The 123,239-nt window shown below is 41.6% G+C and overlaps 2 protein-coding genes across 3 annotated transcripts; one reads left to right on the forward strand and one right to left on the reverse strand.

Annotated features, from left to right (window-relative positions):
* Nucleotides 1-11,041: 11,041 nt before the first annotated feature.
* Nucleotides 11,042-47,873, reverse strand: FAM91A1 (family with sequence similarity 91 member A1). Its single transcript, XM_037502004.2, has 24 exons — nt 47,750-47,873; nt 42,854-42,938; nt 41,799-41,950; nt 40,136-40,193; nt 39,373-39,440; nt 38,732-38,845; nt 37,458-37,548; nt 36,728-36,790; nt 33,975-34,081; nt 33,439-33,477; nt 32,830-32,942; nt 32,289-32,404; nt 31,372-31,484; nt 30,924-31,010; nt 28,953-29,085; nt 25,105-25,253; nt 23,484-23,618; nt 23,241-23,354; nt 21,132-21,204; nt 19,334-19,483; nt 17,256-17,360; nt 16,350-16,473; nt 15,078-15,147; nt 11,042-13,434 (listed from the first exon to the last, which is right to left on the reverse strand). The coding sequence occupies exons 1-24, from the start codon at nt 47,819-47,821 to the stop codon at nt 13,252-13,254; spliced, it is 2,514 nt and encodes an 837-aa protein (XP_037357901.1). The 5' UTR covers nt 47,822-47,873; the 3' UTR covers nt 11,042-13,251.
* An 18,873-nt stretch (nt 47,874-66,746) lies between these two features.
* Nucleotides 66,747-117,058, forward strand: ANXA13 (annexin A13). Of its 2 annotated transcripts, XM_037502008.2 has the most exons (12): nt 66,747-66,823; nt 69,175-69,297; nt 87,958-88,033; nt 96,797-96,891; nt 99,332-99,502; nt 103,276-103,309; nt 103,414-103,493; nt 105,133-105,201; nt 105,588-105,689; nt 109,965-110,040; nt 113,018-113,130; nt 116,110-117,058. In XM_037502008.2, exons 1-12 carry the CDS (start codon nt 66,809-66,811, stop codon nt 116,227-116,229), a joined length of 1,074 nt encoding a protein of 357 aa, XP_037357905.1. In that variant the 5' UTR covers nt 66,747-66,808; the 3' UTR covers nt 116,230-117,058. The 2 variants fall into 2 exon arrangements, with proteins under 2 accessions (XP_037357905.1, XP_037357911.1); XM_037502014.2 differs by lacking the exon at nt 69,175-69,297 and having other exon boundaries at nt 116,110-117,057.
* Nucleotides 117,059-123,239: the final 6,181 nt, after the last annotated feature.

The raw sequence follows: 123,239 nt of genomic DNA on the forward strand, positions 1-123,239 counted from the left end.
CCTAAAAGCAATGAACAGGACCCTGGATCATGGGGGAAACTGAGGAGCATGTAAAACTGACCAGGTGGGCGCCACCACATTAGCTTGGAGGACCAGAAAGGCCTCTTCTGGAATCTGTGGGAGCAATGACTTCAAGCCTAGCTCCCACCCAGATGCTGACTTTAGTGCATCTCTCTCGGGCCTCAGGTTCATGGGGGGAGAGGGTATGTGAGAGTGGGGGTGAAGCAGCAGGAGGAGGCTGCCAAAAAGCAAAAATGTAATTATTCCTTATCCATAACCACTAACACCCCCTTTTAAAAATGCCTCCTACTTAAGAGAAGCTAAATGATTGATTGGCAACCAGACTGATTGGTTGAGTGACTGAGGTTGTTAATGCGTACTAGAGAATAGATGTAATTTTAGGTTTCAGAACATTTTGAATATGCATATCCACAATGTTCTCATTATTTTCTCATATTTTTAAAGTCTTATTTATATAAGCAATTAGGTAATGGGTAATTTTCTTTGGCATCTGAAAATAGACATATAGAATAAGGCTTTTCTTAAAAAGATCAAAAGGAATCTGCTTTGCTCATGGAATATTACTGTATTCCTACCAAAGTGACAAACAACAAGCATTTACCGAGAATTAGATTGTTCTATGTATCCTGTTTTCTTTTATGGCCAAACTTAGGCAATTCGGGATGTCCAGAGAGCACTGGCTTTAAGAAAATTGTATTTTCCTGTGGAAGGTGAGGAAAGGTGGCCTGGTGGGGAGAGTGAGCCTAGGGTGGGCCCGCTGCCCAAAGGCACAGAAGCCAATAGCCACAGACCCAGTTTTTGAGAAAAGAAATGGTTTAAAGGAAGGTCACCTGGTAGGAGCCTGGAGACAAGACTCTCTGGCAGTCTCCCTGAGAATGCGGCTTTGGGCTGTATTTATGGGGTTGAGGGACAAAGGAAGTGTGAAAAAATGTGAGTTGGTAGAGTCTGCTTGGTTGCTTTCTGCTGAATCGTGGTGTGACTCGAATTTGGGTCCAGAACTGCAACACCAAACACCCTTCGCTTCTGAGTGCTGATCGTTTAAACATGAGCTGAGCATCTGAGCAATATTTTCCATGGTTTTCCCCATGTCGGCCATTGAGGGGTCACCGGGAGGACAGTGAATGCTCTGCTCAGCCTGTGCTCTGAAACACAGCGTGCCAGCATGTGACGGACGTCTTCTCCTTGTTTAAAACGGGTATGGATATTTGTGTCCCATCGTTTCACTCTCAGAAGCCCACCCTACTGTTGTTACAAAATAAGCAAAAATGGGAACGGGCCATGATGACCATTGTCGTTTCAAGATGAGACAGAAGCAGGCAACATCTTAAAGGAGACCCCAGAAGGAGAGTTCCTGCTGGGCTGGGCACATGGGCGCCTGGCAAAGAGAAGCTGGGGCGTCTAACAGCATGTGCAAAGGCACAGGGATGAGAGGTCCCGTGCTGCAGGGTGTTCCCAGCACCTTCAGGGAGAGGAATCTGCAGGTGGCAGGATCCCAATGGCCAGATCTGGCCCCTCACACAGTAAGACCTTTAAGCGTGAGATAAGGAGTTTGGAAGGAAGGGAGAGAGGAAAAGGAAGAGGGAGGGTGGAAATCCCCTCCATGTGAAGGAGTACCCCCTCTCACGAAGCTGGTGACAGACAAAGGACCACATAAGCTGACGCCACTTGGTGAAGATGGTGGCAGAGGCAGGCGCGGCCTGTTAGCGGCAGAGGTGATCAAGGCAGTGGTTCTGCAGAACCACTAGTGGGGCCGGACGAAGTGTCCATGTCAGCTGCGATGCTTCACCTAGACCAGGTCTGAAGCAAGTTATGATTTGGTGGGGGGTCCCAGACTCTGACCTTCAAGCTTGGATCTGCTCTTCCTGGAGGTTCCCTGCGCTTTGCAACATTTTTTTCTTAAATCCCTTTGCTGCTTAATTTAGCCAGGCTTGGTTTCTTCTCCTTAGAGATAAAAGAATTCCAGATGGATATATCTCCAGTAAGTTTCCATGGCAACAGCTGCAGAAAGCCCAGTCCTGGAAGGTGAGGGTAGGACAACCTAGCCATTGGAATGCAGGGGTGGTCTGGGGCTCTGACTGTCTCTTCCGTGCCACACTGGGGTACATCCACCTTCATCAAATAGCTACCTTAGCAAAGCAATTGAGAGGAGAGGGGGTGTCCCCCCACACCCTAACCTCACCCACATCCTTATTAGCGTTAAGCATGACTCAGGCTGGGGACAGACATTAACACATAAACACTGACACCCATACAATTACACGAAAGGATGCGTCCATACAGACGCGTTCTTTCTATCAGTACAGTCCACATGTAGTCAGAGCTAATATTTGGCCACCTGTTGCACGCCAGGTACACTCAATGTATCATCCCACTTCATCCTGACAACAACCCAGAGCTATCAGGATCTTCACTTGCCAAGAGGAGAAACTGACAAAAGAGTTAAGTACTTTGCCTAAGGCCACATGCTGAGCCTGTCGCAGGAGGCAGGGGATGCCCTGATGACAAACTTGCCCAAAGCTCCCTTGCTCCTGCTGTGTTCCACCCTCCATCACAAGGAGGCTGCACAGCGCCCCCGCCTGGGGGCCCGCAGAGGTCCTCTGTCAGTTGCATCGTCATCCGTGACAGGGACAGAGAGAAGTGAGCAAATGGTGTCTCCTTCTCCCCAGAAATGGCCAGAGACGGCTCTCCTCAAGCTCACTGGCCAAAGCGAGGCATGTGGCAGGGTCAAACTTTAGGGTGGTGGGAGGCAGAGCCAGCCGTGGGCCAGATGAGGCGAGATGGGAGCCTGGGGCAGCCTTAATGGCCCCCACACTGGTGGAGCCACAAAGGAAGTTCCAAGAAACATTCTGAGGATATTTCACAGACAGTCTGGGCAGGGGTCTGGTTAATGTGTCTGTCCTATGTGGCCTGTGTATTGAGGAAAACAGAGAGGGTTGTAAAACGTTACTTCACGTAGAGTGTGCTCTTCTGGAACTGGGAATTTAAGCAAGGTCACAAGTCTCAGTGCTTACTTTCTCTAAAGTTATTAATCTGTCTGGAGTCAGCAGCTCCCAGATGCTGTTTTGTTGTTCTTATAAAGTGGGTTTTTTGGGGGGTGCAGCCTCTTCATAGCGCCAGGCCAACTGCATCCTGACTCTTGGCTTATGCTCCTTAGTTGGGACCAGGGAGATGGACCCACTTGTTAGTTTTGACAAGCACCACAACACACGAATAAGGTCCTTTATCATGCCCATCGTCCAGTTCTGCAGTAGCCATGGAATAAAGAAGCTGGGTCCACCAGTAAAGAACCAGCCTCTGAATTTCCTTTTCTGATCACATTTTGAAGCTTGAGCCATCAACACTGAGCAGCAATGCAAGAAGGGGTCAGACCTTGACCACCTGTCAACTCCACCAATAAACAAGGGTAATGGCTCCTGGTATATCAGGGCCCTGATCTACCAAGTGGTCCATTTTGAGTGACAGGGAGTTGGGATTGTCGCTTTTGCTTCCACCAATCTCATAAATAAACAAATAAATAGATAAATGACATTATCTTACTGTCTGGAGGAGCAGGAATAAATCAGAAACTGAGATCTTTTCCAAATCATTTTATATTTATTGGGTCCCTTCTATTTCCCACATATGGTTCTAGAAGCTGGAGATGCCATGGTGAACAAAAGAGAAAAATTCCTGGCCTCATGGAGCTTCCATTCTAAGGGGGAGGATAGACAATGTGAGAAGTACGACACCTGCTGTACTCGATGGTGTGACAAGGCAGAGTGGGGGTGGCTGCAGCTGGACTGCAAAGGGAGATGGTGCGGGGAGGGTGAAGATCTTCGCTTTGTCGGGCAGTCAGAGCAAAGTCACAAGCTGGGTGACTTCAACAGCAAATCTGCTCTCTCAGATTCAGGAGATGTTCCTGTGGCATGTGTCTGTGTGGGGAGAGGGGCTTCCTAGAACAAAGGTGGGAAGGAAAAATGAGCTGTGGGTTGGGGAGCCTACCTCAGTCACTGCACCCCAATACATTCAGGTGGTTTTCTCAGAACGTTTCTGAGTGATCCTGCACAGTCACTGCCAACACAAGACCCTTGCCCCCCAAATGTATTGGGAATCAACCTATAGAGTCACTCCTGATGTTCTCAAAGCAGTTTTCTAAGAAAACTCAAGCACCGGGTGAACAGGACAGGGTGGGAGAGGCAGCTGATGGCTCTGAAGAGGGGCAAATAGACACAAATTCTGCTTATTCTTTTTAAGAAAGAAATTCTGTGCTGTCCAAACAAGTTGGAAAGGCTTTAAGAGAAGGATGAAGCAGTGAAATACTGCCCCCTTCTGGAAGAGAGAGGCCCGCGCAGGAAGCCGCAGTTACTCAAGCCCCACAGGCCTCAGCACCTGGCCGCTGAGCTGGGACTCTCAAGCCCAGGCTGTGCCCGAGTCCTCCTATCAACACTCCGGTCACTAGACAAAGATTCTTTAAACACCAGCAATAAAAACACTTGAGATAAATTTGAAAGTTGGATTGTGCAACTGTGCCCTTTGGTATTCTGGATTTACAAGAGTGTCGTTCAAGGACAGCAGCGCGGCCCACAGAAAATTTCCTACTTGACAAGCCTGCCTGGGATTCCGTAGATACCTGCTGGGCAGCTGAAGACTCTTCATTGTATCGTTTTTTTCTCACAAAACATCTTAAAGCAGATTTGACATTCAAAGATGCTTTGTCCTTTTTCTCACACACTGAGAAGAAAAATCCTACACTTGATTTGGACCTAAGAATGAGCCTCTTACAATTATTCGGTGTCAGTGTTGTATCGAAGATGAGTGTATTTTAAGTGCAAAAGGATATTGACAAATTTCTCTCTCCCAAAACAGCTGTAATAATTTACCTTCCAACCAAGTGTATGAACCATGCTGCCCTAGACTTCTCGACAGCTGGATAGTATCATTTTTATTTCTGCCAGTGTGTTGGGTGGGAAATGCTGCCGCAGCATAGTTTCAGGTAGAATTATTAATAGGCTTTATTTTTGTTGGCCATTATTATTTTTTCTATGAAATGTCTATTCATCCATTTTGCCCATTTGTCTAGGCTGGCTTGTCTTTTGGGGGGTAGTCATGGTGCACACAGAGATGTGCCCCTCAGATCCAAGGAGAGTGGCTCAAGGGCATGTCCAGTTGTTATTTCCGTCAAGGTAGGCCTCAGCTTTCCAGGTGGGATCCTGGCTTCTTGTGGCAGCCCCCGCCAATGACTGAGCAAGAATGTTCAATAGAGCACAAAGTGGTCACTCCAGCCAAGCCAAACGCCACGTGCATGCAAGCGGCCAACCTGCCTCGTCTCCATCCGCTCCACCCACGGCCGCACTGGCTTCCTTGCTTGCCTCCTAATGTCCCATCCCGGTAGGATGGGGCTACTCCAATAAGGACGATGCTAGCAGCTCACCGGCCCCCATTGTCAGCTGACAGGCCCCACTATACATCCTGCACCCCCAGTTTCCTTCACAGGCGTTAATCTGCAGTAAACCTCATGCACTTACCTCCACTTCAGTATCAGCTCCATGAGGTCCTTAGAAGTCAGCTACGGTTCTGGACAATTCTGTCATTTTCTCTTGGAATTTACCTCACTTCAACCCCAGAGAACAAGAGGACAGTAAGATAACACTATGAATAATAAATGCCCACTAATATAATTTAGATGAAATAGTCACAAACTATTCAAAGTTGCTCAAGAACAGCTAGTCTGAAAGCATAGCCCAAAGCCTTCTAAAAAAAGAAAACTTTAGGCCCAGATGACTTTACTAGCAACTCCACAAACATTTAAGGAAGACACAATTCCTATACTTGATAATCTCTTCTAGAAAATAGGACAGGAACATTTCCTAATTCATCTTATAAAGCAAAACTCGCCGTAATGCCAAAACCAGACTAAGTTATAAAAAGAAAACTATAGATCAATATCCCCGACATAAAAAGTCTCAATACTAGCAAATCAAACCTAACAATATTTAAAAAAGATAATCAAGACCGAGTGGAATTCATACCAGGGATGCAAGGTTGATTGAAGATTAATGAATTATTCAGTGTAATTCACCGTATCAAAATAACAAACTCACTCACTGGGTATAGTGAATGCATTTGACAAAAACCTAACATTCTTTCATGATAAAAAATAATTCAGCGAAGTAGAAATAGGAGGGAACTTCTTTAATTTAAACATCATTAAATAATCTACAGCTAATATACTTGATAGTAGAAATAAATGCTTTCTCCCTAAGGGGGTAAGATATGCCACTCTCACAACTCCTATTCAATAAGCACTGCTAGTCTTAGTGAAAAGGGACAAGAAAAAGAAACTATGCATATTGGAAAGTGTTTGTCTTTAATCACAGACAATAGGAAAATCTATTTAGAAAGTCTCAAAGACGCTACAAAAAATTCACTAATAAGTGAGTTTAGCAAACCCAAGTAGAAAATGAACAATTTCAATTTGAGATTTAAATTTTCCAATAGCACACAAAAGTACTTAAATAGAAATCTAACAAAATGTATAAAGACTATGTATGCTGAACCCTACAAAACAGTGATAAAAAAATCAAAGAAATTATTAAAAAATGGAGATTTTTTAGGATGTCAATTCGCAGTTTATCTATGGAGTATTTTGATTAAAACCATTAAAGTTTGTATATAAAAGTCAACAAGCTGATTATAAATTTTATATGGAAAGGCATATAAATTGGAGGACTCACTCTATCAATTTTGGTGTGGTATTGAAAACAGACAGATTGATCAATGAATAGTGCAGAAAGCCCAGAAACCTATGCAAATGACATGTCATTTTTAAAAAAGCTTTGTTATTTACATCTGATAAAATTCACTGGTTTTTAAATGTACAATGTGGTGAGTTTTTGTAAAATTAACTGTTACCACAATCCAATTTAGAATATTTCTATCACTCAAAAGAGAGAATTCATGCCCATTTGCAAACACTCCCTATTTCCACCCCCAGGCACCCACCATTGTACTTTGTCTCTATAGAGTCATCAACTGATGTCTGATAATGGTGTAATGGTACATCAATGAAGAATGTTTTTTTTTTTTTCACGAAATGGTTCTGTATCAACTGGATTTCACATGCAAAAATAAATCTTGACATGTATCTTATACCAAACATGAAACTATAACACTTTCGGGAGAAAACAGAAAAAAATCTTCATGACCTTGGTTTTAGAGATGAGATTTTAGAAAACACACAATCCATAAAGAAAAGAAAAAAGACTAATAAAATAGCTTCTATGATAAACTTCTTAAATACTAAGAATGAAAAGATAAACGAGAGGGAGAAAAAATTTGCAAAACCTACCTGACAGAGATCTTGCATTCAGAATACCAAACTCTTAAAACTCAACAATAAAACTCAATACTTTAAATATGGACAACAGATTTGAACAGAAATTTCACCAAAGAAGATACATGGGTGGAAAATAGAAGCCTATGAAAAGGTGCTGAACATCACTTTTTATTCGGGAAATGAGTATTTCCACCACAGTGAGATATGCCTGCAGCATTGTTAGGGCGAATATGCAAAATGGCACAGTGACTATGGAACAGTTTGGTGATTCCTTATAAATATACACTTAACAGGGGCCTTCCTGGTGGCATAGGGCTTGTCTGGGCGCTATCATGCTATCACCACTGCAGGGCCTGAATCTATCCCCGGTTAGGGAGCTGACCCACATATGGTGCAGCAGACCTCTCCTGGCTCACCTGCTGCCTCCTTCAGCAGTGTATTTCAGTAGATTCACCTGTTCTGCTCCCCACTCTGTCTCTGGTGAATCCTCTCATCCCCGACCTCTGGCCTACACCACAGTTCTTCTATGCGTAAATAATCTTTTAAAAATATATATACATTTAACAAATGACTCGGCAACTTCCACTCATATTTTACCCAAGCAAAATGAATTCCTCATATTCATAAATGATAAACCTTGATACATCCATACAACAAAATACTACTTAGCAATAGAAATGAGCTATTGATTCATGCAACATGACTGAATTTAAAATGCATTTGGGGCCTCCCCGGTGGCGCAGCGGTTGAGCGCTGGGTTGCAAAGCTGCCCGCAGCCTCTGCGGCGCCAGTTCAATCCCTGGCTGCTCCCCGGCCATCGGAGGAGGGTCCCACATGGCGCGCAGACCTCTCCTGCCGCCCGCTGCTCCCCTCAGCAGTGTACTTTGGTCCTTCTGCCTGCTCTGCTCTCCGCTCTGGCTCTGGTGAATTCTCTCACCCTCCCGCACTTCTGACTGTACCCAGTGCATGTATAAATACAAACAAACAAACATACAAACAAACAAACAAATAAATAAGACATGCCTCTATTAAAAAAAATGCAGGGCCTCCCGGTGGCGCAGCGGTAGAGCGCTGGGTTGCGAAGCTGCCCGCAGCCTCTGCGGCGCCGGTTCATTCCCGGCTGCTCCCCGGCCACGGAGGAGGGTCCCACATGGTGCGCAACCTCTCCTGCCACCCGCTGCTCCCCTCAGCAGTGTAGGTCCTTCTGCCTGTTCTGCTCCCGCTCTGGCTCTGGTGAATTCTCTCACCCTCCCGCGCTTCTGACTGTGCCCAGTGCATGTATAAACAAAACAAATGAACAAACAAATAAATAAATAAAAAAAAAAAAATGCATTTGGGTATGAAAAAGATCTTGGATTCAAAAGGCTACAGATCATACAATTCTACCACTTTAATGACATTCTGGAAAAACTCAAATTATAGGAATGGAAACAAGTAAGTTGTTGCCAGGATGCGGTGGGAGTACCCCAAGTACAAGCTGAATCTGGACGGACTGCTGTGCATGGTACCGAGATGGTGACCACAACTACATTGTCAAAGCTCACAGAGTGAATTTTACTGTATGAAGAAATCAACTGAGGTGTTGAGACCCCAGACAGAATACAGAACATGACAAATCAATCTGTTTTACAAATGTATGACATAACCTCAATGAAAGGAGTGGGGAAAAGAAGCTGGATGAGGCTACTTAGGGAAATGGTGTTTTGAGAAGATACTATAAGGTTAAAGACAAAAACAAAACAAAACTAAGAAGAACAAAACCTATGCTAGCTGGTCATTTTGTTTTTCACAGGAGTACAACTTAACTCTTCCAAAACCACTTCTTAAGCATACAGAGTTAAATAAATAAAGAGAAGATAATAGGAACCAGGCTTCTCATTCTAAGATCAAGAAGTTATAAATAAGTCAAAACTAGAATATGTTTCAGAGGTTTCTACTTGGTTTCTATGTACTGTTCTCCAAAAAGAAACTTGGGGCTCCATGATGAAATAGCTATTTCTGGGGCTAGTGTCCAGATAAAGTTTGTAAGCAGTCTTTAAAAAACAAACAAACAAAAAAAGGACTCAGACAAGTCTAAAGAGCTTCCAACAGCCAAACTTTAAACAATCTGCACAAAATAAAATTATTGAATTTTAACCCAAAGTATAAAATAGCCATGATCCCAAACAAATATGAATGATCAGACAGACAGAAGGATATATTTTTTTAACGATTTATTTACACAAGAACTGGGATATAGGCCAGAGGCGTAGGAGGGTGAGAGAATTCACCAGAGACAGAGCGGGGAGCAGAACAGGCAGAACGACCTAAAACACGGCTGAGGGGAGCCGCGGGCGAGACAGGAGAGGTCTGCCACACCATGTGGGCTTCTCCCTGGCCAGCCAGGAATTAAACCCATGCTGCGGAGGCTGTGGACAGCGTTAGAGCACTGCACTCAACCCGCTGTGCCACTGGGGAGACCCAGAAGGATAGTCTTTTCCAAAAAAAAAAAAAAAAAAAATTACACACACTGCCTCCCTTCCCTTGAATGTGGGTTTGACTTAATGATTCACTTCCAGAGTGAAAGTAGAAAAAATAGTAACTTCACAGTGGAAAAACCTAGCAGACACCACCTTCACCATAGAAGGAACATCACCAGTGATGCCTCGTGGTATCAGGCATTCCACCATGAGATAGTGAAGGGCACACACACCTCTGTGCTATTCCTCCTGATAAATCCTAGCCTCAATTCTCATCTTGAGGAAACAGACAAATCCATCCCACAAAACTATAATCGGCACTCTTCATAGTGTCAAAGTCGTGAAAGATAAGAAGCCGTCACAAGTGGGAGGAGAATAAGGAAGCATCAATGATTAAATAAATACAACGTGGGAACCTGGACTAGGTTCTGGACCAGAAAAAGAACATTAGTTGAAAAAGAATGAAAACCAAAAAAGTCTGAGTTTAGTAACCAGCAGTGCACCAACATTAACAAGTGACTTCTGACAGATGTACCGTGGCTTACATAAGGTGTTAACATGAGAAGCTAGGGGGAGGGTACAGGAAATATCTCTGGACCATCTTCACAACTTTTCTGTAAATCTGAAATTATGATGAAACAAAAAAGCTATGGAAAAAAAGTATTGGTAAGCCACAGCACTGAAACCATGGCTGCATTTAAATTAAGAAAGGGACTTACACATTATACACATTTTAGCAGTAACTTGATCAATACCAGTTTATTTGTAAACATATTATATGTGTCAATAATCAAATTGACAACAGTTATACATTTCATTGTATAATATGAACATTATACCAGAAACCACTGCACTGGTTACAGTTTTGGTACTTTAAAATCTTTAAATACAAACTGTCTTTGAAACACTGAACATAAAAGAGAACCATGAATGGCAGAGAAAACTGAAAACATCGACTTGAAAAAGCCCTGTTACCCCAAAAAAAGAAATACAAAACATCTGACTACATATTTTAAAAGAACAAAATCAAGGAAATCAGATGATCGTATTTTTAATGACACGAAGTTGCATTTCTTTAGACCCACTTGAGAAGTTAAGTCGTATTGTATTAAATTCTATGTGCTTTTTGTATTTTTTCTCTTGGCTTCCAAAGAATGTTTGCCATGGTTTAAACTACATTAAGGGGAGAAGGGGGAATGAGAAGTGGCCCAAAGCCAAATGAAAATACCTTAAAATATCCAAAATAAACTGGATAAAATCTTTCATAAATCTTCTTTGGCAGATAATAAAGTCTACATTTTAAATTTACCTTTTGATGAACTGGGTCAACACCTGTAAGATTTAAGAGCAAGCTCTTTACATGGATTAGTGTATGAAGGAAACAAAAGCCAAATTCATAAAGCACAAGCACAGCAGGAGCTTGCAGTTCACTAACAGCTCTAAGAAAGCAGATTCCCCCTCAAAAGTATGAGAGCAGCTAGGAATCAGAATCTTTCCTCATTCACAGGAGAAATCAGAGTTGACTGTATGTTTTTTCAGCCCTTTTTTTTTAATTCATGATCATTTTTAGCTTCTATTTCTTTCTCCATTATCTCTCAAAGGAATAGCAGCAAATCACTCTCATATTTTAAGTTTCAAATTCACCAACCACTGGGTTCACTGCCAACAACTACAAATATTTGATTCTTTATTAGTGTACATGTCATTACAGTAGGCTTCGACTGTTAATACAGGAATAAATAACTACAGTCAATTCAAAGAAAGCAAAAGAAGGTTGAGATTAAAGAGCCCTGATCAAATGAAAGAGTTACAACTTTTGGTTGAAAAACTGTAGAAGTTACATACATACCTAACAGCACTAGGAATGTACAATATCAATCATTGGAAAAATAAAAGAGTGATTCACAGCTGTAAGAAATTATTTTAATATTAGTATGTATTTTTCCTTTTATAGACACACATTTATAACATACACTTGGTTTCTACCTCATCTAAGACAGAGTAGGAAACTAAACGTTACTGCATTTATCCGACATACAGCACTGACTGTGCCACAGATAACCTGTTCCAAAATATTCGATTCTTTAAGTAGGCCATGGTATTGAATGCATGGTTAACAGTTTTCAGAAAGGCATATATTTCCAGGTGTTAAATACACAAATATCAGTTCTACAAGTAACAAAATTACCAGCAAATGCTTAGGTTAAACACTCCCAAATTTTCTAATGCTTTACGTATTTTAGATATAAGTTGTATAACCAGTTAGTTTGGTTACAGTTTTAAACTAGCAAACCATTAGCCTATGAGAAGAACTAAACTAAACTATAACACTGCACAAACTGCCCAAGGAAGATAACCTGAAAAAATCTAAAAAGTGATTCCAATTAATCTAATTATCATTTGAGATACTAAAAGAATCAATGACTCATGAAATATTTTGAAATTATTCATTTTCTTTATCATTTTCTCTGAAACTCTTAATAAACTTAAGATTGAGACTAAGAATATGTCTTCTAAGTAGGCTTATCACTAAAATGTTTTGATCAGAAGACACAGTCTTAATGCCGCTAACATCTAATTCTAAACTAAAATCACAATCCTTGGTTTGAAGACATCAAACTCAATTTCTAACAATTCATCAGTAAAGCTATGAAACAAAAAACAAATCAGGATGAAACGTGCAGCAGCCACAGCTATGAGAATGGAAAATAAATTCTATTTTTCCATAAAGACTCTGAAAATATAAAGCCCAAAGTGAGTGACAACAGAAGTCCACATATAAAGTGTTTAAAAATATAATGTTTTCCAAAGATTCTCATGAGATGTTGATGTATATAGTCATATTCCAAGTTAAGAACTTATAAATCAAGGTTAAGATATACATAACTATGCTGATTTACATACCTTCCACAATGTTCAACTGATATACATAATTTACAGACATCCACAGGAATTCTTAATGCCCTATCATATCCTCTCACAACACTGGATGTTTATTGTTCTATAGTTGTGCTACTTTTAGTACCAGGAAGCCACTCAGAGGAAGAGTTCCACCTCTTCCCATGATCCCCTAAGGAATAGGTAACAAAATATAAAATTAAACAAGATTCATGTTTGATAAACTAACATATAAAATTACCACTGCAATATTCATAGTGACTGCTTATAAACATAACAGTCATCATAAAGCCTATAAAGTATATCCTCAGTTTTATAAAAGAAATGCAGATTGTCTCAAGGTAAAAAAATACAGTGCAGGCTGCTAAAAAGCTCTTTGTTGCATTAGGAAGTGCAATGAGGAAAACTTCAGAAAGCATAAGCATGTTCCCCAACCCTTCATCATCAGTGAAGCAGGAATTGCACTGCAGCAGCAGGTGCTTTTTAGTGGCTGGCACTATAAAGCGAAGGTTAAAATGAAAAAGGCCGGAAGTGTGAGCAACACATGGCGTAACCAAATTATTGCAAATGGAGATTGGCAATAAGAAGTGAGGAAGGTGAGCGTCCACTCCATTCTGATAAAATGCCATCTTTAAATATTAAGTTCTTTGCAGGAAGGGGGACCCCCATATCAGCAGAGGACTGCGATAGCAAACTCGAAAAGCTGGCCTCTGTGTGAATATCCAGTGTCGAAGCACCTTCCTGAAAGATCAAGAAACGAGAGTAATAATTTACTTTCAACATATTCCCAAACCATTTGCTACAGCTAATGAGAAATATAGACCTTGATTACCCGAGAAATGTTTATGGAATGCAGAAATGTTTGTGGAATGTTTACTACATGTGACACGAAGATCTACTCAACAAACCCAAACTGACAATGACAGGTAATATAACATCTGCAGAAATGACTAATACAAGTAAATCTCTGACAAGTGCTTAGAAATAAATAGAAATAGGCTATGAGACAATGGGATAAGAAGATGTTAACTCTACAAAAGCAAAAGGTAAATCGGAGATATTCTGCAGGGGAGTAGGAGGGAGAGGGAGCAGAACAGGGGAGGAAGAACACAAGAGACTACGGCGATGGTGCACAGGTGGCGTGGTGGTGGGAGTTCTATAGGGACTACACCTGAGAGGAACCACAGTGTGAAAAAAAATACATCTGTAAATGAACTTAAAAAAAAAAAATGAAAAGAAAAAAAAAATGTTAGCTCCTACATAATCTCCAAAAATCCTGACATAACACTAACATGAAAAACATACCATCCACCCCTGGGACCTGATTCCTGTACGCAGCACAGACTTCTCCCCCAAACTCTAGCTCAAACATCCACCCAACTGACTGACCGCTCTCGATGTGTCGCCACACACGTCAAGGCACCCCAGCCTTCCCATTCCACCCTGCCTCAACACTGCCTCCTCGCATTTCATTCACCTCCAACATGTATCCCAAACTAGTTTACTTTATTCATTCACCACAGCTACCACTGTGGCCTAGGCAGTCGTCTCAAAGTGGGGAACTCACTGCAAAGTAGGGTATGATGTGAAAATTTTAGAAATCTCCTACTTACCACACTCTTACAAAAATTCTATTTCTGTGTATGTTTTACTATATATATAAATTATTGGTATAATAACATATATAAGTAATAAACTGTTTTTACGGATACATGCCAAACAAAATATATATATTTTTTTGATAAAAAACAAAAAGGGTGCTCAGCTATCAACATCTCTCTCACTTGGGCTATTACAAGTCTCAGAAACGATCTTATATCTATAGTCTATAGACAGTAACTAATCTTATAGGAACAGTCCATCAGAAACATCACTGTCCTATTTTCAAATCTTCAATAGGTTCTCTTTGTACGCAGCATTAAATACAAATCCCCAATTACTGATTTCAACATGTTGGTCAGATACTCTGAATGAAAATTCTACTCTAAAAGTTCATATACAAAAATCTTAAGTATTGTTTCCTTGTGGGGACGACAAGAGGTCTAGTGCACTGGTTTTTACAACAAACAACCTGATTTCAACAATGGAGAATCACTGCAATTTGTGCAAGGAGACTGCACCCAAGAACCAGCACTGCAGGGGGTGTGGCCCGTGGCATAAGTCCAACACACGTCTGTGAATGAAGCACTGGCACAGAACAGAGTCAAGCTGTACAACCCGGAGACCAACCCAAGGAAATCATGTATAAATCAGTCAACTTCCTCATTCATAAACTAATGTTTATTTCATGTCTTGCTGTTGTGGAGACTCAAAATCAAACATGAAATGCTTTGCATGTATAAAGTTCTATATAATTACCATTTACATTTCTTAGTTTTTGTTACCTGGAATGAGTGAACGAAGTTAAGGACTTGTAGAGAGAGTTTTCTACTGGAATGTAGGAGATCTTGAAGGCTGGGGAAAAAGGGTAGGGGTGGGGGAAGTTAAAAACAAACAGAATGGCATGTACTCATATCTAACAAGAGTTTAATTTTAGAAATTTAAACACATTGCTTGTACATACATCCTGATTAAGAACATAAAAATTTAAAAAAAAAATCAATGTTTCTTGTTAATGAAATTTCTGCCCTTTTTACTAGGGAATAAAAATAATACATAAAAAACACTATTTTAAACTAAAACATTATGTCCAACCAAAATTAAAAAGTTACTGTTAAAAAAACTTAAACTATTAATAAACATAAATGCTAGCTGAAAGAAAATTTCTTAGTAAGAACTTTGAGGAATGACAATAATTTAAACTTGAAATATCCAACTAAATTTTAAAAGACAGCCTGATGAAACACCTGACAGATTTAACATACATCAATCCCCCAAAATGAAGTATTTTTCAAATATGTGAACTGGTAACAATTATAGTAGCTACGTTCAAAGCTGCACAGTATCCACTTTTTAATCATGACATTATTTTATTTTCATTACTTGTCAATTGAATACCTTTGATTTTCTCATATAAGCTACATTAAGCCAATTAAATGAATTATTTGTCATTCAACTTTGCTTTCGTAAAGAAGTCAAGGAGATCTGGATATCACCTCTCCATGCCACAGACCATGACAACCAGGGTCTATGACATTTTCTCCTGCTCACCCAGAGTCTCAGATCTATTACAGCACCACTCAGAGCAGATGCTCCCAAAGAACCAGAGATGACTTAGGAGGATAAAGGCTGCACCACATCTCTGATAATACATACTCATTTTAGAAAATGAAGAAAAATTTAGAAACTCAGCCATAATCCCATCAGAAGAGACAATCACTGTTAACATAACTCAAGTGTGTGTATTTAAAGTGTACCATAAAAATTTTCTATAGACATTTACATAGTTTTAAAAATTAGCTTATACTTGTATGTAAGCATGCCCATTTCACCACATGCTGACCAAATTAATTATAATTAAGCAAAACAGTTGCCCAAAATGTTTTCATGAGCCCAAATTCTGGGCTACTAACGTTTAATTTTGAAAAATATAGTAATCAATCCACAAATATACACAAGAAAATTATTAAGATCATATGTGGAATGAAAAGACACAGCAACTATTACTGAGAGTTATAAAGTCTAGCAGATGAAAAGACAATGATATAAACCCTCACCTCTCTTTCCTGCAAAGGCCATGTGTAGCAATTTTTCTACAAACTTTCCGGTTTAATTCAGAACTAAACAATGGAATTCCAAAGCAGAGCTCAAGAGGAACCCAATCTGCTTCTGCTGTGGCCACTACAAGAGGACATATAAACTTATTAATCACACATAAATATGACACCTCTATGAATGACCAGGGTTTCTTCACTGAGGTCTGCAGATCCTCACTAACCCCTCCCACCCCCAGGACATTCACCAATAGGCTGAAGAGAGGAGGGGACTCAGGGGGTCAGTGAATCTCTGAACTGGCTTTTTTTTTTTATTATGTACATGTTTCTGGGGAGAAGGATGTAGCTATCATCAGATGCTCAAAAGGTCTTTTACCCAAAAAAGGGTATAAGACATCTACAAGATGAGGGAATGAATCAAAGTATTTAATACAGGAAAAACGAAACTGAAGTCATTCTCAGGTCATATTTCTGTAATACTTTAATGATTATTCTAAATAAATGTTTCTTAGAAGACAGTTATTAAAAGGTCCACTACAGATAAAAGCAGGCAAATGAAGTCCAAATAATTTAACAAAAGGGGTAAACCTTAGGAATTAGTTCAAGATTACAAATAATTTTTTTTTAAAGATTTATTTTATACAAGCACTGGGTACAGTCCAGAAGTGCGGGAGGGTGAGAGAATTCACCAGAGCCAGAGCAGGGAGCAGAACTGGCAGACAGACTGAAGACACTGCTGACTGGAGCGGCAGGCAAGGCAGGAGAGGTCTGCTGCGCCATGTGGGGTTCTCCCTGGCCAGCGGGGAATCAAAAAGGTGCTGCAGAGGCTGCAGACAGCTTCGCAGCATGGCGCTCAACCGCTATGCCACCGGGGAGGCCCAAGATTACAAATAACTTTTAAAGTCTTACCAGAGTTTTGCTTTGTTGATGAATCTAGAGCTGCTTCCTCAATGACCATTTCAAATGATTCTGTACTCCCATTCACATCTGAGCCGGAAGCCAAATCAGGGTCTCCTTACAATTAAAGGATACATGCAACATTAGGATCCTAGTGGCTGGTGTAATCTGTCAATAAATCTGTCCTTAAAGAAAAGAAGACATCAGGCAACTCCAGGAATGATAAAGGAAAACAACAGTCCTTAGCCTAAAGCAGTAGCTGCTAACTGGAGGGCAGCTGTGTCCCATAGAAGACATTTGGCAACATCTAAAGACATGTTTGGTTGTCTTGAGAGGGGGAGAGGATGTGGTGACTGCTATCTCGTGATACTAAATATCCTACAGTTCACAAGACAGTCTCCACAATAAAGAATTACCTAGCTCAAAGTGCAAAGAGTGCAGAGATTGTGAAACCTTGGGCTAAAGAAATAAGAAATGAAAGGGCAAAGAACACGAGTTCGAAACATTCGCTGAGACCACTACTAAAGTCATTTCTTTTCCTGTGGAAATATACACTCTATTGTCATTTCTCTTCAAAATTCTTTGACTCCGTATCTTTTACCACATAAGATCCTCAAAGATCATCTAGACCTTAACCTACTTCTCTATTCTTATCTCCTCCTGACAAACAAAAATCTTTTCTTTTGGCCCAGAGGAGTTACTTTATTGCCCAATTCTCTGTACCTGAAAGGCTCTGATCCTCGAAAAAAAGCAAAAACAAAAAAACCCCCAATAATCATCTTTTGCCCAGCTAACTTCTCATTTTTCCAAACCCAGTTCAAATTTTAACTTTTCTAGGAGGCTTTCTCTGACAGTTTAACTGGGCCAAGATGTGCCTCCTCTGTCCTGCTTTAGCATTTTTTAAGCCTCCTGGTATGGGTCTTAAACTTGCTATCTCCCTTGCTAGGATTTTATTCTTTGAAATAAAATCAGGTCTTACTAATATAAATACCTCTAGCACCTAAGCATGTATTCCATAAATGTTTGTACTGTGACTAAAATAAAACATGACAGCTGTAGTAGATATGCTTTGAAATGACCACCTAACCCCTGGCCCTCTTGTCTGGAAAATGCCCCTGCAGTATTTGGCAGTCAACTGTTAAGCATGACCAAATTCCTCTGGCCAAAGGCAAATGGACCAGGAGAGGATACCCAATGCACAGGGAGCCAGCGCAGCCCACCAGGTGTGAGCAATCAATCACATCATCTCAGCATTTCAAACTAAAAGCTTCGGAATTAGTCTATCAGTGACACATCTTGAGTTGAAAGGTTTCCTACAGTCATGGGCTAGGCTGGTATCATGGCAACCAAAACCACAAACAAACTAAAGTATGCCGGAGCAGAAGCGATTAGTAAGCATGAGGTGACTGAAAATAAATTTTTTAATTGAAAAGAAAAATTATTTAAGGAAAACTGACTTTTGTCAATATGCAGACAGGTTGAAGAAAGAAAAGAGGCGGCGGCTTCAAATAGAAGACTCAGACTAGGTGGCAGTTATGGAAAATTTAAAGAGGAGAGACGAATAAACAGATGAGATATTCTAAAGACTACTTTATGTGAGCTGGAAACTGGATAGAATAAGAAAAGCGAAGGATGAGACAAAAACACAATTCTGGGTGTGGCTAATTGAGCAAGTAGTGCCTTTGACAGAAAGAAATGGTAAAAGGAAAATACTTATTAATTCTATTTGGAAACAATTTTGCAGAGACTTAAGTTTTGAAACCATCACCCCATAAAATAACTTAACTTAAAGCCTATAAACTTAACTCAAAGCCTATAAGCACAAAAATGTCAGCAAAGAGCTGAAATCCTTGTAATAACTTCTCTGTGTTCCAACCCTGCGTCACCACCTCCTTAGTTACATCCTTAGTATTTCTCAATGAACCACCGGTATTTGTGCAAACGATGTCAAAGAATTTTCTCATTCTTAAAACATTAAGTACTAAATGAGTCAACATCCCCCACAAAGTTCTCCCTGCTTTTTAAATATTAAGATTGTGTGAAGCTCAATACCAATTATCTTAATTCAAAGAATGCAATTCTTGGCCAACCTCTCTCATCAGAAGCATCACTGAGTTTTCGGTGTGCAAGCTGGCTAGAAGCATTCAACATGGTGACATAGCCACAAAAATGCTGTAAGTCCACTTTGCTCCTTAGCACTTGCAATGCTTTATGAACACCCATGTTGACTCGAGTAAACTCTAAGAACAAAGAGTAAACATCATGTTGTAAGTAAATAGTTGTATAACATGATACAGCAAAAAACTTAAGTATACTTTAACAATCCTTAGAATTACTTTTATACGTTAATCTATTAAAAGACTATTTATTAAAAGACTATTCAATGAAGAAATATCTGTGAATGCAAAACATATTTATAGCCGCCAGGAGACATTTCTGGTATTGGAACAAATTATCCACTAAGTAAGCAAACAGGACCAGTCGGCAGCAACTTCTCTTGGCTTCTCTCTGTGGTTCTATTCTGCCCCAAATGCTTATTTGGTGGGGTTCAACCTGGAAGTGTATTAAATAAAATTTATGAAACCTGAAATTATTCTTATTGAACTAAAGCTAATAGTACACTTGAAATCAAAGTCTAGTTATTTAAATATTTGGTCAAGTTCATATCTTTCCGAAAACTAGGAAGATTCCTCGTTTTTATAATTCACACAATAATCGCCCAAAGCAAGAGTGTTCTTAATCCGTTCTTGAGATTTTATTTAAAATCCTCTATCTTTAGATGATCAAATTTCTCCCCCCCCCCCATAGAATGCATAAAGTATAAGGAATAAGTAGCAAAGTTGAGTTGGAGAGAAAAGCTTATTTCTAAATACGGGGATATTTTCTGGAAGAGAAAACTCTTCTCCAAATTTTGTACACAATTATTTGCAACAGCCAAAGAGAGCACCTTCATTTCAAATGTAAAGCTTCTGCAGTCTGGTGACTTGAAGATATTTATTAAAATCTTCTTCTTAAATTACCTGAGCCATTTACTGCTCTTTAAAAAATCCAAACATCGATTACAGGGAAACTGATTACAAAATAGCAGTTCTGCATGGAGCAGGAAACACAAGCATTACATAAAATATGTGTAAGTTTTAATCAGATAGCATTTTTCTTTTGAGTATATGCAATTAATGCTCAAAAGAGAAAAGCTGCCTTCTATATTAAACAAAAGGATGGATCTGCTTTTATAGAAATTCGCTGAGCATCTGCCATCAAGTGTACTGTAGCTAGAGACAATATTAAACAGGGCTTTCTCCTTGACTCTTAACTGAATTAGCTTAAATATGGCAATCCACTCAAATCCTCTCTAATAGCAAAAATATGTTAACAGAAAAACAAATGCTGAAACATGGAATGCCTGCAAGTGTTCACTGAATTGTACAGTAGTATAAAAACAAATTCAATAGCATCCATTTCTCGATTATCTAAAAATGCCCCCAAGAAAGAATAGTATGTACCCCTAAAGGGAAAAAATTTACTTCACTATGATTTGTCTTCTCCCCCACCCTCCAAATAAAATAAACAATGAAAGGAAACAAAAAGGCTAAAATATAAAGAAAGCCCAATCTTCCATCTAGACAGAGATGGCTACTTAATTTCCATCATCTCCAAGACAGACAATATTCCATCAGAGGACCTAAAATAAGTCTACTCTGTTAATTCTTTGTTGGAAAAGGCACACTACAGAAAACTACCTTTTGCCAGTTTCTTTAAAAGCAGGATGGAAAGACCTTTGAAGTCAATAACTTTTAAGAATTCACTTCCTGCTAATGTTTTCCACCAAACTGTTTACAAAGATTAATGATAAAGACGTCACACGGACATGAGTCAAAATTGAGGTACCTCCTTGTAGTTCTATTTCATCAAATGGAAATGGTATGTGGACGGTTTCTCCTATCCCATGCAAACCATGTCCCTAAATAGGAAGAAACGCAAGCTGAAAGGTTAGGAGAAACTTACATTCCCAATAATACTCAAATAACACTGTGCCCTTTGGTGGTACAAAAACTATAGAAACAATAGTTTCTCATTTTCTCCAGCAAGTAAAGACAATCTTCACTGCATATTAATTTCTAAGCAATGTGTCTCAAAATGAGTGTATGGGGCTAAAAGAGATTGATTAACAGGTAAAGAGTTGTTGGCCAAGTGAAGGCTGAGTGAGAGCAAGTGAACTCCCACAGGGTTGGCTGTAGTTGTGACAGAGAAAGTGGTGGAAGAATCTCCATAACCCCAAGCATACCATGGAAAGAACTCAAGAACTTGCATTGAAATGACATGTTCAAAATTACTTGACACCGATCAGTAGGAGAAGTATACCTTTTCAATGCAGCCAAAGAGAAGCAGGAGCGCTCTATAAACTAAAATGGAAAGATCTCCAATTGCTAATTGGAAAAAGCAAGGAGCATGTCAAGTGTGTGTTTGTATAAGCATAAAAAACTCCAGAAGGGTATAGCAGAACTACTAAATGGTTATTTGATTTGGAAGCAGGGAATCAGAATTGGGTTGACAGTGTGAGACAAGCAGGGATCCTTTCCTCTTAGACATCTTTGGTAGTCTTTAGTAGTGTTTTATTTGGAATTGTGTGAATGTATTAGAAGTCAAAAAAATTTTTTTTAACTTAATGAGTCTAACCACCCCATTCCCATGTTAACAAATAACTTTGTGTCATATTTAGTTAACTTTTAATTAATATTCACATTGCTAGTTTTAAATTTTTTTAATTTCTAAGTTTGTTTTGGTTTTAAATGGTTTAAGAACAACAAACATGAATTCAATTCCATGTTCATGAATATTTAATACCATTACAAGGGAAAATTTAAGTTTTTCTGGAAATCTATACATTCTTCTAAGAGGCTCAGACACTATTCAAATTCAAGATACCCTAACAGAAAAGAAAAAAACTTATTTCAGAGAAAAATTACATCCATTTAGTTGGGTGAGATAACAACTTGAACATATTGACAGTTCACTTCTTTTCCACTGATTTTTGATTTAAACCCTCAACAAGCTGGCTATTATAAAATTATGGTTTTAATCAAAATCTTAATTTTGTTACAAATTTTAGCAGATGATTTTCTGATAAAACTTATATTTTTTTTTTTTAGCAAAAGTCCTTAAAGCTTAAATAGCACTAAGATTTTTTTTTTTTTTTTTTAATAGAGGCATGCTTTATTAATTTATTGTTTGTTTTTTTTTTACATGCACTACAGTCAGAAACACTGAGAGAATTCACCAGAGCAAGCAGAAGGACGAAGTACACTGCTAAGCACGGCAGAGATCTGCCATTTCCTTAATCCACGGGCAGCTTCGAGCGCTTCTAAGATTGTTTTTCTATCCATGATTGTTTGCCATATCAAAACAATAAAAGAAAGTAAACCAACAGAAAGCCTAACCTGGCTTGATTCTTTGAACACCGCTTAGTGAATAGACTGTGACAAACCCCACTTTACAGAGAAGAATTCTGTTCAGCACCTTTTCTACTGGCTGCCATCAATCTGTAGGAGCAAGTCAAAGTGTGACAGCAGGACAGTCAGGGTACCCTGCACTCCAGGACCTGCCTACTTGTCGAGACTCCTCTCTGACCACCATCCCATAACACTAAGACTCGTTCCTCAAACACCGAACAACTCATAGGCCTCACCAGGTGCTATGACTTCATGCTCCTGTTCATTCAACACTCACTGAGCAACTATTATGAACCAGGCACTGTTCTAGGTAGGCACCAGGGGGAAAAAAAAAAATCCTTATATAAAGATATATTCAAACCTGACTTCAATGTCCATGTGGCTCCTACCACTCCCACATTGTCAAAGGCCAAGACTGAAACCCAGATCCGGTTCCTCACATTAGCTTTACAAATTTCAAATTACTGATTCGGCAGAAAACGGGGCAAATTATTATCTTTAATAAAAAAAATCCAAAATCAATTTATTTTAAATAAAGTAACTGTACCTGAATCAAAACTGCAGAATGTGTTAACGCATCGTTCAACATCGTGAGTACATTTGATGTAGGAACTACACCAGGATCATGACCCCAAGATGTTATTAGTAATCGATCATAACCCTACAGGAAAGAAATGAGAAATAAATTGGCATTTAGAATAAGAAAAATAAATTTACCTTACCAATTTTCAGCCACCTCTCTTCCACAAGAATAATTTCAAAAACAAACAAAACAGCTTGTACAACACACCTGGAATATATCTGGCAGTTTTCGAAGTCTTGTTCCTTTGGACAATAACAGGGATGGGGGTCCTTGCCCAGTAACATGGTAAATGTATAGCTTAAACCAGACAGAGCTGACTTCGGGAATAGCTGGTCCAATATGCTGCAATTAGAGAAAGAAGCTTTAATATTTATGTAAAGAAGCCAAATTTATGAGTGACCAAGTATAGTCTTGCAAACAGCTAACAGCTCAAATAAATGATAATAATTTATGAAAATAAAATCTAAATGTTCCATTCAAGTAGCTTCAATTTTACACTGGAATTGAGAAGCACGTATTATTACTACATTTAAGAGATTTCTGTGTTCTGGAGGTTTGTCTCTTGGCTTCATCCCCTCTCTATGCTTCACTTTGCTCATCTGTATTATGGCAGCAGAAAATTTTCCTCAAAGGATATTGTGAAGGTTGTTCAAAAAGGCTTAAAGCTGTATCTGGCATATGATAAGGCTCTATACCAAAGTGTAAATTATTATCATTTTTCACAATTTGCACAAAAGGGACTATCTTAAACTCCCATCCGTCTTACCATTCACTTAAGACAGTTCATGGATTCCTGCTAGGGACGGGTGGGGAGGGGGCTGTGCTCGCTGAGGCAGTTGTAACAGGACAGGCAACAAAATCATCCTGTACAGGAACCTCTTCCTTTTGTCTACAGCATTAAACCTTGCGCATCTAGGAAAGATATGCACTGAAGAACAGCAACATAAGCCCTGATCTTTGAGAATGGTTAAGGCCACATAACATCCTTGCTAAGAATACAAATAAAGGCCATGGATGTATTTTTTCACTAGAAAATGTAAAGGTGAAATTCTATCTTTCAAGCACAATCTTTTTTTCAGCTTATTTAACATCACAGCCCCACTTCTAAAACATTTCATGCTTTTTTTTTTTTTTTCATTTCATTTATTTATTTATTTTTTAAATTTCCTAGGTTGCATTAGAGTTGGTATCCTGATTTTTTTTTTTTTTAAAGATTTATTTATTTATTTATCTAAGCACTGGGTACAGTCAGAAGCGCGGGAGGGTGAGAGAATTCACCAGAGCCAGAGGAGGGAGCAGAGCAGGCAGAAGGACCGAAGTACACTGCTGAAGGGAGCAGCGGGCGGCAGGAGAGGTCTGCACGTCATGTGGGACCCTCCTCCAGTGGCTGGGGAGCAGCCAGGGATCGAACCCCCAGCCAGGGATCGAACCGGCGCTGCAGAGGCTGTGGGCAGCTTTGCAACCCAGCACTCAACCGCTGCGCCACCGGGGAGGCCCACATTTCATGTTTTTTAATTAATCTTATCCCTCAAGGTGATTTAGGCTTCCTTCTTAGCACACCCAAAAAAATGTTACTCTCAGAAGATACACACAAGGAGCGTCACAAGTCACTAGATGATACATAAATAAAATGTACCAAGTATATCACAAAAACTACACAGAACATCATTTAACAGCATAAAATGGAAAAGTGCTTTATGAGTCAATGACTTCAATATTTGGTATTCACAAGTTGAGAATAACACAATAAAACTGCTGAACCTCTCCTGCAGGCCATGTGAGCAGGAAGGAGATGACAGCTCTAGGGGTCTTCGGAGTGCGCCTTTACCTGAGGGGTGCAGCTGCTGACAGGCCGGATCTCGTTGGTAAGAGGAGCCATGGAAACAAGCAGTGTGTAATTTTTGTTTAGAACTCTGCTGCAAGTTGCAGGGTCCAGACCAAGAAGACTTTCACAGCGTAAGAGATCCAGAGGAAAACCTGAATTATGATCAAACACACACAACAGAATGAAAACCTGATAATGTGAAACGAAAATGTCTAAGATGAAATGCTGATACTTGCCTTGAAATTTAAAAATTTTTATCAGTGCATCTCTATTAAAAGGTACCAAATTTCTGAGGAGACTAAGACACTTTAGGACTGAAAGCTCAAAGTCTTTATTTTCTGGCCTAAAAAGACCACTAACTGGTGATACTGCTTCCAGCTACCTTCCACTTTAAACGAACGTATTTGCTTGACCTTGTTTCCTCCCTCCCAGCCCCTCAAGGGCAGCGGTATGTTATGAAAGCCTAAGTGGCACAGGAAAGCTGCATCCTCCCTCCCCCATGTTCCAATCTCCACAAAGGACTTCGCAGCCAAGTTCTGAATTTAGCATGCAGGCAAGAGTTCCTCATTTAGATATAAGTGCCCTAAACTGGAGGTCCATAAAGCATAAAACTCACTCAGCCTTGCAACAAATTTTAAGTGTTCCCATTCTCAATCCTTTTGGAAAGTACTGATCCTTTTGCTCTCTAAAGAGACATTTAAGGTTGAAAGAACTTCAGAAGATTGAGTTAGCCCTCTTCCCTTTCGAAAAAGAATGAATCTAAAGAAATAAATAACCTATTATGGACAATTACTGAAAAGGCCTAGAAGCACCGGGCACGACTAGTGCCATGATCTTGGCCTTGATTATCATTTACCAGTAAAGAAATCGGCCTCCAAAGAAAAAGTGATTCTGGGCTGGAGTAGAAGTATAACAGAGCTGTTGTCAGAAAGCAAGAAATTACTCCCTCCACCGAAACCAAATCTTTTAAAGATGAAGGCATTACACAAAGAGAGAGGCGTCAGCTTGAAGGGAATCCCACTGGCAAAATCTGAGGAAAATGTAGCATAAAAATAACTGACACAGTAATAAGTAACTGTAAACCACTGAAAAAGGAATTCATACAGAGACTATAAAAGAATGCCTTGTCCCAAAGAAGTGCTAGAGTTGAGGGAAAAATGATGAATTTTCAACAGTCACAGTAAAGAATGGGTCAGGTGAGAATCACTGCTGAATCTAGGAGGACATCCGCCTGGTCTGCCTGTATATTACTTATAAGTGGCGTGTGTCTTGAGGTGGCAGGGGAGTCGTTAACTACACAGTGGAGAAAGCACACAACCCATTTACTGGGTGATCAGAATTAACATCATCGCTGGGCAGGCAGATGGAAATCACATGCCTCTAGATGTCACACCTCTAGAAGGACTCACTATTACTTATGTAATATTCTAGACACAGGAAATGATGTAACAGAGATGAGAAATTTTCCAGTGTAACATAAAGATACAATATACTTAAAAATAAGAACGATGGTTATAGATCTGTTACAGAATAAAGAGATTCGACAGTTACATGCAAAAGCTGATGTCTTTTTTTCATTTTTTCTCCACTAAATTACGTGCCCGTATCTCTACAAAACCTGATCTTAAACAAGATCCTGTACTTGAGGGGGAAAAAATATCATTAAGACATTATTGGCCCGACTGACAAACTGGAATATGAGTGGCAAATTATTGGAGCAATATTAAGTCTTCTGAAGTTGATATAAGAGAATAGCCCTATTCTTAAAAAATAATTCAGAAGAGAAAAAAGTCACAATACACAATTTACTCCCAAATTCTAGACTAAAAGTAATTCTACTATACTCCCTCTTAAAATTTTTTTGTAAATTTAAGATATTTTCCCAAGAAAATTTTTTAAAAATCAGGAATCTGTGATTTAATGGAGGCATGAGAGTGATACAAGGCTCAGAAGAGCACCTGGACCACATCTGGAGAACAAGGTGCAGGCAAGAGCGCAAAGCCTCTCTAGAAATGTCCAGAAAACAGTCTGGCTGGGGCAGAGGGTAGAGCCTGGACTAGACTGCCAAATTATAAACAGTGACTTTTATGTCCGACCTGTACTGATCTTAGGAGAGATGTCTTTTTAAAGACAAGGATTATAGGAGAAAAAATCATACTTATAAAGTGAGAACAAATTAGATCACACATTGCTTTTATTTTTAAAGCAATGTCTTAGGCTATCTAAAACCAAGAGATTACTAACTAGTCCTCAAATGTCTGGCTAACACTATCACAATGCTTTTGACTTTATGGTGACTACCAACTGGCTAATACAGTGACTACTATCACATAAACTCAAACTGCAAATTATTAGTATCATAAAAAGAAAATTCTTTCCTTTAAAAAAAAAATGCTTAAAACACAAATAACACAGAATATCTAAGTGGTCATATCTAGCAACTATAGAAGACAACTTTCTTAATGTGCTAATTTAGTCTTTGTATAAATAAGACCTTCTTCCTTTTCTATGCATCTAAGATGGCACTATAATAGTCAGGTACCATCAATAGAAAAATTGAGAAATAGTCAAATACTTTCTGTGGTTTGTGATTCTGATGAGAAGGAGCCCCAATCAAGAAAGACTGGCTAAAAGAATGAAACATTCACAAATAATTGTGGATTAATTCTTATGGGGAGAGGTTAATGACAATTACTCCAAGGAATTAAAGTTCCAACTTGTGCCAGAAACGGTCAACTATTAAACCTACCTTAAAGAGGTCAGAATTATATTTAGTTATTTTCATACAGAATAGACTTAGACTGACCACTTAACTAACTTGATGGTAAGAGACTATTCATTATGAAAAGTAAACTTTAGTCCAGACCACTAAGCAAAACAGGTAATTTTGAAAAACCAACAGAAAGCTTGGAGTTCAAGAGAAGATAATATAAGGGACAGTACAGTGGAAAACCATGCAAGAGACTAAGACTGAAGCCCCAGTTCTCCCACTTATTAATCATAGAACTTTCATGACTAACTGGGCAGGAGATACAGTAACCATCTTACTACATCGTTGAAGGTGACAAATTATTCCAAGTAAAACCAAAAATAATTTTAGCAGTTGAATAATGCTAAATTATACTACTATACAAGTTAGTATGTCCCATATATGATTCCAATATCGTGATTAAAAACTGTAAAGACCCATATTTTGCAAGGATTTCCTATATTTCAATTTTCTATAAAATGAGTTACATATACCAGTTTTCAGACCTCATGACAGCAGGAAAGGACAATATATTTCAAGACAGCTATACCAGAATATTTCAAATATTCTAACCCTTTATCTCTGGGTCACTAAAAAGTCCCAGAAATTCTAGAATTTTTTTACTTCCAAAGACATCTTCAAAATTGTACCACTCACTGTTAGATTTTATGAGCATATATTTGGTAACCAAAGAATTATTATCAACAAATGCTTATCAAGAAGTGCTGCAGAGCTGTGGCATTTAGTAACTGAATAGTCTAATTTTTCCTATTTATGAATAATCTCAAAAACAGTGCCAGCAAGTAACCATGTGTACTTCTGCTGAAGCATAACTCTGAAGCAGGTTTATGTTAAGGCTGCAGAACTGAGTCACTAGGTATGGACTGTGTCTCACAGCACTGAGTGGCAAAGAGGAGGCGAAAAAGTGAAATAAGGTAAATAACAACTGGCACGCAAAGAAATTCACAAAATAAACCTCTAGTTAGAAATTCAATATGCTATCTACACGAAATGGATTAAAATAAGCAAGCGTGGTCTGTTTAATTTTTTAGAAAGAAGCTCCATAGGATCATGATTTCAAAATCAAGGCTATCAGTCATACCATAATTGGGTTGGTCAGGCTGTGCAGTTTGCGCAACTAGGTCTTTATTATGACGCAGAAACAGAATTGTGTTTCTCAGAGTAAGTGCATGGTCAAAGTATCTCTGGGCTTCTCCTTCACCAGTGCTCTGAACCTAAACCAAGAGAAAACAGAGTCTCCATCAAATACCATTCTTCATGCTATTCGTTCTAATGTATAATCATAGTGTGAAAAGATTGACACATTTTTAAAAAATCAGTAGATCAAAAACTTGCCCAAGTAATACTGAAACAAATATTAACCTTAATGTCAGTTACCATTTTACTGTTTCTTTGAAAGTGATAGAAATTATTCCAAGTAAGACTAAAAATTGTAGCAGTTGAATATTGCTAAATTATACTACTATACAAGTTATATGTCCCATATATGATTCCAATAGCGTGCTTAAAAACTGTAAAGACCTCTATTTTGCTTATCCAGAAAAGTACTCCAATCCATGTCACCAATTATGCCTCTAATTCTCATCACCCCATTCATAGATTCTTATCACCAGTTACAAAGACACTGGGAAAGAGTCAATCTGTCAGTTCATCATCGCTGAATACACAGCTCAGGTTCATTCAGTGAGTCACTAAGTCTCTACTATGTGCTATGATCTGTCCGGGATGTAAGCAGAGAGTACTAAACAAACCCCTGTCTTTACTGGGCTTACATTTCAATGCATGCTCTTCTGGCACTGAGTCAGTCACCTGCTTAATATATAAAAACAAACCACGCCAAAACAACATAGAAAATGGAAGGACAAGTCTACAGTGGGGAATAACCAACTAGATTTGCATTAATTTAGCAAGATCAATCAATTAAATTTTATTAAGATCAGGCTTTCCAAAAAATAGCTAAGAAACCATTTTTAAGAGTTAAATTTCAGACTAAAAAGCTTTCCCAAGAATGACTATGTGGCTAAAAAAAAATACAGATATATACAGACTAAATAAAAGAGCAAAAGTGATCTTCCAATTTGCTACATTACTTGTAGTCTTTTATCTGAGGTGAGAAAAATAAAAATCAGGGAAACAACTTAAAATGGGCTAGAATATAATAAAAAGTTAACAGGCAAAAGCTGCCACAGTTAAGAACTGGGACTAACAAGATAATAAAAAGCACTGACAGAATAAAGATAAAAAAGTAAAAGATGAATTAATAACAATGATTATCTCAAATATATTCCTGCACAAAAAAACAGTACAAGTCCCATGGAGAAGGAACAGCGAAAAAGCAATTGCATCTTTAGCTACAGAGACATTACAGAATCATCAAAACAGCACGATTAATATACTCAATTCATCACTTAAGCAAAAGGCACCAAAATTATGAGTCAGGGAACAGATTAGGCACACAAACTGTTTGCATAAAGAAAGGCAGAGAACAGAATAAAATATCCAGAGAATGAAAAAACACCAAAAAGGACAGTCAAGATTTAGAGCGAAGGAAAACCAGCACCATACTCTTAGGGGGAATGATGGGTAAGAAAAGCACGACTGAAGTCTTCAAGATGCTAAAGGGATTATGAGAACGGACATAATGATACAGAGACACTTGTTCCAGATTTTAGGTAAGTGGAACAGAAACATCTAATAAACCACTTAAGAGAAAATATGAGTCATACCAGAAAAAAAGGTCTTTTTAGAAAATTGCAACTTAAAAAATGTCAGAGTAAGATTTCTATACAACACTTCTTCATTGTATCGACTTATGCCAAGAGTTAAATGAGGCAGACACATAACTTTTAAAATCAGTCTTCATTCATCCACTCAATGAATGTTCATGTTTAAGCCGACACGACTGCCACAGCATTAAGGTAGGGAAAGAGGTAGGAATGAAAAGGTTATATAAATATTTCTACACAGTCAACCAAAAGGCCTATGTCATGTTTTATAAAGCAAGAAAGGTTCCAAATATCTTGACATACCCTAACAGGCAATCTAGATTTACCTTTTCCAGTTCAACAAGGAAGCTGTCCAAAGATTCATCTGAGAGTTTGCCAACTTCGAACATTGTGACGGCATGACTTTTCAAGTTCTGCAGTAGACAAAAGCAAAAAAACTAAAATATACCCTACTATTCTATAAGTGCCTATTACAAAAGTTCTAATTTCTCCCTTTTATGCCAAGTGTAACATACATACATTTTCTTTCCAATACATGTAAACTAAAAGATGAGTGAAGTGAGGTGAAGGATGGATACTGCTAATTATAAAAGTAGCCCTACTAAAAAGTCACTAAGATTCCTCTAAGAAATACAAAGTCAGCTGAATTTTCAGGAATAAATCTAGTACTTAGAAAAAGATGTTAAAATATTGAAGTACTTTATACATTACATCTAATCTTTAATTGAAACATTCTCATATTTAAACATTTTCTTATTTCATATTTTGACTTACTGGTGAAAGATTTCCCATCATTAAAAAAGCAGTAAGGGTTGAGTCAAAGAGGAATGCAATACGCTTTGTATATCCTGTAGACAAACTCAAACTGCTTATACTGGCTGTGTCAGCTGGGGAAAAAAATTATAATTTAAAGTCAAATCAATGAAAATTCTTTGCTTATCACTTACAATGAGAAAGTGCAGCATTTTTTTAATATACAAAAATTACATAATTAAATATTAGCAATGTTTTAATAACCATAAGAGACCTGAGTCCTACCTACAACCAATGGAGAAAATTTAAAGAAAAAAAAAAATGATAAGGCAAATTCACTTTTGTAGTAAATTTCTTGAAACCAACATTTAACCAGGACTTGATAATATCAAATTAATAAGCGCAACTGGCCTAACCTCTGCAGACACGCCAGCTGGCTCGGTTAACAGAACTATCTGGCAGAAGCCGTGCTCCTTTCCCACTTTCCCACCTCAACATAAAACCACGTGCCCCTCCATCCACAATGTTTTGCCCCCTCTTCATACATAGTCCATGCTAAGGCCGTCCCTTGCTCACCGGCTGGCAAGTTCTCATTCATTTATTCTCCATGAAGACTTTCCCAACCTTTCCAAGCAGTAAAGGGTCTCTTCCCCTCTGCTCCCCACAAGCACCAGGACACTTCTCACACCACTGTGGTTCTTGTTTACACTACCTTCCCTCTCTCTAAATAGAACTCTCAGAAGGAAAGCAGCACAGTCTTGTAAATTTTGCATCCCTAAGACTTAACACAGTGCCCCAAATATGAGGAAAGTATTCAAGGACTGCAAACTGAACGAAATCTAGGACAAAACTGTAAAACCACTGCATGTCTGGAAAGGTGTGTGGGTACACATACCACATCTACAGACAGACTCTAAATTACACCAGTCACTGCTAACCTGGGTCTTCTTGGCTATTTGTGTCCGTGTCAGTAGCTGACGAAGCCTCTTGCACGGGACTCCTACTTTCCCCGCCATCCCACGACAGCAACATCTTTTGTGGATCTAAAGTACTCCTATTAATGAAGAAAATATTCACTTTTTAAAATCACAAAAATGATCTTATGTAAAATTAGCTACTGAAGTCATACTTAAATTATGAACATCCATCTAAATCTAGTCTTACAGTCATGCCCAAAATTGAGCTGAAGCCCAAAAATGCTTTGCACAACGGTTCTTAGCCGAGACACATGGATAGGCTTTAGGTAATTTGAGAAGCCTTTAAAATTATGCACAAAATATTGCATGTGCTTTCTTCTGGGGGATGGACTCTCAGTTTTCATCAGATTCTAAAAATGATTTATCACACTCAAAAGATTAAAAGTGAATAGTGTATAAAATTCACCTCAGTTTACAGGCTGACGAAGTAAAGCTTCTCTATGAAAAAACAAATACTTATTTTAAAAGGAAACTAATAATTTATACTGAATAAATGAGTTACTTTAATCTGTTTACAGATGGAACATTCCTCCATGATGAATGAAGTTGATCCAAATTTATTACTTGTCCCTTCTTATGGGCAAAGCCCAGTCGGCAATACATTGAGACAGCATTCTGAAAGGAATAATAAGGAAATGAGCATCATCTCTGTCAAGATACAAGAGTGCCTACAATACGCTAAGAGTGATGCTCAAACGTTTTCATCCCATAACTAAAGAAAACAATTTTCAGGAGGCCAGTCCTTGCCGTAAGGTCTTCACATACAGGAGAGGGAGAGCTTTGAATTCTCCGGGATCATGGCTCTCCTTATATGGGCCCACAGCAAAACAGGTCTTGTTGTTTTAACTGACCTCATCACAAGAAAATGATCAGCCCACTTCCCACTCCACAGAGTGTCTGAGTGCTCATTTTATTTCCTAGCATGGAAGTCAGCTTCAAGATGCTTACTGCGCTCTCATCTATCTCTGCAAGCACCCCCTCACTGTACACGCTCCCTCTGACAGCTAGTGAGAATCTCGCTGTTTCTCTTTCTCAGAAACCTATCCAGACAAAAATCTGCAATAAAACACCTTCAGTATTCATAAGAAGAGAGGGTATAAAAAGTACCTACCTTAACCAGGGATAAGTCTATCTCAAGGACATTTGCAAGCTGGAAAAGAAAATATTATTAGACATTCTTAGAATTACCAGCATATTACATAATTGTAATCAATTCTTTAACCACAATCAGCATTATTTTAAATTATGAACTGGCAGAATGAATAAATTTTGAAAATCAGAACTTCCTTCTTTCCATATCTTTAAGATGCTAAGAGCAGTATGAATCCAGGTAGTAACCATAACAATTTAAGATTCCTTGACTCTTTAATCTTGTCTCATTTAAAATAAGAAAACTCCTAGATCACTCGTCTATAATTCTTTCACTATAAAGTTATATAAAAAGCTAATCACCAAATTATAAATTAACTAAAAAGTAATACATATATGCAGAAAGTGATTTAAGAATAATGATTCAAGTATATCATAGGCTGAGCTACACATGTGTAGATTTTAAAAACATCTTAATCATAAAATTAATTTTACCTACTACTTTCTACACGTATAATCCTGAGGTTAAATTCTTTCATTAGAAGTTGTCATACTTACCTCTGCAACATTAGTATGTTCATCTATTGAAACAAATATCTTATAGAGTAGAGTTTCAAAATAATCACCTTGCACTCGATTCATTACAAAACCTTCAAGAGGAGGAACTAAAATAAACAAAACAGACTTTCCTCAGTGTTGTAATTTCATAAGACAAGAAAGTATCATTTAAGTATCAATTCAAAAAATAGAAGACTCTTATTTAGGGAAAGATTTCAGCTTTGATTTATTTTATCGATACCACAGCAAGTTTTCTAAAACTCTCAACATTAAGACTATGTACAACCTTGTCTACAAAGCACGGACTCTGCTGGGAAGGCACAAATCCTACAAGTGTTATAATCCCCGTGGACCTCCCAAGCATTACTAAAGCTGAGGAAGTGCTGAAAACATGAACTTGGTTAGCAAATCAAGGGGTCTGGGACTGATTCATAATGGCAAGACTGATTCATAATGGTAAGACAGGCAGGCTAAACAAGATAAAATGGAAAAGCAAAGCACGCCAACAAAGAGTCTTGAAGCCAGGCGGGTGAAAGGATTGGCTCGCTGCCTTTTCCCCATTATTCAACTTTGTCCTGAGAAGACAGGAAATTCACTTGTGTGACTTGTCTTCCAGCAATCACTGCTATAATCTACCCTGGGGGGCTTTCTATTCTGTACCCTCATCAGTGGCCTCAACAGCAAAATGTCAAAACTTTCTTCAGCAGAGGAGACATCCAAGCACTGCTCTCCACCTGATAGTTGAAAGTTGATTCACACTCACTTCTCTCCATCTCTCGAGTCCAGATGCCCAAAAGTTTTTTACTAGCATGCTCTACCCACTCCCTGGGAAGGAATGCCAAGGCCATAGCAGGACTTGGGTAGCCTTGGGTTCCCCCAGCTCTAATACCATTAATTGTACCCAAAACCTAAATTATTGCCAACAGAAAGAAAAAGACAAATTTCAACTGGTTAGAATGATAATACTGAGAAAAACCACACTTAGGATAGGATATTCACTTTCCAGATCTGATTATGTCATCTTCTACCTATATTTCCAGTCATCCAAGAATTTGTTAAGGATCAAAAGCTACATTTTAGAAACTGCCAAAGTACTTTATATATACAATTTTATTTACTCCTTCTAACCCCATGAATTGTTCAATGCTGTACCCCTATTTTAAAGATGATGAAACCAAGGCACTACAAGGTTAGAAATACACAATTTACATCCAGACAAAAAGAAAGAGGCAAATCTATGTGAAAAGATATGGAATAGCATGTACACAGTATACTTCTGGAAGGCTGCACTAGTCATTTAACAGTGGTTGCTAAAAGACAAATTGGGTGGCAAAGGAAAAGGCGGGAGACAGGTCTTGCATTATACTCATCTAGAAATTTAGAATTTTATATCATAAAATGTTACTCAAAAAATTATTAACAAAAATAAATAAACAAAGAAAAAATACCTGGGAATAGTCCAAAGAGTTATATATGTAAAGACTTACAAGGAAAGATAATATTAAAGATTATTTGAAGTCAATGTAATTAAAATAATATGGCTTAAAAATAAATTGGTGAAGAAAAAAGGACAGAATTAGATCCAGTAAGATAGGAATTCAGTGTATGGAAAAGTTATACCATCATTCAGCAGTAGTAAGTTATCGAAAAAATAGTGGCAGCATTTAACCAAATGCTACTGGTTAGCCAAATAAGAAACCTTACTTCAGATCAAATATGAAAATAAGTTCCAAGTCACAGATTTGAATGTAAATGACAATTGTAAGTTTTAAAGACTTTTTAGACTATAGATCCTAAAAGTATTCTATTCAAGCAAAACAGAAACCAAGAAACTATAAAAGGTTTGACATAAAATGTATAAGCATAAAGTATGATAAACAATGTAATAAATACATTTAACAATACACTCATGTTTGTTTTCTTCAAAGACTATCTCTCCTCCACATTGTTCAACTACCCACAGTGCTTGTAATGCGTTGAAACATGTCTGAAATGTCTCCTGTGAAATCACTGCCAGGTGTTTTGTACTGAATTTGATAGCTGCCATGTTGTCAAACTGCCTTACTTTCACAGGTCATTCCAATTCAGGGAACAGTCAGAGATGACTATCAATAAGTGGCCTTACAAATTGGTAAGAAATCTAACCAACAGAAAAAAGCCCTAGTCTGTATTCAAGGATGTTAACTGCATCATGACTGCAGCAAAAAAACTAGAAATAACCTAAATAACCAGATAACCAGCAAAAGAGGAATCATTCAATAAACTGACAGAACCATAAGGTATAACAGGAAATACGCAAAAGTCTTAATATTGATTTAACTTAAGAGAGGTGAGTGAGGAGAAAGGGAGTATGTAAAGACAAAAAAGACAGCAGCAACATGAAAGACACAGACATGTTAAGTGAATAAGAAGAATATAAGATTCTCTAATATTTTTGAATAAATGCAAAAACTTATGCAATGAACAGGACTAAAGGTGACATGAATTTATAAAAAAAAATTGAACTGATTTGAGATTGTGAGAAAATTACCCTGGATTTCTATTACTTCAATACACTGTGTACAACAAATTAAATATAAGTGAAAATAAAGAATGTAAATGTTACAATTTAAATGTGATAAAGAAGAAACATTTTTTGAAAAGCACTAAAATTATTTGTATTTAACTTATTAGAGTGACATGCAATGCCCAGCACCTAGAAGTCATTCAAGAAGTCATTCAAGAAACACTGAAAAATATTAGCACCTACTCACCCGCTATACAGCTGTCATCAGATATCGGTACATCCAAATAAATAAATCCTTTGTTATATAAACCTACAGAAGCAAAATTACCTTGATTTAGATGAACTTTATTAAACATAGTAATATATTAAAAAACATTGATTTTTTCCCCATATTCTTATAACTGAATGCTATATGAAAAAAATAAAATAGAAAAAAGAATTATATTGAAGTTTTCAAATCTCAGTTTCCTTCAAATTTTCCTTCAATTTTCTCCTTACAAGCTATTTGTATAAATTTCTTTTTTTTTAAAGATTTATTTATTTATACAAGCATTGGGTACAGTCAGAAGCAGGGAGGGTGAGAGAATTCACCAGAGCCAGAGCAGTAAACAGTACAGGCAGAATGACAATACACTGCTGAGGGGAGCAGCGGGAGGCAGGAGAGGTCTGCGCGCCATGTGGGACCCTCACCAAGCGGCCAGGGATTGAACCGGGGCTATAGAGGCTGCAGGCAGCTTCACTACCCAGCACTCAACCGCTGCGCCACCACCAGGGAGGCCCTATTTGTATAAATTTCTAGTGGCTGTGACAAATTATAGCCACACTGGAAAACAAGGAACTAATGTCACATTGCAAGCAATCCCAAGCCTTAGGAAATATTACTATTCTTGTCTAATTGATAAAATAAATATTATTAGTTGTTGATGGTTTAAAACAAGTTTTATGTTGACAGAAGACCTTTTCTACTAACCACTTACTATGTACTACATTGTAATCTAGTGATCCAGAGAGTTGAGGGCCCGCATCGATGATCTTATCAATAGCGCATTTCTCAGGCAAAGTGCATATCTAAGAAAAGCAAAATATTTCCAATTAAGTTCTGTCCACATTAACTAATTCATAAGTGTCCTCAGATCTATTAATGTTTAAACCAATGATTTTGTCATTAGTTGAGTGAACTACATAGTTTTTTCATTTGTCACTCAGAATGCAAACAAAAAAAGCTATGCTTATACTCATTAATTAAGATGCCAAAGAATGCTTCCAACAGAAAAGAACAAACTAACTATTAGTATTTGCTGGTACAAATAATTGTTCACTAAAAATACCGACTGGAATTTGGAATCTGATCCACATAATCCACAAATTCTCAAATCAGAAGTTTACTCAAACTTCACAGTGTCATCAGTGAGACAAGAAGTTCACTATCTTATGAAACATACTCACAGCTTTGTCAGGAAGTTTAGGAAGTTATCCGAAGCAAAAATTTGAAGCCTTCCACTCACTGGGTTTAATCTCTCCTTTGGCGTAAAACAAAATGCAAACTAAGAAAGCCCACATACTCACTTACATTCCTTCAACCACATCGCGATATAATCTGGTCTTTAGCTCCTCTCACTCTACCCCTTTCCTCTAAATCAACCTCTCTCCTGAAAGGCATAAGCTTTAATCAAATGTGGTCTGATATCAAAGAATATAATTTCCCTTTTTCTTGACACTATCCTCCTATCAAAACACTTCCTGCTTCAGTCAGGCACTTCAGACAGAGCATCCACAGCAAACAGCCTGGGTTCAACTCCTGGACCTTTACTCCATGACGACTTGAGCCCTTACTGCACTTCTTTGTGCTCACTCTCCTCATACATGAAATGGGGTACAAAAAATACACACCTCTGGGACTATTATGAGACTCAAGTGAGACAATATAAAGTGCTTGGAATAGCACCTGGCACATTTAGCACACAGGAGTGGTCAAAAGTGCTAGCTAATGTTGAGAGCTGCAGTATCACATCACTTGACCTAAAACTTTTATCTAATTAAAATCCCCAGATTTTAATGAGTGAAGTCAAGCCTTCCTCATTATTACAGTATTTCTGAAACTCAACAATACTCTAGCCTACATAGGTCACTGAAATTTCTGAATTTAATTTTTTTTGAGAAAACCAAAGAGTGCCCTTCTTTAAATTTTTTTAAATTATGAAACATTTTTTACAATATGAAAATTCTATGCTTAATTTTTAAGGACATCTACCTTTATATCATCTTCTGTGATATATCCAGCCTGCACCACCCACCACACCTCTATGGCAATCTCCACTGGTTTCACTGGTAGAAGATCACGAGCTGTTTTCCTTCTGAAAAATTTCTGCAATGGTACAAACACTGAGAATTTGCAATGAACCTAATTATTACTTTCTTTTTAAATCAAGCATAAGAATCTAACAAGCTAAATAACTTTTTAAATCTTCCTGTTTAAAGATCTTAAATAATTGAAGGGAGAAAGTCACTCTCAAATTATTTCAAAGTAAATTGCTTCAAAAACGAATTAATAATCTGGATCTAAACCCAGAAATTCAAATAAAACCCAGAAGGCAAAAATGCATTTGGAAAATATGTCATCCATTAAGTGAGTCCTGGGAGTGGAATAAGCACAAAAGGAAATCAGTGAAGTGTAACTAATTTTTAAAAATAAATGTTTTATGCGCCAAATATTTTTAATTCAATAATCACTTATGCTCTAACTTAGAGAAGACTGAGTTGTTTTTGTATTGTTTCTACATTATGCATATTTTATCTAATCAAAGACATTATTATTTCTACTTTAAAAAGTTAATCCAACTGTCTGATAAGGAGAACAAGACATTAGGAAAAATAGGTAAACAACTAACTTACTTTTGACGACCTACACTGATTCATCAGATCAATGTACTGGTTTCTTCCTATGCCAAGAAGCCTCAGACCTGAAAGAAAGAGTCTTTCCTTTAAAAACATTTAATATATTCTGAAATGTCAGTACAGTGACAAATCTTCTAGGAAAAAACCTATGGCTTTTGTTCTTTTGATTACTGATTGACAATCAGTATCAAATTAAAAGGATTTAGTCAATCAAAATATAAAAGAAAACCAAACTGAGAATGAGATTGGAAAAGATGAATATTAACTTCTGACAATGCTAACTAAGAACATTTTTAAAAAATAGAAGTCTTGCTAATTTCGGGAAGTTAAAGAGTACTTTTCAGCAAGTTTCTTCTTATCCCAAACAATTAGAACACATTTTCAATATAACTTCACTAAAATAAGCGGAACAAAAAACCGGCATGTTATGTTAATAACTGTGATACCATGCTGCAAAAATAATGTGCCCAAGTTTTCTTCCCTCAGCCCAAGTAACAGAAAGAACTTCATTCTCTGAAAATATATAGATTAGCTCTGTTTTTCTGATTCTACCACTGCCAAACAATCCTCTTAGACATTTAGACTAAATTTTACACATGCCTGGTATCACCTGATAAAATTCCCATCATACAGCTGCTTGCTGTTTTCATCTTCCAAGTATTCCAGATTAAAAATACATCACAATACTGACAGACACGTGTGCATGTTGCACACAGACATACTCTGAATATTAACTCCTTCAGCATCATTAAATACTTACAGTCAGCTGCAGTAAAATTGGGTAATGAGTCATAACTTTTCTCACTGTTCATAATGTCCTTTTAAAGAGAAAAATTAGAAATTTTAAATGCAATATGTCCTTAGATAGAAATATGTATAAAAATATATATTCCTATAGCCAAACAGAATAAGAGTAATGGTTACATGAAGCACTGAGACCAGAGTTGGGCAACCTAAAGCATGTATGCCACATTGTAGCACTTACCACATGGTCCCAACCTAGCAAGGAAGATCAGACTTTCAGGTCTGGGTTTCCCACAGCTCTCTCTCTCTATGAATCCCACACAGCTGCCCTGTAACCTCTGCCCTGTGGAAGCTATGCAAGAAATACCTCTATTAGAGCTCGAGTTCCAGCCTCTGACACTTCATACCTGCTCCTAGACTCCTACCTTGAGAGGCCATAACAGAAGACAGCTCTGTCAACATGCATCTAACACATGCGCCACAAAGACTTTAACCACTTAGTCATCTTTGCTCCTGCGTGTCCTAATCAGCAACAGAGATAAACTCAGTATCCAAGCTCTTTCCAACCCCCATTTCCAATAATAAATCAACTTTTAACTGCAGGGATAAACCCATTTTTCAACCCAGGCTATACCCACTAGTGGAAGAACAGAAACCAGAGGGCAGCAAGAACCTGGTTGTAACTGAAAGTCGGTAATGGGACACAGACACCCCCTACTATTTCCCTTAAACCTGTGGAAACCGCCACAAAAATAATCAAAGAGATAGCAACAAATATCTTGTGTGCTGCTTAGCTGCCACCTTCGCTATGCTACACGGTTCTAGGGAGAAAGGATTAAAAGAAATATGGGCTGTCAGACCTCAAGCTTTACCCTACTGCAGGGACACAGGAGACACAAGACTGTAGCAGTGCCTGTGGAGAAAGGGCCTCAGGAGGAAAGCAAAGGGAGCTCTTGTAAAGAAAATCCCATCATAAAGAGGTTCCCATCTCCTTCAGTTCTGGGCTTCTCTCTGCTCTTAAAGTGGAGATTGAGCCCAAAACAGTAACACTCAGATATAACTGAACAGCAAATGGATTCTAGATAAACATTGCTAATCTCTACACAAAGTTCAATTAAAAGCAGTGCATAACTGATATTTAAAGTTATTCAATGCAGGACTTAAAAGGTACGCCTAAAAGTTAATAATTACAGGAAGAGATTAGTAGGCACAACCCTTAAGACATTTCTTTTTCACTGACACAAATATTATATAATGTTGGATTTATATCATTTATTCTTTCTACAGTTAGTGAACAGTTGAACACATTAAATTTTTCTGAGCTGAATATTCAGTTCTGTCATGTGCATTTTCAACCTTACTCATATATTATAAACAAGAAAATGTCTACGACTCTGCTAACATAAGTGACCAATCACTGTTATGACAGCACAAAGCGTCAACAATGCCTTCAAGTACAGAGTAGAAATACCTTTCCACTGAGAAAACAATGTTAGTGACAATACTTGTACACATGAGACTAAAACAGTTAACTTGTAACCAACAGTCTTTTTTACACTATAAACTCAGAAACTATGTCCACTGCGACTGAGAACCACAGAGCTGGTCACCGTCTGCGAAGCGTCTCTGACATGTCGTCACTCACATTTCCCAGTGGTTCACGTACTCTGTAAACATACCTCCATAATCCCGGTGTAATATGAAAATGGTGTTATCCTCAGGCCCTTTACTATAATATCCGACAAATGGTAAGGGTATAACATGAGATGATCTCGACTGTACTTTAACAGTTCTTCATAGTATTTTCGTTCATCTTTCTTGACATGTTTAACTGGGGGAAAGAGGGAAATTTTCCAGTTTTTTTTTTTTTTCAGTTGCATTAATTATAAATACTTTACAAACTAATAATTTGTTTAAAAGAAAAGTAAATTCGAAGAAACAAATGAGATAATCCAAGTTGGAGCGAAGAAGACAATCATACCATATGAAACGGACTTGCAGTAAAGTAAATAAAATGTAGTAAGAGGACAGATTAAGTAGGAAAATAATTTTTAGCAAAAAGATGTAAAATGTAAGCTATAGTAAAAATTATCAAATCCCTTTTTATACAACTTTACAAGATAGCCAAACTGAAGATAGTTTTCAATGAAGTCAAGGTTATTTTTAAAAACTTCTTGCTAGTTTTGTTTTTTAGATATAAATGGAATACATTTAAATATAAAAACTACCCCTAAAATACTGTGCTTAAAATAACTGAGTAACACTTGGGAGTCTGAAAAGCTAGCAGGGTAATGGAGCAGACTAATCAAAATAATTTGACAAAATGCTAACATTTTCTAAAAAAGGGAGCTAAATAAAATGGAACCAACTATAATTTGTTCCATTAAAGAAAGAGTTTTCATTAAAGTTATATTATTTGGAAAATGCTTGGAGACAAAAACAAAATTCAAAGTAAAACATTATTAAGAACTTCTTTGCTGGCAGAATTTCTGACCTCAAGCAAAAAAGAGGACATTTAAATGAAGATTAATCTTCTACAGGTAAAACAAATCTAAAAACAAATTTACAACAGAATTAGAAAGAATAACCTTGCCGCTGTAAAGTGTTGTTAGGTGGCACAGTGTCTTAAAGGCTGCATGTGTAATAATTTCAGTATTATGAAATGAGTATTAAAAAAGTTATGATAGATTTATGAAAATAAATCAGCAAGCCAATGTAAAATATTTCTACTTACCTAAGTTATTTCTGTATCGTAACTGATTACGGATGCTGTACAGGACAACCTGTTTTTCATATTCTCTCTGTGAATTTCCAAGGCTCTAAGAAAAAATTCAAAGCACAGATTTAACATAGCTTCTAAACTAAACAATACTTCTTCTGTCCCATAAAATTAAAAACCATGCCCCCCTAATTTTATCCTGCATCTCTTATTTCTAGTAGATTTTCTTAAATTTTATTATACTAACTTTCCTGCTATGGTATTAAGGCAAAAATATAATGTGTCTAATATCAATCTGCCTTTCGAAAAGGGGGACTTACTGAAATTACCTAAAATATTTAATATCAAATAAAAGAACAGTCTGGGAGTATAATTTCATTTATGTTAACAAAACAACTAAGTCCTGCTTAGTAAGACTGCTTTCTTAGGGCCTCCCCTGGTGGTGCAGTGGTTGAGCGCTGGGCTGCAAAGCTGCCTGCAGCCTCTGCAGCACCGGTTCGATCCCCGGCCACCGGTGAGGGTCCACACGGTGCGCAGACCTCTCCTGCCTCCCACTGCTCCCCTCAGCAGTGTATTTCGCCAGTCTGCCTGTTCCGTCCCCTGCTGTGGCTCTAGTGAATTCTCTCACACTCCTGCGCTTCTGACTGTACCCACTGCTTGTATAAATAAATAAATAAATCTTAAAAAAAAAAAAAAAAAAAAGACTGCCTTCTTAACTGCTCCCAATTTGTGTTGGATGGATGGATGGATGGATGGATGGATGGATGGATGGATGGATGGGATGCTGGCACCTCCATTTATTTAAATTTAAGAATCATAACTAAGGAAAGATCCCGGTCTGATAATTACAACTGAGGACTATGATCATTACAAAATTAAGATCTCTGGAGAATATACATTTCAAATGTAGCTCTAAATGATAAGATTATTTCATTAAAAACATCTACGGCCTCATTAGAAAGCATTTAAACAATTCTAGAATTATATTTTTTAAAGAGCAAAAACCTTCTACCTATGCATTTAGTGTTCTGAATTCAGAGTTAGGTTCTCATGAAAGAAAGAAAAAATCTGCCTGATTATAGTCAACATTACATTCAAGGTACATCCACACTCTTAATGAATACACCACTGCTATCTTCTAGTCACCAGTATGGTCTTTCCCACATGCTAGTCAATAAAATTAGACATCTTACACTGGCAGAAAGATCAGAGGATTCAGCACATTATATTTTTTACTCAAAGGTTTTTCAAAGCCAAGACAAAGACAAATGTCCTTACATAATCTTCACAAGACAGATGAAGCTACATCTAAATAAGATGGCACATAACTGGATCCAACTGCAAGTTTAAGTAAAGGGAACAAGATGGTAAGAAATTAAAGATCTTTCTTCCTGCAGATATTAATGAGTTAATCACAGGTTAAGCCATAAAGCACACTATTGCCAAAATGAATGAACTTATATTATTTTTCAGCTATTTCAACAAAAGTAGTTCAAGTTCACTGTAGAGAAACTCTACCTTCCTCTATGTAACACCAAAGCCAGGATCAGTACTGAAGCTACAGTGGAGATGCAAAATAGCAGGCTTTTTGTAAAACTTTTAAAGAGTTTTCTCCAAATCTACCAACAAATAGGTCTCTTTCTCAAGGAACAACAAAACACATACATGCAGACCCATACAACACACAATTGTGCTAAAAGTTTAACAATTTCTGAACTTGAGGTTTTCTTCTGTTTCAAAATAAGTCTCTTAATTTACCCTACCTTAAAACCATTTCGCTCTCCAACTTCATTCTTGGCAACTACAGAATAAAAAGTGTAAATCAAACCACTCATATAAAACATACGGACCCTGTAGTTATATTTATATTTGGTAATACAATAAACATCTAAGCCTTTGTGCTAGGCAGTAGATAATGAAAGGTTCTGATCAATCAATACACATGTGTACACACAATTATCTAAAAATTACATGGAAAGTTGATTTTATTCTTCACTACCCACCTATATAAAACATAATTGCTTTTGTCATAAAAACTGTATGATTTCTCTCCCACTCCTAACTCACATTTCCCACCATTCACATTTTTTAAACACTACTGCTACTATAGGAGGCAACTAAGGAAAAGGGCACTTTATTCTGAAAAGTTGTAATAGTTGCTGGCTACAGAAACAAACACCAGGCCTGGCAAATGCAGATGGGCAGCATATAAAAGGCAATATAGGTGCAGACTGTAAAAGACCCAGTGTGCTGTGCATGGAATGCTCTGCTGCTACAAACCCTCATTACAATGTGCACAAACCCTCATTACAATGTGCACACGCCCTCCTCAAAACACAGAGTTTGTAAAAAGTGACGCTTTTTGGATTATACAAACCCTGAACATTAAGAGTTCCCCTAAAATAAAACAACTATGAATTTTTTGACAACTATGAATTGTTTTGGACAACTATGAATTGTTTTGGACAATGAATATAAGAAAAATACCCCAATAATGGCCCTAGCCACATTTTTTAATGTATTTTTTAAAGTCGAGCACAGCCATCATTTCATAAAAATACTTTATATCATCCATATAAAATTTTAGCTTGAAACACATTTGTCTTTAAAATCTGAGTCACCTTCCACTAGCTTTCAGAAACTGGGAAATGAGTCATTTCCAAATTAAACTCATCAAAATTATTGGAAACTCTATCCAAGCACTAGTATCCATAATGTTAAACTCTTCCCATACAAGAAATATGGCCAACTTTTAAACTGAACTCTTACTGCCCCGGAGAAATCTCAGACTGATACTATCATTCATTCACTCCAAAAATAAATAGCAGAAGCTAACTATGGATAGGTGCTCAAGACACAAAAGCAAAATACATACTGTAACCAGAAAATGAAACAGCCAAGGGTTAATCCCATGAGTAAGAAATACAACAGCTGAGGTTCAACTGCTCTGGATTTAGATCAGGGAATCCTTTCTGGAGGAGTTAATGGCTGAAATTTAAAAAAGAGCTACAAGTAACATGTAAGAGACAGGTATAAGAGAAAGGAAAGGGTCTGCATTTTAGAAACTGCACCCCAGTAAACTATGAAGAAAGAAGGAATGTGTCCTATTCTGATGGGAAGAGATCAGATAGAAAGCTGATGTTGTAATCCAAGGTGGAGCTTGGCATGGGGAATAGCGACCAGGTTAGAGAAAATCCATGGAAATAACTTGCATAGGTGAATTTTGCAACACCTTCTACAAGTGGAAGCTTATCCCAAGATAAAACAGCTATTTTTTTTTTTTTTTTATCTTACAGAAAAGAAACCAATGTCACATCTGGAACAAATAATAACATTGTTCTGTGATCATTTTTTATAGTCTCAGGTTTAGAAACACCTGTGCCAAAACTAATCAAGATCAATTATTCATGCTGAACATAACTGAATCATCCATCTTTCTTCCATTATACTACATTTACTTATTTATTTATTTAGTGAAAGGAAGAACAGACAATGGAAACAAAGAAAAGGTTGTTGGTTCTTCAAGTTGTCTTTGGATATGCCACAAAGCCTTCCTCCACCTTAACAGGTATTCCCTCAGGTTTAGAATTTTGCTCTTCCAGTTCAAGATATTGATAAATGCCACATGGGCAGACACTTACACACAAGAAGTCTAAGTTTCTTAAATTTATCTTTCACCTTCTTGTTAGCTGCAGTCTCTTAAAGTGAAAACATTTTCTTATACATGATGCACCGCCAGAAACTTAAATTATTCATTCCTAGAACTAATTAGCCCCCAAGCTCAGAAGGCAAAGAAAATCTTTACAATACCAACACCAAGACCATCCCAAACTTGCCAAATAGACCATTATCTGGCACCAACGGAAAACAGAATTTCACTCTCAACCTAGTAGATTGGGGAGAGTACGAAGACTGATCAATTTCCATAAAACGAGTGCCCTACACAAAGCATGGTATCACTGCCTTCATAAGATTTACCACCACGTGACACATTACATGTTATGTTGTATTCATTAATTTACTTACTGTCTTTTTTTACTAAAATATAAGCTCCACGAAGGCAGGGTCTTAACCTCGTTGACTGCAAATTACCACCATCTAGAATAAGGCATAGCGCACTGCAGGTGTTCAGGAGATACTTGTTAAGCAACTGAGTAAAACTAACACTCAAGCATTTGAGAATTAACTCAAAAACCTCATGGCACTCCCTTGTTGGAATAGCTCAAGTAAACCCATCTTGTCTAGAGGATAAAGTTCAACAAAACAAAAAACTACGAAATCCGGCCCTAACTTCAGCCTCATCTACCACCACCCCCACGAGCTCGTAGTTTCACCAACAAACGCCAGCGATACCAAGTTGCTATCAAGTGGCTCGATACTCTTCAACCACCGCCTTTCAGCTTTTTTAAAATGACTTTCCCTTTCCCTGGAAAACCCTCCATTCCTCTATCTAAGTCGCATTATTCGTCCTTTAAGATCCAATTTAAATGTCTCCTCTACACATACTCAACACTCTCTGGACAATTTCTTGCCTTCTCTGTGCGCCCACATATACTATAATGGAGATACATGTGAACTATTGCCCAGGGAAGTATTTATCTGTCACGTCCCTTCACCATCCAGATGTTCTGGAGCTCAAGGGTCGCGCTTTAAATGTTTCGCAGGCACCTAGAACGGTGCCCGGCTGAATGGGGGCTGCGGGCAAAGCGCCAGGAGAATCTGGGGGGGACACTATTCCATTCCTTTGAGCCACAGCCCCCATCCGCCCCTGCGGCCCCGGAGTCGTCCCTCTTCCCCTGGGCTGGAGAGGAGCTTCGAGACCCCAGACCCTGGCAGGGGGAGAGCGGGCGTCCGCCAAGGGGAGGCGGCCCCGGGCAAACAGGTGACGGCGGGGCGGGGCCGCGGCCGTACCTGCCTCACGTTGGCCGGCAACTTGCTCCAGGGGTAGTTGTGCCGGATGTGGAACTCCACGTCTATGTTCATGGTGCCGGGCGCCGGGCCCGCCGCCACGGAGGCAGGAGCGACGCCTCCCGGCCTCCCGCCCGCCGCCCTCGGCCTGTCAGGGGAGCCCGCGGGACGCCCCGCGCCTCACGCTGCCGCAGGCCCGGGCTGCCCCATGGCCAGGGCTCCCGACAGCTCGGCGCCGCCCGGGCCACGGGGCACAGGAGCAATGCTGATGGGCAGCAGGGGCGCCACGGCAGCTCCAAGTTTCTTCCTAGTTTCGGCCCACCGGAAATGGCTCTGGGCGTGCGTCACTTCCGCCCGCCGGCGCGCGACCGGAGGGGCGGGGCTGGAGCCTAGTGCGGCACCGCCCCCTGCACGCTGAGGGGCGGGGCCACCAGGTGGCGTCCTGGGCGACCTGGGTAACCAACCGCCCGGGCCGGCGCCCGGGTCTCCCGCCTCCAGTCCCTGGAGGAGTCAAGACTGGCGCTGGGGTTTACGTTGTCGTTGTTTGTTGACCCACTTTCTCCAAAAGTGGGTGGCCCAAGAGCTGGTGGTTATTACAGACACTGCGGTTGGGTGACTGAGAAGAGGCTCCGGAAGGGGGTGATGGCTGGCTTCAAATAGGGGAAGGTCCCTGAGCCCCTGGGGCTCTCCATAGCCACCCCAGAACCCCTGAACCAGGGCCAGGTGGGCGGGGCCCATGCTTGGGAAAGAATTTATAAATCAATTCTTTTTCCGAAATTGAGCAAGAAATCACAGGAAGTGGCAAAGTTGGTGATCCGTCACCCTTCCAAGTTTGTTCCTGCATTTTGTGGAAGGGGGATATTGGGCTCTACTTCCAAGGCTCAGATTCTTAAAATTTAGGGATTCTAAGAGCTGGAATTTCAAACAGCTGGTGCTGATAAGTAGGGGAGGCTCAAAGGGAGATAAAGACCCTTGCTAACCTTTGGCACGTAGCTTGTTGGTAACTGCTTTCTTCTGCTCCATACCACCCCTGACCCCCACACCCCCAAAACACACACACACACACTTTTCCAGCTTGTTTCAGTTCCAGAGAGAAGGTCTTTGGGGATAAGCTCTTCCAGAATTTGTTACACTATCTTAGGAAACCGACAACCATTGTTACTGGCAGCAACCAGAGACAAGTTTAGTATTTTTGCAACTATTTTTCAGTTTTCAATAATGTTTTCTATACACTTTTTATACTCAGAAGTTTTTATAAGATGCACCTACCTCAGTAGTTGAGTCTAGTGCAGAGTAGGAAACCCATTGTATCTAATAACTGAAACAAACATCATTCACATGGCCCTTACATAGGAATACCAGCATGGTGTCATCCAATGCTGAGAGCTGATATCTAAGGGCTTTGAATTCTATGTACAGACCTCCTCATCATACTTGTAAAGAGAAATCTGACTAGGAGACATTAATTCAACAAATACTGTTTGCCTGCTATGTATTAAGCCCTTGACTTGTGATAGATTGTTATCTCTCACAACATAGTGAAATAATTCCACTGTTATCTTGATATCATAGAGAAGGAAATTGAGGCTTGACAGGGCTGCCTGAACTGCTCCCAAGATCACACAGTGATAGTGACAGAGAGCAACAGGGGCCCAAGGCTGTCACATGCCAGAGGCATGCTTTTAATTCCTTAATTCAGGCTCTCACTCACTGAACAATTTTGCTTCCTGTTCCAGACAATTCAAAATCATTCAAAATCAGCAATGTAGATCCCACCACTAAAATAATTCCACGTATAGAAGAACCTATATTCTTCCAGAGCCTAACTTCAGTTTAATGAAAGTTGAAGTCAGTGTAGTTTTAAAATCCCTGTAAACCACTTGTTTAGCCAATTATAGCAATTGGACAGAACACTTGTAAGTTAATATTTTTATCAACAAATATATATAAAAAATAAAACTAGACAGAGGATAGTGGGGAGGAACATACACAGATCTTTGAAAATATGATGATGGTGAGTAGAGAAGAGTAATTCAGCAAGCAGCTGAGAAAAAAGGAAATTTGAAAGAGGAAATAAATGATAATGGGTCAAAAGTGAAGCCTGAAATAATCACTGCTGTAAATGAATGCAAAGTTTACTAAAAGAATAATTTATTTAAAAGGATATTCAGAGCAAAACTGAGCACCCGAGTCCAGAAGACCAATATTAGATTTCTCGGTGACTGGCCCCTGACTTCAGGGTTTGGGGGCTTAGTTTATACAGGTAAGCTACATACAAAGAAAGATGGCAGGGTACAAGTTAATAAAGTTAAAACTAAGCCCCACTCCTTGGCCAGCAGGGAAGTTTGGGAGGCTGGAATAGATGAGGGAATAGATAAGTCTGCCTTGGGGACAAGGCCATAAAACCCATGACCAGAAAACCCAGCCCAGATCCAGGAATGCAAAGCAGAGGCCAGGACATGTTTCTGTGTCAAAGGCCAGCGCCCGAGACCAGATATCCTAGCAGATAACAGGTGCAAACTGACGCCCCAAGTTAGAAAACCCATGAAAAAAGTATAAAAGAGAACCTCAAATCCTCCTTCATGCAGACATTTCCGGTCTTACCCATTGCTTCCCTTTGCATTATATTTCAATAAATGCTCCTTTTCTGTTCTCTGTCTCTTGTGAATTCTTTCACCCCCATGACTATGGCCTCACCCCCATATTTCTCACCACTACAAAAGACAGAAAGAACACATAATTTTTTTAATGAAGGAAAGGTATTTAGGTAATTTCTAACATTGTTCAGCTAGCTAAGGGAGATTGGTTTCTAGCAAACTTAGTTGGTAAAAGAAAAACACTGTTCATGACCTCAAGGCCATTTCTTGACCTCACGGAGTTAATTCAACCAGAGCAATGTGTGTTTGAGAAGATATAAGGACCAAAGGTTATTTGACTCACTTATCCCAAAAGTACCTTTAGAGACACTGGGCCCAATCAGGCTCCTTCTCATGCTCCTTCCTGCAACTTGAAAATTTGGCAGGGACTCAATCTGAATTTTCCAAGACATTTCCTTCATTTCTCACTCTAGGATTCCTTATAGGGAACAAGGATCATTGTTCTACAGACTCCAGCCCTGCAGGCAGAAGTATACATTCTCCAACAGAATAAATGGTAGAATTTTCTTTTCTTGGTCCACATGGCAAGAATCCAAGTAAGAAGGCCTTTAGGGTAGGAAACCGGCAGCAAGTTAGGCTTGTGAAATGGAGTGCTAATTAAAGCACAAATACAAATTTCCCCCAAGGTGACCAGTCTTAAAGAGATTGGAAACAAAGTAGTTCAGAGATCATAGGTTACCCCATCAGCTCAATAGCCCCCTCTGCTGAGAAGCGCAGGACCAGGCCTGCTCTCTCCAACACCAGGAAGTGAAAACACCTGCTGTTTGCACTCCACAAGCAGCACTCCTTCATTACCTCCTGGCTCCATTTTGTTTAACAATAAGGTACATCTTTTTAAATCCTTGACTCAGGTTCCTGCTAATTCTGCCTCAGACATTTGCTTTTCAAATTCCAGAGAGGTCAGAAACTGCAGAGTTAGAAGCCCAGTCCCAGAAGTTGCCATCTAGATTAACCTTGTGAATAAACAATGTGTTCAAAAGTACAAGTGCAACGAGATTCGAGCTCCTCTGGCTTTTCCAGCTCAGACGAAGGAAAATTACCCAATTGGGTTGGGCATCCTGCCCTTCAGAAAGATCACAAACTATTTTATTGCTAAAATTTCAACAAAATTAATGAGCTGAAGCAAAATAAATGTATGGAGCTGCCTCTGGTGGTCTAATTGCACAGACCTCAGAATATTACTCACTGTGGTGGGCTTCCAAAGATACCCACACCCCAATCGCTGGTACCTGCAAATGCGTTACCTCCCGTAGCAAGAGAGATTTAGCAGGTGTGCTTAGTTAACGATCTTGAGATGAAACTCATCCTGAATTATTTGAGTGTCTTGATGTCATCACAGGGTCCACATAAGAGGGGAGATTAAGAGACAGATGTGACATTTGAAGCAGAGGTAGGAGTGATACAGGGGCACAGGACAGCTTAGTAGAGCTGGAAAAGGAAACAAATTCTCCTCTGAGGCCTCCAAATGGATCACAGCCCTGCTCACTCATTTCAGATTTCTGATTTCCATGATGTAGGATAAATTTGTGTTGTGTTTAAGCTACTAAATTTGCAGAATTTTTGTTACAGCAGTCATAAGAAATGAATGTACTTCCCCCGAGAATTAAGTACTCCAACCCCCAAGCAGCTGATAAAGCAAATGTCACGATTAAGTCATTGTGATTGAAATGTAAATACAATTAAGAGGAATAATAACTATTTACCCTTTTCATTTTTTGTATGCCCAGCTACTCCATCCTCTTCTGAGATCAAATTTGAAAGAGAAAGAGCTTGGGCATGGTATTAAATGAGACCGGAGAAGCACCAGTAGAGGAGGAAATGGTGTGTGGGGAAAAAAAAAAAAACAAACAGGAAAGAAGTAACTATAATATTTTCTGTTTCAGTTTCACCTTGGTCTGACCTTGGCCATGGGTTTCCATACTGTAAGTGTTCTTCTTTGTTCCAAGGACCAATTCATCTCCCTCCCACCCCCCAACATCATGGCCTGGCTTATTCCTACCTCACAACTTTTACCCTTAATGTACCCTTGACCTTGAATGCCTTTCTCCAGACCTTTGCACAGCTGGCTTCCTTCATTCCACCCATGTCAATTAGAGCAGCCTTCCCCAACTGCTCTGTCCCGCATTACCTTGGTCTATTTCCTCCCTTGCAAGGAATCACTATAACATTGTCCTATCTGATTCCTTATTTGTTGTCTGTCTCTCCAGTAAGAACATTATCTCTGTGGAAGAAAGGACTTTGTCTATCTCTACTATGTAGAAACATACCATGAACATAATACATACTCAATAAATACTACTGAATGTATTGAATGGTGGACTAATTAAATGAAATCTGAGTTCTCAAATGTTGCCTTTTCAGTTAATTATAACACATCTCCAGTCTTCCCCCTCCACCTCCCCTATATTATTTTTTGATAGCATCTAATATATTTAACAATTTAGTTTTTAAATTATTTGTCTCTCCCATTAATCTGGGGCACCCCAAAAGTAAAGGCTTTTGTCCCTTTGGTTCTCTGCCGTGCCCTCAGGCTTAGAACAGCACAATAGTATACACTCAATATTGAAGGAATGAATGATGTTACACAGAGAGCAGAATTCTGATAGGAAACTAGATTTGGGGATTCTCCTGAAAATCTGGGAAATCCCACAGCACTAGACCCCCTTTTCAAACTTATCTGTAGAGGAAAATCTGTTTGGCTTTTCCTTGAACCAAAGTCTCCACTGCTCCTTATTGCCTCTGTTATAGAAACTGTTAATTGTGAAAATCATCCCTCTTGCACTTTGTATGGTATTAAATTATAGAGGAATAGTCCTATACCCTTGTCTCTGTTGAAAGAGAAGGAAATGAAAGCTAGACTGTCTATTCTGGCTCACATTTTACATTTCAGAAACAGTAAGATACTTGCACTTCCTTCAGCATTCCATGGTGTGTTAATCACGTTGGGGCTTTGCCTACAGAATTCCCCTCTCTGGATGCACTTCCTTCCCTTTTACCTGGAAAATGCTGCGCCGTTGTAATAGTCAAGGTGTCCGCTAGGGGCCGATCTGACACAATATTTGCAAGATCCTAAAACCTGCAAGTTCTTCACTTCCCCATTTTTGACTATTATCTTTCATCCAAAGCCTTCTTTCAGATTTTAAAGTACTTGATATTCTTTCTCTATTTGTCTGTGGTATCTAATAACATCAAATACGGTTGGTTTTTCCTTGGAAATTGTTACACTTAGGCCTGCTGGGCTGTGATCCAACTGAAGTTTGTACAATCTCAAGATCACCATTGAGGCTCAAGTTTTGTGGCCCCTGTTGGTCAGGAAGACAGGATATGTCAGTCAGCCATGGGCATGATTTATCCTTATTGAATGTATTTTCACAGAATCCATGGTGAGGAGTATGGGATTTGTGAATTCCACAAAGCATCTGAAGAGTTCCACCCATTTCTCCCCGCCCCCCCATTACTTTATCAAATTAGTTAATTTAAGTAAGTTGATAAGATATAGGAAAAAAATTATTAATGTCAGTTTTTTTTTTAAAGATTCTTTTTTTTTTTTTTCTTCAGATTTATTTATTTATTTATACAAGCACTGGGTACAGTCAGAAGCGCGGGAGGGTGAGAGGATTCACCAGAGCCAGAGCGGGGAGCAGAGCAGGCAGAAGGACCGAAGGACACTGCTGAGGGGAGCAGCGGGCAGGGCAGGAGAGGTCTGCGCGCCATGTGGGACCCTCCTCCGGTGGCCGGGGAGCAGCCGGGGATCGAACCGGCACTGCAGAGGCTGCGGGCAGCTTCGCAACCCAGCGCTCAACCGCTGCGCCACCGGGGAGGCCCCAATGTCAGTTTTTTTTTGTTTTGTTTTGTTTTGTTTTGTTTTGTTTTTAATGATGGTTAGGGGCAATGGAGAAGGGTAGGACCAGAGACATGAGAATCACCTGAGAAATGGTTTAAACTACCAATACCCCGACCCACACTGGACCAACGACATCAGGATTCCTCAGTTAGAGCCCATAGTCTGCATATTTTTCAAATATCCTCAGAAGATGCACAGCAGAAGTTGACAACAACTTCCAAAGCCTCTTTGGACCTTAGGTACTCAACAAGCACTTGTTGAAATGAATTTATCAAGAGGAGATTAAACAAAGATGACTTCTAATGTCCATCCTAACTCTACAACTCACTAATTCATTCCTGGCCAATTATAATCTTTTTTTTTTTTTTTTTGCATAGGCAAAATAATACCCCTAATCTAGTTTTTTTTAAATATGAGAAATAAACAGGCATCTATTCAAAATCCGTGGAGACCAAAGAAATAATTTCTCTATTTTTGACAATAGTTGGGAAAGCCATGTGATAAATAATCACACACTTTTGGACTAATATGGAAATGAGTGGAGTTCTGGTTACACAGCAGGCATTGGTCCATGTTAGATCTTTATAGCTTATTTGGGTGTATTGTCACAGTGGCTTAGAACTTGGCTGAAATGAAATATTTTTTGTTTCTGTCTACATTATGTCATTCAAACTTTACAACTTCAGCGACACGTAATTCTCTTAACTGTCTTACAAGAAATACAAGTTTGTCTGGTAGTGTAACCTGTGATTAGGAATTAAACTCCAGTACAGTGAGACTGTTTCATGACCTCCACAAATGAGATCTAAGTGAGAGATAGCACACTTTCTTGGCTACAACTGCAATTAATTCCAGGAAAATATAAATTGTCTTTTCTAGGTCAGGGGTTGTATTGGTCTCTCACTTTACAGAAATATGAAATTCCCTGTTTTAGAACTTATGGAGGTTTAGTTAAACATAGTTAGTGACCATATCTTTTTAGAATTTGATTAGCCTTAATGCATAGTATTTTTTCCTCTTTTTTCTTTCACTCATTCATACTTTTTTTTTTATTTTTAAAGGATACAGAAATTCAACTGAATTGTGTACTTGGTAAACAGTAGATCCAGGGAAAAAAATCAATGAAGAAGCCAGCACCACCCATTTGCCTTTGAGAAGATAAGGATTATTACAGAGAAAGACAATAAAAAAGTCAAGGTTCCTCTTTGCATCTGAGCAAGACTGTATGTAGTCTTTAAAGCCAGGCTCTGTTGAGAAAGTGTTCTCTGAATTATTTTAGTTCCCATTGGCATATCTCGAAGAGAAACAAGAAAGGAAGATGAAATCTTCAAGACGGAACATTTGCTGAATTGAAATCATTGTCCCAATGAGATGACTATTTGAACAGGAAGAGGTTGGATTAAGAGTTTCTTAATTGGTAGATTTAAAACCCTACCTACCACCCATTACCCAGTGGGATGACAGTGTGAGGACAATTAGGTCCACCTTCAGAAATACAGTGGCTACATATTTTTTTTTTTTTGTCTATAGTAAGAGTCATATCTGAACACTTTCAACCCCCAAACAACTGTCAGTTTTTTTTTTTGTTTTGTTTTTTAATAGAGGCATGTTTTTATTTATTTATTTGTTTGTTTGTTTTGTTTATACATGCACTGGGCACAGTTAGAAGCGCGGGAGGGTGAGAGAATTCACCAGAGCCAGAGCGGGGAGCAGAGCAGGCAGAAGGACCGAAGTACACTGCTGAGGGGAGCAGCGGGCGGCAGGAGAGGTCTGCACGCCATGTGGGACCCTCCTCTGGTGGCCGGGGAGCAGCCGGGGATTGAACCAGCGCCGCAGAGGCCGCGGGCAGCTTCGCAACCCAGCGCTCAACCGCTGCGCCACCGGGGAGGCCTCAACTGTCAGTTTTAAAGTAAGCTAAGACTTATTTTCTGTATTCCCTGAAGCAGAGAGATAGTTCTTGTCTATGTTTCTTCTAATAGTATCAGCATTCACATATTCGGATCCCTGGAGCAAGGCATTCATTGATAAAAAGAAATGATGAGGTCCCAACCGCAACTTTCCAAAGGCCCTACATCTACAGGGAGCTCTGAATTCTCCAAAGGATGAAAGTTCCTGTGGGATTCATTTAAACAGATATCCCTGACCTGGGCTACAAAGAGAACAGTGGGAAAGACTGCTTCATGGAGTCCATCAATAGAATTCACACGAAAGATTGCAATTAGTTCCCAAATGTGAAAGAACCACAGAGCAGTTAATCTTGAAACTGAAACCAAAATCCCATTGGAAAATCTCACTCTATAGAGCAGGAAAGAAGATTGGAAGACCCAACGCCTAGAGTCATCCACTTTCCTGATTTTCTTTCTTTTTTTTTTTAAAGATTTATTTATTTATTTATTTATTTATTTATTTATCTATCTATCTATCTATCTATCTATCTATCTATCTATCTATTTATTTATTTATACAAGCACTGGGTACAGTCAGAATCATGGGAGGGTGAGAGAATTCACCAGAGCCAGAGCGGGGAGCAGAGCAGGCAGTAGGACCAAAGCACACTGCTGAGGGGAGCAGCGAGCGGCAGGAGAGGTCTGCGCGCCATGTGGGACCCTCCTCTGGTGGCCGGGGAGCAGCCAGGGATCGAACTGGCGCTGCAGAGGCCGCGGGCAGCTTCACAACCCAGCGCTCAACCGCTGCGCCACTGGGGAGGCCCTTTCCTGATTTTCTTAAGCCAACAACAGAAATAGAGTTAGCAGCTGATTTTGACTTGCTGCTAAATATTGATTTCTGATTCTAGAGAAGGATTGGTTTAATAAAAGGATATATTGTTTTAACAATGTGCTAAGTGGTCTCTATGGCAAGGTGCTATGGTAAGAACAGGGGGCTGCAGCAATGAGTGGCCATGGTCCTTGACTTAAATAGTCTACACTCTAGTAGGAATGAGAATCCAGGCATTTAATTCAGTGGAACACACAGTAGAACACACTGATGGTGACAGGATGATGGGTGGGACAGTGTGATGGGTGGTTCTAGAAGAAAGAAGTGGCTCTTTTGATGAAGGATTCTGGAAGCAATCATGGAGGAGATGGCTTTTTTGAGAGATTTTAATGCCTGCATAGATCCAACAGGATTGGAGGAAAAGATTTTTTTTGCCTTTTATTGATTTGTTTACATTGTATTCATATTTTTACAGTATTTGATTTCTCCCCTCAGCTGTGTAGTCCCTGTAAATATCTCACCACCACATCACCTGTGAACCATCACCATAGTCGCTTGTGGTCTTCCCACCCTTGTTTGGATCCCTGAGAAAAAGATGTTTTGGCTGGTGGCAAGGGTTGATATGGGAGATGCCTGGAGGCAAAGACACACTAAATTAATAAGGGCTGAGTGATGTCTTTGCTAGATTCTGATATTAGTGACATAAATGACCAGAAAACTCCACCTAAGAGATGTCTGTCCTTTCTTAACTGTTCAATATTTTATGATGTAGTAATATTCATGATCCAAATGGTGGATTTTGCATTTAAAATCCTAACAAACATATTCAAATTTATACAAATGAAGAAGCTTGTAATGTCTTATTTTTACATAGATGCCCCCACCCCATTTTCAATAGGACTAAATATATCAAAGAAAGAAATTTAGACTCTCTTAAATATTGAAAAAGGATTGAGGTCTCTTATAGATTTTTGGCAGCTGGTACAGACAGTCGGGGGATTCTAGAACTATAAGACATTGGTTGACTATAGACATTTTATAAGTAAACCACGAAGTTAAAGATTCACCACGTATTACATTGAAAACCAATAACTGGTACAAGTCAGTACCAGCTATTTCTGATATAAGAAGCCAGACACACCTTATACTAACTAATAATGACAGCACAGTGTGACAGAAAACCTAGGAAGGCTGCCAGAGATGCTTAATCACATCATTTCCTCATGCTGCTGATTACTCCGGGCTCCGCACTGACTGAGGCACTTCAGAATTCTCTAGACCAGTATTACTCAGCACTGGGAAATGTCTGGAGACAGTTTTGGTTGTCGCAAGTGGAAAAGAGGCTATTACCATTTGATGGGTAGAGGCCAGGGAAGCTGCCCTAAAATCCATGGGACAGTCACCCTCACCCTCCCCATCTCCTGTGCACACACACACACACCCATACACACACACCCATACACCCACACACACAGTATCTGATCCAAAATGTCAGTAGTGCTAATATTGAGAGCTCTCCTCACACTACACACCACTTGACATTAAAATGACTACTCTAACTGCATCTACCCCCAAAGCCTGACTCTGAATCCTAAACCAGTTTGAAGATTTTCAGCGCATCCGTGTAAAAGAATCCACATCCACCCTAACCATGCAGTTGTCAGGTGGAGAGCACTAGTGGCTAGAATTCCAATCATTTGACTGTTTACTGAGTGAGCACTGGTCCTCTAATCACTCTGTACCTTAGTTTCTCCACCTCTAAAATGGGGAATAATGTAATAACTGGCTCATAAAATCACTATCATATAAACAAATGAAAAGGCCTTAGAACAGGGTCTGATGCCTATCACCAAACAAATGTAAACTTTCATATTGCTATTATTACTTGGAACAAAGAGAATGTAAAGTTTGCATTTATCTAGGCAAGTTACAGAAGTTCAATCATTTGTCTAATTTATAATTTCCAAGTTCCAGCTAAACTATCACTGATTTGAGATTTTCCTTTAATTTGTCACACCTCATACTCTTCATAAGTTTTTGTCACTCTCAAGTTGCAGATCTTCACTGTATTTTCCCTAGTACCCATAAAATAATGCCAAGCCATTAAAGCAAAATGTTTAATGTGCCATAAAAAATCAGCTCATGAGCTGATTTTGGGATGATACCAATATCATGATGGGATGATACCCAAGCTCTTTCTTATGGACTTGGGTCATTCATTTGGTTCAACATCTAAATATCTCATAAATCTTGCTCAGAGGCAGAGTTTACCCCCCATCAAAGAAGCTATAAATGTCAAATAATCTCTTTCCCAGCTACCTTTGTGGCAAAGGCATGAGACTGTGACCCCAGCTTCAACAGACAGGCTGGTACCTGAGACTGAATCCCAAAAAGCAGACTCTAAGCAGATCCTCTGGGTTTCAACAAGCCCAACTGCCCCCACTGTGGTGGCAGGGATTTCTCCCTGCTCCCAGATTACCCGATATTGAGTGAATCCCCAGAACTGCAAACTCAAATGCTCCAGGGACTAGGCAAGTTATAAAAATAAGACACAGGAGCCAGGTCAGGAGGGGAGCACTCCAGCACCCCACTTCATCCAAAGAGGGCATCCTCTATTTGTTTCCATGTGCAGAGATAAGCCCTATACCACTGGAGCTGATTTTTCAAGAGTAACAGGAATTCCGAGTTTTGTGTGAAACTGATGGTCAGTCCTTAAAAAAATCAATCAAAACTCCACTGTGTGTGCACACTGATGGGTTTCAGTCTCCAGACCACCTACAGGTAGACTCCAGAATGTTCTTTTATTTTCTCACCTCTCACCTCCCACACAGTGGGAAAGTTGAAAGGAGGAGAACTTAAGACAGCCTCTCTTACCCCAGTAATATTGATAAGACTTTGAAACTTATTAAGTACTAATTTCATTGGTAATAATGTTAGCAATAATATAATTAATATTAATAAGTAGCATGAATACTTAATAACAACTTTACTTAATATTATCACATTGAATCCTCTCACCTCCCCCCCCCACACACACACCTCTGGCCTGTACCCTAGTACTTATATGCATCAATCAATCAATCTTTAAAAAATAATATTAAGTAATAATAAGTAACTACAATATTGGTAAGATTTCCAGGCTCCCATTTTCTCCATGAGTCTTCCAAGTAGAAGTCTTACTCCTGGAATATAAGCAAGTTCATGTCTCAGTATTTTCACTCAGGTTGTTTCATCTCCCTTTATCAACCTCAGTTTGCACAGCTATACCTTCTTTTTTGTTGTTGTTTTTTTAAATCAATTTTATTTTTTGTTTCATTTTTATTTTTTTTATATACCCTATTTTTTCATCTAATTCCTATTCAAGGGTCACCTTCTGGAGGCCTTCCTGATTTCCTCCCCATCCCATACACTTTAGGTTAGGGACCCTCTAGCACCTAAGGACAATATTCCAGACATTTAATAGTACAAGGTTGTAGCCTCGATTCTCTAGAAAACAGACAGATAAAGATTATATAGGAGGATACAATCCCATAGCAGTAAAAGAGAGAGGGGAAAAGAACAGGAAAAGACAAATAGCTAATATGAAATAAAGGATGCTGTGCTCCTGAGTGGGCACAAAACCTGCCACCTCACCTCTGTCTGGGCACCCCTTAACCAGTCAAGCTGACCATGCAATGAATCATCACAACACCTGCCAATCCAAAGTGCCCATCCCCTCTGGCCTCTCAGATGCCTTGCTTCTCTCAGGTGCCCCAGGACAGCCTCGCCCCGTGCAGATGCTGCAAAGAAAATCCGCCCAATGAAAAACTCTGCGTTGCATGTAATATCTGCAGCTAGGCAGCTGGGATTGTAATAGTGTGGTGCTGAGTGAGGCTCACATGCCTGCACCGTGCAGGGACTTTTCTGCAAGGGGATGTCTGGGTGTCTCTCCGGTCACATAAACAATGTTCCTTTAAATGATCCTTATGGACCAATTGGCTTTACACACTTGCCCCGAGTGGATCACCAGAATTCCCTGATGTCACTGAATCAACAATAAATGAATATTTTTAAATAGAAAATATTCTATATGGAATTCACATGAGATTTTTATATCTTCTAGGGGCAAAAAGTGTCTTTTTTACTTATTGCTGTTCAATTTGTGCCTCCACTTCGAACATCATTACCTTTTGTCTGTGTGTTTGTTCTCTCAGCTGGGAACATAGCACCCGGCTAGATATTATCATCTCTCACTGATCATTTAGCTCCGTAAACATAATACAAAACAAAAAAATAAAAGGTTTCATGCTTTCTAGACACTTAACATATGTCCCCAAAGTGCCAAACTTTTAACTTGCTCTTTTCAAGGACATGATAAATTTAAAAGCATGATTAAAAGGAGGATATTTAAAAATGAAGCTCCAGCAATAAATGAAGCCACTGTATCTAAACTACAACTTAAATTCCTTGTAATGTTTGATGCCATTAAAATGAAATAATACTTTGAAAATAATAATAAAATATATTCAGTGAGCCTTAAAAAAAGAATTCTGTCTCTAAAAGTTGTCTTCACTGCCAGGAGCGGTTAGGAAGGCTTAGTCACTTGTTTGCAAGTGATGTGTAACTTTCAGCACTTCGCCCTTTTGGCAGTTCCATGTTCTAAGTCATATTGGTCACCAGGCAATTTATTAGCTTCCTGTTCTGTTAATTATTTATTGCTTATCACTATGCATGACTTACAGTGCAATTTTCTATCTCTCTTTAAGATAGTTTGAGAATTTTCATAAGACCTGAAAGGCAGGCTGTAAAAAGATTTTTCTGGAACTGCATTCCCTGGTCTACCTTTACCAGGTGCAGAGCATCAAATAAAGCTTAATCAGACTCCTGAGGGGGAGCCCACACATGTTGTGTTCTGGAGAGAGCCAAGGACCTCAGAACAAATAACTTTCAACATGTACCTTCTTTATAAAAGTTCAGGTCTTAAAGTCAGACAGTAACATAGAGCCAAAATGTGGGGGAGTTCAAAAGACCAGGGACACTTATCTCAGGCATCTTAGTCAGCATGTATCCTTGTAAAGTAAAATTTTATTCATAACAAAGCACAGGCTTTAAGAGGCTGTAAAAGTAATAGTCTATAAATGGGAAACTCACATCTTGCTACGGACGCTGTGCCACCCAGCATCGCGACACGAAACATCAGAAATAAAATGATTCTTTTGCACATGAACGCAGGCAAGGCTGAACTTAGGCAAATTTTTGGAACAATGAAATGTATTTCATCAATGTTAATGAGCTTTAATAAGCAAGGGCCAAATGACCTGTTCCACGTGGAATCTTAGAATCAAAGTAGCCTTAAGATGGAAAGATCCTTACAAGGATGATCATGGAGATTATCCCAAAGCATTTCTTTTCTTTTTTTTTGGGGGGGGGGGCACCCTCGCCAGTGGCTGGGGATTGAACCGGCGCTGCAGAGGCTGCGGGCAGCCTCGCAACCCAGCGCTCAACCACTGCGCCACCAGGGGAGGCCCACTCCCAAAGCATTTCTAAGTAAAAATTATATTAAATGCAAATTATACAGCATAATGCATTTGCTGTGAGATTCATAGCAACTGATGATTTTTTTTTTTTTGGATGTTCTATTAGTATCCCAGAGCTGCTATAACAAAGTACCACAAATTGGATACAACTGAAATTTATTGTCTCACAATTTTGGAAGTTTTAAGCCCAAAATCAAGTGTTGGTGGGACCATTCTTCCTCTAAAACCTGGAAGGGAGAACTCTTCTTGGGATCTTACTGGATTTAGTGGTGGACATTAGTCCTTGGTGATGCTTGGTTTGCAGCTGAATGACTCGAATCTCTGTTTCTCTCACCATATGATCTTGTCCTTGCTTGTCTGTCCTGACATGGCATTTTCCTTTTCTAACAAAGGCACCAGTTTTAAGAAGTTCAGATCCACCCTAATGGCCTCATCTTCACTTGGCTATGTCTGCAAAGGTCCTATTTCCTAATAAAGTCACAGTCACAGGTACTAAGGGTTAGGACCTCAACATGTATTTGGGGGTACGCTCTAACCCCTAGCTGATGTATAAATAACTTTTTTGGAGAAGAGTTAAAATTTAACCATGGTGGGCAATAAAAAGGGTGAGATTCATATATACTTGCTATTGAGACTCACAACGATAGAAGGAGGTTTGGACTTGCCTGGCATCACTACTTTGAGAACCACCAACATGCAAGAATGTAAAGGAATAGGTTCAGTCAAGCACAGGAAGATACTAGGCAGCTACTGTAATAATTTAGAATCATTAGACATGTATATGACACACAAAAAAACAAACCCTCCCATCTTTCTGCTTGTGCCTACTTCCCCCCATCATGTCTTCCCTCTCTTCTTTGCCAGGAAGTTCTTCTTCTCCCCTCTCAGACCCTCTGGGTCTCCAACCAAGATTTCCTCCCAGAAATGGCACGTGGTCCCAGGAATTCCCTTTCCTGTCCTCAAGCTACTCTTACTTGAATGATCCCAGCTACTCTCCACTACCTATCCAGTTGCAGAAGGAGACAAGGGGGAAATGACACTGGGAATTGTTTTGTTTTGGCCAAATCCAAACTTGCCTATGAGTAAATTAAATAGTCAAGAGGTGGCTATGGTGGTCTTGACCTAGAAAAATAAAAAGGTGTGTCAGCTTCTTACTTAGTCACCAAGCTTTCTATCTTTCACATTCTGAGCCATAAACTATATTTCATCTTTAACTATGCCTATCAGTAACATGGCACCTTCGCCAGAACATATCTCCATCAAAATGGCCTGTTCCTCTTGAACTTTGAGCTTCAACAACCTGGGGCAGGAAAGGGCGGAGGAGAGAGAGACATCACAAATGAAGCTCTCTGGGTGGGGGATGGTCAGTGACGCAGAAATTGTAAAGCAGAGGTGAGCCAGGGAGGATTTGGCCCTGAGAATAAAGGCAGTGGCCTCTAGAGCACTAAAAAGTAATGGTGAATGATCAAAGTGTTCGTCGTTAACTAACTGTCTTGCCCCTATTTGTCACTGTCAGCTCCTGGAGCAGAGTTTTATCTGCTCACCACTGTAACCCCAGTGCCCAGCGCTTGCCTGGCACACAACAGACTCCTGTCTCTGACCATCTCCTCTAGTTTGCAAATCTCTTTCTTATTTTTGAATCTTATCATAAACTAAGAACATCTGGTCTAGAACAAGTTCTCACCAATGATGGGTTCCTTCTTATCCTTTGGCTCACAGCTTAATGTTTAGCTCCTTGAAGAGCTTTATCTATATAAAGTAAATTACACACACACACACACACACACACACACACACACCATGTTGGCCTCCATTATAGCATCTTGCTTATTTTATTCATAGCCAACACACTATTTGTAATTATTTCTCTTATAGCTCCTTTACTTGATGGTAACATCTTGGAGGAGAAATTTTATATTCAGCTTGTGAAATGTGGTAGCCTAAGCAACTAGCCCAACAAAGCATTCAATAGATAAAAATAAAAAGAAAAATAGAGTGAAAACAGATGATCAGAATTTAATAAACTTATCAGAATTTTACCACTAAGCTATGTGACATTTAAACATAAAAAAGATCACATCTTAGATGAGAAGGGAAAGGTGAATTATGTAGTAACTACCTAGAGTCAATTGAAAAACCAAAATTAAAGACAAATTCATCCTTCCTTTCGCTATATAAAAATCAACTTGAATGTGGCAAAGATGTAGACCTTAAAAAAGACACCATTAAAAGAACTTGAAGAAAATGTAAAAGAAGTTTTAACCATCTTAATACAGAAATGTTTTTCTAAGCAAGCCAAAGGAGAAAAGATTGATATATTCAAAGTCACAAAACAAAAACCTCTTCATATACTTACTCAAAATGAAATCATAGTAAAAAGACAAAAAAAAAGAAAGGATTAGGGTCAAAATAAGGGGGTGCAATTGTATGGGGAATATAACCAAAATGAAAATGCATACATTGTGCAAAAATGAAAAATGATGTAAGAATAATATAAAATAAAATATTTTAAAAAAGGAAAGTCATCATTATACTTGACAAAGACCTAGATTATATTATGTTGCTACAAATAAATAACAAGAGACAAATAATAACTCAAACTAAAAATAAAGAACATAAAAAAGACCACAGGAAAATGTATACAATTGACATTTAAAGAATGGGAGACATGATTTGACAAATACGAAAAGAAAGTAGTGTAGTTAAACTGTGAGATAACTATTTTTCATCTTTGAAATTCACAGAAATGAAAAAGTTTAATAAGGTTTAGTATTGACCAGTAAGTAGGGAAATGAGCACTGGCAGATCATCTTATTGGGATTATATATGGTTGACCCTTGAACAACATGATTTGAATGTGGGGCTCCACTTAAATGTGACTTTTTTTTTCAACCCACAGGTTTGACTTTTCCAGATTCAACCAGTCATGAATGTGAGGAGACTGTTTATAAGGGACTCGAGCATCCATGGATTTCAGTACACTTAGTGGTCCAGAAACCAAACCCCCATTGACATCAAGGACTGCAGTTAAGTTTTGGGAGAGTCAGAAGTTTTACCCAAGTTTTCTACTGCACAGGGGTCAGCACCCCTAAGCACCAGCCACGTCCCCTCTTGTTTGAGCGTCAACTATATTTTACCTTGGCTCATGGGTTGGCTCATGGGTTCATGAGGTTGAGCGTCAACTATATTTTACCTTGGCTCATGGGTTGGCTTGTGGGTTGGCTCATGGTTGGCTCATAGGTTCAACTGATCTTTGATAGTAGTTGAGCAGTTTTATGTCTCTGCAGAGGACAAATTGGCAACATGTATTGGAATTTTAAATGTATGTAATCTTTGACCAGAAATGCCATTCTAAAATTTTACTCTACAGATAAATACACACACATATATGCAAAGGTACATAAAGTGAAGATATTTATGCAAAAAAAAACCCCATCAATAGGTGGACTGACAAAAGTAAGGTTTAGTTCATTCCCACAACTGATTAACATGTGCCAAGGTCATCTATTTCTCTAGCATATGAAGTACACAGGTACAGGAACAGAATGTACTATACAAATTCATTTGTTCATGAAAATAATAATAATAATAAAGGCCAGCAATAGATAGATAGATAGATAGATAGATAGATAGATACATAGATACATAGATAGATACATAGATAGATGGTACATACATACATACATACATAGACAGGCAGACATAGTTGTTCATGGCTACCATTTTGTCTTCCATTTCTGGAAGAACTTACAAGAAATCTACAGGGGGAACAACTAGGAGGTTAGTAGGCTTACTTTTCATGGTATCTTTTCATATTTTTTAATGCATCATCTGCACATATTTCATAATTTAAAAACTAGCTAGATCAAGAATAATGTTAGCATAACTCAATGTGGCCTTCAAGAGATTCTCTGTGATAATAATAGTGATGTTAGTAAAACAGTAAATTTTCCATTCTTATTCATGTTTTTATTGTTACCAGCTATAAAACGTTAAACAAACACCCATGAGAATAACTCTCAATAATTCAGGGCTGAGACAAGGTTAGCCCTTTCATTGTAAGTAAGTTGTTCAACTTCAAAAGTCTACACTTGATCTATTAATAAATATTGTATTTTAAAAAGATGGTTTCCCAGGCAGCTGGGGGTAGTTTAAGCTAATTTGTAGCCATCGCCACTCCCTACCCATCCCAACAATGTATTCAAATTCAATGCCAAAAGTTACTTATTAAACTCAAGAGATATTATGTCCTGGGAAAACCATTATAAACTGCCCTGTCAGAGAACTGATCCCTTAATGAAGTGCGAGCAGCTATCTCAGAAAAACGAAAATGGGCAATCACCATGTAAGTATCTATTGCCTTTTGGAATCCAACAAATTCTTAATTTGGGCCAGCATGCAAAGAAATTTAAACTAGGAAATCATGACTGATACTGTTAAATTTTATCATTGTGATTACCCTTCAGGGTTGGTTTTGCTATAACTGGCTTTTAAAATGTATTTGGAATATATTTTTGGTCTGTTAGTCAAAAATCTCTTAAGAAGGGCTAAAGAGAAATGTTTTATACAATTTGGTAAATGGTTCCTTGTAGAGAGAAAACGGTTGGAATGTATCTGCAGAATGTGGCTAAGGCAGCTAGTTTGTAGCAAAGTTGCACAAAACTTCACAGACTTCTGAGTTTTGTTTGGAAAAGAGGTTCACATTGAAATATATGAGTAGATCAAAGTTAAAAAAAGAAAAGTAGTTTGGATTGAAAGGGGAAATATTTTAGTTATTTCTAAACACCATGGAACACCTAGGTGTTTGCAAATATCCATGGAATTGATATTTTGCCTTTCTTCTGAAATGGCTAGCCTCACGTGAATAGCGTGTCTATAAACCATTCATGATTGAATCAGACGAAAACACCACCAGGTAGAATGAGCCATGCACAAGGCAGGTCTCAGCTGAGTCTTGGTTTTTACCTTGATGAGTATGTACAGCTTGACAATATGAATTTTAAGAAGGTTTTGCTACACCTGCTGTTGTTTCCGAGGAAAGGGTGATTCGTGGTGTGTACACCGGGAGCCAAGATAGTAACACTCCAAAATTTTCAGTAAACTTTGTTGATCGGGTTTCTTTTTCCCGTTTGCTATAAGTTTAACTCACACTCGGATATTCACAAATCTACAAACAGCTTCCCTATGAAGCATGGTTTTAAAAATGACCTGTGAATAACAAGTGAGTCATGATGAAGAGACTCCCCTTCAGTAAATCTTTCAGAGAAACACAAACTTAAGATGCTTTAAGATGCTTCTGACAGAGGCAGAGGATCCCAGGAATAACCAGTGACCCTGCAGGGTAAGGAAAAATGTCAGGCTTTTCTGCCCTCCCGCCATCAGGATAGATGATGGATCCCTGCGGTCCTGAATGCATGCCTGATGGCGGGCGCCTGGAGTAGGGTGTGGGCATAGGTAGATGGGATTCATCTGGGCTGAGACTGGGCTTTTAAGGGCGGCGTCTCGGGGACGCCAGCAGAAGCTAAAAGAGAAGCCAAGAGCAGAGAAGCAGAGAGAAGGCCGGAGAGCCCAGAAAGAGTGAAGACATACTGGGGGCTGGGAGGCCTGCCAGCCTCCCGGCCCCCCAGCGCCCCTGCCTGCCGTGTACCTGGTAATCCCAATAAAAACCCTGGAAAAACCACTGAGGACTCTTATTCCTCCTTTACCCGGTCTGCTGGATCATAGAAAACCTGCTCAGTGATCATTCCTGCCCTTTACAGACCCCCACACTAGTTGCTAAGGAAGGACGCTTTTTTTATCCCTTGAAAGTCAAGCCCACAAGCAGCTGGCCATTGTAAATGGTATCACATTTTTTTGTTGTTGTTAGATTTCCTTAATGCTCTTCTTTTTTTTAATTAATTTATTTATTTTAAAATAAATTTTATTTTTATATGCCCCATACAATTGCAATCCCCTTATTTTGACCCCAATCCCTCCCCTCCCGCCCTCTACCCCCCATAGAGTGTCTCTGGTTCATAGTTTTTTGTTGATTTTGATTTTCACTTTCTTAAAGTTATTCATTTTCCTGGTCCCTTATTTAAGTTTTCTAGATTCCTGCTGTGAGTGAGACCATCCGGTATTTTCCTTTTTCTTTCTGGCTTATTTCGCTGAGCATGATCCCTTCCAGCGCCATCCATGTTGCTGCAAATTGCATGTGTTTATCTTTTTTGAATGCTGAGTAATATTCCATGGTGTATATGTACCACATCTTCTTGATCCAGTCATCTATTTTTGGGCATTTGGGTTGTTTCCAAAGCTTAGCTATTGTAAACAGTGCTGCTATAAACATAGGGGTGCAGGTGCTCTTTGGAATGGATGTTTCTGTGTCCTTTGGGTAAATACCTAGGAGTGAAATTGCTGGATCATATGGAAGCTCTATGTTTAGTAGGTCAAGAAATCTCCACACAGCTCTCCATAGTGGTTGGACCAGTTTGCACTCCCACCAGCAGTGCAGGAGAGTTCCTTTTTCTCCACACCCTCGCCAACATTTGTTGTTGCTAGTTTTTTTAATATGTGCCATTCTCACTGGTGTAAGATGGTATCTCATGGTAGTTTTGATTTGCATTTCCCTGATTACAAGTGATGTTGAACAGTTTTTCATATGCCTGTTGGCCATTTGCATTTCCTCTTTTATGTATTTCTGTTTTGACTCCTCAGAGCCAGTCTTATTGCCTCTCAGAAGGCAGTCAACAGCTGCCCAAGGGGAACACCCAACCCTCAGCAGCCGTGCAGCCTCTCAACCACCTGGCAGGGAGTGGAGAGCCAGGGACCCAACAGCCTGTAAGCACTTTATTTTCCCTCCAAATCATAGGTACCAGCAGGCTCTCCTGTGGGCCTGCATTATTAACCAATGGCTTGTCATATTGCACCCTCGACCACCCTGCCTTTGAAAGTGTCCTCACTGGGCATTGCTTCCAAACAGGCAAAATATTCCCTGGAAACTTGTTTGTTGTGCTATTTACAACTGATATAAAATTTGGCCTGGGGACTCATCTTATGTCCCCAATAGTGTCCCCTTCACAGTGCCTTCGAATGTTGAGCCTGATGCCATGCTATGACATTTTCAAAAATAGCGACAGAATTGCATGTGCAATTCCAAATAAGGAAATGCAGACTCTTTTTAAAGAGCAAACATTGTCTCCCCAGGATCTCAGTTATTTGCATGAGATCGTGACTTGAATTTGCAGAATTCGTAGTTTTGAAACAACACAACTGAAACAAATTTATAGCTTAAATGGAGTAAAATACAAGTTGGTGATGTGCAAAGGTTTGTGACTGATAGAGTGTCACAGACAATGTTATTTTTCAGAGATTAAATGGCTGTGTTCAATGTAAAGATGCCTCTGCTGGCCATAATGAAGTTTCTTTCAAGTTGCAGCATATCTAAACTGTGATGTGGTATGTGACTTAGTCCTCCAGTCATGTGTCTAATCTACTGAGAAAGCTTTGTTTCCAAGACTCCCTGTAATACAGTTGGATCTTCTCTGGCCTCAGCTGCATGATTTTTATAGTAAACTTGCCTTGGTTCTCTGTCCTTTTAGCACTAGTCCAGGACAATGAGAGCATATCTACTAGGTATGCAGACAACCATAAATAGCAATACAAATGAAGGCATTGAAATCATGTGCTAGTCCTTGATCATTTAAGGATCCACAAACTGCCTTAACTTAATGTTTAAGTTTTTCACAGCATCAAATATACTATTTAAAAATTCTTCTGAAAGAGTTTTGGATCTCCCAGAACATGTTCATTGACCAGGGTCCACAAGTAACTCTTTGACAAACACTTCTAAAGTCAATATTGACCAGGAAATTACATTTTCCAAAGTACTATGATATGGAATACTAAGTAATTTTAAAAACTGAAAATTACTTTTTTGCTTTCCCCAAACCTTATGTCGTTGCTTAACCTTTTTTTTTTTTTTTTTTTTTGAATGGAAGGCCTCATGTTTGTGAGTGCCTAAGTAGAGCATAACTCAGATACTGGATTATTATCATTTGCTAAATCACACAGTACTCAGTGTTTGCTTAGCCTGGAGGGCACATCCGTGGAGCACAATGCACTTTCTGTGCAGACAGAAAAATAAGATCACAGAAATATCTGCTTACAGTTTAGCTTAGTGACTCTTCTATTGTGTTTTCAAGAGAATCACTATCTAGAGGAAAATAGAGAATTGAGATAAATGTTAAGATAACTTTGCCATAAGAGGGTGGCTGTAAGGTATGGGCAGGGCACTAGGAAGGGAGCAAGATTTAGAAGAGCCGTGGGTATAGGGGGAAATAACAATCACAAACTCAAGAGGACTGGTGAATTCTGGGACATCATTTCCAAGACTGATGGAGTAGAAAGGCACTTTCAAGACATGAAACGGGCCCAGACAGCTTTGCTACTCAGCACACGATGCCTGGGCTGCTGGAAGCATCCAAGTTGCCTGAGTGCTTATTAGAAAAGCACAGTCTTGGGTCCACCCAGGATCTGCACTGTAACAAGATCCTCAAGTGATTTTGAATTAAGGAATCGCTGAACTGAGGACAAACCCTCCAGCTTGGCTCCACATTGGAAGCACCTGATGAGTTCTAAACCCACCAATACCCTAACCTTGCTCTCAAAGAGTCTGAATTGATTGACCTGAGCACTGGCATTTGTAGATGTTCCTTAGGTGACATGACTGCCCAGCAGTTTAAGAAACGTGACCTGGAACCCATCTCTCCATACAGGACAGTTCAGCGCATTGCTCATCGAAGTAGTTGTCAAAGTGAATGCCCATAAATGAAAACTGACCTATAAATGTTAGGACATCTGCTCAGTGCCCAGCCATGGTGTTTGTGAACTCCCATGTTTACAACTTGCTTGTGCCAATATTTAGCCAATGTAATAATTGTCTAAAATGGAGCACAGTTTTAGACCTGTAGCAGGTGAGCTCAGATGAGTTGGATTGGGACCATTTAGAAGCTACTTGACAGGTAGGAAGAGGGTTAGAATCCTGAGAAAATGAAGCAGTGGAGGCAGATAGAAAAAATGCCTGGGAATTTGGGATAAACGTTAAGTCTGGTTTGAACCAGGAGTGTGCATTCAACTATGATCCCCAAACCCAAAGAACCTTGGTGAACCCCAAACCCCTTGTTTCTGCTAGACCATGCAGTCTCTAATCAGGAAATCCTTCCTCCTAAAAAGCTAGTCCTTCAGAATACCCCTGGAGCATAAGAGAGAACAAAGAGGGTTAGCGCAAAGCTTACCTTCTACTTTGAAAGACAAGTCTCCCATTCAAAGTTTAGCTACATTGTAGACACATTATACAGTCTGGGCTTTGGGGGTTTCTTATCTATAGTAGATAAATCATTTTTAAGGAAGTGGAGGGAAAGGTTGCCAAGGACAAATATACTAACAGGAAAAACGTAAACTGAAAAAAAAAAAGACACAAGAACCAAATCCATAGGCGCCTGTGGCCACTTCCTGCAGGGAATGGAATCTTGGCTGCTCTGCTCTTCCTCCCAGGGTTCATCATCAGCACAGCTAGAGGTTTAAAGGGGGCCTCGGGATTCTACTAAGAATCCCAAATATATTTCGTCCTCACAACAATTCTATGAGGGATATACTATTATTATCCCCCCTATTAAATATGGGGAAAATAAAGCAAAGAGGAGTCAGCTAATTTGTCCAAGGTTGATAAGAAACGAAGCATGGATTTGGATTTAGTTAGAAGTTTTTTTACTTTGGTTCAATAAAGTGTCACACCTGCTAAAAGCGGGTATTAATGCATATAAGAACTGGGGTGTGGGCCAGAGATGCTGGGTGGAGAGGGTGAGAGGCTTCACCAGAGACAGAGTGTGGAGCAGAACAGGCAGACTGACTGAATACACTGCTGAGGGGAGCAGCGGGCAAAACAGGAGAGATCTGCTGTGCCACGTGGGTAGCTCCCTGGTCGGGGATTGAACTCGTGCTGCAGAGGCTGTGGATTGCTTCATAGTGCTGAGACTTAACCCCTTGCACCACCAGGGAGGCCCTCCTAAATGAGTCTTAATTAAACCAATGCTTTGCCCAGCTGCATTCTAAATCTCTATAACCAGTCACATTGGGTGGGTAAGTTCCTAGCATCTGAATTTAAAACTCTCCAGGTTGTTCTAATGTCTCCAAAGTTGAGAACCATGGGTCTAATGTCAGATAATCTTGTATTGTGGTTCCCAGATATAGGCCTCAGACCAGCATCATTGGTGTAACCCAAAATTTTGTTAGGAATGAAAATTATTCAACTCCACCCCAGATCTACTGAACCAGAAACTCTGGGGGTAGGACCCAGAAACTGCCTTCATTATTCCTCCAGGTGATTCTGAAGTTCATTTAAATGGGAGAGCCACTATTGGGCCAAAAGCCTCGCATGGACCCAAACCAGAGCTGTGCCCCAGCTTTTACTAGGCAGCACCCCCACTGCTCAGCCTACAGAGATGCAAGATGATAGTGTTTAAAGCCTACAGCCACATGCCCCCTCCCCAGGCCTCTTGCACAGAATGCAACCCCGAGAACTGTGCCCCTTCTGTTCCTCCCACCCACCCCAGGCTGCCCTCTCCTACCTCCCTCCCTGGACAGAGCCTGAACAAGCAGCAGAGAGGTAGGGAGCCCCTCTCCAGCCTCAGTGAGTCCAACATTCTCTTTTAGAGAAACTACCATGTTCTACAGACACAAAGAGGAATAATATAAAAGACCATAGTCCATGCCCTCAAAGTAGCTCACCATCTGCAGGCAGGCCAACAAATAAATAATTACAATGACATGTGATGGAGGCACTAAGGGAAGCGTGTCCACCACTACAAAGCATAGAAGTTGGACAGTGGGGAGTGATTCTGGGCAGGAGAAATGAGCAGAGGAGGATTCCTACATGCAAAGGGGCATTCTTTGCAGAGCAGAAGCTTGTGCCATGAGGCACAGAAGCTGGTGGTGCTCGCACGTAGAGCTTGCCAAGCACTGGGCACATTGCACAGCGATGGCTGTGGGGGCCTACCCTCTCCCCCAGCCTGTGAGCTTCTGCAGGGCAGACACTGCTGCATCCCTGGGATTTGACACAGAACCTGAGCTCCATACATATTTTTGATAGAAAGATCAATGAGCAGGAAGTGGTGACAGGAGATAAGACTAGCCAGGTTCTCAAGAGTGAGACCCAAAGGCCCTGAATGCTGTGCAAAGTGTATTGGTTTGCTGGGGCTTCTTCGTGAACTGCAAACTGGAAGACTAAAAACAATGGAAATTTATTCTCTCAAGTAAGTTTGAGAGTCATGGACTTCCTCCCTGGACCAACGGGGTGGTCAGGGTTGGCCTTACATATCCTTGGGATGGGGGGGGGTATTGCTTTACCAGTATTCCTTTGTTCTAGCTGTTATTTTATTAATGGTACTTTGACTACAAGTATTACTACTACTATTCTTGGATGGACTGAAATACAATGAGAACAAAAACTTGAAAATCAGACAGAAAGGCAGTACATGAATTCACTTTTCTGCTGATGGAGGTTTGAATGTTTGTGGTGGGGATGAAAAGGAAGACAAGAATGTTAAAAGGAATTCTAAAGAAAAAAATGAATAGGAATTCTAAAGAAAATAATGAATAGGTTTGGATCAAATATATATTTAAACTCTATTACGCAGGAAAGAATAGCATTCATTGTTTTGATTCTGATTGAGACAGAAATTTGCTCAAAGCAAAATTAGCTATTTCACCCTGTTTCCTTTTCAGCAAATCAGAACTTGTCCACATATTCTTGGTTATGCCTTACATACACCATTCAATGCTGTCACAGTCCAGTTCATTCCCGACTGTTTTCTCTTCTCAATTCCATCTGCCCACTTATCACTGACTCTTGAGGATCTCAGAGTACACTCGCTAGCTTCTTTTTTTTCCTGCAAGCAATGAATCCCAAGTTCATACTCTCATTGAGTTGGCAAAGAAACAGTCTTTGGCAATAGAAAAAGGAAATGGATAATTCTTTTCTAATGAGAAAAGTGCTTCATTTTTCATAACTCTTGAAGGCATGTTTCCTTTCATGCTTGAGAAATAGCCATCATCACCCCACAGCCACCCTATCCTCCAAGTTCACTTGTGTTGAGGCAATACAGCAGTAATTGGATATCTGGAAGTTTAACACTCTTCAGAGGTCTCTAACTCCCAAAACAATCTATGTACAGTCTCAAAGCAGACAGTTATTTCCCCCAGATCACAAAATCTTGTTTCCAGACAATGCATGTTTTTCTGCCACTAACTGAAACTGAGTTCTCCAGCCCAACATATTACTAAAGGGCTCCTAAGAATAATCAATCAAGGCTACAATGCCCACAATTGTGATACAGAAAATGGAGCAGGATGGTCTCCCTGGTGGTGCAAAGGGTTAAGACTCAACCTATGAAGCTATCTGTAGCCTCTGTAGCATGAGTTCGATCCCCCAGCTGGCCATGGAGCAACCCACATGGTGCAGCAGACCTCTCCTGACTTGCCCACTGCTCCCCTCAGCAGTGTATTTCAGTCAATCTGCCTGTTCTGTTCCCTGCTCTGTCTCGGGAGGATCCTCTCAGTGCCCACACCTGTGGCCTGTACCCCGGTTCTTGTATGTATAAATAAATGAAAGAGAGAGAGAGAGAGAGAGAGAGAGAGAGAGAGAGAGAGAGAGAGAGAGAAAGAAAATGGAGCAGGAGGTGATGACAGGCTTCTCTTCTCATTTTGGACCAACTTTAATTCAAACTCTTCCTCCCAGTCACCTTAGCCCAGTACTCACCTTTCAGATTTGTCATCTATGTTACTTATAAAAAAAATTAAAAGAAGCGATCAAAGTTCACTTCCAACCTTTGTTCTCTGTTCTGGGGACTTTGCTATGTGCCAGTTTGCCACCAGAAGCTCAGTCTTTTCAACTCAACTCCTTTTTAAATAGCATGTTGACTGACGTGTGACAACCATCAGGCCAATGTGGTGGACATTTAGTTCATTAGATCTTGGCATTATTGACACTTGAGGGTGGCTAATTCTTTGTTGGAGGAGGATATTCTGTGCCTTGTAGGGTGTTAAGCCAAATCCCTGGCCTCTACGACTAGATGCCGGTAATACTCCCCTATTTGTGACAACAAAAACATCCCTACACATTGCCAACTCTTCCTAGGGAGGCAAATTCACTCCTGGTTGATTGAGAATCATTTCATTAGCCATAGACCTTAGACGGAAAACAAGGGATGGGGCAGATGTCCTCCAAATATCTTTGAGTGGCTGAATGTCCACCAGCAACTCTGCATTCTTACTCAGGCATCCCTCATTCTGATTGTCTCTTTTGCAACAGGGGAAAAGCTAACTCATCTTAAAGATTAACACTTGTTCTCCCACTGATAATAACAGCAGCTGAGAGGGAGTAGGATATGCCCTCCCCAAAAGGCCGTTAGCCAATTAAGTAACAGCCACAGTGGGAACTAAAGAAGGGGTTGAAGTTTGGTGGGCCATACAACCTGGTTGCAACTGGCACTATAGACTGAATCAGCCATCAACCAAATGTAAATAGGTGAATTGGCAAGTTCTAATAAAACTTTATTTATAAAATATTTATAGGTGACAGGCCAGATTTAGCCTGCAGTTCGTAGTTTGTCAACCCTGGGTTGGAAGAGTGTAAAAAACATTCTCACCAAGCAAAGACTGACTCCATAAATTGACTCCAAAAATTTAAAAAGGAATTCATTTTCCAGGTGCAAGTCCAATGGACATTAATACCTTCAGTGCGCTGTGACTCTCTCATGTTGAAAAAATCCAAGGTTGAATGTCTATTGTAAAAATCTACAGTAAATCTCCCCTAATTTTTACCTGCTTGGATAAAATCTAGGATTTCTTACCTACATAACCCCTCAGTACAATTTTAAGTTATTTTTCCTCTTGATTCACCAATCAAGGTATTGTTATACCAAAGGGAAAGATTCTAATCTTTGTCAGACCATTGGTTCTCGACATTGGCTGCACATTAGAATTATCTGGAGAGTTTTAAAAATATGTGCACCTGGTAGATACCTGAATCTCAGAGGTTCTGAGTTGAGAGGACCAGGATGGAATTGAGTTATTTGTGTGTATTTAAACATCTCACGTAATCCTGATGTGACTCCAGGAAGAAAGGCTTCTGATTTATATATTTTTTTTAAGGACCTCTTCCCCAGAGTCCATTATTTCCTCCACAGATCTTAACTCTAAGACACCCAAACTTAATTTAGCTCCACTATTCCATACTGGAAATTCTCAGGTCTTTCATTTGTGTCCTGTTTTTCCTCCTGGTATAACCTAGTTGAGCTTGTCCAGATACCCTGGTTAGGTTTACTGCTCCTCTTTTTATTCTCTCTGCTTCGTAACCCTAGAAGGCTTGGCATTGTTCTCAGCTAGAGGTGTCCAACTGGATAAGCTTCCTCTTCCTCATAGCTTCCAAATCCCTTTTATCCCAGCTCTATGGAGATAAAATTCATAAATAACATTGTGTACATTTAAGGTATATAATATGCTGAGTTGATTGACTTATATATTGGAAAACAATAACATCTCACCATAGCATGTTAGCATAGCTAACATCTGCATCATGGCACATAATTAACTTTTTTCTTTTGTAGTGAGACTATTTAAAATGTACTCAGGAACATAATACAGTATTACTAATTGTAATCACTATGCTGTATATTACATCCCAGAACTTACTTGGCTCCTATCTGAAAGTCATACCCAACAGCTCCTCTTCCCCTGATCCTCTTGCCCTTAGGAACCACCATTCCAATCTCTATTCCTATGATTTCAGCTTTTAAAGATTCATGTGTAAGTGAGATCATACAGTATTCATCTTTCTCTGTCTGACTTAATTTACTTTGCATAATGTACTCAAGTTCCATCCATGTCATTGCAAATGACAGGATTTCCGTCTTTTTCATGGCTGAATAATATTCCATTGCCTATTCTTTACCCATTTATCTGTTGATGGACACTTAGGTTGCTGGCTAGCCAACATACCTAGGCTATTATGAATAAAGTCTGCAATAAATCACATTGTCCTATTTCATCTTCCTGAGATTTTGCTGGGTAGAGCAGGTATTCATACCAGTTTATATTTGACATTTGATACCATTTGACTCAGAAGGAATATTAGAAGCAAAATTTGATAATAATCCCTTTCCTGCACATTGCCCACAGGGAAATGGCTGTCCATTTTGCCTTGCAAATAGTGGTGACTGTCCTTCACTTTTCATTCCACTTCCTTCATTCCACCAGGCACATTTACTGGTCACAGAGCTATGCAAGGGATTCTTGGCTTCCCTAGGTTCTCAACTTGTGTTTGCAGGTCTCAACTTGTGTTTCTGTAAAATACTGGCACTCTAAGAACTGAACTGAGCTTTTGTACAATTGCATTTTAAAAAGTAATTTTTACAAGGACAAAAAAAAAAGTAATGAGGAATAGTAGAACTTCTGGATTCGGCCAGTGCAGGCTGAATTCCATCACTTACTAGCTGTGTGACCTCAGGCAAGTTATTAACTCTTTTGTGTCTTGGTTTTCTCATCTCCATAATAGGAAGTCATAATACCTACTTGTAAGGGCCGGACTGGCCACAGTGCAGGTTTTCTGATCCCATGCAGACCGGGTAAAGGAGGAGTCAGAGTCCTCAGTGGGTTTTTGCAGGTCTTTTATTGGGGTTCACCAGGCATATGGCAGGCAGGGGTGCTGGGGGGCCGGGAGGCTGGCAGTCCTCCCAGCCCCCAGCAAATCCTCACTCTATCTGGGCTCTCTGGCGTTCTCTGCTTCTGCTTCATTGCTTCTCTCATCGGCTTCTTTCTCAGCTTCTACTGCTGCTCCTCTGCTTCAGCTTCTGCTGGCGTCCCCGTGACGCCGCCCTTAAAAGCACAGTCTTAGCGCGGGTGAATCCCATTTACCTATGCCCACACCCTATTCCAGGTGCCCGCCATCAGGCATGCATTCCGGACAAGGATCCATCATCTATCCTGATGGCGGAAGGGCAGAAAAGCCTGACATTTTCTTTACCCTACACTACTTCATAGAGGTATAATGGGGATGAGTTGTGTTATCACATGGAAAGCATTAGGACAAGTGCCTGGCACATAATAAGTGCTTTATGTTTTGCTGTCATTCTCAATGCTAAATGTTTCTTCCATAATTTTCTATCAAACCTTTAGCTCCTGCTACTGCTAATCTACATGTACAAAATGGTTTCTGATTTAAGACAAATCTTACACAATCAGTTATTGTAAAGCCTCCACCCACAGCACTATATCCCATGGGCTCATCCATACTGAATAGGAATCAGGTTCAGATGGAAGGAAGTAATAACACTGAGCATTTACTACATGCCAAACACCCTGCCAAGTGCTTTTGATGCATAGCCTGGTAATAACTGGCAAGATGTGAGTGTTATTATTATTACAAGAGAAATGCCTCCTGTCTGCAGAGAGGAGTTACTGCATCAATTCAGATGAGCTTCTGAGAACATGTCAGCATTTACCAGCATGCCAGGCATTGTGATTAGGTGATGGGGATATGACAATGAATATGACATGGTTCTTGGCCCCAAAAGGCTTATAGTTTAGGGAGAGAGATAGACTAGTGATTAAGTATAATAATGCAAATATGATGATGCATATTAGGCAGACCTGATAGAAGATCGTGGAAAGCAGAAATTTAGAAAGGATACAAGAAAAATAGCATCATGTCAGAATCAAAGACAGTTATCTAAGTGGGAGGCAGGGGGTGTCTCTATGTGACCATAAAGAAGTATCTTGCCCAAACTGGACTTGGTTTTCCCAACTCTATGATGAACTTAAAATCTTTAAAGGCAAATTTAGCCCGAATCACTAACATTGGCTCAAGCTTCCATTAACTAGCTGTGGCCGAGGAAAAATCAGGCACGCAGGTCTCAACTCTCCCAGCATAACCTTCACCTGCCATTCTGCTCCTGCTTCATAAGCCCAGTTTACTGCCTGGTTCCATTCCCAGCCCTCATTCTTAATCTCAACCTCTTGCTGATTTCATGCCAGCTCAAACGGCAGCCCTCATTACGTCAGTGTACAACCAGCCCTGCGCCCTCTGCTCTCTGAATTTCCTCAAAAATCTCCTATCAGAACCTGGATACCAAGCAACCACTTTCAAATATTTACTGAGCAGACAGCAGGAAACCAGGTTCTGGGGAACTATTAGAGAAAGAGTAAACAATCAAGACACCACTCCCATTACATTTTGATAATATTTTAGAGTTTACCAATGACCCTTCCATCCTCACGTCACCCAGCATCCTGCCTCCTACGTGCCACCGATCAAGCTTATTGTAACCCAGCACAGCTACTGGCCCAAGCTCAATGGCATCAAAACCTCAAACTAAACCTGAGCAGGTGCATCTCCACCTTAAAGAGGAGGCAATGAAGTCTCAGAGAGATGGGTCAGCTTGCCCGGATCGCACAACCAGCAAGGGGCAAAGCAATTTTGAGCTCAGTATGTCTGACATCCAATGCTATGACAAATCATTGTCATGTTTAGATCAATCATGTTTGCTCTGTAGCAGTGTGGTGATGGGTCATAGAGCGTCAGGCATACACAGGTGCTCACGTGCAGACCCAGGAAGCACCAAGCTGGGTGACTCCCTGGAGTGGTCTTTCCCCGCTTCAATCCACTTTTCTCTTATCTTCTTATTCTGTTTCTACTAGCCTGACTCCTATTCATCTTTCAAGCACTCCTTTCAGCACAAATATCAACTCCTCTATAGAAATCGCTCTTTCTCCTCTTGGCTATTTGCACGCAATGTGCTTACCATATCATAATGCAGTCGTCATTGATCTAGCTCCATGTTCATTCCCTGGAGACAAAGACTGCATTTCATACATCATTGAGTTCCCCTCACTGCCACACACCAGATCTTCAATACTTGTCTGTCAAAGGAAGGCCAAGAGGAGAGAATAAAAGGGAAGAGGGAAAAAAGAAAGGGAGAGAGCACCCGCTGAGGGAGGCGTTCAGAGAAGAGTATAACTTGCCTTCTGCATATTGCTTTTAATTAATCCACGTCTCTCATGAGACTGTATTTTTATAATTTCCCACTCTTGATGCTGTCCAAATAGAAGATCAGTTTCCGAAGAAGAATGTAGCTCCTAATGCAACTAGGAATGCAGTTGAATATGAGTATCTCAAGGCTGGGTCCTGGGAAGTCCTGGTTACTCTATTACACAGAGAGCAACCAGTTGGCAAACCATATCCCTCAACTAACATTTTCACAAACTCCACCCTCAGAGTTTGTTACAAGCTGGACCAAGATTTTATTTTCCCTTTTATTGAGGCAACATTGGTTTACACTGTTGTTCGTGTTTCAGAAGTATGGGACCTCCCCTTTCAGGTGGCGTCACCACATGGAATCCAGCACCAGAATACACATAGTTCTCCACCACAGTCCACTGCGTTACCTCCCTCTCCGTTCCCCCTCTAGATGCTTCAGTTCTATAGTCAGCTTTCAAGGATTAGTTTTTGAGTGACTTTATCTGGCTCTTTGCTTGGTTTCTCTGTATTCCACATTTAAATGACACCATCCTGCATTAGTTTTAGTCTTTGTCCTTCTGCTATTTCACTTAGCATAACCCCCTCCAGTTCCATCTGTATTGATGCAAATAGTCAGTTTAGCTTTTTTCATAGCTGAGTAGTAGTGCATTGTGAGTATATATATATATATATATATATATATAGTTACATTAAAATACAATTTTAAAAATTAAGCTAAAAATTTCAAGCCATGGGGTCTCATTTATTTGGGCGCTAAGGTGGTTTCCATAGCCTGGCTATTGTAAATGAGTCTATGATTAACATGGGAGTGCAAGTTTCCCCTTGACTGGTGTTTTCGTATCCTTTGTATAGATACCTAGTTGTGGAATTGCTGGGTCCTATAGGAGATTTATTTGTTTCTTTTGGATCCTAAGTCAAGACCTCCTTAAAGGAGGAGAGAGCACTGAGACAGAAGTCCATGGTATGATGTCTGTTTCTGCATTCTGTTCTCTTCCTGCTGCGGGAATCAGAACTTGACACAAGAGTAGACTTCCCTCTTGGCAGTGGGGTTGCTGACACTGGCCTGGCTCTGAGACACTTCAAAGTGGGTGTTTTCCACATTCTTTTTGCCCAAATGACACCGTTTCTTAGACTCATAGCATCTCAGTTTATTTTTTATGGCTCGCAGAAAAGTGAGTCACTCACTTCCTTTCTTTAGATGCAGAAATATAGAAATAAAGAGACGTGACATGTAGACATGCTAGATGGAATTAAACTCCAAGACTGAAATCTCCCAGCTTGTGCCTGCACTGCAGTGCCTCTTGTAGAGTTATAAGAGATATATTGTAAATATATAGTAGATATATAATATCAATAGCATTTGCTTCCATTGACATGAGCCCAAAGCTCTTTATAAGGATTGTATCTCCTCAAAGACAGCCTCACACTCCAAGAGAGGCATATTATCACACTTGTTAAAAGAGACAGTTAACAAAATGTGGTGTTGGGGTGTCATCCCAAGCCATGAGACTCCATGGCTTGAAATTTTTAGCTTAATTTTTAAAACTGTATTTTAATGTAACTATGCTTACAGAAATACACTCAAATTGGTTAATAGAATGTAGTTTAAGTTTAACGTATCTTACAAATTTGGATCAAAAACTTGGTACCTGGTTTAAGTTTTTTGAAAATCAAGAACATGCTTTCTGTTTTACTTTTCACCTATTAAGAATGAATAGAGATGATCCTCCAATTGTTGCAACAAAGACCTTCAGAAATTAACCTTTGGTTTACTTCTAAAGAATATTACTAATTACCCTGTAAAGCTATATAAAAGTGGTGCAATAGGCTTGTTGTAAAGTTCAATGTCATTTTAAAAAGTTCAATAACTATCAGATGTTGAATAGAATGGGATAACCTCTTCACACTTGTGAAATTATATATAAAAGCTAACACTGTGTGTAGGTAGCAAATCTACCCAAATCAATATTCAGATAATTTCTTGAATCTGAATTAACACTAGCAGCTTAGTTTCTCTGTTGAGGGCAAGTGGGGAACACTATATAGTTTTTCTCTGTTATGCAAAAAAGCTCACAGCTTACAATTTTAACCACTCTGCACCCTGTGTGAAAAACATGCCTGGAACCCCACATCTGAGCCAAAGGTGCCTATGAAAGAGTCATTTTTTTCACATGGTGAAAAGCCCTCAAACAGGACAATGGTTTTGAAATATTACAGAAAATTCACTGCTGATCTGCCATGGACAAATACTAATTGTTTATCATTATTAGGCGCATGCTCTCTGCTAGGCTTTGTTTTAGAGGTTCTTCATGAGTGACTTCATTTGAATTATTCCAAGAGACCTACAAGGTCAGCACTATGAATATTCCCATTTTAGCAAGAAGAAATCACCCAGAGAGGTTCCAAAACTTACTAAGGTCACATAAGTAAGAAGTAGTAGAACTGAGATACAAATCTACTCTGAATAGAATGCCATGTTCTTTTTTTTTTTTTTTAATAGAAGCATGTTTATTTCTTTATTTATTTGTTTGTTTGTTCTGTTTACACATGCACTGGGTACAGTCAGAAGCGCAGGAGGGTGAGAGAGTTCACCAGAGCCAGAGCGGGGAGCAGAGCAGGCAGAAGGACCGAAGTACACTGCTGAGGGGAGCAGTGGGCGGCAGGAGAGGTCTGCGCGCCATGTGGGACCCTCCTCCGGTGGCCGGGGAGCAGCTGGGGATCGAACCGGCGCCGCAGAGGACGCGGGCAGCTTCGTAACCCAGCGCTCAACCGCTACGCCACCGGGGAGGCCCAGAATGCCATGTTCTTAAGCTTAACTTTTATCATATTCTCAATGCTCACCTATAATTAACATGATGTTGTTTTGGGGCATTGTGAGAAATTGATCTCACAATATCAAATATATATATTTATATTATAAATATCAAATGTATATACATATGATATACATATATACATATATTGTCAAATCAAAATATGCAGTTGAAAATCTAAATATCACTACAGACAAAAAGCCAAGAGATGACCCCAAAATAGGAAGAACTAGCATTTTTGTGACTCTTCTCTATATCTGGCACTTGAAACAGAAGCCCAAATAAGCCTCAACTTTTTTTTTTTTTTTTTTTGGTGGGACCCTCGCCGGCGGCCAGGGAACGAACCGGAGCTGCAGAGGCTGCGGGCAGCCTCGCAGCCCAGTGCTCAACCGCTGCGCCACCAGGGGAGGCCCAAGCCTCAACTCTTACAAGACAGACATTGTCCCCATTTTACAGATGGGGAAATGGTGTCTTGGAGGTTAATGATTCCCATTCACACTGCTGTAAGGGACAAAACCACATTCAAACTTGCATTCACGTAGGTTCGAAGACCAAGCTCCTGTAGTCATTTTTATTAGCATTAATACCTGAGTGTCTGTGCCAATGCTCTTAAAAAAAAATAAAACCAAAGGAAAAAGGAATGTTGCTTCACCTCTTAGCTGAAAACAAAGGGAATATCTATCTGTCCTCCTAAACCTTCATGTCTCCCCATCTTGGAGTCCCCTGTACCCTCATTCTGTGTCTGATTCACATTTTTGCAGACCAGCTTAATGTGCTGTTCTGCTCAGTGGCCTCAGGTTTAAAAAGCTAATTGTCCTGATTGGCAAAGAGGCTGGAGGCTCCAAAGTCAGCCCCCTGGCCCGCTAACAATGAACAATGGACCTGGAATGTCAGCTCCGGGGAAGTTCACTACCAGAACAAGCCAAGGACACCCCCTGCATCAACACTGGGCATCAGGGATGAATATGGCCATTGTGGAGGCAGCCCTGGCCAGGCAGAGGAGAAAATTCCAAACAGAATGTTTTCTTTTTTCCCTTAAAAAAAAAAAAATCACGTCACATGATTCCCTCGCGCTGTCATCAGATATCCTGCTGCTGCAGGGGACAGGACTGAATTCACTCAGGAGAAAATTAGAAAAGATAACGTGGCTCCGACTGGTTTTAGAAGGAATCAGGGCATGGTGCCTTCAACCAGCCTGGCTGCCGGTGCCGGCCCCACAGCTGATCTTGACTTTGACACCACAGTATTTGTTCAGCACAAGAAAAATCCTTGAGGCTCTGTATCATCTTTATTCCTGCCACATCCTTAGCTCTCTCCCACTGAACCCCCACCCTCCACCCAACACCACTATTAGTTAGGACTAAAGGGCACTTATTTCCTCATCTCTGGGCGCTGGATGAACCACTGGACTGCAGGAGCTTTCCCGTTCCTGCACCCCATGGCGCCCTGACATGTGCTCATGATGTTGAGGTGGTGGAGGCAACATGCTGAAGAGGAAGGGGTAGGGAGACAGGAATGTCATTTCCTACCTGACAAAGCCTGGCAGTCCTGGTTCTCGCCTTGGCTCAGGCCCAGCGGCCGCCTGGCCAGGAGATCTTAAACAAGTCTCCACACGGCTTGCGCCAGTCCTGGCCACATCTTGGTGCAAATGAAGGAAAAGGGTCCCTCTGCGGGGGGCAGTGGGGAGCAGCCCATCCGTGGTGCAGTGATTGGTAAGTGTGACCCCAGCTGGACTCCAGCCCCCAGCACCCCTCTGCCAGGGCCCCCAGGCAGGGCCAAACCTGAGCAGCCATTCACTGAGCCCAGTGTCACTTTTCAAGGTGAGTTGTGGGGTGGGGCACATCATCCATGACCTACTAAATCCTCTGCATGGACCAGACTGAAGTGATTAACAGAGCAGCTTTACAAATTAGCCTGTTGATCAGAGATGTTTGCTACTCTGCTTCAGCTCCACCTTACATCCCAAGGTCTCGCTGATATTTCTAACGAAAAGTAAAAACGCTATTTACTCCTTTGAGGAACTGCTTCCCACACTCCCACACTCCAAAAATCCCCCCTCACCGAATGTGATCAAAAAGCAGGGTGAGCTCTGTCAGTGTGCAGCCGCACCGGGTCCCATGGCTTCGTGCTCCCACGTTACCAACGTGAACTTCTTCATTGTTTTTGAATAAGTAAACTTACATTTTTATTTTCATTTTATACTGAGCCCACAAATAACATCACTGGTCCTTCCAACAAGTCTTCTGGGGCACCAGATAACTTTCTCATACCCCACAAAAGATTTGGAAAGGAAAATGGGCTATGTCACCTCTCTGCTGGATGTGAAGGTCCCACCCATCATTCCAGAGTAGGGCAGGATGGAACCCGGACCTAGGATCATGGCTTTTGGAAGAGAATGGATCTGGGTGTCTTCCTGGGTCCTGCGAGATCTTGCACAGACCCCCTAATCTGCCTGCACCCAGGTTTCCTTCTCTGTAAAGCAGACTCCTCATCCCACTTCTTCCCCATCAATAATGAAGAAAGGACTGTAAATGAAGAAACTGGCTGGCCGGTGGCAGGTGCTCAGCAAATGTCAGCCCCTTCCAACTAGTTTCAGGAATAGATGCTTCAACCTGGGCCACTCAGTCACTTTCGGAAAGGCAGTGGGTGCTAGGTGGCCCGGAAGAACCCTCTAACTCTAAGAATACATGATTCTTCATTAACCAGCCCCTCTCCAGTCCATGGCTATCAATGAGGACACTTTTGGTTGCAAGGGCAGAAACCCAACTTATTGATTGAGGAGAAAGTGCTAGTTTCTCAGTTAATGAAACTGGGAAATACAAGGATACAGCACCACTGCATGTTAGGACTCATGCCATATCTCTCTCTCTCTCTCTCTCCACATTTTCACCCTTGTCTGCTTCCTTCTCCCTTCATAGAGTGGATAAGATGGCCGCCAACAGCCCAAGACTCCCACACTTGCTCAGCACGGCCAGTAGGGACAGGCACATCTCTCTCACTATCTATACATCAACACAGCAACCAAGAGAAAGATTCCAATTAACCCCGCTTGGATGACACCCCACGCCTGAGCCAGGCACAATGGCCAGAGTGACAGGGTATGCACCTACCTGACAGCTCAAGCCTCATGACTGACAGCCCCGACTATACCACATGAATTGGGGGTGGGGAAATCCCCAAACGAAATGGGATGCCAAGCAGATGAATGCAACATGTCCTCATGCCTTATGTGGTTGACCACTCATTCCCAGGGGTTCCAAAGAAAATGAAGGGAGGGAGAGGGGTGTTGGGTTATTGTAGACAGTAGCACTTTAACCAGCCTCCCTTAAAAGAAGGGAGGGCCTCCCTGGTGGCGCAGGTGGTTGAGCGCCACTGTGAGGCTGTTCACAGCCTCTGCAGCATGGGTTCAATCCCTGCCGACAGCTGAGAATCCCACATGGTGCACAGACCTCTCCTGTCTGGCCCACTGCTCCCCTCAGCAGTGTGTTTCGTCAGTCTGCCTATTCTGCTCCCCACTCTGGCTCTAGTGGATTCCCCCACCCCCATACCCCCTCACGCTTCTGGCTGTACCCAGTGCTTGTATAAATAAAATAAATCTTTAAAAATAAATAAAAAATAAATAAATAAGGGGAGATAAGTGACACATCAGCAGAGAGTCCCTATGAGGAACTGAGAAAGGCAGGGTGTGTTTAAACTGCTAGTTGCATAACTGCAATTGATCTCACATCTTTAAAATTTATAAGCAATGTCTTTACTTTTATGTTTACCTTTTGCTTGAGCAAGTGATATTCCTTGGGACCAGCTGGTCTTGGATGTCCACAGAGAATGAACCCTCTGTTCTCCAGAACAATCTGTCTCACCAACTAAAGGATGAATGATTTGCACCTCATTTTACCTCATGTAGAAAATGTTCTATTTTGGAAAGTGCCCTTATAAAAATAACTTTAAGTTAAAAAAAAAGCAAGTTTTTTTAAAAAAAAAAAAAAGTAAAAGGCAAATAATAGCAATATAAACTTAGGTAGATGGGGACAAACAAAGTGGGTATGTTGTGCCAGTGGCTAAAGTATGAGAAACACCAGGTTAGTGTAGAAAGAGTAAAAGCAAGCAACAATAAAAACTGGTAACTGTGCTTCTGCTGTTTCCTATTTTATCTCTAACAGACTCAATACTGTATCTCATTGTAGATGGTCAAGCATTAGCCTAGCTCACCAAATGGATGTGTGATAAGACCCTAGAGCCCTCGGCTACACACTCAGCTACACACTCATGTCTTACAGCGAAAGGGGAAAAGCAGCACTCTGGGACATTAGCCCCCTGTATTTCTGTTTCAGAGACAGACATACAAAGGTGGGGCTGATTGTACAGATGACCAGACAGATGGTCCTTGAGAACAGAGAGACCCTTTCTCTGTGGTTATCCAAGTCCAGTTGGCCCCAAGGAGTACCAGCCACCTCTCCGGGGCCAGAGTTTGCCCAGCTGATTTCTACACAAGTGGCAGCTGGTCCCTCATTTGGATGACTGCTACCATTTTCCACCAGAGGCAATTTAATGATGCTTTTATTGTCAACTTACCTCTTCATTTATTTTCTCCAGGCCAAAGAGAAAAGTCATCACGGTTTTAATGTGGATCGAGATGCCAAGAAACTGAACAAAGCCTGCAAAGGAGTGGGTATGAAAGATATTTTATTTGTTCATTTACTGTTGATGTTTATTACACTTGAAGTTAATGTGTCATGTCCAGCTTTCCTGTGGTCTTAGAAAAAGGACCTCTCGCTTTTCTTGTTTATTCCAAGCTCAGGTTCTCTTTGCAAAACTCCCCAAAGTTAGAATCAGACCCTATTACTTTTTAGGATTCGATACAATCACCAGAAATTTGGTATTTCTAGTGATTATATACATCCACTTGACCTCTGGGTGGGGGAAATTTCATGAGAAACAGTTCTTACAACTTTAAAGTCTTCTAAACATCTCCAATTCCTTTCATGGGGGGTGGGGGTGGGGAATCAGGTTTGATGAGAACTGGCTGAGGGAACAGGGAACTGAATCTAGAAGTAGATTAAGTGACGTTAAAATCATGACCAAGGTCAAGATCAAGGGCCTAAACTGAAATGGCAGTTTCCATTCAAGCCTGAGATAAGTGCACAGTGAAGAATGAGAGACTAAGATATGAGTAGAAAGATAAACCAGTAACAAGGGGGGTGAGGGAGTGCCTGGGACCAAGCCCAGGCCTCTGAAGCAAGCGTCTAGTGCCAGGAAGTTGGAAGAGATGGGCATCCAAGACAAGATATACAGATAACCTGGCCTCCCTCTCATGGGGAAACATCAGGTTACCAGGCACTAGCATCTTCCTCTTTCTCCACCTACAGCACCCATGACTATCTTCGTTTTCTTGATCTCACCTCTCTCTATACCCTCTCCTGCTCACCCCAAATGCCAAAATGTAAAGGCATCAAGCTAAGCCACCTCAGCCACCCATGAATGCAACGTGTCCTCTGGGATACTGAAGGGTGGAGCGAGACTAAGGAGGCGCGGCTCAGTGCCATTAATGACTCTGGGAGCCATTTGAGCCCACGGATCTTTCACTGAGTAATTCTTTTTCTTATGTGATATAGTTTACATATCATAAAACTCACCCTATTGCAACATACAAAACAGTGGGGAGTATATTCCCAAGATTGTGTAATCATCACCTCTAATTCCAGAATATTTCACCACTCTTCAAAGAAACCCCACAGCCATTAGCAGTCACCCCACTGCCTGTCACCTCCCTTCAGGTTCAGGTACTCGGCTCTCTGCTATCAGTCTGCGGATTTGCCTATTCTGGACATTTCACACGAATGGAGTCATGCACTTTTATGTCTGACTTTTTTTAATGATGTTTTACAAAAACAAATGTTAGATTTTTACTTAGAAGTAAGTTAGTGGAGATTTACTTTCATAAGAATAGGTATTGGGGTAGAAAAAAATATGGCCATAAATTCCTCATGTAACTCCAGTGGAAAGAGCTGGAATTCATGGTGAAAGTTGTAAGAAGTATTTTCCTTAATATAAGGAACCATCTAACATAGAATAATTTGCCCCAGAAATGTCAGCGAAGTCCCAAAGGAGTTGGCTGGGGGAGATCTGGTAAGAAGTGGTAGAGGGATTTTGACATATTAAGTAATCTTGAGTTAATCACAGAGAGAGAGAATGCAAGAGAGAGAGAGAGAGAGAGAGAGAGAGAGAGAGAGAGAGAGAGAGAGAGAGAGAGAGAGAAATGAAAGATGACAGCTAAGTTACCCTCTTTGGGGGCCTGAGAGGAAAAGCTCAGGAGTTCTAACAGCAGAGAGGAGCTGCTCCTGGCTCGTTTCCTGATCTGGTTAAGCTTGTATTTGGACGACAGCTGTCAGGAGACATGTTTGCCTAGGAGTGGAAGGATGTTTATAGCTCGGAGTTGTGCAGAGTAGCTGAGCTGACCTCACAGGTGCTTCCCTGCTGCCCCAGAGGGAGGTCCTGACACCTGGCTGTGGGTTGGAGACAGGAGCTCAAGTGGATATGGGAGTGATTCAGTTGGAGTTAATGATAAATGCTCTCATTTTTGGCCTCCATTCAAGTTCAGTTCAACAAGCACAGATGGAGCGCCTACCAAGTGCCAGAGTCACACAGTGCTCCCTCCCCCTCTTTGGATATGGCCACAAAGTGAGGCCACTACCATGCTGGTTAGTCGTTGATGCCTCTGATATGCCAAGTGCTAAGCTGGGTACCACAAGCATGTCATCCTGCTTAATCCTCCCAACAACCTGTAAAGTTGCATTATTATAATGACTAACAGGTGAGCATGCCCAGGCACTCGGGTTAAATATCTTGCCTATCATGAGGGTGCAGTGATTGGAAAGTAGGGCCATCTTGAAGAGCTATGATTTGGTTGAAAGTCCAGAATTCCAAATTGTGATAAAGGAAAACAATATGGAGATTCCTCAAAAGTTTAAAAGTAGAACTATCATATGATCCAGTAATCCCACTTCTTGGTACTCATCCAAAGAACACGAAAACACTAATTTAAAAAGATATATGCACACCTGTGTTCATTGCTGCTCTCTTCATAATAGCTATGATATGGATCCAACCCAAGTGCCTGACGACAGATGAATGGAATAAGAAAATGTGGTATATTTGCAAACGGAATATTACTCAATAGCCAAAAAAAGATGAAATTTTGCCATTTGTGACAACACTGATGGAGCTGAAGGGCTGATGCTAAGTGAAATAAGTTGAAAGTAGAAAGATAAGTACAATGTGTTTCACACATTTGTGGAATATAAAGAAAAGCAGAAGCAATCAAGCAAACACAACAAAAACAAACATTTAGACTCTAACAACAAAATGGTTGTTACCATTGGGAAGGAGAGGAAACAGAATAGCTTGGGGTGGGTGACTGAACATTGGGTGCGTGTGGTATGATATATACAGAAACTGTACATCTGGAACCTACATAGTGTTATAAGCGAATGTTACCTCAATAACAAAAAAATGTTATCAATTTTTAAAAGTACAAGTCAAAGCAAATGTTTATCACTGGTAATATTTGTCTGCAAGATCATATGCCAATCCCATTTACGTAGCGGTCCAAGCACTAGATTTAAATATCCAGGGTCTGGGCCTCCCCAGTGGCACAGCGGGTTGAGTGCAGCGCAGTGAAGTTGTCTGCAGCCTCTGCAGCATGGGTTCAATTCCCAGTTGGCCAGGGAGATACCCACATGGCATGGCAGACCTCTCCTGCCTCTCCTGCTGCTCCCCTCAGCAGTGTCTCCAGTCCATCTGCCTGTTCTGTTCCCCACTCTGTCTCTGGTGAATCCTCTCACCCTCCCACGCCTCTGGCCTATACCCCAGTTCTTGTATAAATAAAAATAAATCTTTAAGAAAAAAGTATTCCTTCTTTAACAATATATATATAAATATCCAGGGTCATGCTGTTCAATAACCACAAAAGTGACCCATATAGGTAATAAAAACGTTTGAGAAATCAAATTTTGAAAGGAAAAAAAAATTTGCTAATGTTTTAGTTAACTCAATATTATATCAAAAATATTTCAACATCCAACATAAAAATTACCCATGAAACATTTTACACAATTTTCCTCCTGACATTTACTGAACATTTCTACTTGAGCCCCAAACATCAAGTCTCTAAGAGCCTGGGAATGAACTTTGGAGCTGGGTTTAGGCCCAGGTCCGCCACTTACAAATGCCATGACCTTAGTTTTCTCATCCACCAAATGGGTGGTCAGTAATGTCTCTTCCCAGAGAGGTAATGAAGATAAAGGAGGAAGCTCAGGCTCAGCACCTCACTGCCCTCATTTTATGCTAATCTCCTGGTCAGTAGGCTCAGACCCAATTAGAGCATCATGAGCAGTGAGCAGGCCTCGCTGGGAGTGGCTTTTCCTCTCCACCACTGAGGGCCCAGCAAGTAGAATAGTGACCTCTCCAAAGATATGTCCACCCGGAACCTCTGAATGTGACCTTATCTGGAAAACAAGTCTTTGCAGATATGATTTAGTTAAGGATCTTGAGAAAAGACCATGTTGGATGATCTGTGGGCCCTTCATCCATTGACAAATGCCACTGAAAAGGGACAATAGGGAAGACACACAGGGAGAAGGCCACGTGCAGACAGATGCAGAGAGAGGAGGGGTGCAGCCACAAGCCAAGGAATGCTAAGGGTTGCCAGCATCACCAGAGTTGGAAAAGCCAAGGAGGAGATCTGGCTCCAGGGCCTCTTGGGCAGTGTGGACCTGCCAACACCATGATGCTAGGCTTCCAGCCTCCAGAACAGTGGGCAATGAAAAAAAAACAAAAGTCCTATGATCCTTCAGACAAATAAAATTCTCTCCAATTTGTTACTGCATCCCCATCTCCGAAGGAGAAACTGAGGGAGTGGGAAGTCCAGCTGGCTTAGCAGAGGACTCAGAGAAGGGGCTGGAGCCCCTGGGCTCAGTGAGATGAGCTGTCACTGGCATTCGGGAGCCAATGGGGAAGCTGAGTCCCCACTATCACCACACAGCCCACCGCACAGGGGCTCTCATAAAGAGGAGATCCTATGAAACTAAGAGGCCTGCATCCTGCTGAAACTGGCTCCGTATCTTCCCAGGAATTTGCTGGGAACACAGACGCCAGCAGGAGGCCCTCGGGGCTGCCTCTCATGGGGTGCCTCTGAGCCCTGCTCTGTGACTCGCAGTGTCCCTTGCACAGACAGGGCCAGGGTGCTGCCTTTGCTCATTTTTAAAAAGTCTTTCCCACAATCGCTGGGGATTGGAGACTGGCCCTGCTGTCTCAGACCATTGTAAATGTTTATGGGAAATTGGTCGGCAGCACAGACTGCTTATATGACACGCGCATTGTGAAATGTAAAATGAGATCACTCTTCGGGAAATTGCTTCTTGGTGGGGAGTGGGAACAGCTCCCAGTATAAACCTGAGCCCTGGACTCAAAGGGCTTGAGGGAAATCCAGTCATTTCCACACTCTGCCCCCATCTCCAGGTGTTGCCAAGCTACCCCCGGGCCCCTGTGCTCGAGGATTTCTTATTTTGAAGCATTCCAAAAATGCTTCCAATTGTAATGTCAAAAAAATAATGTTTTTAAAATTTTAACCCGATTTTGCTGAATTAGCCAGGTATGGGTTGGTGATGGCATCAGAGTGGAAGGGTTTCTATTGGTTTCTGCTACATATAGCCCACCTGTGTGACACCTGCAGACCGTACCAATGTGCAAAGGCCAGGTTCCATCATAATGTACATGCACATATTTAAACATTCATTTGTTAAGCAAGGCTGACAAATATTGAGAACCTTTTGGGTACATAGAAGAGTGAGTGACATCCTGTTCCCATGGAACTTACAGCATGTCGGCACAGAGGGGAGCAGGCAATGTGGGGGACAACGAGGGAGGAGTGTCCCACCTATTTCTCCCCAGAAAATCGGGGGTGTTGAGTCCTAATGCAGGAATGAGAGCAAAGGTGGGGATCCAAGATAAAAGTATTCCAGGCAGAGGGAATAGCCTATGCAAAGGCCCAGAGGTGAAAACGAAGGTCTTGCTTATTTTCTGAGCTGCAAGTGATTCTTGGAGTCATGGACAGAAGTTGTAGAAGGGTGGCTAGGGAGGGTCAAAACTTTGAAGGACAGGTAGGAGCTACTCTAAAAGGCCTCATATGCTCCATTAAAGAGTTGAGATTTTATTCTGGTCTTGAAGAGACTTTTATTGAAAGGTTTGGGTGAGAGGTATGACAGGCTGATCTGCTGCCCAGAAAATCCATCCCGGGGACAGCGGAACAGTGGCGCAGGGAGAGTAAGACACGACCCCATTGAGGCAGGGCTGTGAGCAACGTGGCAGGGGTGAGGATGGAGGGGTGAGCTCAGAGAGCTACTAAGGAGGTGGATTAGTGAGGGCTTGGCGACTAACTGGACATGGGGTGAGAGGAAAAAAGAGGGAGCAGAGATGTACTCCAGATTCCTGGCTGGCACAATACAGAGCAAGGGCCGCTTCGGAGGCACGTGGAAGGACAACCTTAAGGCTCCAGGCCTGAGATGTGAAAGTTCTAGACCTGGGCTTGAGCAGCCCAATGGGAAAGAGGTGGATTCAAGAGATATTTACCAGAAAAGGAAATCCCTTTGAGGTGAGATTTCTGGCATTCGCAGGTTTTAAAACATAATGTCACAAAGGAAGTAACTGGATACACATTACGTAGGTGAAGCTGCAGGAGGAAATGCAGAAGAACCACGTAAATGACCGTATTGGCACGGAACCAGAATGAGGCAAGCACTTAACTTCTATTTTTGCAAGTGAGCTCATCTTAGCATTTTCCATTTCTCCAATTGGAATCGGACAGCTAGAGCTTCCCAGAACTGTAAAGGTGGAACTAATCCTCGAGACTAAGTGAGCAGTCCAACATGGCTGGCACTGAGCTTGAGCCAGGGCCTGGCCCTCTCACCCAGCTCAGAGCTGCATTCCTGAGTCCTGCCACTGTCTTTCCAAGCCTGGCCATGAGGGTTGGTGCCAGCACCCCCATTTCTTTCTTTTTTTTTTTCTTTTTTTTTTTTAAAGATTTATTTATTTATACAAGAGCCGGGGTATAGGCCAGAGGATAAGGTATAGGTAAGAGGTATAGGGTATAGGTAAGAGGATTCACCAGAGACAGAGTGGGGAACAGAACAGGCAGACTAACGAAATACACTGCTGAGGGGAGCAGCAGGAGAGACAGGAGAGGTCTGCTGGCCATATGGGTTGCTCCAAGGCTGGCGGGGATCAAACCAGTGCTGCAGAGGCTGCAGACAGCTTCACAGCACTGCACTCAACTGCCTTGGCCACCAGGGAGGCCCCCCCGTTTCTTTCCTTCCCCATCTCCAGCGAGGTCCTCCTCCAGCTTCTCCCATACTCAACACCCAGATTTCCCCTGCTCTCAACCCTTCTATCAAAATGCGCCAAAATGCATCTGCCCCATTTCTGTCCTTTCAGGCTCTTGATCTCTTAACTGGGTCAGAGCTATTGTGCAAAGTACAGGTAATTTTAGGGCCCACAAAAATCACCAAGCACCTTCTCTTCAGGGCAGCAGATACTGCACAGAGGACAAGGGACAGACTAAAGTGGGGGTCTCCAGAGACCTCTAGGGATTTTCATGAAGTGGTATATGTTAGTGGTAGTGGAGGTGTCAGAGTGGCAGGGTGTGTATTCGTTTCCCAGGACTGCCATGACAAAGTACCACAAACCAGTTGACAAACTACAGAACTTTGCTGTCTCGCAGCTCTGAAGGCCAGAAGTCTGAAGTCAAGGAGGCAGTAGGCCATGCTGCCTCAAAGATGCTAGCAAAGTCCCTTTTCCAGGCCTTTCTCCTAGCTTCTGGAAGTCTCAGGCAAGCCTTGGCTTGTGCAAACCTTACTCCAACCCCCATCCTTACAGGGCACTCTTGCTGGGACTTTTCACTTTGTCTCTCTCTGTGCAAGTCTGGCTCAGGGTTCAAATTTCCCCTTTTCATAAGGACATCAGTCATTTTGGGTTAGTTCCCATCCTACTGACTTCATTTTAACTTGATTACTTCTACAAAAAGACAATTCCAAATAAGGTCACAGGGACTGGAGGTTGGGATTTCAACATGCCATTTCAGAGGAACACAATTCCACCCAAACAGGAGGTGTCCCCTGAGCCAGGACGCCAGAGGACAGCGGGATGGGAGGTTCTGCCAGTGTCCCTTCTGTGGCTGCATACTCACTGCTGTGAGTCAGGTGGACACGGTGCTAAATTAGAATAGAGCTTTCCTAGCATCTGAATTTGGATCTCATAGCTCACTCCTCACAGTCTGGTAAGGTCAGGATTGTCATCACCTCCATCAACACCGGGTAAAAATGAGGCTCCGGGCAGTGCCATCCAATAAAAATACAACATAAGCCACCAAATGAACTCAAATTTTCTAGAAGCCACACTTAGAAAAAGGAAAGATATGAACATAATTTTAATAATATATTTTATTAACCCAATATAGTAATTAATATAAAAATTATTGAGATATTTTACATTCTTTAAAAAACTGTCTTTGAAATCTGTTTGCATTTTATACCAATAGCACATTTCAACTCAGACTGGCCCTGTTTCGAGGGCTTGCTGACCACATCTGCTCCAGTGTCAGACAACACAGCCTGAGAGTGAGTCCAGATCCATCCAGCTCTGCCAGCTGATGCCCAAAGCTGTTTCTCAAACCACACCAGCTGCTTCTGACACCTGGGGGTGGGGGCTGCTAGGGAGGGGTTGCCCTCTAGGAACTACTCCCTGTGTTACTCCTTGTAATGGTACTTATGAAAAACCCAGATCTGATGGACAAACGCAGTCCATGATAGTTTTTGGCGCTCTTCAAATTGCCTAGAATTTCCATGTATTATTTTAAGCATCAAAGGAAATAATTTATTAGAAAATGTGTAATTCAAAGGTGTAAGAGAAGAGTTTCCAGGGGCAATTACCCTTCATGCTCCTGATAAGGACTTCACTTTGCTCAATGTGACTTTATTTCCTTCTCCTGCTCTTTTTGGTTTGTTTTTTTCTACTCTGTTTTTTGTTTTGTTTTTTTTTTTGTTTGTTTGTTTGTTTTTACTCTCCTCCAATCACCTGTGCCCATAACCTATCTGCCTCCCTCTTCCATCCTGTCCACCTTTTCCCTGCTTCTCCAGGTAACATTTTCTTCTTTTTGCTGAATTCTACATTTATTCCTTCTATTATTTCTGTGGTTTATTTTTTTTTTCATTTATAGCCTCAGATGAGTGCAACCATCTGATATCTATGTTCCACTTTTTCACTCATTTTACTCAACATAATCACCTTGAGGCTCATCCATTTTGTCCCAAATGTCACTTTTTCATCTTTCTTCACAGCTGTATAGTACTCCGCTGACTCTTTTCTTTCTTCTGCTCTTTAGGAACAGATGAAGCAGCCATCATTGAAATCCTATCAAGCAGGACATCAGATGAGAGGCAACAAATAAAGCAGAAGTACAAGGCAGCATATGGCAAGGTGATTCCAAAGGTCTTAGACAGTGGGATGTCTCTGCTTCTTCTCCATTCCCAAGACAGAGGAATGACTTTTGAGCTTCATTGTGTTAGCTCGAGAGAAAAAAAAGTGAAACATCTATTTAAAACTTTAATTGACTTCAGAAAAACGAAATTGCTTAGTTAATTTAATTAGCCTATAAAGTCTATATTCTTTAACTCATTATTTTTAAAATTGAATTCAATTTTCTATTAATCCCTTAGTTCATTTTTTGCATTCATTTGAATCCATTCCACTAATAAACTTATAGATAGGCCAGTGATTTGCAAATCCATTTTCAGAGGTAGGTCTTTCTGGAGCAATTCTTCATTTGTTCAGTTGTCTTCAAGGATGATATATTCTTTATAAATGACTTTTATAGAAAAATAAAACAAAATTTCATTTAACATATTTTCCTTTCTCTACATTTTTTCTTTCATTCTTTTTGGGTTTGATAATGCTGTTATATGTAGAAATCTTTAAGTTTGCATTAGGCTTTCTATTTTCTTTATTGATATATAACAAACACAATTGAACCTTTCCTTAGTGTCATAAATATTATTGTTACACAAATGGAATATCAAATCATTATGCTGTAGTCTAGTCCATATTTATAAAACCTCCAACATTCCAATCCCTCTATGTATAAATAGAAATAGAGATGGATTTACTCACTTATTTGACATTGCCCAGGCAACACTTCTTTAAGCCTTGGTCTCCTCACAAATAAGTTGAAAATGATAGCCCCGTTCTCAGATTATGGAAAGACTCAAGCATGAAACTGCCAGCACATCCCACTAAAGAGAAGGGATAAGGATGATGTTTCCACTTTCCAGAGAAGAAAAGCTCGTTTGGTTAAATGACTTAAGCAAAATCACACACTGAATAAGAAAGAACCAGCACCCAAATCCCAGTCTTCTGAGTCCAGGGCAGCCTCTGCTCGGGGGGAGCCCACTGCTCCGGAGAACCTCCTTATTTGTTTATACACTAACTGGCCCAGATGCCTGTGTACTTAGAGTTTGCCTGCTTCTTCCTCGTGATCACGTTTGTCAGTGTCACTCATTGCAGACACTGATGAAATAAGTGAGTCTTCTGTTCAGATGTATTTCATTGAATGGTTCATCTTTGTCAGGTCCTGCCCTTCGCAGCTTCTGGAGTCCTGTGCCCACTTCCACCCCACTGATACAGAAAGACCCAGGCTTCTTAAACCTCAATGCAAAATAGGAGCAAGGGGGTTTGCAGTACTCCAGCACCAAAATTCACAATACCTGCCTTGGCCAATCATGTGCTTTCTTTCCCGTTCTCAGCCATGTTTCACAGAGCTGACACCGCCAAGGAAGTCTAATCACAAAGCATGAAGCTTGAAGGTGTTAGAGATCATCATACCTAAAGCCCATGTCAACTGAGCCCTAGAGAGAATGAACCACCCGAAGGGCCACAATTAGTTAGAAGGAAAACTTGAGTTAGAACTGAAAGATCCCTGATGCAGCTCCTGGGTCCGAACAACATAAACACGCAGGATTTGTTTTCATGCTTGTGGCTTACAAGAGGAGGCAGCTGGGTTCTCTTCTCTGCAGTCCTATGTCATGCCCATCTGACCTGAAAAAGTATTTCTACTTTGGGGGCTGGATCCACACCAGAGGCCAGCCTTTGTGAGACATTATGTTAGATGGAGCAGCTGCCAAGGCATGGGTTGCTGGGATCACCACCACCTTGTAAGACTGCAGACCTCAGGGCTTAGGACAAAAGTCTGGGATTTTTCCCCCAGACCCACAGCTCAGAGAAATAGTTGGTTTGCCTTCTTTCAGCATAAAATAATAATAATAATAATAATATTATATAACATAAGCATATTATATCATACATATGTAATATAAAATTGTATTCATTAGAATCCTTTGTTGAAATTTAAAACATGCCAGGCACCATGCTCAGTCTTTGTATGAATTATCTCACTTAATACTCCCAACAACCCTAAGAGATAATTGTTATCATTCTTCCATTTTCTAGAGAGGGAAATTAATGTCAGTGAAACTAAGCCAGACCCACTTGTGCTGGGGTTGGGTTTCCTGAAATACTGGCTAGTCTAGGAGCCTCCATGCTGGGCTATCCTGGCATCCAAGTCCCGCCTGGAAGCCCGTCATTGAGTCAGATTAGACTGAATGACCGTTCTTGAACCTTTCTTTGTGAAACCATGTAGTCCAGGAGGATGGGTAGGAGCAGGAAGCTCACTTATAACAAGACAGTGCTTCCTAAAAGCATCTATGAAGACAGATGCTTGCCAGCAACAGGGCGCTGTGAGAATTTCCTGTCATCCTCCCCCATGCATCCCCTATCAACTCTCAGGCCATGAGCTAGGGGAGCAGACACCTGCTTCTCTCCTCTCGGGCCAACCCTCATCAGGGCTCTCGCTGTCTCCATACAGGATCTAGAGGAGGTGCTCAAGAGTGAGCTGAGTGGAAACTTCGAGAAGACAGCCTTGGCCCTTCTGGACCGGCCCAGCGAGTATGACGCACGGCGGCTGCAGAAGGCCATGAAGGGTATCGGCACGGACGAGGCGGTGCTCATTGAGGTCCTGTGCACGAGAACCAACAAGGTTGGTCCCAGTGGAGTGCTTAGACCAAGGAGCACATCCATACCCCAGTGGGGACAGTAGCAGCAGTCCAAAGAGAAGCTACTCCCACCCCGGTGTCAGCCAGCATCTGGACAGAATCATGTCTATTTGGTGCAGGCAGGAGAGACACCTCTTCTAGTCTTCCAGCAATCAGTCTTGGTGTTGCTGTCCCTGGCTTGAAAACTAGAACTTTTCAGCATAATTGGGTCATCCAGTCTTTGTTTATCTAAACAGATGTACAGTTGTGTGTGCAGGAGGCTAGATTCTGCTTTACCCCTGCCAGTCTGACTGTGCAGATCTGCTGGTTTGAACACTGCAGTAAGCAGCCAAGCAGCCGATGTCTCCCAAGCACACTTATGTAACTGCCTCCTCCGGGCTGCCTTCAAGTGTGAAGTGCAAGCAAGTCTGCAGGCCTACCTCCCTTTATTGTGCTTCGCTTTATTGCATTCTGCAGACAACGGACTCTTTACAAATTGAAGGCATGGGGCACCCCCGCATCCAGCAAGTCTATCAGCCACGTGTTCCCACAGTCCAGATGAAGGTAGCATTGTTTAGCAATGAGGTGCTCTTAATAAAGTGTACCTTTGGGTTTTCTTAATATAACGCCATTGCACACTGACTCGACGGCAGTTTAGTAGAAACACAACTCATACATGCACTGGAAACCCATACATGCACTGGAAACCCAAACATTCGTGTGGCTCCATTTATTTCCATAATTGTTTTACTGTGGTCTGGAGCCAAAGCCACACTGTCTCTGAGGTGTGCCTATGGAACGAGGCCAGGAGGTGCCAGAAAACCCCAACATTCCTGAGACCTCTGGGTAAGAGCAGGGTTTGGAGCCCACAGCAAGGACAAGTGACAGCAGCGTTCAGACACTAAAATGCATCCTGGGCCTTGAGTACTGACTCCTAGCACTGGTCCTTCCTGCTTGGCCTGTGCCTGCCGCTGTGCTTCCTCAAGCACCCCCCTGTTCCCCGTCACAGCTGTAAACCCCTTCCTGAGCATCCATGAACTTCTTTTCTCTCCACAAGAAAATAAAAGCTCTCCACTCAAGGGCTTTGCAGATTAAGATTGTGCCTTAGTGAAGGTCTAGCAGGGAGGAGACATCTGTCAAGTTCAACAGGCACACAATTCTCCTGACCTGAATTCCCACCCTCTCCAGACGCAGCAGGGTCCCAGCCCTGGGACTCCAGCTGCCTTGGCAAGAAGGTTAACTTGATCATGATTTTTCTAGTCTTTTTTGACCATATGCTATTCTCCCTCAGCCTAGTTTCTTTCCAGCCCTGGTCTCAAACAACAAGCGAGACCTATTTTTGCCCCCAATTACATCGATCTATCTTACAAACAAGTGGTGGGAGGATGAGCTGGAGAGAAAGGAACTCTTCACACTATGGTCAGGAATGTAAGTTGGTGCAGACATTATAAAGAGCAGTAAAAAAATGCAAAAACACTAATCTGAAAAGGTTTATTGCAGCATTATTTACAATAGCCAAGAGCTGGAAACAACCTAAGTGCCCATTGATTGAGGAACAGATAAAGAAGGTAAGGAACAGATATACACACTAGAAATATGACTCAACTACTTTTTTTAAAAAGGATGAAAACCTGCCATTTGTAACAACATGAGACCTCGAGGAAATTATGCTTAATGAAATAAGTCAGACGGAGAAAGACAAGCACATATGAATTCACTCACATGTAGTATATAGAGAAAATAAACAAACAGATGGGCTAAAGAAAACAAAAATAAACTTGTAGACTCTAAGACTAATTAGTGGTCACTAGAGGGGAAGGAGGTGGGTAAATCAGGACAAAGGGACAATGGCTGCGGAAGGCAAGAACTGGGCTTCTACAGAGAACTTAGTGCCGCGTGTCCACATGCTGATTCTCGATGACGAACACCTGAGGCTTATATAATGTCATGATGCAATGCTACTTCAGTAATAAAAGAAAATGGATTTGACAGTAAAGAGAAAGCCAGAGCAAAGCAAGCCCAGGGTTCACGGAGATCCTGGTACTTGGCTAGACCAGGGCCAGGGGCCAAGCTGCTCAAACCCAGGATATCAGCCCTCCCTAACCTTCTACCTCCCTCCCAACTACCAAAGCACAGAGGCCAACTCCTCACCTGTGTGAGTTCTCCACCTCACAGCCACTGACTCCAACAGCAGGCAGGTGAAGCGGTGGGAGATGCCTGCTTTTAAACCAGCTGATTCAGGTGTAAATTGAGGAGCTCCTGAGTGGGCACTCAGCAGATACCACTGAAATATCAGGCAATTCTCCCCTGAACATACTCTAGAGAGACATTTGCACTCCTGCAAACAGCAAATTGTTTACTGTATGAAGCCTTATTTGAAATAGAAAAAAAAAAAAAACAAACTGGAAGCCAACCTAAAAGTCTATCACTAGCAGACAGGGCAATAAACCGTGGCTTATCGTAGAATGAAACCTTTTGGATCCATTGAGAAAAAATTAGGTGACTGTATAAATAAGCCTTGCTGGATCTCCAGGACCCAGTAATTGAAAAAATAAGTCAAAGAATGATATGTACCATAGTTGACTTTTTATTTTTATTATTTTTTTAAGATTTACTTATTTATTTATACAAGAACCAGGGTACAGACCACATGCGCAAAGGGTGAGAGGATTCACCAGAGACAGAGTGGGGAACAGAACAGGCAGAATGACGAAATACACTGCTGAGGGGAGCAGCGGGCGCGACAGGAGAGGTCTGTGCGCCATGTGGGACCCTTGCTAGGCAGCGCTGCAGAGGCTGAGGACAGCTTCACAGCGCAGTGCTCAACCGCCCGCGCCACCAGGGGAGGCCCCATAGTCGACTTCTTAAACACAAAAGAAAATAATTCTGTACACTTTCAGTAGCATGCTTATGTGTACACAAATGCAAAGACGTATCTCAGGAAGGCATGCTCTGAACTTCTCATACTGGCTACCTGGCTGGGCTGGGAGTGGGGAGATGGGGTGAGGATGTTGGCTTAGCTGTAATCTTTTTAATCCCAATCAGTGGGCTCCCTCCATGCATAGAAGCAGGATTAAGATGACTCCAGGGTTTTGAGAAAAGGAAAAAAATCCCCCCCCCCATAATTTGTTGCTAAGGAAATAAGAGATAAACTCAAATCTGTTTCCTGGTTAAGAAAGGAATGAGATTACACAGGTTTTGGAGGACCAGGATTGAGAACACAGTCCTGTTCATTGGCTAAAAAGCACACCGGGCAAAGAAATGTGGGCATGGTTGAGGTTTGTTGAGGCTTTTCTTCACGTAAGTGGGGGGTTTGAATTTCTGTTGGTGGGCTCCGTACCTCTGGGGAGACCCCCCGCCCCTCCCCCCACCTCCAGCCATGCATTTGTGTCTCCCTCGTCCAACTGGTCTTGGAACTCAGGTCAAGGTTAGCTGATAAACCTCCAAGCTCTGCTGTGTCTGCAAAAGCAATTGTCAGAGAAAAGTTTTCTTTTGTGTTTAAGGTCTGAAGGCAATTTAACCATTTAACTTCGGTTACATTTTCATTTTTAACTGGGAAGAATGTGCGTGTGTTATTTGTGTGGTTTGAGATGTGTGCACAGCAAGGGGCTCCACAGCCTTAGGGAACAGCCAAAGGACTAACCTGCAGGGTGGCTTTCTGCAGAGGTCATGGGTGCACCCTGTGTCCAGAGACAGGCTGCTGCCTCTTCCCTCCATGCATCTCTTATTAATTAACCCTGAACTGGAGTTACTGATTTTTTTTTATTACCTTTCCTAGGAAATCATCGCCATTAAAGAGACCTACCAAAGGCGTAAGTGACCTTTTGTTCTGACTTTGGGTAAAGAATGTTCCTTTCAGAATACCTCAGGGAACTAAATTGTCTGCTTTCTCCTCTCCCTTTTTCTTCCTTAAAAGTATTTGACAAGAGCCTTGAATCAGATGTCAAAGATGATACAAGCGGGAGCCTGGAAAAAATTCTGGTGTTCCTGCTACAGGTAAGAGGTTAAAGCTCTCTCCATGATCTTAGGAAATACCCTCAGCAACATGATGCCAATCGTGCAAAAGGCAACGCAGCTAAACCTTCATTTTTTTTATCATTAAGAATCTTATGAGGAATTGGCAACACGTGCTTCATTAGTCCAGCTATGAGGAAATTACTAAATCAGCATTTTTCCCATAATAGCAACCTGCTTAGTCATTTGCAATTACAATGGGATAATGGATTATCTCATTAAGCACCACCCCTCTTTGCTTAGCAAGGAAGCTTGAGCCCAGGGAGGGTGAGTAACCTGCCCAGATTTACCCAGCCAGTAAGATACATACAGCCCAGGAGCGTGGAGCGAGAGAACCTGATCGTCTTAACCCAGAAGGAAACTTTTCACAATTCACTCCCTTCCAGGATTCCCTCTGAGTTTAGGTCTGTAAGAGCCACTGCAGGGAGCTGGCCAGGACATGGCACTTTCAGCACCGCCCCTGCTAGGACATGCCCCTGGGCCTCCAGCCTGAACACATCTATGCTCTCACTGACATGCCCCTCCTTCTGAGCTTTGAGCGTTTCCTCCATTTTGTTTCTCTCAGTGAGGAAGGACTATCAGCAGAGGACACACAGAGTAACAAGTATAGCAAGAAGGACATATAGTTTTCTCTTGCTGTCATAACAAATTGTCAGAAACTTAGTAGCTCAAAGCAACAAAGATCTATGATCCCACAGTTTCTAAAAGTCAAGAGTCTGGGTACAGGTTAGCTGAATCTTTTGCTAGGCTCTCACCAGGCTGAAATCAAGGGGCTGACAGGGGCTAAGATTTCATCTGAGGCCTGGGGTGCTCTTCGGGCTTGCTGGTTATTGGCAGATTTCAGTTTCTTGTGGCTGTAGGGACTGATGTCCTGTTTCTTGTTCTCTGTCAAGTGGAGACCAGTATCAGCTCTTAGTTCCCTGATACGTGCTCCACAGCACAAAGCAGGAGCCAGACCAGCAAGAGTTTATTTCTCTCTGACTTCTTCCATCTATGCGCTTTCAAAAGCTCACCTGACTGGATCAGACCAACCCTGGATAATATCCCTTTTCATGTATTCAGCTGATTCTGCACCTTAATTACCTTTGTCGTATGAACAGAACATAATCACAGGATGACATCTCATCAAATTTACAAGGAAGGGGAATCCATGAGTGTTGGTTACTGGGGGTCAGCTTAGAATTCTGCCTAAAACAATGAATAGGCAACCAAGAACTTCCTTCACCAACTACCAGGGTTGTCAGCACTGGGACTCTCAGAAGGGAAATTTAATCTTTTGGAAGTAAAGTGATTCACTTTCCGAAGGACTCGCCATTGGGGACAGCATAAGTTTGCTTTCAACCTGCTTAGAGGTTCCTGAGGTTTGTGTGTCACCCTGGCTTCTACAGAGAAGGAAAAAAAAAAGGGAAAAGCAAGTGTCATCTTAGAAGTTTCTCGGTTGTGCCAAAAGATGGCAGCAAAGAGCAGCGTTGCCAATGCTCTGCAGCCTGGATCTCACTGCTGGCCACCCCTCTGGATCACATCACCTCCCCACCCCCACCCCATTTTCCAAGACTTTTCCTTTTCGTTTTCTGTGGTCAAGCAGGACCTCAAGCTAATAACAATGTGTCAAATGTTCTAGGCTAATCGTGATGAAAGCGATGTCGTGGACAAAGATCTAGCTGGTCAGGATGCCAAAGATCTGTATGACGTAAGTGTGCAGAGACGCGCCAGTCTCCGAACATTTTCTTTTTCATCTATTAGCCTTATTTTTGACAAATGTTTCTTTATATCATGTGAATGGGAGTTACTTGGAAAACGAGTATGATCTCTAGAATGTGCAGTATATGCAATCTTCATGAATCTAAAAGAATTGTCTCTATTCTTATACTCTGGGGTTAATCATTTCAGATCCATTTTGAAACAAGGAAAGATATAAATAAATATGTAAAGTATACTTGTGGTTTAAGAGCTTAAAGTATTTAGTCAATCAATTTGGCTTCTATCCAGGGCACATTTTCTAATTTCCCATAAGTGAGGCCTGGGCATGGCACTCATGTTCAGTCCTTTTCAAAATGTTTGCTTTTGACCCTCAAGGCAGGGGAAGGCCGCTGGGGCACTGATGAGCTTGCCTTCACTGAAGTCCTGGCCAAGAGGAGCTACAAGCAGTTACAAGCCACCTTCCAAGCCTATAAGACTGTAAGTAACCAAGTACTAGAGCAACCAAGTTCACACGGAAACAATTGAGTCTTAAGTTATTTCCAAAAGAAGCCAAGATCTGGCAGGTGGAACTAAGAGGATCTTTTACAATAGTGGTTCTCAGTCTGGGGTGATTTTGCCCCCCAGGAATATTTGATAATGTCTGGGTAACATTAGGGGTTGTCTTTCGGGGTATGTTTGGAGGGCACAGTGCTATTGGCATCTTGTGGGTCAGAGGCAGGGATGCTGCTGTCTAAAGGCACAAGGCAGCCTGCCACCAGCAAGAGCTCCCCAGTCCCAAGCAGTGCCGAGTTTGGGGAGACCTGCTTTGTAACGTAGGCTGGGAAAACAGAAGTGGCCAGTCTAGGGGCTAAGTCCTATGGCCAGAGGGGCCCAGTGTCAAATTCTGGTTCTACCCCTGTTAAGTGACCTGACGTCGCCATCCTCATCTGCAAAACAGGGGCCCTGACTGTCATCATCACACACTCCTGGGGTTATTTTACAAGTTAAATACAGCTAGTGTAAGAGGCTCAGGGAAGTATCTGGCATGTGGTAAACATACAAATGTTCACTATTATTAGCCCAGCTTACAGGTGGACTAAAGGGTCCACCACTTCCAAGATAGAGGTGAAATGCCTCAGAGATACAGTTCTGGAAAAATGCATTTCGATTACCTTTAAGTAATTGTTGTTTTTCAATCTATTGACAATTTTAGGCCAACATGGTGAGTTCACTATTTTCAGGCACTTCCCTGAAAGTCCTTCCCTGAAAAGTCCTTCCCTGAAAGTCAGGCTTTAATTGCAAGAAACCTTTTGTGGAATATCAGATTTTTTCCCCCTATTTTATATTTGCAGAGGGTTTTTAACTACTCAAAGCAATTCTGTGCTCTGTATCTCATTTCAACTTCACAATAATACCGTAACTATAATGTGGGCTGAACAGCCATTGTTACCCACTGTTGGACGAGGAAAGTCTGTTATGAGTAAGGAACCATCTGTAACTTATCAGGACCACACAGCAAGTCAGTAGCAGAGAGTGGATGAGAACTCCAACATTCCCCAGCCTGAGCTCCTACCTTGGCTAGAGCTGGCCACTCCTCACTCAAAATAGTGTTTTCTATGTGTTGCCAGCAGATGAAAAGACAATAAAACGTTGGAATTTTATCATTACTGTACATAAGCCTTTAGGGTCCTGTGCTTTCAAATCGTGCCCAGATTCGTGATCAAAGGCAGCTGCCCCCACACTCCCCTGGCCTCTGTGCCTCGAGCTGTGTCGACCCTGAGTTGAAGGACTTTTTCCATGACCTAGACCCTCTTCCCACGTGGCCAGGGCCATGCATGGAGTTTCTGGGTTTGGCTGTCATTGGTGGTCACTATAGAAACATGTGTGTGTGTGTGTGTGTGTGTGTGTGTTTACTACCAACAACTTGGAAGGATATTCTCCAGACCAATAGTTTTCAAAATTAATCCCCCAATAGCAGCATCAGTATCACTTGAGAACATGTTAAAAAATGAGTCCCCACCCTAAAATGACTACATCTCTGGGGCTGCAGACCTAAAGTCTGGGTTGTGGCACATGGAATTCTGCCAAAAACTTCCAGATGACAATGATGCATGTTAAAGTTTAAGAGTCCTGCCCTAGGCTACCAGCTGTCTGACCTTAGGCTGGCTACTGAGTTCTGTGCCTGTTTCCCCAGCTGTAAAATAGGGATAATCGTTACACCTACTTCTTAGAGGTAATAAGGATTCCATGAATTAACAGAATAAAGCTCTTAGAACCTGGCATGCAATAGATGTTCAATAAACGCTAGCAATTGTTAGGTGTCTCCCTGTGTGAACCAAGAAAGTCAACACTCAGAGCTAAAGCAAAAATGGACAATAAGATATTCTATAGATTTTAGTATTCTTTACAGGAAACCCAAACTCTAAAATTCTACCTGTTCATCTACTCCAATGGCCTTGTTGGAACATCATTCATCTGAACCTCTAGCATTGATTTGTAGAGCTTATCCTCACTTTGGACCCAGCTTCCACGAGGTTTCTCTTGGTCTATGACTAAAGCACTAAGTAACTAGCTTGAGGTCACTGGGGTGTATTGTGTGGCATGGATTTCCTGGCACAGAGTTGAATTTTAATTTTTGTTACAAAATCTCCAGTTTTTGCCCTTTATTTGTCTTCTAAGCCTGCGTCTTAATGACTGACACTCTCAGAAATGCAAGTCCAAGCAACAGCCCTTCCCCAGCCTTGCTGCAAGATGATTCTAGTCCCAGGGAAGGGGAACAGGGAGGTTTAGGTAGTTAAAACATCCAAATGAGTTCCCCAAACAGGACTCAATATAAATCATACACACACCCCCAGCCCCTCAAACCCCTCACTATTTCTGTGCCATCCCCCCACCACCCTTTTAAGCCCACTCCAGAGTCTTCAACTCTTTACTACCATAGCCCAAGCCAAGTGCATAAAGTGGGCATGCTGTCAGGTGGGGGGAATTGATTTTAAAAGAAAGAAATTTCTGCCCTGTTCCTCTAACAGTCTCCCTAGAGGCAGCACTACCAGGGCCTTGCAGCTTGTCTGGAATCTCCCTTCACAATGTGCTTTTGTACTGAGATCAGAAAACCTGGTTTGCACAGAGCTCCCTAAGAATGCAGCATCCCCATATTTGAAGTGAAAAGCCGGCCATTCCCAAAGGAGAGGCAGTAGCCTGGCCAGTCTGTTGTTTTCCATTTGTGTTCCAGGGCGCCCCTGGAGGTGCCTAGAACTACCAGGAGGGGGAGGGAGAAGGGGCAGTGCCATCTCGAATTGTGTGAATAGTGCCCCAGAGAGGCGAACGCAAGAGACCCCAGAGGGTGGAAACTGTTCCTGCCCAAGGCTAGGGTGAGGGGCCCACCTCCCACCTCCCCAACAACTGCTTTTATCTGTTACGGATTCTGAGCTTCTACAGAAAATCGACAAACCCTGGTGTGGCTCAGCACAAAGAATAGAAACAGAAAGTGATTGTGAGGAATTTTTCTAAGTGAATGCAGACCTGTGTGAGCACAACATCTTCCTGACATGCAATCTCGGTCTATAGAAAAAGAACCCTGTTCAGGCAAACAGGAGATATCAGTCCCCTCCAAAACACCAGCGCCCACAAACTCATTAAAAACTGGGGGCACCTAGGGGTGGGCAGGACTGACAGCCCCCAACCCAACCCCCTTCAAAGTGAGGTCCATTCCCCATACCAGGCCACTGGATGTACAAACCATGACAGAGATCTCGCAAGGGGCTTCACTAAATCTGCCCCCCCAACCCCCAAAATACACATCCTTGTGCATCCATCCCAAAGAATGTTTTTAAAATAAACTGCATTAACGTCGGTGGTGTGTCTACAAATACCCCCACCCCCAGATTCTTTATAGACTCACAATGGTGTTATAGCCTGAAAAGATCATTTCTAAGAGAGAAGTTTCGGTATTTCTAATACATGACTGCATTTCCCAAATCCAACACAGAGCTCTTCTTTCTTGTTATTTGCCTGCCCTGAGGCTGGCCAGGGCAGTACTTGTGTTAAACATAGTCACAATTTACTCTCAACTTCAGCTTCTGTAAATATTTGGAAAGAAACCTAATGTGTAACGCTGTGCAGAGCTGCCGGGGAATATAGCATTATGTGGAATCACCCCAGATAAAAGTGGCATTTGGACATGGTGGCCCCCCACTCCCAGTCCAGGAAGCCTCACTCCACCTGGGAATTTAGGCCAAGTCCTTACCGTGAACTTCACAGCTTCTACTTATTTCTCCCCAAATTTTGGCAACTAAGTCTTCAGTCCCAGGACAAGGTGGGGGAGGGAGGTGTGGGTGAGGTGATTATAACCACAGCCTCCTAGACAATTGGAGATGGAAGGAATTTAAATACACACACACATAGAGTAGAAACTAAAGTGCTATATAAACACAAAGAATTATTGTTATAGTTACACCAAGAATTATTCTCATCCTTTGTTCTTCCACTCCCTGATTTTACAGATGGGGAAACTGAGGCTGAGGGAAATGTCCTAGCCCATACCAGGTGGAATCCATTAGAATCTTTCTAGACTAACTTCCCAGAGCCCACACTTGAATGGGGGAGGCAACCCTGCCTCCTTCAGCCCTGCAAGTTCCAAGACAAGTATAGGGATTTCCTCCAAGTCACACCAAACAAAGCTGAAATAGTTTAGGGCTTTTGCTGAGGCATGACCCCAAGTACACCCAGGCCAAAAGCAAGACCTGGGATGATGGCTGCATTTTGTCTCTCCAGCTCACGGGCAAAGACATTGAAGAGGTCATTGAAGATGAAACCTCAGGAGATCTGCAGAAAACCTATCTGACTCTCGGTAAGGCAGACTAAGGGGACCCCTCTCTTAGGTGGGGTGGGGCTGCTTGGTGCCAGACTCAGAGAGGGAGGTGTGTGTGCAGGAAGGTTTTAGGGACTAGAGCAACACATCCTGGCAGGAGGGGCAAGGGAGAGGGTGAATGTGACATAGTTGCAACAAGGCTATGTCCATCTCCCAGGGAGCCCTGAAGCCCAGATGTCCAGGGCAGAGGTAAGAGGCCAGGTCATGGCACCCCACATCCAGCAGCCAGCGGAGCATCTGCAGTCTTGGGCAAGGCAACTCCCTTCTTGGAGGGCCATTCCTGTGGGGCTCAGCTGTGAGCAACTAGCAGACACTTGGTCCTGAAGGGGGCTTTGGGGGAATGTATCCATGACAGTTCCACTAGGATCATCCGTCCCCATGATCATCTGTCAACAGCCTGGGACCATAGTCCAGGATCAGAGGGCAGACATGGGGTTCGCACGTCGCACACTAAGGGTCCCTGGTTTCAGATCTATAAGTTATTGCACACGCCTGGTGGCTTAGAGTTTCCTTATCCTTGGTTCCCTTCAATGTTTGGAATGAATGAAGTCTCTTAAGAAGGAGGAGACAGACCAGCTCTGGACTGCGCCAAGCAAGCATCAGGACCTTCCTGCCAGGTGTTGCCCAGAGGCAGGAAATAGCAGGAGATGGGCACGGGCTGTGTCTGGCAGGTTCCCTTTTCCTTTCCGCCAAGCCTGGAATGAAGGCATTGTCCATTGTCCACACTCCTGTGCGGAGCAGGCCAGGGCACCGTCCCAAATGGCAGAAGAAATGGAGAGACGGATCCCCTGAAGAAGAGAAAGAACTGAAAAGCAGTCCTGGAAGTTCAAGAATGTGCTCTGGCTGCCAGACTGTTTTGTTTTGTTTGTATGTTTTTTTTCTCTTGTTTGGACCAGTGACAGCAATTGATGTTTTTTCGATCTATCCTCATTTTGCATTCAAGTTAGCAGGATTTCTCTGGTGACACACTGAGGTCGAACCACCCTTAGTGTCTCTCCTGACCTGTGCTGGACACACAAGGACAACTGTCCTCAGGGCTTAAAGGGAGAGACTCTTCAATATAAGACGAGATCTACTTATGGGTCAGCCTCAGGGGCCCTCAGTGCTCTCTGTCTGCGGTGCAGAGAATCTAGAAAATTAATATTACTCTTTATTAATGGTAATAATGGCAATAAAACATGATTTGAGTATTAATGGTAATAAAACCACTCAATTATCTGGCACTAGCTCAGCACCTGACTAGGCCGGCGGGGCCAGGTATGCGGACAGGAAGTCAGTAAGTGCAGGGCCTGCTCCGAAGCTTCGAGTCCTTGGCAGGTGACACAAATCAGCAGATTGGGCCACAGGGATGACCGAGACAGAAACAGCCAGAGCAGGGGAGTTCAGAGGGAGGAAAAGCCCAATCCCAGGAGACAGAGACCATGAAATGCAGGAGTTGGGTGCACCCCAGAGGGAGTGGGATAAATGGCCGTGAGAAGAAACCATGCAGAGCGGAAAACACTGTCATGACTACGTCCAGGACAGTCCGGCCAGCTGCCCCTCACTCATAGGAAGCCAGCTTACAGAGAACGTGGACAAGGGGCTGTGGGGCCCACGGATTCCCCCTCTGCTAGCTCCTGGAGCAGCACTTCTCAAAGTGGGCTCCGCGGACCCCCAGGAGTGAGAGACAGAGCGCAGGGGCTGCTGCCTGTCCTCCCCGGAGTGGGGTTCTTACCCCACGCGCTCCCAGCGTCCCCGGCCCACTGGTCAGGGTCCCGCGGCTGCTGAGCAGAGACGCAGCACATCACACACAGACTGTGCACCGTAGAAAAGTCAACGATTTGCTCCTCAAAACCTCAGGCAAAACGAATGTCAGGGAAGAAGCCCCTCCATGGGTGTGCCACAGCCGCCTCAACGTCTGTTAGAACCGCCCAGGAAAGGACCTGTGGCCTTGCGATGCCACTCACAGCACGTCTCGGGGTTACAGTGAGTCTCCACAAGCCGCCCCTTCGATGAACAGGTCCCCCTCCCACTGCCACCCATTCAGCAGCTTTTGAGATATTCTTGGACTAAAGAGGTCTGGGTCTGGACATTTCTTCGCCACTGAAACTCTGGTGGTGCCAGGTACCCTGCAAAGGAAGGAGACAGACCCCCCCAATCTAGACTCTGCTCCCCTAATCCTGTTCCTCTCCCCTCTTCCTGAGCATCAGTGTCCCAGAGAAATGTCAACAACCTAAAGAGTTGTTGGTTTATTCCCCAAAGAGTTAGTCACAATGACCCCTAGGAGCCTGGAGGGGGAAGGGTGACTTACCCCCAGTGGTAGAGATACACCCCATTGCTTGGTTGGTAAGCCAAAGTCACGCTTCATTATTTGGTGGTTTAGACTAAAGCTAGGAGCAGCTAGCAGCTAATGGGAAGGGGATCTGGAGGCAGGAGCATGTCAGCAAGCCCACCACCCAGCCAACCATGAAGACCCGGGGGAAGCCGGGAAAGAGGCAGAGATGAAACTCTCCTCCAAAGCCAGCAAGGCTAGACCAAGGGAAGGAGGCGGTCTAGCAGGGAAAGCAGGCCCCGTGTGACTGAGCCAACCCCCGCGATGACAAAACTTTGTCACAGCCAGGTCTCCAGCCCATCTGATTCGGGCCCAAGCTCAGTGGGGCGTCCCAGATTCGCTGGGCTGTTCCTGCGGGTGAGAATGTGAATTTGCTGGGAAGCCTGCACAGGGCAAGGTCTCAGCCTTCCTGCACCTACCAGGGGGCCTTCAGGGAATAGAAAAGGTTGAGGAGCCCAGATGCCTGCCTCAGAGGGGTCTTCCAGATCCCATTAGGTAACAAGAGGAAGTCCTCAAGCTGCCTGCCAGCTGAGTTGGCTCCCAGAGCAGGCAGGTCACACTCTGGCCTGTGCGTCCCTTTGGTGGTCTCCGTGCCACTGGGCACAGTGTGACTACCTCCCGTCTCTCTTCCCTCCTCCCTCCCAGTGAGGTGTGCCCAGGACCGCGAGGGCTATTTTGCTGACCGTCTGTACAAGTCCATGAAAGGTGTGGGGACCGATGAGGAGACACTAATCCACATCATTGTGACCCGCATGGAGGTAAGACGCCCTCGACTCCATGGGGGGCTGCCTCTTCTCCTTCTGCCCCCACTGATGTCATCAACACAGAGCTTCCATCCAGGGCCTGTTTACGGAAAGCACAGTGGAGACAGCCTTGGCCTTTCAGACTCTGTGGAAGACGTTGTGTGTGCTGTACTTCAATCTGTTTCTTTTTATAAAAATACAGTCGTGAGCGTGAGCGTTGCTTCTATTTTTGTCACTGGCGGCTCCGGAGAGCTCAGAGGGGGCCCCGTGGAGCCACTCTGCACGGCACAGCCATGCTCCGGCTCCGTTTGCAGGAGCACAAAACAGAGACCGTGAAAGGTTAGCAACAGATGAGGTCACCCAGCACCAGAGAGGGTGCGCAGACGATTTCCTGCTTCCGGGGCGAAGCATTTAACCGGCCCTCTCAGGTGCACACTTGTGCGCAAGAAACACATCAGTGTAAGACAATGTTTCTTAACCTTTTTAAATGATCCATCACCTCCGTGAGAATTCTTTTCAGATTCCACTTTTTTCTAGTCACGATCCACTTGCAAGAACTTTCATAGAGTAGATAGTATATATACCACAGTATATATTCTATGTAATTACAGTATACACTCTATACTCCATGATAGTTCATGTAACATATTACATTATACAATATCTATGATATAATATATAAACAGTATATCTGCTTATGGTCTGTATTTGTACAGATACTTTCACATGCCAAGATTAAATTCTTTCCACCCTCTAAGAGCCAATTTTTGCCCTCTCGGGAACCGTACCACCCCCTCTTTGAGAAGGCAGGAGTCTAAGAAAGGGACAGGGAGATGAGTAGCCAAAATCTTGGGCGCCGCTGTCAAGATTCACAGCAAATACTTCTGAATATAGGCCCACAGATAGAAGGAATTACAAAAGAACGGAGAAATGGCATTTCATCGGCAGCAGGAGAAGCAGGAGCAGTCTTTGGGGACTGAAGTGGAACCGAGCACTTGAAAACCACAGACCTCGCCCCTCAAAAAATTGTTTAATGAAGGGGGAAAGATACCAACCCAAATGCTGGACCACAACCTTTTGACAAATAACACTTAACATCTGACACTGTTTTTAAATATAACTTAGCAACGAGACCATTCTTTCATTTTTATTTTTATTCCTGGAATTTCTCCTCCCTCGCTCCCTCCTTTTTCTCCTCCTCCATGATTCACATTTTTCTTTCTCTTTTAATGTCCAGTTCTCTCCCTCTTTCTCTTCCTAGTGTCCCTGTTCCTGTCCGACAGTTCTCTCCACCCTCTTCTCCATTGCTCCAAATCACTCTTTCCTTAAGTCTCCAGGTCTCTGCCTTCTTTGTCTCTTAGCAACTCAACTTCCAGCCCAAGTCTTGGGCAGATCTGGAGGGACCCAAAGGAGCAAGTTGGTAACGCGACAGGGCAACGATTCTAAAATGCCCTCAGAGGCTTCGATTCTAAAATGCCCCCAGAGGCTTCTGTGTTCATGCCAACATACGCCATGGAGTGCTCATTCCCAGATGCTCCAGCCCATCTAAGCATTGCCCACATTTCCCGGGACATCTCCACTCGAGGACCACTTTCTCAGGATGCTCCAGGCCTAGTCAGATTAGTTGACTGGCCCCCTTAACCCCCAAAGTCACATGGTTATAGATCAGTGCCCCGATGTACTCCACCCCATCCCTGCATTGACTTCCCCACCACCCTCCTGTCCCCCCACCCCCCACAGCCAAGCAGCCTACAACCCAGGGGGCCAGGACACACACCCCCTGCGCCTGCCCTCGGGTCTCTCCTGCTCAGCATCCACTTGGAAAACTTCCTCCCTCTCCCACCTTCTCTTGCTCTTATCTTTCTCCTACTCAGCTCTCTAACTGGATGAAGAGAAAAAGAACCAGAAACCTGGGTGATAGTTTGTGGGTCTAGAATGCAAAATAGAGTGTAAGTCAAAAAACAAGAAATAAAACGAAGACAATACCAAAAATACCTTCCTGGTTAAAGAGAACTCTGTGCTTCCTTTATGATACTCATTACGTTCTACCTGGAGATTTATCCCTTCTGGCACAAAGGCCTGTTATCTGTTTATCATCTGAGTCCTCGCCCCACATGCCACTCCTAGGTTTTTCAAGTTTTTAACAAGTTATATTCAAACCAAATCTTCAGAACAATAATGATGTGAATTTTGTTGACTGGCCCTCATGTCTTTGCTGTCTGGGGTACAAGAGGAGAAAAAGGCTTCATTTCATATCTCTGGTTAAAGAGACAGGTTTTGTTTTTTTGGTTTTTTTAAGATTTATTTATTTATTTGTACAAGCACTGGGCACAGTCAGAAGCGCAGGAGGGTGAGAGAATTCACCAGAGCCAGAGCGGGGGGCAGAAGAGGCAGAGTGATGAAATACACCGCTGAGGGGAGCAGCGGGAGGCAGGAGAGGTCTGAGCGCCATGTGGGACCCTCGCCGGCGGCCGGGAATCGAACCGGCGCTGCAGAGGTTGTGGGCAGCTTCGCAGCCCAGCACTTAACGCAGCCCAGTGCTCAACCGCTGCGCCACCAGGGGAGGCCCAAAGAGACAGTTTTCTTAATCCAATACCTATGTCAGCCAGCCATGGTCTACAGGCCATCCTGGGCCCGCCACCTGTTTTTGTACAGCCCTACTCCCTAGGAATGACTTATTTTAAAACAATTTAAACACTCAAAAGAAAATATTTTCTAACCATAAAAATCATATGAAATTCGAGTGTTAGTGTCCATAAATAAACGTATCCTGGAATGTCTATATACACACCTACACAGACAACACCGCAGTCTTTGGGGAGCGGAACGCTGCTTTCTTTTTCTCTTGCATACAATAGAAATAGCCCCTACTAAGGGTTGTTGGAGGTGTAAATGAGCAAGCGAGAATTATGTGCTTAGAACAGTACCCGCTGCATTTATGGTAAATATGCTGTAAACATCCTTGTCCCATTGCTGTGGTCATCTCTCCTACAGGTGGACCTTCAGAGGATAAAAGAAAAGTTCCAAGAGAAGTATCAGAAGTCTCTCGCTGACACGGTTCGCTCGGACACATCTGGGGACTTCCAGAAACTGCTGGTGGCCCTCTTGCGCTGAATGAGGCCAGAGCCGTGGAACACAGAGCTCCTTCCAAACCAGATTGGCAAAGGCAACTCCAGCACAAAAACCCCCAAGAGTCCTAGTTCATTTTCTTGGCAGCCTGAATAATGCAGCAAGGCTAAGCTGTTTAAGTTAAGAGCATCAGCCTCTAGAAGCTTGGGCACCAGCTTAGCAAGTGTCTGGGCAGCTTAAACTTTCCTTAATGTGGTAATGGGTTGCTTTCTAAGCACACGTGAAATCAGCAGCTGATGAAGAAACTGCGTTTATAAGACATTTAGAAGAATATGTTTTGCACACGATTGTGTATGTTCTGGGTAAAGAGTGAATGGTTAAGGAACAGGGAAGACAAAATTAACCAATTAATGAATTTTCCTTCAGTGTGTTCAATTTCAAAGCCTCATTAATTAAAGTTGTGGATTATGGCTCCCTCAGCTGCTTTTCCAAAGACTGGTTTGATTCGTCTTGGCTCTTGTCCTGGAAATAGATAACTGATCACATTCAGACATATACTGGAAATGCAAACAGTTACATTTACTAGTAATCACCAAGGGTAGTAATGGAAGTGGACAGATGGAAACAATGGATTTGCCTGTGTAAAATGTCACTAAAGGTAAAATTCATGAACTGCTACCTGGTGTAATGGTTATTCTTGCATTTGACCCACTGGAGTCTTCTTCAACTACAATTAGGCTGAGCACAGTGCCAATAGGATCAAGGTCAAGAGAATTGGTTCCAATAGGTTCTCTGTTCCAGGATGTTTGTTTTATCACCATGTGCGGCTGGACGTAGCAGGGTCTGTGAATAGGATAGGACAACTTGGTCCAATAAATATAGTCATCATTCATTGGGTGATTACTTGTTCCTGGCATTACAAAGTAACATATATTCATATTTAATCCTCCCAAGGCCTTATGAATTAATACCATTCCCTGTTATCAGTGGAAGATGCTGAGAGTAACAGTTCTTTTCCAGGTCAGTAATGTTGACAGGTGCTTCCAATAGGCAACAGGAGGCAAGCTGTGCATTAAGTAGGGCATGCATGCACTATCTGTGAGTTGGAAGGACAGATCTGTCCTGGGGGAACTGGGGAACATTTCACAGAGAGACATTCATGGTGTGTTTCACAGAATGCATGGAAGTTCTTCAGAGAAACAAAGAAAGCAAGGGTTAAGACGCAACCTATGAAGCTATCTGCAGGCACTGCAGCACGAGTTCAATGCCCAGCCAGCCAGGGAGCAACCCACATGGCACAGCAGCCCCCTCCTGGCATGCCCGCTGCTCCCCTCAGCAGTGTACTTCAGTCCATCTGCCTGTTCTGTTCCCCACTCTGTCTCTGGTGAATCCTCTCACCCCCCACACCTCTGGCCTGTGCCCAGCTCTTGTATGCATAAATAAATAAATCTTAAAAAAAAAAAAAAGCGCACAGCAGGGGTTTGGAAGCCCGAGGCAACAGGATGTACTCCATTGTCCTGGGAAAAGATGTGGTGAAAGGAAGGAGAGGGTTTGGGAGGTGATAAAGCTGCTGAAGTTTGAATCACCTTAGCAGTGGCCTTGCCTGTCAAGCATGGACCTGCTCCTTTGGACAATGGTGGCCGCAGGAGATAGTTGAGTAACTGAGAACTAGGATGGGATCTTTATGTGTCTAATCAACATAGAGCAAATGGCCCAAACCCTCTGCATAAGGACACATATCATTCTGTGTCTTCTTAGAGGCTAAAAAATGGTGACAGTCAAATCAAGAAATATGTCAACAATCAAGTCATTATTGTCCTGATGAACTTTGACACAAAAAGGTGTTTTTCTAGAATGAAGTTTAGTGACAAAGCATACTCCTGTTTACTTACATGCTGCTGAAGTTGGTCTTTTCATATAAAGACAGACACAAGAAACAGTTTTTGGGATCTGAGCTCATAGCAAGGACAGAAAACAAGGACCAAAAAGAGAGCTATTAAAAACAACCATTGTTTGAGACAGCACAGAGACCAGCCAGGACAGCCAGGAAGATAGGAAAGAACAGGGGTGGTCTCGGAACCCCTGGACGACCAAAACACTGGATGAGGTATGAGGGGCCAGAGCGAGGGGTAGTCAGCACCACCCTCTGTAACTGTACAGCTATGCTTTGTTTCCTCGTTCTGTATCTACTTGTTTAAAGAAAGTCACTGTGCACTGACCTTCTTTTAAGGGGGAAGGGGTGATGGCCCATCTGCTGAAATGGTGGGGGGATGTCTACATAAATTATCTGAGATTCTCTGTACAGAGATTTTCTGTTCTCCCCCATTAATTTATTTATTCCCCAATTTGTTGTAACAGTATAGACTTAAGGATATTTATTTTGTACTTTGGGTTATAATCTAATACGACACTCTTCGTCTGTTGCTTGAGTTCCTCTAGCTCTGTCTATTGAGAGTTTAGTTGGCTCCTGTGTCCTTTAGACATATTCCCTCACTTTGTTTTTTGAGTAATTTTTTAAATTTCTGTCACACTCTGAGTTGTTCCAGGCTGATCTTGAATATTCCCTTTCCTGGCCCTAGAATCTGCCATTTCTCCAAGGAACCCTAGTTCCTTGTATGAGGGAATGGTGTTGGAAACCAAGATCCTGGCACTGGTGTACTCATTGCTACTGGGGTGTCATTGCTTCTAACCCACCCAGAGTTAGGGAATATTAACCTATTGTACGCATGCATGTAGATCGCGGATATAGGCAGATGTAAAAGTAGTTATAAATTATGTAGACATGGATGTAGATCCATCTGCATCTATATTAAACATGACTTCTTATACTGTCTCAACTTTCACCCAGTACTACATGGTTTAGGCCAAAAGGGGGGCCTTGGCATCTTGAAAACAGCACAAGAAGACAAGAAAATGTGGGGGGTGAGGGAGGGGAGAGGGGGCAATTTCTGAAGTTAAGAGCCACAAGAAGACCTAAGTAAACCATGTGGTGTCCTGCTGTGCCCTCATTGTCCTTTCCACATGGTGGAGTTTGTGTCCAAGGACTGGAGAGAAAGGGCCAGGTACGCCCACGGCCAGCTACCCCAGGAATCATCTCAGGCTTTGAGAGACTGCTCCAAAGCTTCTTTGCAACTCAACCAGAAATACTGATGGCTTCTGTTGCCAAGGTAACCGACTCCCAGTGAGCTTAACATGTGTTCCAACATCAGTACCATTCAAGGGGGCAGGAAGGCAGAATCTTCAGCATCAGACTCAAGAGCCAGTAGGGGTTTTATCTCACTTTCTTGCTGTTGGTGATTTTTGGTCCCTATTAGTCCCTAGTTGGTGTCACTTCAGGATCATGCTGAACAAGGATAGCTTGGGTCAAAAGAGGCTGGAAGCTTTTTTAAGACTCCTAGCTAGAGTAAAAAAAAAAAAAAAAAAAAAAAAACACACACAACACACAGAGCAATAACAAAAACAGCACTGGTTTTGAATTGTTCCTCACTGTGCATAACGTGGACCAGCAGAATATGACTCATAAACCAAAATGGACACACTAATTGGCTGAACTCTGAACCCAACCCAGTTATTCATCTTGTTTTTACTGCACTGAAAACAAAATCAAAATTGTTGTTTTTAAAATCCTACTGAACCCGTTCAAATTAGAACCAGTCTTTAGAAAAGGTTAAGCCAGAAGGAAAAAAATCAGAGAAGCAAAATCATTTTTGCACAAGTGTTTTCATTCATGTCTGGGGTCTGCTATATACACATATGCCCTGTACGTGTATTTTGATCAGTAGGAGCTCTTTGAACTGCCTCCCACTTCGGGCTCTTGCCAGGTTAGCCAGCCTGTCCTACTCTCTCTGCAGAATCCACAGGGGCTTTTCCTTGATCTTCTGGTGTGGGAGACTGGTAGGTGAGTGGGTATGATGCCCTCACTCTTCTGATGGATCACATGCTTGGCATGAGTGGGTTGTATTTGCTCCCAAATCTGCTTATACCTATCATATTCATTACTGCAATTACATCATTTAAGTAAATATTAAATAAACCGATCAACCATGAGCACACAAAGACTTCATGTTTCCAGGAAAGCTAAATAAAATGCTCTGGAAAGACTAGAGAAAGGTGTATTGCATTTAAAAAAAAAATTTTTAAAGAATAAACAACATCAAATGCCCATCAGAGGTTTATTCTCAAAGAAAAAATTCTCAGTAAATCCACGTCCTTTTGAAGGCTTTATATGAAACATAAAATTAAGTTATGTATGTTTTATTGCAATGACGTCTGCTTTGGCTTAGCTACAAATGGCCGATTGCTCTCAACTGTGTCAGATAGGAGGGTTTCTGTGTACACCCAACTTTTCTTTCTTCTGAAACACTGACGTGTCTACAACGATTGCACAGGCTCATCTTCTGGTCAGAGACCTCCTAATACCAAACCCTCTGTGGAGTCAGTGATGAAGAGCAGGATCTGAGGTCAGAGAAAGACCAGGGGAGCCCCTGGCTGCTCCACTTGGGGTATGTCACCGTGGAAAGCCACTTTGCCCTCCTGAGACTCTGCATCCTTATATGTAAAACAGGCTCACAACAGTTCAGAAGACCTCCTTCTTAGGAATCCAAAGCAAAAGAGGCTTCATAAATGAGACCCCTGCTACTTTCAGAAAGAACAAGGCAGCCCTGCCTGCTAACCAGAGGTATCTCTGGAGGTCACCGATTCGGTATCATTTTGAGCTTCCCCAAATGACAGCAGCACAATTACATTTGTGTATAAGTAGGGGAGCCATACCTATTAAATGGAGAATTATTAGATGGGATAAAGCATCGATGTGGCTTAAATGAGATATGTATTGAAGTCTTTAGCATGGAGATGAGCCGAGCTAAAGGCCCTCAACATGTTGGCTGTATTGCTATCTAACCAAGTCACCCCGTCTGTGCTGGGGTGGCCACCCCAGAAATGGAATCATGAGACAGTTGATGACACAAGGAGGAAATCTAAGGTGCAGGTGCCAGGTGGAGAGAGCCGATGCCCTCCACCCTTTCTCACCTGGGTAACCCACAGACAGGTGTTCGCCCCACCTAGTCATGTCCTTCCTCCAGGCAATTTCCCAACCCCAGCAAGCAGGCCCACCCCTAACTACACTCTCCCACACTGGCCCCAGGCTTCTGGCCCCAGGAAAGTATATGCCACTCACACCTCAAGTCTTTACAAGGCCTGTTTCTACTGGGATGTCCAATTAGCACTCCATACTAAATGCATGCAAAGAAAAATGTAGATTTTTTTCCCCAAAAAAACAAATTCCTTTCTCTAGCTTGCCTAGAACAGCCACCACCTCCAACTACCCAGTTACTCAAGCCACAGTCACCTTTGAGTCCTCCCATCCCTTACTTCTCATAGACATAGGTGCCTAGTCCTGTTCCTCAAAATATATTCCTCTTCTGGGCGAAGCACCCAGGAACAGAGAGATTCCATCCACCACCACCCCCATAGCCACCTCTCCAGGTTAAGCCTCTGCCCCATCCTCTTGGGCACCTGCGATGACTTCCTGATCACATGTCCGGCTTCCCCACTTGTGTCAGTTCTGACTCCATCTGAAATGCCCACTCGCCCCCCTTGCTCACCAGACGCTGGCTATACCGGGTTTTTTCTGTTCCCCACACTTGTCATGCCTCAGGTCTTCTGCACTCCTGGTTTCCTCTGTCCAGACCTCCCCTTCTCCCAGACCACCCCAAGAGCAATCTTGCACACATGGCACCTCCTCCAGTGGTTACCAAGTCCTCTCCTATCAAATCCCACCCCAACACTGCCTCATGACACACCCAAACTCTTCCTCTAACATGATCTTGTATTGCATCCACCAAAATGATCTTGTTTCCTTGTTCATTGTCAAGCCCACTTGAGAAATTCTAGGAGGTGTCTATAGTTCACCACCCTAACCCTTGCAACTAGAACAATGCCTGGCACATAGCAGATGCTCAATAAAATGTGGTTGAATAGAAGAACACCTACCACAGTTTCTTCCTCCCCTTCTCTGGTCAACTTTATCCCTTTCTGGCCTCTTTTATGTTCAGTTGTAGAGCAGACATCCCTCTCCTGCCTTGCCTGACCTTGCCTCATGCACTCAACCACCCTCTCTCTGCTGTCCCTCTTACACAATTCCATCTGAGCATGTAACAGCGCATTCCTCGGCTTTCTCTTTATCCATATTCCCAACTGGAGCAGACGTTTTGTGAGCCCAAGGAGCACATCTCACTCAGCCTTCCAGTCCTGGCGCTCAGAGCAACTTTCTACATCTCTGATGTCTTGCCTTCCCTGACCACCAGCTCCGAAATGGTCTCCCCCTCCCCTTGCTCTATCACAGTGCCCCCTCCATAGCCCTGAGCATCATCTCACACGGTCTCATCGTATGTCTCCATTCACATGGTCTGCCTCCCTCCAAGGCCCCCTCGGGCCTGGAACAGTGGCACCTAGTAGATGCCAATAAAGATGTGTTTACAAGTGACTCATTCAATGTGCTTGCTAAGTGAAGGAATGATTAATTGAGGGGTCCCCATGAGCGCGAGCAAGCTCAGGGCACCCAGCGAGCAGAGAGATTCTGTGCTATGATAACAGCAGTTTACTCAGAGTTTCCAAAACAAGGCACACGGACTGATTCATGAGCATCGCATTCTGAAGCAAATGTTGGGGGTAGGGGCAGAAGGGCATAGGGCGAGTGGAATTTGGCTGATGAGCAACCAGGGTCTTGAGCTGCTCCAGGGTTTCTCCCTCTGCGTTACCGATTGGCTACTTTTTTTTTGGCGCTGGGAACCAGAAGGGAGCAGCGGTCTCTGCAGTTGTGCTGATTCAATTCCAATTACTCCAATTAGCAACAGGTCTATAGATAATTACCCAGAGGTTCCGTTTCATCAGAGTTCACATTGCATATGCCACCCTAGATTAATGCAGAAACTGCCACACAGAAGATGGGGAAGAAGGGGTGACGTGCAGAAAAGCAAATTTCAAGTGCAAGCTCCAAGAAGAGGAAAGGCGTCTCAGCAGCCTTTTCCAAAAGGGAGACCGCAGGTCACCTGCCT

This window comes from Talpa occidentalis, unplaced genomic scaffold (genome assembly GCF_014898055.3).
Source record: "Talpa occidentalis isolate TD23 unplaced genomic scaffold, MPIMG_talOcc4v2.1, whole genome shotgun sequence".
Lineage (NCBI taxonomy): Eukaryota > Metazoa > Chordata > Mammalia > Eulipotyphla > Talpidae > Talpa > Talpa occidentalis.

Coding starts and splice junctions, on each gene's coding strand:
- FAM91A1 (XM_037502004.2), bottom strand. CDS start 47,821: ATGAACATAGACGTGGAGTTCCACATCCGGCACAACTACCCCTGGAGC. Junction 42,939..47,749: donor TGCCGGCCAACGTGAGGCAG/GTACGGCCGCGG, acceptor ATTTTTTCTTAG/AGCCTTGGAAATTCACAGAG. Junction 16,474..17,255: donor ATCAACAAAGCAAAACTCTG/GTAAGACTTTAA, acceptor GTCCTCTTGTAG/TGGCCACAGCAGAAGCAGAT.
- ANXA13 (XM_037502008.2), top strand. Junction 99,503..103,275: donor TGTGCACGAGAACCAACAAG/GTTGGTCCCAGT, acceptor TACCTTTCCTAG/GAAATCATCGCCATTAAAGA. Junction 105,690..109,964: donor CCTTCCAAGCCTATAAGACT/GTAAGTAACCAA, acceptor TTGTCTCTCCAG/CTCACGGGCAAAGACATTGA.